The 106,752-nt window shown below is 39.5% G+C and overlaps 4 protein-coding genes and 2 long non-coding RNA genes across 9 annotated transcripts; 5 read left to right on the top strand and 1 right to left on the bottom strand.

Annotated features, from left to right (window-relative positions):
* Positions 1 to 1,889: 1,889 nt before the first annotated feature.
* LOC124275225 (atrial natriuretic peptide receptor 1-like) lies at positions 1,890 to 59,438 on the top strand. Its single transcript, XM_046710709.1, is given in 22 exon segments — positions 1,890 to 2,137; positions 8,987 to 9,095; positions 26,400 to 26,550; positions 27,248 to 27,413; positions 27,415 to 27,586; positions 28,730 to 28,881; positions 29,651 to 29,723; positions 31,676 to 31,799; positions 32,292 to 32,378; positions 35,486 to 35,629; positions 41,211 to 41,332; positions 42,725 to 42,921; positions 43,033 to 43,140; positions 44,679 to 44,798; positions 45,155 to 45,248; positions 49,419 to 49,646; positions 52,179 to 52,328; positions 53,064 to 53,162; positions 53,635 to 53,726; positions 54,113 to 54,305; positions 57,284 to 57,431; positions 58,225 to 59,438. Coding segments are annotated over 21 exon segments (2,724 nt in total). The 5' UTR covers positions 1,890 to 2,098; the 3' UTR covers positions 57,388 to 57,431; positions 58,225 to 59,438.
* Positions 59,439 to 69,073: 9,635 nt separating this feature from the next.
* Positions 69,074 to 75,830, top strand: LOC124275268 (cytochrome P450 10-like). Its single transcript, XM_046710750.1, has 10 exons — positions 69,074 to 69,213; positions 70,131 to 70,328; positions 70,919 to 71,115; positions 71,402 to 71,595; positions 72,054 to 72,274; positions 73,127 to 73,273; positions 73,600 to 73,766; positions 73,943 to 74,021; positions 74,557 to 74,760; positions 75,389 to 75,830. Exons 1-10 carry the CDS (start codon positions 69,100 to 69,102, stop codon positions 75,503 to 75,505), a joined length of 1,638 nt encoding a protein of 545 aa, XP_046566706.1. The 5' UTR covers positions 69,074 to 69,099; the 3' UTR covers positions 75,506 to 75,830.
* Positions 75,831 to 80,028: 4,198 nt separating this feature from the next.
* Positions 80,029 to 92,358, bottom strand: LOC124275369 (RING finger and CHY zinc finger domain-containing protein 1-like). Its single transcript, XM_046710895.1, has 9 exons — positions 92,252 to 92,358; positions 90,810 to 90,929; positions 89,739 to 89,857; positions 87,712 to 87,790; positions 87,145 to 87,248; positions 86,171 to 86,200; positions 85,365 to 85,509; positions 82,100 to 82,210; positions 80,029 to 81,769 (listed from the first exon to the last, which is right to left on the bottom strand). Exons 1-8 carry the CDS (start codon positions 92,339 to 92,341, stop codon positions 82,136 to 82,138), a joined length of 762 nt encoding a protein of 253 aa, XP_046566851.1. The 5' UTR covers positions 92,342 to 92,358; the 3' UTR covers positions 80,029 to 81,769; positions 82,100 to 82,135.
* Positions 86,608 to 105,557, top strand: LOC124275373. The gene is made up of 3 exons (XR_006898257.1): positions 86,608 to 86,618; positions 100,489 to 100,491; positions 105,479 to 105,557. It is a non-coding gene; the product is annotated as an uncharacterized LOC124275373 (long non-coding RNA).
* LOC124275370 (recQ-mediated genome instability protein 2-like) lies at positions 92,525 to 98,881 on the top strand. 4 transcript variants are annotated; one of them, XR_006898255.1, is made up of 5 exons: positions 92,563 to 92,635; positions 93,526 to 93,707; positions 94,440 to 94,542; positions 97,225 to 97,419; positions 97,501 to 98,881. XR_006898255.1 is itself a non-coding variant. In XM_046710896.1 (4 exons), exons 2-4 carry the CDS (start codon positions 93,537 to 93,539, stop codon positions 97,365 to 97,367), a joined length of 417 nt encoding a protein of 138 aa, XP_046566852.1. In that variant the 5' UTR covers positions 92,525 to 92,707; positions 93,526 to 93,536; the 3' UTR covers positions 97,368 to 97,488. The 4 variants fall into 4 exon arrangements, 1 of the variants encoding a protein (XP_046566852.1); XR_006898254.1 differs by having other exon boundaries at positions 92,573 to 92,696; XR_006898253.1 differs by having other exon boundaries at positions 92,606 to 92,707.
* LOC124275372 lies at positions 98,989 to 100,373 on the top strand. Its single transcript, XR_006898256.1, has 2 exons — positions 98,989 to 99,208; positions 99,894 to 100,373. It is a non-coding gene; the product is annotated as an uncharacterized LOC124275372 (long non-coding RNA).
* Positions 105,558 to 106,752: the final 1,195 nt, after the last annotated feature.

Raw genomic sequence — 106,752 nt, 5'->3', positions numbered from 1 at the left:
AGCCTATTTCGGCCAACATAGAGTGTGGCCTTGGATGTAGGCGCACACGACCGCCGATCTTCCACTTAGTTTCCACGGTAAAAACACTATTGGCGTGTGGCTTGAATGTTTCGATTTGTTAACCGGTGGTAAAACACGTGCTCGAGGAGCATGGAGATGATCACCTGGCCAGAAACGTGAACAGTAACTTGATTGGCTGTTTGGACAGTGATTGGCTGTTTGGACACGATTTCTTAAAGTATGGTTTTGGATTTAGCAAGAATTACCTCTTACCAACGTGCATTGGGGATTCGCATGGCCGACGGGTACCGAACTGCTTGCGTTGAGGTGTTTGGTTTAGGTTCTGGAACTGTCGTATATTTCGTGGTCATATTGTAGAGCTGATTGTTCTTTTGATGGCAGATTATTACATCTATATTCCACGGCCTCCTCCCTAGTACATGTCATGACGCGTTAAATGTTACTGTTACGACTGCCCTATGTCTAATGCATGATTTATACAGAAACCATATCGCTGAACTGAGTTGAGTGAACAAAGCAAGAAGACTATTCTGGACCATCTGAAAGTAATCAAAGGATGTTAACCTTGCACCAACGCTGTTAGAATATTGCATAATTTTTCGTCAGAATGTTTCCATAGTACACATAAATTGGGAAACCTTTCTATTGCCATATAACAGTACCATAACAACTAGAGATTCCGCAATCACGGGCGACTGTGTCGAAGCCCTTTAACTTCCGCGCTATGTCCTTTGCTTCGGAGACAAGATGGCAGCATCTCCTCATTATCATGTGAAGCAATCCCTCTTCAATACTGTTAACGTATGGACACTGTTTAAAATTTGAATATATTTATTTAATTTGAAACGATTAGTAAGTAGTGGAAGCATATTTGGAATTAATTGACCGTCTCAGGACGAGTGTTCTTGATATTAGACTGCAAGTCCACCCATACATGCAATGACATGACGTTTAAGTTGGAGCTCCAGTAAAGTGGACACTCGATTTTGTGGTCCGTAGTCGGACAGTATATAGTATCGTAAATATGTACTGGGATGATATATGCAATAAATGTCATAAACAGATGTGCAAGAAAGATATTGACTTTGGGATGTCGTAGCGATCGCCTCAAAGACGAACATCTGTAACGTGTAAAATAACCTTTTAAAAGTGAAAAGTGTTTAGTTCGGACATGTTCTAATTATTATTCAGTCATGGGAAGAAAAAGCAGACATTTAATAAATTCTAAAGTTTCATAGTTTAGTGGTTCATTCTCGTATTTGTATCGATGTGGAATTAGTACGCACAGGTAATTGATATCTCAACTGATATATTTTAGCAACACAATTGCCGAAAACGGACCCATTAGTCCGCTCTGTGTTATGGTTAAATGTAGCAATGGACGGTAGTGTCACCTACTGGTTCGCTAATCACTCCGAAGGACCGGTTTCGATCCCCACATGGGTACAATGCCCATTTTCCTCCATTGTCTCCCGCAGTGACATTGCTGAAATACTGTGGAATGCTGCGTAAAGTCCAACTCATTCACTTGAACAATTTCTAAAATTTGTTTAGTCCTAACTCACTGAAGCCATTATGTACCCTGTGTTTCAAATTGTACGTTATGGCGATGTAGTGTAACGCCGTCCCGACTGACTGCATATATCTACACATATACACATGTACATATTACATGGCATTACTGAGGTTCGATCTAATTCAACGGAAAGACTGTCTCTCAAACAGATTCCCTGCCAATCCAGTACCACACTAGAACAGACACCTTAATTATTCTCTGTCCAGCGATCAATGCCCTCGATCAGCCTTCCCCGCTCAGGTGGGACTTATCTACCTGGAACACGACATACCAGTGCTGGAGCTGGGTGCAAACGGTCGCAGGCCAATCGTTTAGAGCGGAGTGGTGTTTCCCCGAAGGATTAGAGTGTTCAGGAAACCTAGTGTTGACCACCGCCAGCGGAGGGAGTAAACGTCATGGTTGATGCATGATGTGTGGATATTAACAGATTAACTCAATCGTCTTAACCTGTTGTCCAATTACGATGTGAACCACCTACCTTTCCAGAACTCAGACCAACGTATGGCAGCGCCACGGATATACACATTACTGACGTATCTGGTGAGTAGTTCCTTTTCCAGGGTGAAACTACATGTTCTTGGAGGATACACTCTATGCGATGACATATTTGTACCCCAACATTACTGATCGGTAGAACATTTGATGCAACTTTAGTAAAACTTGATTTAAATATGTTTTGATTGATTACTGTTCTCTTTTGATAAATCTAAAATGTTGTATAATGAACCAACAAAAATTAAACTTCGTGCAGTGAAGCGACATGTAGGTAAATGAGAAGTGTAGAAACATACGTGCACGTCCCTGACGTAACTCTTGATAGGGTGTGGGGTCAGAAGTGTAACGCCGAGCTAGCAAATACAATACAGTAGTTCATAATGAAAACATATTTAAATAATCGTATCTTCGTGACATATTTCTATAAAATTATTTACATTAATTCATAACGTCCGTAGTAATTTCATAATATCATTGAGTGGAATGCTGTGGCATCGTAACTGACATGTATACTCATGCCAATAATCATTATTGGCATGAGTATACATGTCAGTTACGATGCCACAGCATTCCACTCAATGATATTATGAAAATACTACGGACGTTATGAATTAATGTAAATAATTTTATAGAAATATGTCACGATGGGGACTGGCTAGAAACCATACCCTTTCAGAATCCCAATCTCCAAATTTGGTGCATGTTTCACGATGTTTGCTCATTAAGGACACCTATTGGAATGTTTTAGTAGCGCGATAGTATGTTTAATACCTTCATAAAGAACTTGTTCTTTAACTGTGCTTTCTTATATTATCATGACAGACCAGCAAAACATGTTAATGTCCCTTGGCCAATCTTCATTGGAACGGACATTGATTGCTTTTTTTGTTGCTTAAAGCAGCACTCAGAATACTCAAACTGCATTAAGGTGATCTGTAAATAATCTAGTCTCGACGGACAGTCAAGTGACTAACACAATGAGCAAAGATCTACTCAACTAGCGTGACATGTACCAACCAAGTCAGTGAGTCTGACAACCCGGTCCCTTAGCGTAGGTTATCGAGGTCAAATACTCAACCGGAGGACCAATGCTCAACCGGAATACCCCGGGGAAGATTTGCGATACAAATACAATGTAGGTTTGACATGACCCAGCTGACGTCATATCTGTGACGGAGTAATGATTGTCAATATACACTATCCGTTTAGAGTACAAACAGCCACATGCACATGCATGCACATCTTTATATTAGTGACAAAAGACCAACAACATGAACGCGACGTTATCCCCTTTTTCCTCACTACAGCGCTCTGGCCACATGGTCAAGGAGGTCACGCATCGTTCACTCCGCATGCATACCAGTAATGCATACTTTGTTGGTGCTTTTGTCCTCTCGAAGAAGATGAAAGTGATCGATAATTACCGTAGTTTGCGGGGCCATTTAAGGCCTAATCTGTTTTGATCCCCAATGCGTCTTTACTAACTCCCCTAGTGAGCAATATGCCCTGAGGCTGTAGTAGGATGCCTTAATACTGAGTACTATATGTAAGTATGTTTGCTGTGAACACTGGAAACTATTAAACACTGTTGCAACCATTAAGCTCTTTGGAAAACAATGTTTGATTCATGTCAACAGTCCCAACTTCAGAAACTGTACCATTATGTAGCTATTAGCCATTATAAAGGAAGTGCAAGATTAATGTGGTCGTCGACAGCTGAGTAGTATTGCTATTTAGCAGCATTCGTCATCTCGTGGTAATGGCAACTTTGAGTATTTCAGGGTTTTTATAAATTTTAACTGTCCTTGCATTCTTTCTTTCTTTTTTGTTGTTGCAAAACCTTGTGTGTGCTGGTGATTATGTGCTTGATTCTGAGGGTGTGGGTTCGAATCCCGGATCGGACTGAACCAACAAAACTACTAGAATCTGTACTTTACTGAGAAAGAGTAATCCCAAATATAACACATGTTAAAAAGTTTCTTGTGTCACTGTACATGTAATTGTAATTGTAGTGGAATCAGATCTACACGTGGAGTGAGTGAGTGAGATGGGTTTTACGCCGCTTTTAGCAATATTCCAGCAATATCACGACGGGGGACACCAGAAATGGGCTTCACACATTGTACCCGTATGGGGAATCGATCCCGGGTCTTCGGCGTGACGAGCAAACGGTTTAACCACTAGGTTACCCCACGGCCCATCTACACGTGGAGATACGTCGCCCTTATGTTTCAAATCGCCATATCAACATTCTTTTTCCAATCTCTAATCTTATTTATTGTGATCCCACACTCGTGGAGGTGGGACGACTTCCTATTTCTGTATATATTAAAAAGCGAATAATTTCACATTGGTTTAAACTTGCTACTTATGTATATCAAAATATAATGTTATAATTCACAATGTGTTATCACAAATGCTAGAAAATAATATGCATGCTTCACCATGGCTTGCTAATGTTAAAATGTATATTAGACAAATGTGGTTTGTCATTCGTGTTTAATTATTATCATATGTACGACCTACAATGGCTTATCTCTACAGTATTTCAGCCTTTGTCTGGTCAGTTTATTCAGAGATGGTATGCCGATCAGACAAATTCCCATAAAGGTTCAATGTCCTGAAACTTTTTTGGGGGGCGAATAACGGTATATGGATCTACCTTGTAAATTACAAATCCCGCTTTTAAAAATCCTTACAAGTACCAGTAATCATTCCCTACCTGTGGCGACTGGTCGATGGTCTAAAATAAATTATAAATGTCGTACCTGCAGGTTGTGTAATTTACAACTAGTCGGGGACGAATACCATTACTTACTTGTATGCCCGCATTTCATAAAACTAAGAGAGAGTTATTTTAATAAATTTTACTATGTAAATCCAAATTGTAACAAGCTGCAATTGTTATTAGGAACGCTTTCAGACAAGCGATTTTCGATCATACGAAAATTAACTATATTCATATCTTGTATCTGTAATGCATTTGTAAGTTAAATCTGTAATTTATCGCACTTATAGCACAGTCTATAATATGTAAAATATATAATGTAATTATTATGTACTACGGTGGGCTCGCTTAGTTGATATCGAGGTAAGGCGTCGTGCTTGCGTACGTGTGTGGGGGGGCGTTCATGTCGACTTGTTAAATTCTAAGACCACTACAGGTTTTATAGCGCCATACCGGAGTTAACATGGACACCCCTTCAGACACAGTATTTCAGCCCTGAGCGGACTGCTCCTTGTTTTACCCACGACATGCCGAATCGTTAACGTCTTATGACATGTCCTTGTCGTGGATTGAACCGCCCACCTCCCACTTTATCTATCAGACCACGGACACGTCAGTGATTATCGAAGAGAAATATATAATGATGTGCATGACAGAAAAGACACTTTTATGTAAGCGAGAAAGACAATCAATGAAATGTTTTAGCGATAGCGATGGTTTATTTAAAAAGAGATACTTGAACTTGTGTATGCTCAATTGCTCCATCGCAGTATCTGTCGAACTTGGGCCAGAGCAAATATGTTCACATGAACATCATTAGATGAGAAAAGTCCTTTAGAAATATTGCAGTCAGTAAATGTGCCAGACTGTCATTTAGCACGAGACGTCGACATGGTCGCGATTTGCAATTAAAGTTGCTAATGAACCTGTGGTGATTACAAGTTTAGCTGTGCCTTTCACTGAAAGGAGATTATAACGATATGTCTGCGTATACTGAGGTTAATTGATATGGGCACAATTTCCTCATTAGCAGATGCCTTGTCTTAAATTTGTATACAACAAAGCTACACCAAACATGTCTTTGGAAGAGAAATATCGACAGGATAAAAATAAAGCCTGCAGAATTAACCCGAGAGAACCAGGGAAAGGATGTTATGATTATGGATACTTTTTAAGACCATTGTTGTTAGATATCTAATTTTATCAAGTGATTGCACCTGATCTTATTCCAGATAACAGTTTCGATTCGAGTAACATTGATTGGACTCATTGGTGATGTATCTTATTTTTACATAATCACTGACTGACTGAGTTTGGTTTTACGCCGCTTTTAGCAATATTCCAGCAACATCACGGCGGGGGACACCAGAAATGGGCTTCACACATTGTACACATGTGGGGATTCGACATAATCAAACTTATACAGTTTGCAACCTTCGCATCCTTTCAGGATTTGGAAGGAAGTCACTTGATCGAACTCCTACATGGGTCATCTATATAAAATCTAATCATAGTTTACTGTCCCAGTGATCTTTGGAAAACTGCTAAAATGAATAAATCTCACACACCTCTTCATCACATAATGAACACAACATCGACGCATACATGCAGTACTTATTTACGACATTTACAACTATTACTAAGTGTACATTCGTCCGGTTACTCCTGATCATATTTGTAACGACAAGCGAAAATAATGTGTTCAAGTTAATTGCCTCGCGGAACAGTGAAGGACGATCTGTAATGAAAACACTGTCGACTCACATAAGCCGACCATGTGTAAGATTATAAGCCAACCACGCTCCGTCCACACTACATAATACAGCGCCTATTGTTTGAAATAAGATACAGACCAAGCACTTACTCACGGAAGCCCACTAATGTCATCTGAAGAGCATACAATGCTATATTTAATGGAACAAGTGATTGGACAGACACATATGTTCTTTGAATCGTACTGGCATTATTGGCCATTTGGAAGCTTAACATAAATGCACGGTGTGCGTTTATTACGGTGGATTCTCTTATAGTTAGGGACAAACACTGCAGACGTAAATATTTGCAACTATATTAGAGAAACTCAAAGACCAAGCTAATTCATCATTCATGGACTTCTGAAAAGGTGTCGTTTTAAGAGTCAATAATGTACGTCGCCATCTATAAGGCTGTAGTTCGAATGAGTAGAAACAGAAATAGGGGAACTTATAAAGTGTTCTAGAAACAGGGTTGATTTACAACATATGGTTATTCACATAGTAAGCAAATAACACGAACATAAAACATAAAGGTCAAAATGCTTCAATTTTGATACTTGCAATGGCAATCGTTTATTCTTCGTTCTGTCCATAGAACTATAAAACAAATGTGCACATGTAATATAATGTACACATATGCAGTCATAATTGATATATGTTCCGTTCTTCCATCTTGAACATATTATACACTCATTTTGCAAGCATACATATCGTTTCATATTTGTTTCATCAACAGATGGATCCAATTTCATGAAGGAAATCGCATTATCAATTGTGGAACAGAGCAGTCATTGATTGAATACAAAACATTATCCTTAATTGGAACTGTATTTAGACCTTTCCAAAGTTTCTGAATGCCCAATGCCTTGTGCCAACTTTGACATTTATGTTATACCTTAAAAGTTCTTCCTTCAATGGCTATATAATATGTAAACACATCAATGCTAACAAAATAGTTTATTAAAGAATGAAAGAAGAAGACTATGCTTACCAATGTCTATTAAACAGTGCTACTACATGAAATGGATATATGGAGCATTCGTAGACCAATGTTGTCCACAGCTGAAAGAGGCCAAAGATAGAGGTTTTAGAAATGAACCGAGTCCAATAATGCTTCTAAACCTGTGACTGAAACTGGGAAATAGCAAAAATAGGCCTTTATGACTACGTCGAAATGTCCAATTGTATGGCTACGGACAAAATGAAACATTAGCATTAGTATTACCAGACTTTCAAATAGCTGATAACCATTCTTTCTTCCACTTGCATTATATTTACGTATGAAATGGTTAAAATGAACCGAAAAGGCTGACTGAGAAATAACTTCTTATCGTGCCCAGTTCCAACTCCCAGTTCAATTTTTTTGTACCATAATGATTAAACGGCCCATATCTACATCTCCAAAGAAAATCTTATTCAATGACAGTCTTAATATCACTTCCTGGCTTCCTGGAAACCATATTTATGCATGCTGAACAAATTCAGTGTTATGTCTTTCAGTGGCATTTAGAAGTTGTACAATGATGTCTAAGATATTTTTATGGATTAAACTTCTTTTTAATTTCTCTCACGACGTTTGTGTTGTTATGAGACAGCAACATTAAAGGTTGCCAACATCCTCATTCATATTACCACACCTGATTACTATACTAGGTTCTAAAAAAAACATAACTTGTTCTTTGGTAATCAAATAGACCAAAACATATTTGATCAATTTCGGACGCAACTACTTTCTTTGCTAGTTATCTCAGACTTGCATATCCATTCCAGTTGTTAAATGGTTTACGTTATGGTGAAATCTTTCCGACAATGCGCATTTTAAGACGACATAAATAGATTGGGAAAAGATGAAAAGATACACATCATTGGACAAATACACTCGATGCTATTGACAGAGTTAAATCTTTCTACAATGTGTTACGCGTTGCTCACTTAGTATATTACTCGTTGCCGTTTTTGTATATAACTCACTTTAATAAATAACGTTGGTTTACTGAATGTTTATCCTTCCTCACTGACTATGTTCAAAGATAAACTACGACTTAACAGTTGGGTTGACCGTACGTTACCAAATGGTCAAGGCGTGACTTCAATGTTTTTGCAATTCAGAACAATTTAACAGTTTCGTACTTTAACGTTCTACCACAACAAACCATAAAACTACAAGGATGACAGGAACATATTCCTACCGTTGAGAGCTATTGAATTAAGTGCATTAGTATCAGTTGTAAGCTCAGAGTCATGATCCTCCGAGCATGAATCCCAGATCGAAAGTGCATCTCTGCCTGAACTATTTGTAATGGAGTTTGTTTGAAACCTACAATAAGGGTGTGCCACGTATTGAAATTGACACAATCACACAAATTGCTTACACCAAATGATATTAAAATGTCATGGTATTTCTTATTCCAGATACTGTCGAGTCATGTGCGCTGTTGGCATGACCTGACTAACACCGACTACCACTGCTGGCCAATCGCAGCCAACTCTGACAACCCAACACCCTTCGCATCATGTCCAGGTGAGCTAAATATATTCTCCAGCGACCAATCAGCTGCTTAGCAAGACTATTGATATCTCTAGATCTGTTCAGACTGTACAGCAATATGAGATGTTCTACACCTTAAGTACAAAATAATGTTCTTACTAAACCAGCTACATCAAATCCAGCTGGGATACATTACCGCAAGTTAAAGTTTCAGCTTGGGGCCATTAAGGACATGTCTTCCTCCAGTGTTTCATATAGGGTGTCAATCCCAACACAGTTAATGTTTTGGCATTGTAGTTCTGCGACATTATGTGTGAAGTTGACTTCGCGAACAACCGAACAACACATGTGGTCTCACCTTAGGCAAGTGAGTTTGTTCAAAATTGTCTCTGTTCACCCAGCAGGAAAATGGGTTCCCGGTGGAAAAAAGTCATATGACTATAACCTTCTAGCGCCTAACAGGCAGCTTGGGTTATCCGGGGTAATAATGTGCCGTGCCTTGATTGTTAGCGCTATGAGCATACCTAGTGTGGAGTTTGGCGCTATATCAATGGACACATTATTATTATTATTATTATTATTATTATTATTATTATTATTATTATTATGCTCATGACATAATCTGATTCGAACAATGAACTATACGTTTAGCATGTGTATGGTTAAGGAAGGAGACTACGACACTGCAGCAATAAAACAAACCTAAAACCAACAGCAAAAACAACCCCCATTCCCCAACCACCCCTACCCAAAACATCAACAAACAACAACAACAAAGAAAATGAAAACGGTGACCTGCCTCAACGCAATACTGTTGGGAAACAAGTCTTCATAGCGGCAAACAATTTTATCTTTAAGTCACTGCGTGGTTACCGTGACAAAATATGTTCCAAGCACCCGTTGTTTGTAAGAGCCGACGACAAAAACAATTTGCCCTGAAGGCTTGCTTATTCTGGGTCATCATACCCAGATGCCTTTGACCATTACCATGATTACTAAGGCAATCTACCACTGGTCTGCCTTGCCCAGGCTCATCTATTTAAAGCTGATCAGAGCGTAAAACAATATTTACACACTACGTAGTTCTACAAGCCGTTATGCTGTTATAGACCTGATCACCGAATCACCGAATCTTTCATTCAAATAATCAAATGCACACCAATACAATACTTGGTTTCTCTTACACGTGTTAATGAAAACAATTCATAATGTATGTTGTCATGAAAACGTATCGCTCGAACACTCAGTACGTGTCCATTTACCACAAATGAATGTCCGTTGCCTTCTATTATATGCCAGCTCTCCCTGATTTGGATGAAATGCCCATTTCCCTTAATCATCAGTCGATTTACCGGAACAATACACATTATATGATTAGCACAGTGTGTATGTGTGTGTAGCTAACTCCCTTTCACTACACTCTATCACAAAACAATAGTACTTGATGCATTTATGTGGCAATTCACACAGGCATCGTCCTCATACCCAGGAATGCAAACATACAGGTTTAGATCTTTCTAGGCATGGTCCATGAACTGGTACAGCTGGAAGCAATTACCGCAATATTCCCTTCGAGCAATAGTCCACCAGATCCAGCCTTTAGTATATAATGTCACACCTTTTTGGAGTACAATCGAGGATTCACCATCAATGTTACAGCATTCTAGGCCCCAGTGAAGTGATGCATTTTACGCATTAGTGGAGTTCCTCATGTTTACATGTATAATATGTTACACTTAATGTTAACAATTACTTGTCTTGCCTTTGCATGTGTCTGTGACGGTTGTTCGAGTCGGTCCGGGTACATTCGCGATTGTCATCGCCATTTGGTTCTGACTCTTGACGACATGATTTTGATAAGTCAGGATTGTATTCGTGGACTCTGCTTTTCGGAGATATGTATTTATAATTTACTATTATGGTTTCGTTTGTGTTACCTCTTTAGCACCATAAACCGGGATCAGGTATACTGTTTATTGTTAAAGCATGAACTTCCACTTCTTCATGACAATAATTCAAAATGTACTTTTTAATTAATTATCTACGCGCGACGTTCAACAAAATGGTGTATTCCCATACTGCCTACAGGTTAAAACAACATGATAGGGTCCAGTGATCAGGAAGTGAAGTTAATGGGAATACACCGATCTGACCTGTTCTATCCCTGCTAAAATGAACTTAACCAGTTACTTGGTTAATGAACTGACCTGTTCTTTCCTGTCTTTCCACTCTGCCAACAGAAGTTTAAAAAATGACAAGTGTTGGTTGGTTTATTCATTCTGAGAATTCTCCGTCTTTACATGGAGACATGGATATATCATGAAAAATTGATAAGTTTTACAGTCTTTTACTGGGTTTACAGTCTTTTACTGGTTTCACAATTACACACAACTGACAAGGTTGTCCATTTCGTTGCCATGGGACCCAGATAAGATGTATTTGATTATTTTTGTTTTGGTGGTGTAGTATTGTTCTGTGTATATGTTATTTATTAGATCTTATGGTCTTCTTGTTGTAGAGTAATTTTTGAGAGCCTGTATGGAGGTTAAAGAATCTGTAAAAATGCAGATGGTAGTGTTTGTTTGGTATTGTTTGAACTATGGCTGCGAGTTCTGCTGTGAAGATACTGGAGTTTGCCGGGAGATTATAGGATAGTACCAGTAGTACTCTTCTTATTTGAAGCACATTCTAACAAATCCCAAATTAATTAAATCACTCACTAAATATCTCATTCATACAAAATTATACCAAACAATCTGGCAACAAAAACAATAATACCACTTTTTACCATTTTAAATATTGTTATAAATATGTATATATGTTCTTTTAACTTTTTAAATCAGTTCTCTCTTTTTATCAAGTTCATATTTTAACCTTTATATATTTATCATTATTCACTTAATAAATATGTTTTTAAGCATGGATTGGTTAAAATTTTTGGTTCCCCTCATTTCTTAACAAGTGTACTACCCCGTCGCCGAAATACCTTAATTGTGCGTGCGACATTAAATAAAGCAAATAACTACTACTACCTAACTCCAAACGACACACCCCTTCTTCGTTGATAATTGGGCTGTTCCATTATTCTACAGGGACAAAAATCATTTCCCACCCTGCCTACAATATTGTTTGTGGCAGTTTGGGATGTAGGCAGTTTGGAACTGTAGGCAGTATGTGACCTATCCAACAAAGTGATCTTTGGTTAGTGTTAATGTATAGGGTAAATGAGTGTTAGGCCTAAAATAGCCTGGCTATGGAAGCGATTAATAATGAGTACTTAATTTTCAAGAATACGAAGCTAATTTAATTACATTTCAATCTAAAAGACCTTTGATATCGATTGTAGTACTATTTGTACAGTTTGCAGTTAATTTGTATTAGTCTTTCTTTACTTATCATAAAATGGTCGAACTGAAAATACTGTTCTGAGTCTGTTTGAGTCAAGGTTGTATGGTATCGTGTATGTAGCTCTTTAACTAACCTTTAAGTTTGAAACTCGTGACGAATGTAGGGTAACAATGTGTACACTGAAGCAACAATGAGTACGCAAATAAGGATTGTTGTGTTTAACAAATAAGGATTGCTGTGTTTAACAAATAAGGATTGCTGTGTTTAACAAATAAGGATGGCTGTGTTTAACAAATAAGGATGGTTGTGCTGTGTTTAACAAATAAGGATTGCTGTGTTTAACAAATAAGGATGGTTGTGCCGTGTTTAACAAATAAAGATTGTTGTGCTGTGTTCAACAAATCAGGATTGCTGTGTTTAACAGATAAGGATTGCTGCGTTTAACAAATAAGGATTGCTGTGTTTAACAAATAAGGATTGCTGTGCTGTGTTTAACAAATAAGGATTGCTGTGTTTAACAAATAAGGATTGCTGTGCTGTGTTCAACAAAGAAGGATTGCTGTGTTTAACAGATAAGGCTTGCTTTGTTTAAAAAAAAAGGATTGTTGCATTTAACAAATAAGGATTGCTGTGTTTAACAAATAAGGATTGCTGTAATTCAACATACTTTGTACTCGTAACGAATATACACAGGTACATTCGCAAAGAGACATATATAAAACACCATTGTAACTGCAAATCCCATTTGATCCTGCTCCTCAAATCACTACTCTGACAATCATCATATCACAGACGTGTAGATGGCGTTAAAAGCTCTAAGTCCATTACTACATCAAATACGCAAATCACTTGTAAAAACTGTTCAGGTCAGTCATCTCGGATTTGTCTGTTGTCATACCTACAATAACCAGCCGTCAATAATCTCAATTCCTGCAACTGACAGTTCTATAGAAATGTCGGAATATGTACATACCACATAGAATGTGTTCGCGTTTAAGCCAATAGAACTGAATGCTTTCCACTTCAAATGACACGATCGAATAATAGACGTCACATACTGGCAGGTTCCGCTGTACGCAGTTTACTTTGGTAACATTAAAGCATATCTCACTCGAGTGTATTTTCATATCAATTACGCCTATTTGTTAATACGAGTTAACAAAAGTTTAACTTGGGAGTGCAGGGGATTAACCTTATATTATTACGAGTTTTAATACGTTGGATGCCTAAGATACGAGGATAAGAATGTACATGTATTTATCAAACAAACTCATTTCCCCAACGTTGTTAGTCTGTAAATAACCAGTATCTTTAGTGTCAAGGCACGGCTAACCAGCTTCAGATAAAGAAAGATGTTATTTGCCTATGATGCCATGGTAACCGATGCCACAATGAACGGTGACACATTGTGACGCAAAACGACTGTTGTCAATCTTGCCTTGTTCGGTCGGGGGTTTGCGAATTGGAAACTAACGTTTGCTTGCTCTCGGAAGAGGATGTTTATGAATAAGTCGCCGCATACACAGTGTGTGTGCCATCCTCATTTTACGAAACAAGTGTATGTTGAAATGTGTACATTTTACACGATTTATGAAACGGGCAATCTTCGGTACTTTTATTAACAAACCTAACAATGTATTTTAGCAGTGAAGAGTGGTGTCTTCAAACATGAAAACCGTGTCATCATACAAACAGGTTCAACAGTTAGTATGAAATAAATGAACGTCCTTCTATTTCGTCAGCATTTCTGCATTCGTTCATCGTTTACACACACACACACACACACACACACACACACACATATATATATATATATATATTTAATGTATTGCGGATATATTAAGACAAATTCGCAATAAAGAAAACTAGAACCACATTGAAAGAACATTCTGATACAAAGCAAAATTGCAAAAACATGACAGCTGTTACGTTATTTACATATATATCTTGGTGGAAATGAATGATGTGAGGCCTTAAAGGAACTAAAAGGACACTTTGCATTGCCATTTATTTTTTCCTTACAACGCATTGATCTAAACATCAATGAATATAACAAGTCCGCAGCAGAACAGTTTGCTGTCTTCCTTAAGTTACATGGACGTGTATGAAATTGATGCGCTTTGCTTGATTCTATCGATCAATAAGTGTTTTTTGCTTGCTAACCATTTTGACTTCATGCAGTAACACGCGCTTTTTAAGTGTCACAGTTTTTGTGACTATGGAAGTGAGCCTCTGTGCAAACAATGTAATGGTGGTACAATTCATGTCTCGTGTGGAGGTTACCGAAATATCATTATTTGTTTTTCATTAGGTAAAAGAGAAAGGTTAATATTTGCATGACGATGCAGCCACGAACGTAGATATTTGACTTCTCTACTTATGAGATAATTCTTTCATCTTATGCTTATACATGCAGTTAATTCCAGTTATATTCCACAACAAACTGTTTATTTCATGATTTTATCTCTAAATCTTTGTAACCGCGGAAGCGCGTGATGTCCATCGATGAGTTACGCCATATGATCGTTATTGATGGCACTTGTTGGGGTAGCCTAGTGGTAAAGCGTTCGCTCGACACGCTAAACACCTGGGTTCGATACCCCACAAGGGTATATTGTGTCAAGCCAATGTGTTGTGGAATTTTGCTAAAATTGGCGTAAAACTAAACTCACTCACTAACTCATATTGTTTTATATGGTGAAATGAGTTGTCAAACCCGGGAAGTCAGATTCTATCACTCCTGAGACTGGGGTGTTAATTACAAAATGATTAGACAAAAGACAAAATGATAAAAGTTTACAGTTGTAGCTTTACATATACGATGCAGCAAAGAGAGTTCGGGTGATCCTGGCATAGTCAGACTTCTAAGGCTCATCATCAGCTGAGGGCCCTTCCTCCCTCTACACGCAGCCCAGACAGCGAATGGGACTTCTCCCAGGAAACGCTGCCTAGTCGAACTCACCAAGAACTTTCCGGAGAATATGTAGACTCCGCAACGCTGCAGCCTTTATTACCCATAGTGTGAGAAGGGCTGTGCTCCCGGTGGAGAACTCGGGTACTCTCCTGCTCTGCGCCAAGAGATCAGGAGGTACCTAACTAAGGGCACTGAGAACAATGGGAAGCCTGACGACAGTGAGCAACGAGACATTTCACAGGCGAGGTCCGCATATTTAGCATGCTATTCCTGAATCTTGCCAATCACGTTGCTTTCAAACGGGACAGAAAATTCAATGATATAATTATTTTATTTAAAAGCACTAGATCAGGTTTGTTGGCAGGAATTCTTCTGAGGCTGTATGGACGGACCCAGCAACTAACCAAAATTCTCTTCCTACTCGGGAATTATAAGACAGCTAAACCCGACATTGCAGACTGCACAGAGTTCTGTCTATACATACAGGGCAAAACTGAACCTGGCCAGATCATCAGCTATGATCTTGTTGGTATCTTCACCACTGAAGAAGCCCCGCATATCCTTCATTAGCGAATCAGCGTATCAACCACTTGAGCCTGGCTTCTCCATAGACTTCCTCACCAGCCTCACCAAATCATACAAAACCTGTACCTGCGTTACCTTGGGAGACGACTCGCTTGAGCTGACCCACGGTATCGCCATGGTATTTCCTCTTTCCCTTTTAGAAATCTACATTACCCATTTTGAAGAATAAGCCCTCTCCACATCCCCAATCCAACCTGTTTGCGGACATAGGAAGGTGGGTGGCACCATTGTTATTCAAACAAAAGATCAGAACCCCACTTTACTACTGCAGCTCCTCATTGCCATGGAGAAAAACAACAAACTCCCCTTCCTTGACGCCCTTGTGGCCAGAACCCCCTGCAAGATCCAAGGCACTTTCTACAAGAAGATCATCAATTCAGACCAGTACATCCATTTCATCTTCAACTAATCATAAAAAGAAACATACAACTTTAGGGTTGACATATTGTTTATTGCATAGAGCGACGTTTCGATGTAGATTCTTACACCGTTATCGAGCTAAATCATGGCTATCGGCTTCAGCGGCCATGACAATACAAATTTAAAGAAACCTGATCTTCTGTAGCATGTCTTCACCAACCTCAACCAGGATCTAGTGAGTTGGATTCCCGTCAGCATATAGGATATTTCTAAATAGAAAAGACAAAACCCTTTCCACATGCATAAGAAATCTCTGCCAAAAGCAGAGTCGATTGTAAAATTGTGACTAATATTTGTTTCAGGAGTATTACAGCTGTATGATGTTGTTTGTAAACAAATCGGGTCTGACCCAGACAATCAGACAATTGTATTTCCGTCAAAGTCGAAAGCAACAAACATGTCACTCACTTTTGAAAAGAGGGCGACAATTCACAGCTAATTAGTACTATATTAGAGTCCAAGGTCGATCAGTTCAATAGATGATTAGTTTATACAAAATCCATAGAATGAATGTGACATTTTGTGACAGCCAAGGCGTTGATCGAGAATGACACTGAGGACTCTCATTTCAAATGAAGCAATATGACACATGGACGATTTGTTTTTATGTTTAATTACGTATTTATTGTAGAGTTGAAGTATTTGTAAACAGACGCTTCTGAAATTGAAAACATCGTAACGTTGGTGGCCCACAAGGTTAAGTTTTGGGACCGTTTCGGTTCTTGGTAACCGTCTTTATATAGTTGAAAATTGCAGACCACAACCGGCGAACAAGCACCAATTACACCTGCACATTAGCCCACATTATTTGCAGGAAATGCATTTTATAACGTGGACAATAATAGTACTGTAAATGTATTCAATATTTCTAGATATAATTTACATATCGCCTTTTGTCCGGATGCTAGAACTATCTTCTTTCAGTAAGTTTGATACCCGACTGAAAATCTAAATATCCATTAGCGGCAAAGTTTAAATCAAAGATAACAACCCAGTTTACATACAGAAACAACATTTATAATATGTATCAAATGAAAATAAAAATACACGTATACTACATGTATTATGGTATATAAGCAATAAATAGGCCTACCTAGCAAGTGCAAATTGCTACAGAAAGTCCTGATTTATTGGATCTCCTTTTAAGGTGTTTTCTTTTGAAGAACGATTGACAGATGCCACCGCAAGATTAGTTCACCCTTTCCTTAACACCTGATCACTTTTTGATGTTGATTAAAAAAGAAAAGCCTATGATATGGTCGGAAGTTTTGCAATGCCTTTTCAGGAAAATGATTTGTGTAGCTTTTTAATTAGAGTGTGTTGAAATGGTCGAGAAACATAAGCGAGCTTTTACGACGTCTCCAATTCTGAATCCCAATGAAAGTCTGGAATGACATGAAGGGTCGTTTAAGACGCCAAAAAACAACCCATGTGGGATGTGTGGTGAGTGGTGTGTGGGGTGGAGTGTGATGATGATTTTTATGGAGAAGCATGTACAATGTGAATGCCACTGTAAACAATCATTGATATACAAGAATAGGTTTGATATGAAATCACCTGCTTTAAACATTATGAGGCTTGAATGTTTATGCGGAGCAGTTGCTCAAGACATTATGTTTATGTCATGCCAGTGTAACCTAGTGGAAAGGAAATCTCTATTTGAAAGACTCTGTGACATTCTTGACATCGACATTATTGTTAAAATGTGGATGGAAGACGATGATGAATTCCTGTCATTCCTCCTTGGAGGTATACCTGACCACTGTAAAGATATATTGGATTGTAACATCTGGTCAGAACTGATGGTAATGATTAGTTTCTCAGTTCGCAGTTGGGAGAGCATACTCCGGCAATGTTCATAAATACCTACAGTACTTTCATAATGGAATATTATTGTATAATATAAGTACTAATAGTTAGAACATTTTCTATACTGCTGTTTGTCATATAAATGTAATCTTCATTTTATGGAGGAAATAAAGAATATCTACACACTGACGTGATATTCTGATGTTTTAAATTATTCAAAACTGGGATTACTCTTATGATTACTCAGTCTTTATGGCCGTTTGAGTGTGGTATGTTATGTCTGAGCATCACAGGCGCTCTAATAAAGATCGGTAAACTAGAATCAACGCGTAACATAGGAAACAGAATATCATTTTGTTTCTGTCCATCATCTTACGTGTCTGAGAAAGTATCTTTTCTCGATGTAACACTTTGTTTCTGTCTAATATGTAACGTGCTTGAACCCCCATCTAATTCACTCATTTGTATTTGTTTGTCTATACTCATATACATGCACATTAAATGCATGTTCCCATCTGTAGATGATAGTTCTAACACTAATTATGGCGTTGCCTTCCCTAAAGACTCTGAGCAAAACGTATTTCAAAGATGCTGTCAATCTTTGCAAATGATACGTGCCTATAGGGCAGGTTTATCGCTTGTTTTCACATGATGGTCAGCAGTGTTCAAGCTTCAGGTGGTCTGTAATTAATCGCTTGATTATAATGATCATCGATCAATTTGTTTTAGATACAATAGAATACAATTAAGCATGCCACAGACGGTAACCACCCGATACATTTAGTTTCCTCTCATGACCAGCACAGGTTGCTTGGCATTAGTATTCCTACCCGGAGTCTCCACTGGTGGTAGCAGGATGGATAAGGTAATTAGCAGCAAGACATGTTGTTTCCACCACTACATCGGAATCATATATGTACCAAAAAATCAATACATATTTCCAGGATGCTATGTCCAAATCATAGACATTTCCCACAAATATGATCCGTTATATGCCATCAGCATTGCAATCACATGTCATATTTGTATGACAAAATCAAATATCGACGCATGTAATTGTACGACCGTTTGAACTCGCGACCTATCCTCATCAATTGTCGTCTGCTCTTCCTATGAAACCCGTAGCAGACGATACAATTACAATTTGTCTGCCATTCTGTCATCTATATTAAAGGTTCGTCAGACCAGAAACAAAGTCGGAAGTAAAACGACTACACGATCAATTTAATCCTCAGGGCCACCGATTGATCACTATTGATTATTGATCATATTACTAAGTATGACGGTTTCAGTAATATTGCCATTGCCCATGGCACATGCTGACGTTTGTTAGGAACAGGAAACTGAGTAAAATACAATGGTTACCATTGCGGACTGGACGTCAAATGATAATGAAATAACACTGACAGTGCATAGAGTACAGTAATAATCAGAGTGTCAGTTTGAAAGCAAGCGGAAATGGCAGATATTTAACGTTTCGCAAGAGAGTAATCAGCCGTAGAAGGCAAAATAGTTTTGATAATGACAATGATGGACAATCGTGAAAAACATCATAACTCTAACTCAACCAGTGTTAACTGTATATAATATGATATAATGTTCATTTATATGGCGCTAAACTCCACTGGGGCGTGCTCATAGCGCATACAGAGTCAAGGAAAAATAAAGACTTGGTGGCAGTAGAAAGTCACTTTAAAAGTACAAACTGAACAGATGAGTCTTTAAGAGACACTTGAAATGTTCCAATGTTCTTTGAGTGAGTCTGGCAGTGAGTTCCAATTAGTGGCAGCTGCAACTCTAAAGGACTTGTAACCAATGGAGCTTTCTTCTATGGTGGCACTCTGAGTCTCTGTTGATTCTCAGGCCTGAAAGGAAGACTTCCTCGTAAACACCTGAAGACCTGACTTTCAGAACATTCGTTTGCTTACACGTAACGAGAATCTAATTCTCTGAATGTCATCATTTTTAGTTTCCTCAAACACTGATGCACGCATTGAATACAGGAACTATTATTCATTCACTCTGGCAGTTGTAATACAGTAATAGTACTGTAAATGTATTCAAAATTGCTAGATATAATTTACATATCGCCTTTTGTGCGGATGCTAGAACTACCATCTCTCAGTAATTTTGATACCCGACTGAAAATCTAAATATCCATTAGTGGCAAAGTTTAAATCAAAGATAACAACCCAGTTTACATCCAGAAACAACATTTATAATATGTATCAAATGAAAATAAAAATACACGTATATTACATGTATGATGGTATATACGCAATAAACAGGCCTACCTAGCAAGTGCAAATTGCCACAGAAAATCCTGATTTTTTATCTCCTTTTAAGGTGTTTTCTTTTGAAGAACAATTGTATAAATAAAATAAAAAACTTCATGTTTATTTCTCGTAGAAGTGTTGGCGTTTCATTTTCAGACATTTGAAAGGTCTATATCCTGCTTTCCTCTGTATGTTGTCAGTGACATCAAAATAATTACCGTTGTTAGTTACTTAACTGCAGAACGTCTGCTTGAAGCTGCTTGATTACATTATTGTCTTGGATGTACACTGTATACGTATCGTCGTGCAAGTATCAGCGAGTGGGAGTTTAAATGATTCATGCAATAGAAACCTAATCATAGCCATTTAATGAACAATGATATCGGTTATACTGGACTATGTTTGGACCACTATTCCAAATAATTGCCCATGGCGTGGTTCTGGAGACTAAAGGGCAATTGAGAAAGACAGCTGAGATTTCTGGATAATATTTTATATTGTTAGGCGTCCTTTATTATATGTCGCATACTTACATGATCGGTGTTCTTGTTTTGATCGACTCGGAGTCGTTTTTGGAATAATACGCAAGCCTGACATGACCTACGGCAGACAGATGGAGGATGGTAGCAGAAACGCGTTGTTTCATCAGTAACATGTGTTAGTAGCTAGCTTCATTTATTTTCCGAAAGGGTAGTCCAGCTTCATTTATTTTCCGAAAAGGTAGTCCAGCTTAATGTATTTTCAGAAAGGGCAGTCAAGCTTAATATATTTTCAGAAAGGGTAGTCCAGCTTCATTTATTTTCAGAAAAGGTAGTCCAGCTTAATATATTTTCAGCAAGGGTAGTCCAGCTTCATATATTTTCAGAAAAGGTAGTCCAGCATCATTTATTTTCAGAAAAGGTAGTCTAGGTTAATGTAATTTTAGAAAAGGTAGTCCAGCTTCATATATTTTCAGAAAAGGTAGTCCAGCTTAATGCATTTTCAGAAAAGGTAGAAAACGTAGAGCCTGAATAAACATACTATGCTCCACGATGAACAATGATAGCCATATAAACTATGGATTACCTGTTCCCGTACTGCAACCGTTATTATCCCTTGTAGCTTTAACTGATCACGGTGTCTATTTATAATATTGATACTTTTTTTCAAAAGTTAGTATATAATGCGAAAAGGTTAGCTCAGTAATTAAAATCAATAATAACCTTCTAGAATTCGTAAAAACGTAAAGTAAATACAATGAATGCTGTATAGCCTGTTTTATACTGTGGAGAAAGCTTGTGTTATTTCATAATATTGATCCATGGATATTGCAAAGGTGTTGTGGAAGATAATGACCGTAATTTTAAGCCAATTGTCTAATGGTTGAACAGACACCTTATACCAAACGAAGAAATGGCGTGCTCTGTCATGCCGATACTGATAATCAAGATGATGGAACAATAGGGACGTGTAATGGCATCACGCTGACGCACATCTACAGGTTATATTGCATTGATTATAGACGTATTCACATTTTTTGATCTCGTGGATATTTGACGACAGGTTATATGTATCCCAAGACTCATTAAGTCAGGATGTATTTTATCATACAATTTCATGGTGATGAACTATCTACAAGTACATGAGTATAGAAATATAAGAGAAATGTTTTACATAAATGCAATGATCAAAGAATATATGCCGGTCTTTCTACGATGTATTTATACTGGTATGGACTTAATTGCATTGATATCAGCACTCAAGTGGCCAACGGGCATTTTTTGGTTCTACTTGAACTTGAAACAATCAAACTAATTAGATTCCGAATGTAATACACAGAAGTGAAAGTCAATAATCTTTTAACGAATAATAACGTTATTAATTTTAAAAAGTTATGGCCTCAGTATTTTACACATACTATCTCTAAAATTTCGTTTGATGTATGAAAAATTGAATTGATTTAATTAAATGAGCTTATTGTTACGTTCTGTAAGCGTAATTAAAGAGATAAAACATTTTCATAATCATAAGAGCTCTCATTTGAAAGCAGAATCTATTGTACAAATGTAACTATAGGTAGCCTATTCCATCGGCGAGATATGTTACAAATCCATGTGGAGGCAAGCCAAGTGTTCACGCAAGCAAACCTGAACAGCTCTCAACATGTCTGGTATAAGACGTTTTGAGAACTTAATGAAGCCCTTGAATAATGTAAATGTCCAACATCGACGCCGGTACCCTGATCAAACGACAAGTTTTTAAAGTCGAATAGAGGACTAGCGGTTTTAACGGTCTCCTTCTAGTTCAGGTAGAAACATTGCATCATTGTCAGGGAAACATTTTGGTCAAATTAATGCGTTATATTTTGCCAGTCTGAACAGAATTCCATTTCATTCGCAGAAAGAAATAGACCCCGAGGGGAAAACTCCATCTGGTATCTATGGTGATGCCTACTGCTTGCCAAAATGCCCTCTTCTAAAAAGTAAACTTTTGTGTTCTTTTAGTGAACTGTAAATGGCATTTGCTTTAATTCTCGAAACAAACGTCCTGAACCTACACGGAAAGCATACAAATCTGTCAAGAAACGTGTATTGTCCGATACTTTCGTAACTTGTCGTCTTACTTATTGTATGTATAAATGACATTATAAGATACATATAGAATAGAATAGAATAGAATAATACTTTAAAGCCTTTTCAGGAATTTGTGTTACATCAGCAGAGCTACTGACAAATTAGAGAGAAACAAAACATATTTACATAAATTAATTGATTTAGGTATCTTCACATTTGTTTAAGAGAGATGTGGTACTTGGAATAAAGGATGTACGGGCTCTCTTAGATTTCACAATTGGAACTTTGTAGCGGCGGCCTGAAGGGAGGAGGTTGTATTACGAATTTAAGTAGTGAGTACGGTCAGATATAATTTTGACAGCTTGATTCACGATTTGCCGCTCATATATTGATGATAAACATTCAAATCTGACTCCAGCGATTTTACTTGCAGTGTTAACAATTTTGTGTATTTTAGATTTGAGATGAACTGAGAGAGACCCGTACCAACAATGGAAGCAAAATGTTAAAATACGCTGAATAAATGCTGCATAAAAAGATGACATCACAGATGGGTTAACATTAAAAGATCTCAGTTTACGCATGAGATGAAGACGTTGTTGACACTTTTTGTATAGGGCTTAAGTGTTAGAGTTCCAGTGCAGCTTGGAGTCAATGAAGGTTCCTTGATACTTATACAGTGGAAGCTGTCTAAACCGGCACTCGTCGGATTAGATACGGATTAGACAGCATACCGGATTGTACAGATGACACGGTTACCTCCGACTAGAAGTGAACAAGTTTTGTCACTCTCATATATACTAGCCACATAAAGAAACTGTGCATTATCAAAATATTATCCCAGTTGATAAGCACGATAACAATGTCAAAGGTACATATAAACTTTAATGGAGGGATCATGAGACCATAACAAGTCGGGAGAATTTCAATTGAAAAGCCAATCACAATGAAGTCACGAGTCCACAAGCGAGACAGGGGTCAAACGAAATCACGCAATCATCACGGAACCACCACCAAAGCGATTCCTCTCCAAGACACAGGCCTGTGCATAACGTTCTCCCACGCGTCTATAGGCACGTTGACGTCCATCACTATGGGAAACCTGGACTCATCTGTAAAAACAACATTTCTCCACCAAAACAAGGGTCTGCGGACATGATTTCGGCACCACATTCGGCGAGCTTGTCGATGACGTTGTGTCAGGATAGGCCGTATGGCGGGACGTCGTGGTCTAATCCCGTGATGACGTAAACGTTGTCGAACTGTGTTGGGGTGGATACGGCGAAGTCCTGGGATGGTTCGGGCAGTCATCACTGCAGTCTGAAACCTGTGGCGAAGATGGGTCACCCTTATCCATATGTCCTGTCTTGGCGTTGTTACACGTGGACGTCCAGAACGTGGCCGATCGATGACGTCATTTGTGTTCTGGTAGCGTCTCACCAGTGCAGAAATGGTGTTCCGGTGGCAGTGGAAATGTGCAGCCACTTGTCGTTGAGACATTCCCCCACGGACCACTCCAATGGCCTCATGACGTTGTTCAGACGTGAGCCTTGGCATGCTATGCGTTTCAATAGCCGTTTAATTTTTTGAACGATCGCAAGGGCAGGGGTTGAGCTTTCCAAAGTGACAGTATTGTGTGGCATTCATTTGCTCTGTTTCTCTTTCCCGGAATGCACGTGCAACAACGTATTGCACGTCTCAAGGACGAACCCACTGACGTCACGGAACGTGGCACGTGCATGCATGTTGGATACATGTCACTAATCTCTGAGTGTAAATCCTTATGTGTCTACACAGGTTTGATAAATTTATATTTTAAATTTTTGTATGCGCAGTTTCTTTATGTGCCTAGTATACATTGTTCTATCACAATAAAACATGTCAACTCACTCAGATTAAAATGTCTTTGTCGGCAACCATGTAGTTTCAACGCAAGATTAAATGGTGGCAATACACATCCAGCCGATTCTTCCCACGCGCCAGATTAGACAGCGCTGATAACAGTATAAACCCATATTCGGGCAGCTCATTTAATGCCGAGATCCGGAAATTACAGCTGCCGGATTGCAGAGCTTTTAAATAATGATAATTGCACTAGCCACGGACGGGACTGAGATTTTGTGCCGGTGTTGACAACTTGCCGGATTGGACGACTGCCGGTTTTGACAGCTTCCACTGTACTCCGACACTGTCTCAACACATTCACCGTTGATTATCACTGGAAGCATTTCTGTGGGCTTACCCCGAAAGTCAATTATCAGTTCCTTTGTTTTTTGGATCCTGATGTATGACTTAGGTGTCTCTAGATGTTTATAGACATTATTAAGGAATTAAGGAGTGACAGTGTGGCATCAACAACTTCTCTCCTTGACCTGTAGGCGAACTGAAGCGGGTCCAGTATTCATTGCTATAGATGTGAGAGCAACTAGCCTGTAGTCGTTGAGTTCTTTAGGTTGTGTCTTTTTAGGAACTGGTACAATTTCTGATGTTTTCCAGACCGAAGGAGTAAGGTGTGTATTCACTGACAATTGAAACAATCTAGTGAAAACTGTACAAAGTTGAAGTCTGCACTCCTTCAACCCAATGCCGTCAAGGTTGTCAGGTCCTTTTGCTTTTCTGATGCTAATTCTGGAGAAGCTTTGAATGACGTCAGCCTCTGATATATGGATACGGCTTTCACTATCCTGTACGGCTATATAAACTAACATAGATAAACGGTACATCATACGGTCCTGCCAGCAGATTGTCAAGGCCATTCCATAAGCGATTTCCACTGATTAAAGGCCTACATTAAAACACTGGACAAAAGCGTACAAGGATATAATAATGTATCTGAACTCGTGTCAAATTACTTTGAAGTGGCGCAACAAAGCCTCGTTATTTGTCGTAAATAGCTAAACTTAAACAACCTGATATCACCGTGTGAATAAGATGTTGTAATAAATGAAGATACATGGTTTCTTGTTAATTTTTATAAAAAAGAGTCAGTGGGTGAATTTTAGTTTTACGCAGCTTTTAGCAATATTCCAGCAATATCATGGCGTTTCACACATTGTACCTATGTGGGGAATCGAACCGAGGTCTTCGGCGTGACGTTCGAACGGCTTAACCACCTGGCTATCTGACCGCCCCTTCAAAAAAAGAGAGAATAAGGAAACGCAGTTGTTAAAGTGTTAGCTCGTGATAAACCCGGAGTCTATTCACCACATGGTTGAAATTATTGAAGTCCATTTCTGATGTTCACTTGTCGTGATATTGCTGGAATATTGCTAAAAGAGGCGTATGACAAAGCACACAATAGACACAAAACACAATGTTTCTCTGGGTTTCTTACGGGGGTAGTTTGTGCCCTTGTGAAATCATTGACGCATACTTAATTATTTACAGACAACGGTGATCGTTATGTGTATAATACATGTTCTGTTTGTTTCAGGTGTAAACATAAGGTGGATTATACCCCCGCCGGCCAACATAAAAGCGCAGGAACCTTTCAATGTTACTTACGAGCTACTGATTGCTTCAGCATTTTATCCCTGGGCAGTCACAAACAACATATTTGACCAGGCTAACGGCACCGGATTCAGGTGAGGTACAAATTGTCCAGCCTTCCTCACAGGGGCCCAAGCTTTGGGTTTGTTTGTAAATGCCATTTCCTTAACCATTAAATTATAGAAAATGTTTTCAAGTTTACTTTGATGTAACATATTTTGTGGACATGGTAATTCTTTTGGATTCTGCCAATACAATATGTACAGTGCCACAAAAAAGGGTTTGTGGCAGCTTCATTAGAAATACACAACATGTAGAAGGGTGTATGTTTGTCTATTGTTGTGTTTATGTGGCTTTACCACTGTGACAAGGCAATAGAAATCCCTTTCATTCAAACTAACTGTGGGTTAGGTAATCAGCGTTAATGAATACCTCTACAAAATAAGGTTTCATTGACGATGAACGTATGAAAAGTCTGACAAACAAAGTCTGAAAACACATAATACATTTTCTTGAAATTACCCAGGACACAATTGACACTCTTATAATTACTAGAATTAGTTTTATATTCGTGTATCAAAATAAGGCAAAGGCATACTGACATTGCCCGCTAAGATTGCAACATCGTTTTAGAATATACTGTTTTTCCAATTCTCTTGTTTCCCTTCCTTCATAATGACGTGCAAACATAAACGTCCAAGCTGGAGACAAATCAGTCTCAAATTGTTTACACCACAATTTGTACGCCGCTTGAACTCTGTTTCATTGAACATCATTCTGTTTCATCGTCAGCAATGCGGGAGATGCCGAGACGTGGTGTAGGACGGCTGTTTGTCCAGATCCATCCGCTGCCAATACTGAAAACTGCTGCATCCACCACGTCAATGTCCACTCCTGCCCTCTTGACGAGAAAGACATCGTCAACAACGGCCTCTGTGGCCCATGGATCCCCTCCTCAGGGGGATATTTTCACACACAGTGTCGTCATGGTTGGCCCCGTGGACGTAGGGAACTGGACGAGCACGATTGAAGGCCTATACTCCCAAGGAGACACATCGGTCATTGCGCATTTTAAAGTGGCCAAAATGCATGTTGCGGTTGAAAAAACACTCAAAGTCCTACCAAGAACAGGTATCATCACTAGTTAACGATTAAAGACATTTACGCATGATAAAAATGTCATATCGTTCATATCGTTTATGTTTTTATAGTTAAATCGATTTTTGTATTAGATCTATCTGAACGTATGTTTGACCTTGAGAAAACGTGTGCAGCCAGCGGAAGACTACCTGCATGTAAGTTTAAATTTCTCGAACCCTTTGCTGGTATCCCCTGACAGGTAATATAAGCCTCTTTGCGGAATAATACGATAATACATACAATGACTCAGCATTTGTGACTCTATTCCGCAACAACAGTGTTCGATATTCCGGTATTGATTTCAACACTAAAAGGAGGATACTTTTCTTTGTCTTTCACAGCAACGTATTGAAGTTCTATATGTCAATTGGTATCTGGTACATTTTTACATATGCTCATGATAAATAATTGAGCAAAGGACATTGAATTAGAGTATCATTAACACGGTTTTGCTTATAATCCGAGTACAGCTATAATATGGAAGAGAACATTTCGTTTTGTCCGATCGCATTAATTCATTAATACATTGATTCGCCTCACATATAAAGCACGACTCCAAAGAAACTGGTTCGATTTCAAAGGAACTGAGCAACGGTAGTAATATGCAAAGGAAATTCTAATGTCAAACTCGGTTAAACATACAGGTTACATGAAGGACCTTTATTCGCCGAATTGGGGAAATCTATTGTGTAGTGATATTAATGATCATATCACACTGTTAATGAAAAACATGTTTCATTTACACAAAACATCGCCCTTTCCACAATCATAAGACAGTATATGATTAAAGTTTCAAAGGACATTTCCAGATAAGCAAATAATTTCTATTCAGATCCAGTCAGTCTATGTCCGTTGCAAGTTTCAAATTAATAAATTGCTGAATGATTGAACCCAGTTGTGCATATTGTACGTGAAAGACAGTCGGATGTGACAAATAATATTTTAATCCACCATATTCTTAAACTGCAGAGAGATAACGCTACCCTTTCAAGTAGTATATGTCATCGGATAAAAGAAACCGTTTTTTTCGCAACGAAAGTTGAATCTTAGTTTAATGGATCTGAAGACCATGGTATTAGCAGCGCTATACAGGATTAAAAGATATCAATGTGTTTCTTTATCATTTAACTACAGTTTGCGGCGACTTCCGGTGTGAGGGTCTGGAGGGGGAGGACTGTTCGTCATGCCCGAAGGATTGTGGCGTGTGTCCTCTGGAAGGCTGGCAGATCGCCATCATTGGCGTGTTTGTCGTCATAATCGTTGCCGTAATCCTGGGTATCGTTGGGGTAAACAGTTAATTTAAATTGATTTATTTCATCACATTCATTTCATGTAATTTGCAGTTATGTTAGAACGTCTTACATCCTGTTAGTTGTACGTTATCGGTGAAGTTATTCGTACTACTGATGAATATTGTAGTCTGATATTAATTATCGAGAATTTGACAGGACTCAATTGAGTGTTAATTAGGGTTAAACCAAAGTAAAGCAAATTGAAATCTGTACATAAATATATACCGAGAAAGGCTAAGCGCCAGCCTATTTCAAAACTAAGATGTGAAGCTGTGGAATTGTTGGGCTAAAATATAGGGAAGACCAATCCATATTTAGAGAAGGGTCATCTGGTTAGATCACTGATTTAGGGATATCATAATCATTTGTATTTACAATTAAAGGAAGTATTGTTAAAGATATGATGGCACTGCTTTTAAAAGCAAAATAACTATTCCTATTCTGCTTATACAACAATATTAAACTTAGGTTTCACTTGTCAAAAATGACAATCATGTGACCATATAACAGTCATTTCTGATTTTCACTTTTCAAAAGAAGGTAACCTTAACAAAATGCATGTTTTCCAAAAGCGCATACATCCTGTTTAAAGTAAAAGATATTTTCCATAATGTTTTTTTTGTTGTTTTTTAAGTAAAAGTACTAAACCAAATTATGATAGTTGTTGTTTTTTTCTGAAAGATTTCCTATGAGACAACCTATATTGGCAAAATATACTGGGTGGCGCTTAACTTTCTATTCACAGTATAGATTTCGTTTTCAGTATTTCCAGTACAAACAGAGCAAACTACTGTGGGATGAAAGTTGGATTATACCGTACGAGCAGATTCTTGAAGGTATGAGTGAAATATCATTCTTCTCATTCTACTCACATCGCTCTGTATCACACCACTCCAGATCACCCATTTCGGATTACACCGCTTTACATCACACCAATCCTGATCACACCATTCTTGAATACACCACTCCAGATCAACCCACTGCGCATTACACCGCTCTGCACCCCCTCCACTCCCGATCACACCTCTCCAGAGCACACCACACCAGATCACTTATGTCCGGATCACAGTACTCCAGAACACATCTCTTTGCATCACGTTACTCAAGATCACCGGTTCAGGCTACACCGCTACAGCACGCCTCACCGCTGCACACCGCCACACTGTCCAGCACCGCACTTGGCACAGCACTGCACACGAATCATTACGCCTTAAACGCTATTACCTGTGTGTCTGCCAAGATATCGCGTCAGACATGCACCGCAAACCCGCAGTGCTGAGATAGCTACTTCACGACAACATGAAAATGATCAATTTCCGGATGTTCTATTTATCACTCCTTCTGCGACTCGCAATGCAAGAGACTAGGTAGAACATACATGTAAGATACACATTCACACGTACATGTCGTGATCCCATTACAGGAAGATTTGTGTAAGGTGTGGTCGGTACATGTACTGGATATAATTGGAATCTGATCAGCTGGTTGACAATCTGGCACAAAGTCCACACTATTGCAACACCAGATGTGTTATTTGTACAGTAGAACTCCGTCAGTTCGGACCCTGGTTTCACAACAGTTCAGAGGAATATTTTGGGAAATTCCCAAGATTTAAATTTTTTTGAACGATTTTAGTTAATCTGGAATTGCGTTAACACGGACGATGTCACTGTGAATGGTACACTCCGAATTGACCAAATTTATCTGTATTCATTGGACATGTCCATACAACTAAAGCAATAAAATATAGCTGGAATGCTATATATATATATAGAGAGAGATAATGTTTATTTGAGTCTCACTTTCTGTACATTGTCATAAAATGCATGCGTTTTGTACAAAAGTTAATAGTACAGAAACCACCCGTTGGGTTATGGGAGACTATATTAAATCAATAAAAACATTGTGAACCAACAAATATCAGCACACGTATAATCGTATACATTTGAAGTTAACACGTACAGGTATGCATACATACATAACATATATACAACAAACATACATACAAACAAACATATAATCACATATGCAAAACAGCATACAACCGCACATAATATACGCATACACGCATACATGCGTGCATGCATGCACATGCACACACACATACATACATACATACATACATACATACATACATACATACATACATACATACATACATACATACATACATACATACATACATACATACATACATACATACATACATACATACATACACGCATGCATGCACACACGGATGAACGGTAATGATGGTTAATTCAATACGTTAAAGAAAATACTGCGTTGTCCTGGCCTATTGAGCTCTGGTGGTTGTTAGTGGTGAGGAAAATGAACCCGAGTTACTACAGGCTGCGTACGATTAACATCGGATAATCCAGATATGTATCACTTTTCAGGATCTCTGTTGTTTTAACAATGAACAAATTAGCAATTAAAATATAAACTCTTCCGTTATCCGTGAATCGGTAATAATTGTATTTTCTACATATAGGTGTATGCTAGGCGTTTATAGTGAGACAGTGTTATTAGGTCTTAGAATGGTATTTAGAAGTGATACACATAAGGAAGAGAGTTTTATGGATGTCAACTTCATTATTATGAGGAACACAACGTGTCGGAGTATATCCTTACTCCTTCATAAGTATATCCTTACTCCTTCATAAGTGAGAATATACTCCGAAACGTTGTGTTCCTCATAATAATGAAGTTGACATCCATAATAACTGTCATCCTGACAACGTTAGTGTTATTGCACTGTAGAATGTAAGGTCTATTTGTTTCACAGAGAGTGGTCTACGGGGTGCATTTGGCAGTATGATCAGTGTACAGACCGGAAGTTACACGGAAAGCTTACAAGGAATGTCCCAGTCAGCCAATCGGAGACAAGTATTTGCAAACACGGCGCTCTAGTGAGTATCGTTTTCACTTTTTTAGCGACACACGGAGAGAAACCGTCCATCTTCATGCAGTGCGAGTTTATGTCCCCATTATCGAGTTTCATGTTATTTACATGCTTACAGATAAATACACTCCGTAGAATTAACATTCCAAGCAATTTTCATTTACATCTATCAAACACCACTGTGAGTGTCTATTGGATCAAGTCCTATGGGCAAGGTGAAATGGGTTTTACGTCACGGTAATGATATTTAAACTTTTATCGAAAACATTACCTTTTTTATCATTTAGTGTTAGGAAGTGCGTTTGAACGAGTTCGTCACTGCGTGTTTACAAGTAATCCCACATGTCTCTGTTTGTTATGTCTTTTTTTCCTATTTTCTTACTTTGTTTTACGTAGTTTGTCACTAGGGGATGCCTCTCGAAAATACGTGTGTACGAGCTGTTTCCTGTGTGTTAACAAATGCTTAAACTCTCCTCACTTTTCTTGATTTTCTTTTCAGCGATGGACGAACGATTGCCGTCAGGAAAATACGGAAGAATACTTTTGCTATCACGAAAGCCATACGAGTTGAAGTGAAAACAGTCAGGTTCGTATTGTTTTGTTTAGTTTTTTGGATGTGCTTGTTTGTTCCTAGTTAAACGCCGCTCTCAGCAATATTCCAGCTTTATGGTGGCCGTCTGTAAATGATCCAGACTGGACCAGACAATCCTGTGATCAACATCATGAACATGAATATACGCAACTGGGATACTATGACATGTGTCAACCACGTCAGCGAGCCTGACCAATCGCCCCCGTCAAGCGACAAGCATGGGTTGCTGAGAGATCAATTCTAACCCAGGTCTTCACGGACATATACTGTTCAAAAGCAGTAGGGAAACCTCTGAACTTTCAATGTGGATAGCAAGTGTAAGGATTAACAAACCGTTTCAAAGACAAACATCTTATGAACGCTCCACCATTTCTCTTTAGCACCACCCCAAAAAAACCACAACGTATGGGATGCACGTGCATAACGCAGTAGCCCCATACACTACATGGGGTGTTATACTTGATTTTGACGGTCTTCAAGAAGGTCCACTGTGGACCATTAATTTTGACAATCATCGTGCATCACACAGTTGTTAGTGTTTGTTTCTAGCCGGATTTTTTGGTTTGAAAATGAAAATCATACACATGCAAATTTCACTTCATACACCAATCATCTTTCAAGAACGATTACTGTGCAAACACCTACGAGGGGTTATCAAAAGGTTTTGAGCCTAAAATACTTCTGATATGTGTATGATAACAATAACTGTATGATATCATGCACATATCAGAAGTATTTTAGGCTCAAAACCTTTTGATCAACCCCCCCGTATGATCATAAAGAAATGCAAGTGGTGATGCACTCTCAAAACATTCAGAATTATCATATCGACATTGATTTACACCTCCTAATATTTTAACACCGATATATCTCCCAATTTTTTCAATCGTAATTTAAAAATGTAGTTCTCCTAATATTTTAAGAGAATAGTTTTATGGTATTCGTGCATCAACATCCATCCTACATTATGAGATGATCTATTGCATTACATAAAATGAATGAATTAATCACATAAAGTGAATTGAACGTAATGTATAAAGCAGTAGATCTACCATTGTTTATTGTTATCCTTGAACACACAGCAATAACTGCACAAGCCAGTGTATTACCGAAGTTAATATTTATTGATGATAACATTGCAGAATAACATACATCAAGTGCATGTTTAAGAAACCATCTGAGATCAGTTGTCATCTCTCCATACCACGCGAAACGCCCAGTTGGTTTTATTGAGTTTGTGTGTTCAAGATGGACAATCTATACATTGATAGATGACATTGATGATGTGTGGGAATGGTGAGATGAAAGCTGAGGTCTCGAACCCGGGTCTTTGCGTGATGAGCGAACCACCAAGATACATTGGTGACGTCGAACTCCGACATGACAGGTGACACATTTGTCATTTCTGTATTTTCGGAAACCACCAGTCGATGAGAACCACACGCCACAATTAACACTATAAATAGTTAAATATGTTATTATTTATTAAATGACTCAATCATTGATATATAACTATGTCAATGTATAATTATGATACTTAAAATCTGTATATGTATATAGCATCCTGTACGTTAAAGAACATTAACACTTCCCTTCCACAAATCGATCCAAACAACACTATGCCAAATAGGGGTGGTGGAGATCGCTAGCAGCTACTAGTATATTGTACGTTCATCACAATAAAGGCCTTGGTTCGATTTCCCAGTTGTGTGAGCCTTATTTCTGGTGTTCCCTGTCTTGATAATGCTAGAATATTGCCGAAAGCTGTGCAACCCATAGCTATTTTATCATGCCAAAAAAACCGTTAAAATAATCGGAGTTACGTTTATCTTATTGCGATCGATTGTCTCTCCTTGGTAAGCAAATATTTCTTAACATTCGCGTACCTAGGTGCGATCCAAATGACACTGTCAACTCATGCAAGTTTATCAGCCTCGCTCGCCGCATAAAAAAACTGGAAATTATTACACGGAAAAGGAAATTATATTTCACAGTCACACATTGCACATGATGATGTATCCTTACAATAATGTTACATCATGGTGATTAGTCCAGTAAATCTATTGCACCTTTCTACAGATACGATATAGGACCTTTGGTGTAAAGATGCACTGTGTAGGATTGTATTTCGCAAAGGACAATGATCAATTGGTTTTCTTGTATACGTAACAGAATAACAGAGAGATAAAAACTTCAGACCACTTTTATCATTTACTTAACGTTTTTTTTATCATTTTGTCAACAGCCATTGGTATCCGTTTTAGGAAAGGTATCGTATGTCTGCAAGAACAAATCACCACATTTAGCCTAGAGGTATAAAACATTTTCTTAAAAGCATTCATTATTACTCAGACAGAATAGCTATGGATACACAATCAATTACCGGTTTTAAGATCTGGTTGATAATAACAAGTAGTACAGCACAGCCAGTAATTATACCCCATCGCATCTCTTTAAAACACATCTTTGAAAAAAACCAACAGTCTGAACTCTACCTATCTACTTTACTGCGTCAAGGTAGTTGTTACAGCAATCTATATACGTCTGTGGATAACTTGGGGAATCTACTTTACTTTAGTTAGTCCTTTGAGCTGGAAGTACGTAAGTGGGTAAAAGCGAAAAGTGATTTATTTTGGGTGGATTTAGCTCTATAGACATGGAAGTGGACACTATTTATAAACCTTATGTCAAAAGAGTAATCGCTATGAAAAACATGTTATGCAGGTTAGAATCAATTGTGAAAAAACGTTTGGAATGAAAGGTATCAAATTCATCACAATAACATCAGATTCAAGAAAAAGTTAAGAATATAATCTGGCATAATACCTTATTAAACATCCTTGGGGTTCAATGTTAAAAAAGATGAATGTTAACGTAAGAGATTAAGCATTTCTATAAACTTCTGAAACAGATATTATTTTATATTTTTAAGCCAAAATACCGTTAAAATCTATGAATGGATCGCATGTAGTCAGTTATGAAGCCAGGTGTTCGCAAGTAACATCATGCTCTGGAAACACGTGATGAAATGAGTCAATGAGATTTTGGAGAGGTTGCGATCAATAGTCATTTAAACCATTGTTTCACTTCGATTGTTGCAGAGAGCTGGATCACCCTAATCTGTGCAAGTTCGTGGGTGGATGTGTTGAAGTGCCGGATGTGTGTCTGCTCAGTGAGTACTGTCCTAAGGGAAGTCTCAACGATGTTCTCGAGAATGAAGATGTGCCGCTCAACTGGGCATTCAGGTAAATCATTCTCTCCATTTATATGAAGTCTAAGCGCTGAAATAGCCATCACACTAACAATGACAAAAATAACAGTAAGGATAGAAAAACGTTTAACGCTGCGCTGAACATTGTTCAGTCAATTCACGTCAACATAATTTAAGGTTAAATATGTCATCTTAATGTGGAAGAAACTTGCACTTTTTTCACCCACTAGCACGTTATGGAATCGACAAAACAAAAATCAGAATCAGAACGAATCGAGGATTCCAACCCGTGAATATCGGATGATAGCACTTTACAACTTATACCTAGGCCCAAAATAACAAATCAGTAATAATCAATTATAACTGAAAAGCTAACCACAGCACATACTTCTTACTTAACGGATCAATTTACAATCAACGTTAACATTGGAATATCAGCTTTCTGGAGTCTATCCTTGAGAAGCTGGGATGATTTCACAAAGCCACCTCATCGTCATTGCACTTGATCACAGTAGATGTTTTTTAACCCCTCTATCATCAATAATTCCAACATGTAAATATTTGAGTCTGGATCTGTCAAATACAAAGGTTAATATACTCACCAAAATTAGAAAAACCCACATTACTGATAATAGTTGTGTGGGGTGAGGGAATATTATTTCTAGTTTCTTATTGTCAATGTGCCATACACAAGGTAATGTCATGTTGACTGTTATAATGGGCTTGGTGACCGAAATGTATTTTTTTTATCTCTCTATATCTATATTTCTATCTGTCTGTCTGTCTGTCTGTCTATCTATATAACACGTGAATAAAGCGGAAACAACCATCAAGTGCATCGAGTCGCGTGATCACGTTATCGATCGCGCTGGCCTTGGAACGCAGACAGTGATGAACATTAAAGCGCATCAAAATTGCAAGTTCAATAAAAATTCGAGTACTCTGCGAATGCAGCGGTTAAAGGAGGCCCGCGCGGTAGGCAACAGCCAATACACTGTCTAGTTATCCGTGTGCACCGTTCCAGATCGTTCAAGGTCTGGGGCGCCGCGTGTGACGTTACACCAAGGTGACGTACAAAACTACGTCATCTCAGATTTGTGACTGCGGCCTCCAACAGCAGACAATTCTTTAGAGGCAGAGAGTCAGTACAGATCATCGGGAATCGACTCCGCACCAGATGTATCTAAGCATGACGGCCATTAGCTATCCTGATGCAGTTTTATCACCAGAACACAGTGGAGAAGGATTGGATTTAGTGACGAGTTACGCTTCACATTGCGCTTTGTCAATATCAGGGTACGGGTGTGGTGCAGGAGGTCGTCACGCGTTGCATTGTCGGGCATTGTAATGGTTTGGAGAGCCAACGGTCAGTCTCAGTTGATTGTCGCCATAGGGACTCAAACTGCCATATAGTGTTGAGACGAAGTTTCGACCTCAGCCATTCTGCCATTCATACAGCTACATGGTCCTGGACTGGCTTCGCACGATGACAACTCTACGCAGTAATGACGCGTAATGTCTTACTGGACGCCCTCCTGTTCCCCAGACTCGAACCCGATCAAACACATTCAGGATGAGTTGGGAGGACTGTGAAGATGAATCAATCGCAGATCATGCGAGAACTTGGGCAAACACTGGTTGGCAAATGGCACCAATTTCCGGTGGGTGTGTTCCGACAGCTAAGCGTCACTCTTGAGAAAGTGGGGGGTGCACACTTCATTTTCAGGAGAGTTTCAATGGTCGTTACATAATCTTTCAGGACAAAGGGGGGAGGGGGGTGGGGGGTGGGTGCGCATCCTGTATCCCCCTCTGGATCCTCGTATGTTCAACAGAGCACCGGTGCCATATCTCTTTCATACGATCGGTATACTCACTTCAATTGAACACGAGATCGTCCGTGAATTGAGATACCAAGAGTCAGTATACCCACACAATATCACAACATGCAGATCTATCAACTTCATTATTGACATGCAACTGCCGTTGAGACTCTTGGGTATGTATTCGTTTAAGGTGGGTATCAACAATCAGGAAGCGTCTGAGGGAATTAGACCCAGAAGATCGGTATTTGTTCCTGTATTGAGACAACGTATACGATGGAGCAGCATCATTTAGGCCTGGCGCCGACTCTGGTTCGCCGATGAAGCCCGATTTCGTCTCTAACGCCGAGACTGATGACAGCGTGTCCACCTACTTTCGAACGACGTTCGACAGGTCGACAGATTCGATGGCGTGAGGAGCCATTTCCTACATATGAAGATCTGACATGGTGTTTGCTCAGGGGAATGTGGCAGCAAATCGGTACATCGACCAAGTTCTTCACCGTCACATTTCGTCCAATTATCCACCAACGGAGCTGGCATACACGTTGCAAGAAGAAAGGAGGTTAATGCCACAATACAGAATTTGTAGACATAGTGAAACACGTTCTTGTAAATGGTCTTGATATGACCAACTCCAAGATGAACTGAAAATGGAACTGTTTGTTTTCCTTACATTTCTTACCTTTTTAATGTTTGGAAAATCCCGTTGATGTCGTTATTCATCTCATGCCATACATCTCAACAGAAGATCTAAAGGATTCAAGTTTAGAGAGAGGCATCACATTGGCTTGTTGTTTCAAATTGCACTATGGCGTGCTAAATATTATGTTGAGTAAACAATTCACCTCCCTTTTCAATCCACCCCCGTGCTTTATCAGACTTTTATAATGGCTTTGGGGGAGGACGGTCAACACTACAACATACTCCAACCCTGACGTCAATAATATAGACTCGGAACGGTAACAAGCAAGCAATCGCGCTTCGTTGTCCTTACGGGCATCAGGACGCCAATGACGGTATGCATGGGCTGATGCTGTGAGCAAACCTCCTCATTCGAGATAAGTGGCTAAAAACATTCTTTTCTTGATGCTCACTGCTGAGTTCAGCTCATCACACTCTATACAGACTGGTTTGATGTCACATGTGGACTTCAGTAGCAGGCGTATAACCGTATCTGGTGTGGAACCACAACGATGGACATAGTGACCATCTACCTGGCCCTGTTTGAACACAACACTTAAAAACGCTTGGGACCGAGAAACCAACTAGTAGCGATATGAGGTGGCTTCCGTCTAAAGTACCTCAATGGGAAAGTTTTACCAAACATTTGTACAAGACATTGAAAACGTTTAGCTGGGCTGATCGGAAAACAAAGGTAACTGATTCTTCAGAATCCAAACACAATACAAAATCTCTACAAGGAACATTTTATTGACTCTGACAATAATTTCTGAGTACAGCATGCATTATCCCAGGTAGGAAGGAAACCCTTCACGTAGCATCAACACGACTGTTATATAGCAAGAAACTGGTCTCTTGGCAACAGGGTCGACAGAGGAAACAAGCTGCTCCTTTGTAGCATCTTCTGACCACAGCATAACAACGGAACGCATTTTCGTCCTTCAATGGCAACACTCGAAAGAACAGCTCTGGCGGATTTAAGAAGTGGCGTGGCTCTTATTCGCATTGTAACTTGGCGTTGTCTTAACATTACTGTTGATAAAAGAATATGTTTTGACTTTCTGACTATGTAGAGGATGAACAACATGTTTTATTGTTCTGTCCATTATGGTGTTCGTCCTGTTTTAATGCAGAAAAGCATTGACGTATGTCCTACCTGTAACCTAGCAGATGATGTAGTTGAAACCATTCTTTTTTATCAATAACTTTATTTGTTATAATAAGCAACAAACCATGCAAATGTATATTAAATAGACCTACAGTCCTACAACAAAACTAGAATCCTGTTATGTTTATTATGATCTTATTCATGTTATATATATCCCTATGTAAAATATGCGCCATGTAATAATACGTATAATAATAATCGTTATAATAATACGTATAATAATAAACATTTTCGTATCTTTCGTATTTGCAAAGACGCTAATTTAAATAAAAGATAGGTAATGACATTGACATCAGAAAAAGAACAAAGAGCTTGCTTCATGAAGCAAATTGGCACCATCACAGTTCCCGTTATACGTTTGCATTAAGTATGTTTGCTAGATTTGCTCAGTTTTACTGAAACTAACAAATAAGAGTAATTTGGGGTTGTATTGAGATTCTTTACAACCTTTTAAAGGACAATAATTTGTCAGCTGGTTCATTACACTGTGAATAGAAGAACATGTATCACACAACTCATTGTGCCTGTCTAATTATTGAACAGTTATAGATTAAACTCAAATAAAGCCTGTATTTGTGGATAGGTGGATGACTGTGATTGGTGACATCTTGGACAAACTTAATAGGCCTCGGGCTATGTCGATTAAGAGTTGTTGTTTATTTTATAGAGAGATTGTTGTTGAGAGTTTATGAGCTGAGGTGAGGTGAAATTGGGTTTAACGTCGTGCTTGAGAATATTTCGCTCATATGACGACGTGCATGCGTGTGTATGTGTATGTGAGGCTACTTGTACTAGCCCAGACTGAAGCTGGTTTTATAGTGCTAGCCCACTGAGATACCATGCCGCAGTGAAGCATGAATACCCCATTCAGACATATTATACTTACTCCGAGCCGACCAGTCCTTGTTGTACCCATTAATGCCGAGCGCCAGGCAGGGACCAACAAGTACCATATTTTAACGTCATTTGGTCGGGGACGCGGTCGGGGATCGAACCCGCGACCTTCCGCTCTCCGGGCGAACGCTCTAACCACTACACCACGGTGGCGGTCGGAGAGTTTATGAAAGAATACTGGCATGAGAGGCAAGGTGGTAAAGGTTTAGTGGTTGTATGCCATCGTATTATAACGGCGGATTGTAATTAATCTAGTCTGGACCAGAAAAAGTTATCGATCTTGGGTTGTAGGAACGATGACACGCTAGCAAGTCGTCGATAACGAAAACCATTGTATTTAGTTGCGTCATTCGACAACCGTTGCACTCTTGAGGATCTGAATTAGAGATACTCTTTGTATTACAGCCCTTTGTATTCCGTATAACGTAGATCAATGTTCATAATGTTAATCACCAGATTGTCTGATCCAGATTTGATATTCAATAAACCTTCGTAACATAACAGGAACCCTGCTGAGGGCGGCGTAAAGCAACAAACAAAAGCCAAGCCAAGGCTACAAGGGGCTACGTGTATGCTAACGGGAGAATGAATCTGAAAATGCACAACACTGTCTCAATGAAGGGTTGAGCTTTGTATTGTGGACATGGTCGGGAGCACGACTGGTACGGTTGTCGGTTAGTTTCAGCAATATTCCAACAATGGCATAAACAAGTCTAGACATGGCATTCACACATTGTATTCATCCAGGAAATAGAACAAAGGGTTTTATCATTGTAAGGCTCACACATTTCTGGATTTATGAATAATTCTTTTCGTGTTTATTAACGTCTTTGTAATTGCGAAGAAATAAGGAAATAAAAATTAATATTAATAATACCGATCTAGCAATAATTACCGCCGCCAAAAATATACAGCATGAAAATTCATTTCAGCATAAAGTGAGCCGATACTCGGAGTTTTTTCCGCCCTTTGGTTGATAACATTGACTAGAAATTATGACTTTTGTTCGTATTGTATAGACTGCAAAATACAAGGTATTTCTTTTTCAGGTTTTCATTCGCTACTGATATTGCTCGAGGTATGTGCTACCTTCACAGTCACCGGATCCTGCATGGGCGTCTGAAGGCCAGTAATTGTGTGGTGGACGATCGATGGACAGTCAAAATAACAGGTGCGTGACTCCTCAGAACATTGCGTATTCATTACTTTGAGGGTGAAGTTGTTTAACATCAGGCCTATTGTTGTGTATGGTATCCCTGAGAGGATTCATGAAGTTAGAAGCCTTGTATTCCACGTCCTGGTTCATAAAGTGTAATGGCCTGGTGATGAATATAAGCGACATATTCCAATTGATTATCGTAAGGCTCACACTATTCAAAACCAGAATGCTTTGATAAGTATCACAGCACATAATGTAAACACAGTAAAATCTGAAAATCATTGTGTGTGTGTGTGTGTGTGTGTGTGTGTGTGTGTGTGTGTGTGTGTGTGTGTGTGTGTGTGATGTGTGTGTGTGTGTGATGTGCGTCTGTTGTTGTCAATGTAAATGAGTGTGACAAAACCTCACCGATGACGCCAGTGCAAATCAATCAGCTGGGAGCAAACTATTAGATCTTTAAACATTTTTAACGACCTCGCTTTACAAGTAGCCTAGTAATATCAATATATCGTTGACCCGCCCTCCATAGCACCATTTTGTCTTGATTGGTCAATGAACCCGGCCTACAAATAACCAATTTGTCTCAAGAGCCTCTCCTTGAACTTGGTCGATAAGACTACACCTTGAGACAAACGAGATTGTCCCAGATATGATTTTGAATCACATGACAAAATAGACGATTATATGTTTGAACATAAAATCCTCGTAAGTTAATGTTAATGTACGGCAGTTACGACTATCTTACCGCTAAGACAGCTTCGAAAATCTAGGCCCAGAGCTTGAAACAATTGAAACAAACATGATGTGGAAACCATTACACTGTTTTCACGTTGTTTCGGATAACACTTGATGTATGGAAACTATGTCCCTAGTGAAGACACATCAAGTTCTGTTAATTTCCTGTCATGGAATATTTCAATTTCAATTTCCAAAGATAGTTTTAGTGGGACTTCTTAAATTTATCGATATGCAGTAATTTGACAAATCTGGGAAAGAATTTATTACCAACCCTACTCGTAATTTAAAGGTGTGTGTGACTTTAGTTTTACACCGCTTTTAGCAATATTCCAGCAATATCACGGTGGGGGACACCAGAAATGGGTTTTACACATTGTACCCATGTGGGGAATCGAACCCGAGTCTTCGGCGTGACGAGCCAACGCTTTAACCACAAGGCTACCCCACTGCCCGTAAGTTAAAGGTAGAAAGCTTGTCTCATATGTCCGTGGGAATTACATTCCTCAATTTAAGAGTGTGGCGTTAAACAACAAACAAATAAGCAACTCTTAGCCACAACGACCTATGAAGGAATCGAACTCGAGAATTTTAACCACTAGGCTATACCGCTTTCTCTATGTTATATAGTACAATGTACTACCGGTTGATGTCCATGGTTTTCACCAGATTACGGACTAGCTACCTACAGGAGGGAGGATGTGGCAAAGGAAGACCAGGAGGAGAGGGAGTACCAAGAGAAGAGGAACGCAGTCTACATCGCCCCCGAAATAAAGCTGCGCACTGCTAAACCATGCTACGCTTCGGATGTCTACCCGTTCTCTATCATTCTTCTCGAGATAGCTACAAGGAATGATCCTTATCAGGTTAGCCACCGTTAAGTTCATGAATGCATTGGCATCAGGTTTCAATCTAGATCATGTTTAACTAATACTTTATATAACCAATCCATGTTTCTATAATGTTCTACGTTTTAGGACGCTGATCCTTGCAATCTACCAACTAACTGGAGACCCCTGCTTCCAGATCTACGGGGGCAGAAGGACCCTGACAATGCTTGTCCCTGCCCGGAGGATTATACAGAGGTAAAGTATGGAGTAGGTGTTGTGTGTCCCTTTGCGTAGGTTTACAATGAGGTAAAGCATAGAGTGTGGGTGGGAGTTGGTATGTGCCATTCTACAGGATAACATAGAGGTAAGGTATAGAGTGTGGACGGGAGTACGTATGTGCCATTCTACAGGATAACATAGAGGTAAGGTATAGAGTCTGGGTGGAAGTGAGTATGTTCCATTCTACAGGATGTCATAGAGGTAAGATATAGAGTGTGGATGGGAGTACGTATGTGCCATTCTACAGGATAGCATAGAGGTAAGGTATAGAGTGTGGATGAGAGTACGTATGTGCCATTCTACAGGATGTCATAGTGGTATGGTGCAGAGTGTGGATGGGAGTACGTATGTGCCATTCTACAGGATATCATAGAGGTAAGATATGGAGTGTGGATCGGAGTACGTATGTACCATTCTACAGGATATCACAAAGGTAAGATATAGAGTGTGTGTTGGAGTACGTATGTGCCATTCTACAGGATAGCATAGAGGTAAGATATCGAGTGTGGACGGGAGTACGTATGTGCCATTCTACAGGATAACATAGAGGTAAGGTATAGAGTGTGGGTGGGAGTACGTATGTGCCATTCTACAAGATTGTAGAATCACTAATAAAGACGGCTTATATATATCTGATAAACACCAGGTGAATCAAGACGTATTGACACATCAATTAAACAGAGGTATAGATGGCCATGTTCCAGTATATGATTGCTTCTAATTGTCAGTAGGATTATGGGTTTGTTGCTCGTTAGTCAGTTATTTCATGAATATCAATAATGGTGTATAAAGTTTACTCCTGGGGCTGATCTCATCAGATCCTATTTTCTTCACGTGACGATAATTACGCCGTGAATTCGAACGTAAGCCTTCGTAAATGTTTATCATTCGTCTCGATAATGAGTTTCGTAGACAATGTTTCTACTGAAAAAGCAGGTATTTCATGTAAAAATGAACGATGCTTTTACTACTTTGCACTATATTCTACCCCAGAGAGATCCGAGTATAACCGACCTGTGAAGATCCAGGTTAAAATTGATCTTCAGTAACCCATGTTTGTCGTAAGAAGCGTCTAACGGGAACGGGTGGTCAGACTCGCTGACTTGGTTGATGTCATCAATTGCGAATTTCGATGTTCATGCTGTTGATCCCTGGATTGTCTGGTCCAGATCCGATCATTTACTGACCGCCGCCATATAGCTGGAATATTGCTGAGTGAGGCGTAAAACTAAACTCACTCACTCCGAGTATAACTGGTCTTCAGCAACCCATGCTTGTCGTCCAAGGTTGCTGATGTGGTAGATGCTTGTCATCGTATCCCAATTGCGTAGATTGATGCTCATGATGTCAGTCACTAAATTCTCTTGTGACTCGGTTGTTCACAAACAAGCTGGAACATTGCTGGGTGAAGCCTTAAAGAACAACCAAACAACCATTATATCATGTCTATATTTCACCGAATGACACGCTTAACACAATATGAGGATATTTAAGTATTTATATTTTTGGTTCAGTTAATTGAATGTTGCTGGCACCAAAAGCCCGACTTTCGACCATCCTTTGAATCTGCAAAGAAGACACTACATCGAATAAACCCCAACAAACTGAGCGCCGTCGACCTGATGATGAATATGGTAAGAGAGTGACTTAATGTACGCTTTACTTCTCATCATCACTCGTGGAGATACGGGCTAGAATTGATCTTCAGTAACCCATGCTTGTCGTAAGAGGCGACTAACGGGATCGGATGGTCAGGTTCGCTGACTTAGTTGACACATATCATCGTATCCCAATTGCGTAGATCGATGCTCATGCTGTTGATCACTGGATTGTCTGGTCCAGACGTGATTATTTACAGACCGCCGCCATATAGCTGGAATATTGCTGAGTGCGGCGTAAAACTAAACTCACACTCACTTTTTATAATCCGTAACATTGTGTTGTTGATGTTTAAAGATATATTGTTCTACCATGACTGTTTCCTTTTTAGATGGAGAAATATTCCAAACATTTGGAAGCCACGGTAGCAGAGAGGACGCAAGATCTTTATGCAGAAAAACAGAAAACAGACCGACTTTTATACAGTAAGATTATTTTCCCTTTCGCACTGGGAAAGGTTTTCTGCTAAAATAATAATAAGTATTTGTACGTCCCCAGCTTATTTTATGTACGCTTCACTACTTTCCTTTCGACAATGTATGTTTGCCATGGATTGTTAAATGGATTGTCTATGTCGGTATAAGTTATGTTTTATGCATTTTCAAAATCAAGATGGTAGTCTAAGGTTAAATGGAACACGGAAAAGTATATCCATTTTACAGGAATACTACGTTGTGATGTAAAACAGATTGTTTGTCCATGGAGACAACTGGAGTGATCACCATATGAAACAGTCTGGCGTCTTTGATCAAACGAATTCTATGGTCGGTTCTCGAATACTTGAGGTGCCGTGATGTTGCTTGAATAATTGCTGAGTCCAGTGGGAAAAAACAACCCCCTCACTTAACAAGTACATTTATTGTTTTAAAAAAGCATCAATTTCGTCACATGCAACGTAAAACACAACTTTGCAGATTCTGATACCTTTCGGTATGGACTTACCGAAACAAATCATCAAAAATGCAAATTCAACTTATAAAGTTGAAAAATAAAGCGGTGTAAAAAAAACGCGCGAAATCGGAGTTCAAACGATTCACTAATTTTTCCCCCAGCGCTTGGGGGAAAAGTGGTTCCAACAGCTGGGCTGCGCTCATAGAACATGCGCAGTGAAATAGGTTCGCACAGCTTGGAAGCGGGTTGTCCGGTGAATACTCGGTGAAGGCTTTGATGTGAGCTTATTTTCTAATGTTTTGTTGATATTTCACAAGCGCGAGCTTTTTATATGTTATGACAGTAGATTACCGATTTAACTGTTTATATAATTTCATTTGTCTATTTAACCACACGTTCTTCTTACCGAGTCACTTTCTCAGTTCGATACTTAAAAGTAATGTCATTATTTAGTGTTGACAGAATTTCTAACTGTGATATAGATATGTCGTTGTCACGGACAAAACTCAATGTCTGTTTTATTGACACCTATGTGTCTGCCTGCCTGTCTGCTAATGACAATATTCAATACACAACTTCGATCACTGACCACATGCAATTTGAACTTAACACCTATCAGGCTATACACCATAAACAAAACGCATTGATTTATGGCCCGAGTTCGGTCTCTGTCACATTATGTAATTACACAGACAGGCAGGTGTGATACATGTACACATGACATGTTATGATGTCTGTTGATTGCAAAATGTTATACACAAAAAATGAGCACGTGTTTACAAAACCCAACATCTCCATATATACACACACACAATGAGTCGTGAGGGCATCTGCAAATGAACCAGCCGTTACATTTGAGTGCACACCAACCCGCTCTGACTGGGTTCGGTATCCCGGCTGCTTCGTTTCTTGGGAAGTAAACCCAAGTACAAAATATTGCACTTTTGATTTGCGATTGTACGCTTATAATTTTGTTTATATGTTTTTTCATAATCAGCAATGTACTAGTATATTATATGTCATGAATAAGTGATAATTGTGTTTTAATTATGTTTGATTTTTTGGTTGCATGTGACCTTTAAAAACCTTTTTTGTACTCTTTTAACTATTACATATTACAGATTTGTGGTTAGTCTTATGCGGAACACCAAATTTATTCTTAAAAAACTTGTGGTTAATTAATACCGAGCGATTAAAAGTTGCCAAAAAGTCGCCTGCTTCACTCTCGCCCGCCAACGAAACCGCAGACAGGTTACGTAACTCTGTCGCCAGAGCACTGCAGTGACGTCATATGAGGAAGGATTTTCAGTTAGTTGTATAGAAAGTGTGTAGCTAGTCTGTCTCACAGTCCCAGAACCACATTAATTTCCCCACTGCCAAGCCCTCTCTGCAGTGCTCAAGCCCTAAATATAGCAAGTCTAGATTTCCTCAGGTTCAGGCTGAATCTCTGGTCTCCCTAGGGCTCCTTTTCAATATAAATGGGCTTGTTTGTTACTATCAAAATTATATATATTCAGAGACTAAGCCTTAGTCTAGTGTGTAGCAAGCTCGTCATTTTGATGATTTCTCGACATCAACGAAGACTTGGCGAATCGTTGCGTTGTCGTCAATTGCTCCTAGGGGTCGGGCGATGGTGTCGCCATGCACAGATTTCCACAGTACCCCGCAGCTCCATATGTGTATGTCTGTGAGTGCGAAGCGAGCGTTGTGGAATCCTGAAACGATATCTTACTTGTGTTCAGATCGCTTCACGGAAGTTAAAGAATCAAAACTACTTACTAGTTGTAGTAAAATATGTATATGATTGATGACCATAAAGATTTTCCATGACACAACTTGTAGCATAACGATTTCTTCCTCTGATGCGAGGTTGTGGTCGAAGTGACAATAATACTGTAAGTAGTATTATATTGACACCCACCTCGCTCCCACGAGAGAAATTGTTATGTTATAAGCTTTGTCATGAAAAATCCTATTGGCCATCAATCAAATACATATTTTACCATCAGTAGAAAGTAGTTTTGATTTTGTAACTCGGTGAAAACAAACCTAAATAGCATTTATCCTCAGACTGGCGTATGTTCGCGACAGGGCGCCGCCATTTTTGAAAATCGTAAAGTCACGGGCTAAAGTCTGTTAGAATTAATGAGATTATGGTTTGTTTTCATCAAGTTAGAAAATCAAAACTACTTTCTACTCGTAGTTAAATATGTATTTGAATCATGACCAAAAGGATTTTGCATGACACAACTTATAACATAACGATTTATTCCACGGAAGCGAGGTGGGGGTCGAAGTCACAACACTGCGCGATAAATTTCTTGCTACATTCACGTGGTTAACGTCCACTCACCAGTATGTAGATAATAGTCAATGTACGTCTTTATATTTGGTCTTTAATCCTAATCAGTTTATTATCATACGTGTATGCATTTTGAAACTAAATAAAAAGCAGACGATCTGCTGATACTTATGTGATTTTATAACAGGACTGTAATATCTAGAAATTTTATCGTTTGCCAATGTGAATCATAATTCGCACACACGCCCTAGTGTATGTTTACTGTTTCATTACACTTAATGGCGAAAACAATGATTCTGTTGAATGCTACGACAAATGAATAAAAACCAAATGCAAATATTAAAATTAAAACAGATTAAAGTTATAGGAACAATGTCAGGCTATTACCTTGTTCGAGGAATGTATCCATCAATATCCACAAAAACGAGTGATTTGCCATTCATCTGCAGCTGTTCCAAGTGATGTGTCTTTTAACAGTTTAATATACGAAAAGGTGACATATCGTTTCAGGTATTTCACATTGGTGTATAGTCTCATTGGTCACCCAAGATAGCACACCTGGCAACTAATTGCATAATGTCCGCCTTTCTTTGAAAAAAGGAATTTAGTTAGGCAATAATGAGCAATCAATCAATGTATTGGCGGTTAATCCTTTGAAAGAAGGACGTTGTGTTTTCGCAGACACAGACACGACAGAGTGTATTCAGTATAGATTAGTAAATCTACATACATAAACACTACCTTTTGACAAATCCGCTGTGCAAGAGAAAAGTAATTAATCAATCAGCGTCTTATCGGTTAATCGGTTAATCCTTTGATCGATGTTTATAATGTTGAGCATTTACTCCAGACAACCTTTGTCGGGTAATCTAAGTGGTGTTACCACTAATTATACCTGTTATAATTTGTTCATTGAAAAATGTATCTTTCTTCCGTACTGAATCGGAATATTACAGAGAGCAGCGTTAAACAACAAACAAATAAAATCAGAACGTTGAGATTGATGGAAAGAGTTATTCAGAAATTTGTGAGATTGATGATTCTTAATAGCATAAAATCCATTATTTAGATGTGTACGCTCACGAACGGCAACTACCTATTTCGTTATGGCATTTCAAAGGTCGGGTTTCCCAATCCAGTGTCCCGCTCCTCCCCGCTTTGCCTCAGCGATAAAATGATTGTAACTCTATGCTATGCAAATGTCACAAGAAAAGACTAGAGTGATTGTTACCATGTACAGGTACCACCCCTATATCCACCTGACGGAATGCTCCCAGTCGTCTTGGATATTTGCTCATGCTGTCACCCACTGGTTTGACCGGACCTGATGGCCAGCGTACATAAAACAGTCATTAACCAATATTCATAGCGTTAAACAATATTCATTTGTTCTATATTATAGGTATGCTTCCAATGGCAGTGGCGGATGTACTGAGGCAGGGAAAACCAATATCAGCAGAAAGTTTTGATGCCTGTACGATATTCTTCAGCGACATTGTTGGATTTACAACACTATCGGGGAGCAGCACGCCCATACAGGTGGTTGCCCTCCTCAATAAGCTGTACACCACGTTCGACGGCATAATAGATATGCACGATGTCTACAAGGTCGAAACCATCGGCGATGCATGTAAGTGCATTCTTGCTGTCATCATTGCAGTGAAGATCCGGATTAGAGTTGGTCTTCAGCAACGCATGCTTGTCGTAAGAAGCGACTAACGGGATCGGGTGGTCAGGCTCGGTGACTTGGTTGACACATGTCATCGGATCCCAGGGCCCCGTTCCTCAAAGCGATCGTAGCGCTACGACAGTCGTAAGTCTATGTTGGGGATTACGATCATCTAACGGCTACGATTGCCTTGAGGAACGGGGCCCAGTTGTGTAGATCGATACTCACCGGATTGTCTCAGACTCAGTTATTTACAGACCGTAGCCATATAGCTGGAATATTGCTGAGTGCGGTGTTAAACGCCACAAAAGGAGACTATGCTTGTCGTAAGAGGCGACTAAAGGGATCGGGTGGTCAGGCTCGCTGACTTGGTTGACACATGTCATCGGTTCCCAAGTGCGCAGATCGATGCTCATGCTGTTGACCACTGGATTGTCTGGTCCAGACTCAGTTATTGACAGACCGTAGCCATATAACTGGAATATTGCTGAGTGCGGTGTTAAACAACGACCAACCAACTATCATTGCATTGGAGTCAAATACACTGTTATTGGTAGAGTAGCATGTAACTTGTTAGATAATGCCCGAGGGTATTCTAGAAGCAGACTGTTGTTGATTTCACCAGTTAGTTACTAGACATAATAAATTTATACACGGTCGACATTTATCTTTTAATCTGATTCTTAGAGTGGCATGGTAGCCAAGTACGGAAATCGTTCTCTAGCCATGCAGGAGACTTTGAAACTATATTTTGATGCCTTTTCATGTAGTTACTATAGTCTATCACACATTGCATCGTTTATGAGACATTATCCTCAGGATCAAAGAGGGTCACGGGTGAACCAATCAAAGACACCCCTATCGCTGTACCTTGTGTGTGAGCGGTGATGTAGCCTAGTGGTTAAAGCGTTCGCTCGTCACGCTGAAGACTCGAGTTCGATTCCCCACGTGGGTACAATGTGTGAAGCCCATTTCTGGCGTCCGTCCCTTGTAGGAATATTGCTGAAAGCGGCGTAAAACTAAGTACACACACCTTGTGTGTGACAGAAACAAAGTATCGTTGGCTGGGATTCCTGTTCACCCTGACACGTCTCGTCTCTGTGTATGTTATCATCATACCTCGAGCGGTAAACGAGACCAAAGCGGGAAACGTGTGAAGGCCTCGTTACTTCAGGATTTCCTTCAACACCAAGCTAACACGCCGTGATAGTGTTGAAAATAACCCTTTCTCACTCACTGGATGCCAATATTGGAGAAAACACTCGTAAAATATGTGTCAACATTGCAGCCAATGTAGCATTCTGTAAATGAGAGGTGAGGTGAGGTGAAATTGGGTTTAACGTCGTGCTTGAGAATATTTCGCTCATATGACGACGTGCATGCGTGTGTATGTGTATGTGCGGCTGCTTGTACTAGCCCAGATTTTAGCTGGTTTTATAGTGCTAGCCCACTGAGATACCATGCCGCAGTGAAGCATGAATACCCCACTCAGACACATTATACTGACCAGTCCTTGTTGTACCCATTAATGCCGAGAGCCAGGCAGGGACCAACAAGTACCATGTTTTAACGTCTTTTGGTATGAAGCGACCGGTGATCGAACCCGCGACCTTCGGACACTCTCCGGGCGGACGCTGTAACCACTACACCACGGAGGCGGTCTGTAGATGAGAGAACCACTGGTACAAGGTGTGAATAAGTAAAGCCGTATTGTGCCACTCAGTAGTTTGGTTGGATGTGATTCAACGCCGCACTCATCAATATTCCAGCTATATGGCGGCGGTCCGTAAATAATCGAGTCTGGACCAGACAGTCCAGTGATCAACAGCATGAGCATCGATCTACGCTATTGGGATACGATGACATGTGTCAACCGAGTCAGCGATCCTAACCATCCGACCCCGTTAGTCGCCTCATACGACAAGCATGATTTACTGAAGATCTATTCTAACCTGGATCTTCAAGGGTCGGTTATACTCGGATCTTTCTGGGGTAGAATATAGTGCAAAATAGGAAAAGCACCGCTCATTTTTACATGAAATGCCTGTCTTCAGTAGAAACATTGTCTACGAAACTCATTATCTAGACGAATGATAAACATTTACGAAGGCTTACGTTCCAATTCACTGGGTAATTATCGTCACGTCAAGAAAATAGCATCTGACGAGCTCAGCCCCAGGAGTAAACTTTATCTTCACGGGTATCCTCCCAACAGGTGAAACTTCGGGTTCTGTTTCCAATATGGAAACAATGTGTTACGTCCAGTCGTTACACCCTGGTTAAACCATCCCTCACCCTCGATACACTAGTGTGTATTTTCATAATGAAATGTTTTAACTCAGAAGAATGTCTTTCTTCTCGAACATTACTTTCCTTGTAACACGTATCTTCAGTTACCTATTTCATAGACTAAACTGGCTTTCAACAAATGCACATATTCCTAAATGATTGTGCAGGGCCGTTGTCATTATAGTTCGATTCTAACCCTCACAGATATGGTGGTGTCGGGGGTGCCGAAGAAGACAGACGAACATGCATGTGAAATTGCCAACATGGCTCTCGACCTTGTGGAGGCGAGTCGTAGCTTCATCATCCCACACAAGCCTGATGAACTTCTCAGGATCAGGGTGGGTCTGCATTCAGGTGAGTCGACCAAATAGGGGTGCATAACGGCCAAGGCAGTCAGACAGAATGATAGATACTTGTATTATATCGGATAGCTGTAGACCATTACAATATGCTTCTAATGAAGCGTCAAGCCACTGAAAAACAACAACAGGAGTGTAAAACTTTAAAACCCCCACAGAAACATAACCCTGTATACCTTTGTATGGCTTATACGTTAACATTGAATCACAAGTAGTTTATAAACATCGAAAATCGGACAATGCCACCATTTGTATGGCTTATACGTTAACATTGAATCACAAGTAGTTTATAAACATCGAAAATCGGACAATGCCACCATTTCATACATGATGCAGTTTTTGAAAACATATTGTATTTATTTACACACTGATCACTGAAAATTTCATTTACATACAAAAACTTATGTTACAAGGACATTTCATCAGCGGTGTATAGGAAGTTAGTCTACAGGGGAAGTTGCAAAAACACTGGAAAGAAATACGAATGAATGAAATAACCTGATTACTCTTAAAATAATCTCCCACTTGTATCTCTCTCTCTCTCTCTCTCACACACACACACACACACACACACATACACAAAACAACATAAAAAAACAACAGCAAAACAAAGAAACAAAACAAAAAAAACCCTCCTAAGCAGTACAGAACAGCAGCCCCGCTTTCGAGGGTACATCAACCCATGCCCCCTCGTGACCAGTGAACAACTTTTATTGTCTACCTCCTTTAGGGTCCGTCTGCACCGGAGTGGTGGGCCTAAAGATGCCACGTTACTGTCTGTTTGGGGACACGGTCAACACAGCCTCACGGATGGAGTCGAACGGAGAAGGTGAGTGAGTGAGTGAGTGAATGGGTGAATGAGTGATATTTTAAACTCGTGTCATTTGTATGTCGGAAGAAAGTCCAAAATGACCTTTCTCACATTGTTGAAACCCAGTGAATACAGACAACGCTATGATAACCCAATAGTGCCAAACACCAAACACTTTCTATGCAAACTGCTACCCGTAGGGCAGGATGTGCTTACCATTTGCATAAAACCTGGTGTACACACTAATTAAGAATTATCCAGTCATATAGTTATAACTATTTTACCTTTTATGCACGATGGAATATGAAGGTAGTATCTGGTGTCTCTCGCCGTGATATTGCTGGAATATTGCTAAAAGCGGCGTAAAAACTAAACTCACCCACTCACTGAAGGGAGTCGTGACTAATTATTGTCTGGGATTTACGTTTTATATATACTGTTTGCCTCTTGAGATTCCCTACTATATACTGATGCTATTTTCGTCCACCAGCTTACAAGATCCATATAAGTAGCTTCACACACGATGAGTTGGACAGGTTTGGCGGGTACATATGCACCAAGAGAGGAACAATACCAATCAAGGTTCGTCGTAAAAATAATTGCATTATCAAATCCTCCAATTTGACGTACCGGTGACAAAAATATTTAATTCTGTATTTTGACGTTCAGCTGAGATGTTTTTAATTACGATTGTTCAAAGTCTACGAGAAACATCAGCCTGAATCTGTAAAATGCATATTGAATTTAACAATTAATTTAGAATATCAAGTTGAAGCTAATACGTTTTGTCTTGTACAAAAGAACCCGTTTAAATTTTGGTTAAACATATGTCAGTTTTTAATTTTTTAAATATTTTTTTCCAACGTAATATCCCTGTAGACAATATATCGACTGATGGTTCGGAGCAAACAATCTGTAAGAATGCGTTGATTCATACATCGTGACATAAAACAACGTCTGTATTTCAGGGCAAAGGGGAGATGACCACGTATTGGTTGATCGGTCGAGATGATAGCATGATGACCAACAAGGACAAGATCGACAATCTGTCAGCTAAGAAACACATACACATATTGACCAATGGTGACGCACAGATTCGTAATCTTGAAGTAACGTTACAGGATGTGGAGGCGGGTACTGACGCCTATACATCATTACCAGGTGAGCACCTTCATCGACAACAATGCAACAATAAAGTACAGGCTGAATATGACGCACTTTACCAAGTCATTAGACACGTTAAGATAACATAGGTAGTTTCCTAGCTATGTATGTCATAACGCCATAATGGTAAAATTGATTACAGTTGGAACTTGTCATTTGATCGTCCTGTTACAATATATCATATTTCGAAAATTCAAATTATGATATTCTAAAAAACAAACCACAAAATTGCTGAACTGATGCATAATGTTTTGTTAAGTTGATAGTTTGTTAATTTTATAGTGCAACCTTTTTAAGTTGTGAGAGAACTGTAATCCAACTCACAGAAATAGACTAGAAATATCTAAAGTACAAAAGGGATCATGATGACTGGTTTCAGCAATGTACCATGTTAATCATAAATGGATGTAACACATCCCTCATCGCTAGGTGAGCATGTAACTTTAAAGATAAGTTGTAGTTGTATATCAGAGAGCATGTAAAGTATCTTCAGTCTATTTAAGTCAGAAAATAATATTATTTAAAGTATTTGTTGAGCTGTATCTTGACATTGTTCCAATGACATGTACATATACACTGATCTGGTTGCCATGGTTTTAAAGGCTCCGTGCAACTATAACAAATAGTACAGGTAAGTGACGTACTTGTCAAGACACCTGTAAATCCTCTGACGCATGTCTGTACATATATGTTGTTGTAGAGATGCTAGCAGACTAATTAAGCACCTGGTATTGTTGTCTGCATCACCAGTCAGCTTCCCGTCTTATGTTTACTATTCCAGTGACAAACGTAAACGACAAAGCCTATGCTATGACGGAAACGTCTTGTCGGACAAATATATGGCTTTACGTAAATGCACACGACGCGCTTGCATACGTACGTGTGTGTGTCTGCTTAAAAGAAAACATGTGAATGTGTCTCTTCAGCTTGCACTCACTTCTTTTTCAAGGATATATCTACATATGGTATTGTTGTTCAACTAGGCTTTAGATTACAGGTACACGGATATAATATTAATGTTTCAATTATAACATGGCGTTACCTCAAAGATTTTCGAGAGTAGTTAGAATGGTTGGTTGCATCATTGCGGGAGTTATTCAGTAACTGTTTTTATGATAGTTGATGGTCTTAAGTTGCAACAGTCATCAGTGGCAACTAGTGTGTGAAACTATTTCGTTTTTAACAACAGAACATAGTAGATAACCATTGAGTAGTTATGAAGAACGTACACATTTTATAACTAGACAATGAAGATTTATAATTTTATAAATTGAAATTTGTTTTATAAAATTCTACTTACTGTTATCAATAGTCTTTGTCAATGTTTTGTTTAGTTGTTTCATGCAGAAATGCCCCTGTTGTACAACAGATGATTGTAAATATTTGACGAGCCTGGGACATATAGTCCAATAATTGATATAATGAGCAAATAGCCACGTCACGGGGGTATGATTACGCGCAATCCCATCAAATCGCAACAAAGAGCGAGATCCAGTATAACGCCTTGTAGTGTGTTTGTTGTTGAACACAGCACTCAGCAATATTCCAGCTATATGGCGGCTGCATAATAATATGACAGCTGTAAATAAGTTAGTCTGGACCAGACAATCCAAAGACTGATATCATGAACTTCGATATACATAACTGTGATACGAGGACAAGCATCGCCCATCTCATCGAGTCTGACCACCAGATCGCATTAGTTGCCTCTTACAACAAGCTACAATGTGTGAAGCCCATTTCTGGTGTTCCCCCGCCGTGATATTGCTGGAATATTGCTAAAAGCGGCGTAAAACCCAACTCACTCACTCACCCTTACAACAAGCATGTGTTGCTGTAACCTGGATCTTCACGGCTCATAAGACAAGACATAAGTTACTGGGAACCTAGGAATGTCCTCAGGGCAGTAGTGCTGTAGCAGCCAAGTCAAACATCTCTGTTCAGGTAATAAGCTTAGGATATTATGAGCTGATTGTGTAGTCCCCTTATATGTTGTCATAACGGAAGCTGACAACGGCCATTGCTCTTTGGTCTAACAACAAAGTTGAGATGGTGTGGTGCAATGGGGTTGCGCATCGCGTTAAGATTATTGCAGTCATACAGCAACGTGCACTGTTCTGGACAGATGCTAGCCCTCTGAGATACCGTGCGGCACTTTAAGATGGAGATCCCACTCAGACAAAGTATGACTCTCGATCGACCATTCCTTGTTAAGCTTATTAAAACCAAGCGCCAGGGAGTCTAAGAAAAACAGACACCTGTTAACGTGTTTTGGTGTGACGCGACCAGGAATTAAACCATATATGCTTTCTGGGCAGACGTTTTATCCACTAGACTACAGAGGAGGGCGTATACAATAAATGTTGCCCTACCTCCCCAAGGACTGACTGACTGAGTTTAGTTTTACGCCGCTTTTAGCAATATTCCAGCAATATCACGGCGGGGGACACTCCTCCCCAAGGAGCTTAAAGTAACATCCGAAACTAATGTACCGTGAGTGACTGAGTGAGTTGGGTTTTACGCCGCTTTTAGCAATATTCCAGCAATATCACGGCAGGGGACACCAGGAATGGGCTTCACACATTGTGCCCATGTGGGGAATTGAACCCGGGTCTTCAGCGTGACGAGCAAACGCTTTAACCACTAGGCTACCCCACCGCCCGTTATTGTACAGTAAAACTCAGTGACAATGGACCAATATATAACTACTGCGACGAGTTAATCATCGAGTCCTGGCCAGACAACCAGTGGTTGATAGTATGAACATTGTTCCATGACGCAGTGATTCAATTTAAACAACCAATCCCCATGTTATTCAGTTATTGGTTGCTGCTTACCTGTTCCGACCCGGAATCCCATCAGGGCGTACTGAGTTAAACTCATCGTGAATTTGCTGTTTTGCTGTTTCAGAGATAATGTAGTTCATTTGCGAAAGAGTATTAATATACACCTCTTTGTCGCTGCTTTATTTTCAGATTTTAGCAAGGACAGCATACGCACTCGGAAGACAAGCATACACAGTTCATCTAATGACTCCGGCTATCAGGATAGACACGATGATGGCATTATTGATTGCTGACGTCACAATCACGTGACCAGCAGCTGCTAGCTCTTAAAGAGAAGGTAAAAACAGGGTAACAAATATAAGGAAAGCTTACATTCTTTTTTATGTCAATTTAGTGAAAAGTGTCTGTGCAGTATTTTAATATATTCAAGTCGTAGACCGAGTTTGAAAACAAACAATGTTATTTGTTTTGCAACATTTTGTCTTTTGAAAAGTATCGTTGCCAATTCAAGACACAGAAAACATTTAATTTTGTAGTTATGTGAACATTCAAACTGGCATGGACTACCATTGACTTCTTGATATACTTAATACCTTGTTACAAAGTCATACTTTCATTTACGAATTCGAACTATATTGACAAAGTCATATATTATTATCTACTTATAATTATAAGATATGATTCATTTTCGAAACTAAAGACAACTTACTACTCATTACTTATCATTATCGTATTTGTATTTGGGAAAACCTTTATTGCAGTTTGTGTTCACAAATGGGCGGTAAGTGCTGATAGGTATTCGACGCAAAATGGGTATATCTGTTCTTTGTAGTTTGTCGTGAACGATAAGGAACTGGATTTACATTCCACGTCAGAATAATACGTACATACACAAGAGCTCAGACCGCTCAGATACCAATGACCGTAACTATTTGTGGTGGTGGACTACTGCCGTGTGGTTACAGTCTACTTTACCACAGAAACGTCTTTCATAACAGTGTCTATGCTGATCCCTAAACCCCCCTTAGAACAACCATTCATATATGTAACAGTTTTACATAAATTATCCCACTTACACGTGTCCTCCTACGCTAGATAATAGAAACCCACATGTGCCATCTATTTTGCAGCCATGCCTCGTCAGACATAACAGCGGTAACAACGTGGAGTCCTGCAAGGCGAACCTTTGTCCTCCGCCTTATCACTGCGGGAGGAACAATTTTTGACGTCATCCATCCGGCTAAACAGAGTTATTTCTGTATAAAATAACCGATTTAGTGTTTGAGTGTAATAGGTTTCGATGTGGACTTTGATTCCTCACGTGAAGAAACATGTTTTCGGCGTGCTATTTTTCAAATCGCATCGTGTTATTATGTCTCATATGCCACGCATCATTATATGACTCATGATCGTGCATGAAGATATTGCCTGATCATAGACAGATCTTGATCTGTATCTACATACTGTTGATTTTTTTAGAGAAAAAGCTTGCTATCTGATTCAAATGATAACACATGACTATCGGCTTAAACAGTACCTTTATGAATGGCAATCTCTTCATGTTGCCATAAAAGTTTCTCGCCAATAGTGTTTCTCCCAAACTTCTAAAATACCAGTTACACGGCATTAAGAAAAGAACACATAGCTTTATTAAAAATTGTAACATATCATCTCATGTGTGTAAGTTCATATCGTGTCATTACCTGGCTAAGTATTTGTTTAGAAATGTAAATAACTTTAGATTTGTATATATGCACATATATTTGTTCAATATGTGTTATTCTAGTCAGATCACTGATAGAGAAATCAGCTATGTATGTCATCGTCATGGTGCTACGTCTTGTTTTATATTGTTTCATCATACCCCTTGTTTCATATTTTTTCATCCTATGTCTTGTTTCACATTGCTTCATTCCACGTTTTGCTTCATATTCCTTCATCCTACGTCTAGCTCATATTGATTCACTCGACGTCTGGTTTCATATTATTTCATCTCACGTCATGCTTCGTATTGTTTCATCATGCGTCTTGTTTCAAATTGTTTCATCCTACGTCTTGTTTCATATTATTCATCCTACGTCTTGTTTCATATTGTTTCATCCTACGTCATGCTTCATATTGTTTCATCCTACGTCATGCTTCATATTGTTTCATCCTACGTCATGCTTCATATCGTTTCATCCTACGTCATGCTTCATATTGTTTCATCCTACGTCATGCTTCGTATTGTTTCATCCTGCGTCTTGTTTCATATTGTTTCATCCTACGTCATGCTTCATATTGTTTCATCCTACGTCATGCTTCATATTGTATCATCCTACGTCATGCTTCATATTGTTTCATCCTACGTTATGCTTCATATTGTTTCATCCTACGTCTAGCTCATATTGATTCACTCGACGTCTGGTTTCATATTATTTCATCTCACGTCATGCTTCATATTGTTTCATCCTACGTCTTGTTTCAAATTGATTATTGTTTTACTGATATTACTGTATAATAATCTCTTGTGGTTAAGATTTCGGGTTTTATCTGCTCTTAAACTTGAATTAAAGGTAATGATTACAATTATCACTGCTTATAGTTAACTCGATATTCCTTCTCAGCTCCATGCGGAATATACAACTTAAGTTGCCTCTCAGGCACCTGACGGTTTACAGCCACAATACGGAATTTATCGTTATCGTTATCGTTAACATTTTTCACTAATTAAATGAATAAATGCAGTAAAGGGGGTTCGGGCGATCCTGGCACAGTCAGACTAGTTAGGCTCAGGGCCCTTGACAACTCAGCCCAGACATCGCCTAGGATGTACACTCAGTCGAACCCACAATGAACGTCTTGGATAATGTGAGGATCAGAAACACTATGGCATTTGTACTGCCCAGACTGTCAGGAGGGTTGTGGACCTGGCAGTAAACACGCGTACGCTCCCTATGTCAGTGAACAGATTTGGATGTACCAAACCAAAGACACTGAGAACATTTGGGAAAGCCCAAGAAACTCTCAGGAGTGAAGCTGTCGAACGCAGCCATATAGTCTTCCGGGTTCTTTGGGTTATAGAGTTCCTGAGGAAGGAATACGCAAGGCCCCGTAATGAGCAGCTGATGATGGCTGGAGATGGGGGTTAGAGTTGGTCTTCAGCAACCCATGCTCGTAAGAGGCGACTAACGGGTTCGCAGACTTGGTTGACACAAATCATCCTGTGGGAAATGTGTAGATCGATGCTTGTGATGATTGATCACTGGATTGTCTGGTCCAGACTAGATTATTTACAGATTGCCACCATATTGCTGGCATGTTGCTGCATGCGGCGTTAACCAACCAACCAACCAACCAACCAACCAAACAAAATGGTCTATCCCATATTGGAACATGTGTTTGCTACATGATAAAGTAGTTTATGTTCAAAGACCTATATGGGTGTGTGCAGGTTCTTACAAGAGGGCTTTAGTGTTAGTGGTTCAAATTATCCAGTGCATGGTTATATGTTAAGACCTCGGTCGGGATTCCTGATTAATATGTACCAGTACCTAGTCGCAAGAGTGGACTATGGTCTAGATTAGGTGGGTGCGAGGTATGACCTGGCTGATTGTTACTGTATATTTATTAACAAAATGCTATCAACCAAATGTTCCCATAGCCGTGCTGCAGGTGGATTATTGCTGTATTAAAATCAATTCGTCCATTCACTTCATTCACGTAGAAAAGTGAGATCGTTTTCCGACAAGCTGTTGTTGATATTGTTATTGTATATGTATATATATTCTTTTGAAGCAATGACCAACGATAGTTAAAATGGCGCAAAAAATCACGACTGTTACACGTACTTCTGCATGATGTTACGTAAAGTTAATAAATATACTCTCAATACCAACTCCAACTCCAAGTGTTCGTGTTTTGAAATAAATGGAATAGAAACCATACGTACGACGTGGAAATAGTCTCGATCAATTTATGCTTACTGCAAAAGGCGACTTAATGGATCTAGTCGTCGATGACTTGAAATTATTGCTTTGACGAGGGAGTCATTGTACAGTGTGTTGTGGCCGCCAATGTCAGCTGGCATGGTTGGTTTAAAGCATTCGCTCGAATCTCTTGGTGTCGAATCTCTTCCCTATTATGGCCCTTGAAGGACCAGCACCAAACCAATGTTCCAGGGTTTTCTCAAAGTCGGAAATATTATATACATCCTGTTAAACTAATACGCCCAGATCTAAAAGAAAGATATCGATGACCCAATTTGCTCACTTCCACTCTGCGAGTCTGGCAAAACCCAACGTTTAAGAACAATGTTGGAGAAATGGAACTTGCTGTGAACACTTTGATTTTCAAGGTTAAGAAGATTTCTTTTTGTTCTGATTTTTTTTTTTTTTCAACTGTGAAGAGAAAATCAGATTACAGCTTGAGAGTATGTGTTAAGGATCATAATATGATCAGAGAGCTTTTGCTGACTTGCACATTATGACATGTTGAAGGCAGATATCAATCATAATATGCATATATATATATATATATATATATATATATATATATATATATATATTTATCTCTTTGCCCAGATACACGTTGTTTATTAAGAAATAGCTGATACAAACAGCAAAGACAAATATTCCGTTCAATGAATTTAATAAACTCAGAAAACATAGAAATACACTTTCAACATACCGCTTCGTTTCGATTTCCATATTTCCTTCCTCCTCCCTCTCCACTAAATCTTCCAGTTGAAGCAATCGTCGTGATAAAGACGCTAGCGTCCTTTCCCCGGCCATGATCAAAGGATGTGACGTCATTCGATTCATTAACGTTCCGTGACGTCGTGTACAAAATTGACGGGGAAGATATCGAGATCTTCCCTCCTCCCAGCGGGCCAGATATGACCATGCCGATCCTGCCCATATCAGGGTGGCAAGAAAAATCCATATCAGGTAAAATATCACTGTATGGAGTACATATATATATGATGACGGCTGTAAATGTGTTGGGGAACCGCTAACAGATAATCCAAGAACTAGGAAATAAGTCGTTTTATTGATATCTTCCAAGTAGACACTCTGGTTTCGTGAAATAATAGAATCTCACTAATATACACTAATCACCTTTGTATCATGAATCATGGCAGTGAAATTCCTTTTATATTTTCTCTTATTCAACTACTTGAATTATACTTCAATTTATATAGGTGTGTCATTGATTATTAATCATATATATTTACGTAGATATTATCATATTTACATGTCTCTACATATTTTCCATATACTGACTGACTGAGTTTGGTTTTACGCCGCTTTTAGCAATATTCCAGCAACATCACGGCGGGGGACACCAGAAATGGGCTTCACACAATGTACCCATGTGGGGATTCGAACCCGGGTCTTCGGCGTGACGAGCGAACGCTTTAACCATTAGGCTGCCCCACCACCCGTTTCCATATACAGTAAATTACGGTTTTACCTAAATCTAATAATCAACACTATTGTTTTCTTTTCAACAGGAGTTCGTCATACACATTTCGATTGATATTGACAGCTAGTGACCAGTTTGTTATATTTCTTATATTCGTCAGATCGTGATAAGTGTGTTCGTTACAAACGTAGCGTACCGTACGAGTGAGTGAGTGAGTTTAGTTTTACGCCGCACTCAGCAATATTCCAGCTATATGACGGCGGTCTGTAAATAATCGAGCCTGGACCAGACAATCCAGTGATCAACAGCATGAGCATCGATCTGCGCAATTAGGAACCGATGACATGTGTCAACCAAGTCAGCGAGCCTGACCACCCGATCCCAGTAGTCGCCTCTTAGGAAAAGCATGGGTTACTGAAGATCAATATTCTAACCCGAACCTTCACGGGTCTCGTACAGTACGAAGCTTGACTAATACGCTAACACAATGGTAAATAGCAGCACTTTATTGCTGCACGTTTTTCAGGTTTGATCATTTATCATAGATCACAGACCTCTGCTAATCTGGTGTAATGCATTTCACTGATGTGTAATTTCATGTATGTATGGCTTGGAAGGTATCAGTCATTTTTGTAGTCTACTGTTGGTGTTCACAATTCTTTACATGAGTATGGTTTAACGTCACTTTTAGCAATATTCCAGCAATATCACGGCGGGGGACACCAGAGATGGGCTTCACACATTGTACCCATGTGGGGAATCAAACCCGGGTCTTCGGCGTGACGAGCGAACGCTTTAACTACTAGGCTACCCCACCGCCCCTGTGTTGCCGAAGCAAATAGACATTTTTTTGCGAAGCGACTTGATTGCAGCTTAAAACAAAATCCAAAACGAAACACTCATATTTGTAAAATGTATTATTCACAATATTTTACCATTGGATAGAGTTACGCTGAATTTGATCAAGTTTGCTTTCAAAACTTTCACTGTACAGAACTAGAAACTTAATATTCTCAGTATAGTAGTGAATGTAATGTGACTTTGAAAAGCAGCGAAAGGCATGACATATAGGCATGAAAAACTTAGAGTGAATGTAGGTTATAAATGTTATACATACGTGCTAAAAATGAAATGCAGCTGCTCAGGGAATTCAATACCTCGTCATTATATGTGTTATCACTCGAGTGTATCAATATGACCTGTCGGGAATGTTGGTACATCAAAACTTCAGCACTTTAAAACTATTTTATATTGAAATATACGCCAAAAATGTAAAGTAATAGAACATTTGTATTTTATTTACATTTCCGGTAAAATCTCATCTTGTAACAGCCAATATCAACTTTGTCACACAATGAGATTAGATGTAGATGTTATTTCAAACATCTGTAAAATATTGACAAAGTATATCTAATTAGACGATAGACGCTTTGGTTTTTAAGAGCTGCGAGTGGTAATGATGCATGGACATTGTCAATTTGTATCTCTGCTTGGCTCTGACGCTTCTAAATGTAACATTTATGTATCACGCTTCAATATCTGCGCGCAGTTGCTGAGATACTTTGTAAATATATTCTGACCAGCCATACTCTGCTGTTCTCGTGTACAAATGTATAACTTATGCAAAGTTAACTTTCAAGATATATTAATTCTCAACATAACCACTCTATAATGTTCATCTACATAATCGATAATACTGGAAATCATATTTCGATTTTATTATGACAAATGCCGCAGAAACGCTGATAAGCTACAAAGGACATAACGCCAATGTGGAGTCTGTTTACTGTCATTACACTTACGTTGGACAGAAGGGTTGTGAAAAGGTGCTGGGCGACGGTGACGGTGATGGTGATGGTGATGGTGACGTCACTTTCTGTTATCTGGTATAATATGGTTGCAGGACCTCCATCAAGATGAAACAGACAGGATAATCGAGAATGGGCAAGAGTCGAATGTCACATTTTAGGTTTGGTGACTGCGAAAAACATAGTTTTTCAGAATGTTATCCACAAGCAACGAAAAGTCGAGAAGACAGCAAGCGTGATTGTCACACACGCCCCCGTTCACTTTACAATAAATAGCCTAACAAAAATATACTGAAGTTTTTAACACCTTAGTTATATTCCCGGGTTCATATTGATGAAGCCCACTATGGTGACTATTACAAAACAAAATATCACTTGTTAACCTATTAACAGCCTGTTTTCTAGTTGTCGTGTATAAACCATAAGCTCCAGTTTACAGAATGTTTCAACACATTTCATCTCACTGTATCACCAGTGAATGACATTAGTGAGAGAACAAATGTTCTTTGTAAGGAAAAGCTGACGTTTTCAAAATGCCATCGTCTCCATGACGAAATGCTCAAGTTTATCATGCCATCGGCGTATTGGAATTAGTGTCAGTTAAGCATACAGTATCAGATGAATGATATTAATTGAAATTTTAAAGTTAATGAAGCCACAGGCTATGTACATACGTTGAAACCATTGACTACGTCAGACGTTTTAACAATTTTAATATTTTAATTACATAACAGAACACGTTTAATACTAGTCGTTTGTTAATTACATAAGCTTTTGAAACACCTACTTTGCTACCGTTTCTTAGATTTGAAACAGTTTCATAACCGGACTTTACAGATTCTATGCTAATCGGTTTACAAGGTAAAATCGAGGTTTTCAGGTTAGCCTTGTCTTCACAGGATATAGGACTCGCTTCTATGGTGGATTAATACCTGTGGGCTCTTCTGCACTTTTGCCCTGACCTTCACCTCAACTGACGTCAACTTGTCAACGTTGCAGAATGAATGGAATGGTGAATAATACATGAAGGGCTGGCTAAATTAATCGATAATCGGAAATATCATCGATAGGAAACATTATTAATGATTTTCGATAAGAAAACTGTGTGACTTTTGTGATAGAAGAAAGTTTTAATTTTCTCACACAACATACAAATTTAAGACTTTTTTCATCGTCTGCTTCTTAATTATGTTCAGGGTGCTGTTTTGTAAATAATCCATGCAAAAACATGTCACGACTCACCAGTGATGTAAAGTATATTAATTTCTATCAAATATTTATGGCATTTTTGCTCAAACTTACTTTTCCAATATTCCGATATTTATGGATAATCGATCGATATATAGTTAACGATTATCGATGTCTATGATACATGTGATACATGTGTTTCTGTGCATTTCCACGCATGTCCATTATGTATTATAACACAAAGTAATTATGTGTTTATGTGTTGACATGACGTGAGAATTACAAAACCCTGAGATTATGCTGGAGTATATGCCGGTGAATATGTTTGGGGGATGAGCCTGGGAGTAACGTCTTTGTCCCAAGCAGATCGTGGATAAAGGCGGGTTTTCCTACTTTGTACGCAAGTTGAATGAGATCTGGAAAGAGATCAGTGACGCTCTAATTGCAAACATAGCGTCATTACTATACGCAGATATTTAACATGTGGACTCAATGTATCACACCATCAGATGTTTTTCATACAGTCGATGTACCAACCCCACACAAGGTGCTAATAACAATGTGCCAATCCTATGTGCCACCTGTAAACAGTCGAACATGGACCAAAGAAAATTATGACTTATAATTATATCATGGACAGCGATCCAGACAATCCATTTCATTAGCTGTACCAAGTCAGGGGCGGATACAGCTTTTGAGAAAGGGGGGTGCACACTATTGAGAAAAGGGGGGTAGGGGGCACACTTCATTTCCACCCAAGTTTCAATGGTCATTTAATAAACTTTCAGGACAAATGGGTGGGGTGGGGTGGGGTGGTGGGGCACCCCTGACAACAACAACAACAACCCCCTCTGGATCCGCCTATGCAAGTGTGAAGTGAGGTGAAATTGGGTTTAACGTCGTGCTTGAGAATATTTCGCTCATATGACGACGTGCATGCGTGTGTATGTGTATGTGCGGCTGCTTGTACTAGCCCAGACTTAAGCTAGTTTTATAGTGCTAGCCCACTGAGATACCATGCCGCAGTGTAGCATGAATACCCCACTCAGACACATTATACTGACTCCGAGCCGACCAGTCCTTGTTGTACCCATTAATGCCGAGCGCCAGGCAGGGACCAACAAGTACCATATTTTAACGACTTTTGGTATGATGCGGTCGGGGATCGAACCTGCGACTTTCCGCTCTCCGGGCGGACGCTCTAACCACTACACCACGGAGGCGGTCCTGTACCAAGTTTAGGCAACCTGGACCTTACCTATCACCAGGAGACTCAAAGCAGAGTACGGGTTGCAGTGGATGGCTAATGATGTCGTTCTACACAGGTTAAGGGGTGGTGGGGCAGCCTAGTGGTTAATGCGTTCGCTCGTCACGCTGAAGGCCCTGGTTCGATTCCCCACATGGGTACATTGTGTGAAGCCCATGTCTGGTGTCCCCCGCCGTGATATTGCTTGCATATTGCTAAAAACGGCGTAAAACCCAACTGACCCACTCACTGTACAGGTTAAATCCGCCAATGGTACATAAATGGCCTAGTAATCTGAGGCAGCACAACTCGCTTTGAAATGGTTCCCCTTTGCTGCCAGTATCAGTTCAGCGACTGCTAGAATCTGTACTTATGGGTCTTTGTCAAGTTGTAAGTATTGATACATGTTTATAAGACGTCTTGTAGTAAGTGGTTAGCATATTTATAGCACATGGAGTAAGTGCACGTGTGAAGTATCAAATAGATCGTCCAATATTTACATATGAATATCCAGTTTAAACAAGCCATTAAACCTAAATCCTCCCCACCCCCGTCCCTGTTATAGCTGGAATTTGGGGGAGTGGTGCGTTAAACAATACACACGCGCACACACACGCACACGCTTACTCAAAATCAATACGATCAGTAACCGATCACGTGTCAGTTCACATTTCAGAGTTCGGTATGTTTCCTTATTGCATGGGGGCCGTGCGGTAGCCTAGTGGTCAGAGCCTTCGTTCGTCATGTCGAAGACCCAGGTTCGATTCGCGACATGGGTACAATGTGTGAAACCCATTCTGGTGTCCCCCCACCATGATATTGCTGGAATATTGCTAAAAGCGGCGTAAAACCAAACTCACTCATTCACTCCTTATTGCATGTTTAAGAATAGCGACTTATTTTCAAACATTGTTATGAATGACCGTATTACAAATATGTGCTCCAAAGTTTGATAACATAACATAACAAATGGAACAATAATAATTTCCGTTGATGATTTATACCTCATTATATCGTTATATCCTGAGATGCAACTCCATGACTCTCGAAATCTATGTGACCTTAGCATCTTTTGTTTGAGGCATGCAATTCGTAATTCGAAAATTACCAGTGCCAATGAATAAGCACATGACAAATTACATGATGAAAGAATAAAATGTATCCAGAAGATCTGTGAATGATGATTTCCATGAGAACTGTGTCTTTTGTTTGAGTCATGTAATTCGTAAGTGCCCAAGAAGAAGCATATGGCAAATTGCATGATGATAGAATGTACCCCGGAAATCTGTGAATAATCAAATCCGTTAGAACTGTCGCTGATAATGTGAAGATAATGCACTTATCATCATTAACGCCGATATCATCATCACATGCATTGAACAAGCCGGCGTCCCGTCCTTACTGTCGACAAGGAATAATTATATGAATAAAGAAAATCATAAATATAAGTTAATCCAAAAATCAGTGTTAATCTATGGAACAAAAAAACCCGAACTGACATCCGAACAACAACGGTGATTTGTCACGATCGCCCGCCACCAGAAGAGTCATTAAGGCAGCCCACGTGTCACATGGCCTCATACCTAAACTGGCAAAAGGTGTGAGTACAGGAGTGAGGTAATCAAACTGGCCGCTCTGACGTCCATCCGCCCCCAAGTGTGAGGATAAGCCATTGAAGGCTGGCAAATAAAAGAGCTGGCGACAGCGGCCTCGCCGCTCAGTTGGGCTCAACGACGTGTAGACTCGAGAGGACCCGCCTTGGCCGAAGTTTGGTAACAAGAACAAAAAGTTACGGCCAATTGTTTGGAAGGAAACATCAAAATTTTGTAACGAAACTCCTGCAAGAAACTAAGGTGAGCTTTTATTTTATGTGAACTCCATATCAGTTGTGGTGTTACACATTATATATTTTTGCCGTTTTGATTTTATTAGTATTATTGAGTTAATACAGTGAAATATCAATACATGACACGTTTTATGGAACACAACTTATTCTTTACACGACTTTTCAGAGCTAATTCTTGCTCCTTCATCAGGCGACATTAGCTCTGAAACGTCTTATAGCGAATAAAAAAGAAGTTGTGTTACATAAAACGTGTCATGTATTCATGTTCGTCCAACTTCTAAATGCCTTTCAAAAACTGCAGTAAATTAATAATTATTTTTGAAAGTGAATAATTTTTTAGTGAAACATAATTTAAGTGTTCCCAAAACAAATATCTTAATAACTGTCTTTTAATATCACGTGAACGCTGACTTAATCAACACGTTTCATCACGCCTGCTGTGATTAGCCTGTGCAATTGTCGTCTGCTCTTCACAGAACCAAAGATGAGCGGCCTAACACATGGAAGATACATGCTGAGACTTCTGAAAGAATCCTCAGCTGCCAAGCGGGTCGTCTCCACGTCTGCACGTGCTGAACAGAGTGCCGCAGTACTCAACGTCGATGGTTTAAGTTTGGAACAACAGGTACTGATTATATATCTGACTTAGCATAGGCTTCGGATTTTAGAAACGGTTGTCGCCTTTGATTAATTATTTAGGATTTTTGTCACTCGTATTAATACGAATGTCAATGTGGCAGACGAATCATTAACCCCCCGAATGTACAGATGCTGCATAGCCAAATATACGAACTTGAGAAACTTGAGTTTGTTTGTGAGAGTCTTTGCAAAATTTGTGCAGAAGGAATTTGTCAATCTCGTTAAATGCAAGATAGAATAGGTGTGTGTACTTTTGCATTGTCATTGCCATACGTACTAGTGCTGAGAATTGGTTAAAATCTCATAATTGATGATTGGTTTATTACAACCGATCAATCATCGAAAAAAATTGGTTAGCGTCATTAATGAAATTTGTTAATGCACATAAAAATATGGAAAAAACATGTAGTTCTTTTAGGTTTTTTAGCAAAATTTCACAACTTTAAAGGATGACTAGTATGTGAGGAACATACATTTCTTGGAGTCTTTAAGATAAATTCAATCCTGACTTGAAACGAGATTGTAGTGCTTATGAAATGTAACAGACAAAACCAACCTTGTAAAAAATATTGTTAATGCAAACAAGTGTTCCAAAATTGTTTGTGATCGATTATGAAAAATTGTGATCGATTGCTTGGTCGTTTAGTCACTGCGACCAATCTTCGATTATTTCAATTAATCGGACCACCACTAATACGTACTATCATCATTGTTTAATAAAACGTCAAATCGTTACACTGAAGAATAAACTAAATGCTCAATGCAAAGGATTGATATTGTCTCAAATAAATCCCTTATGACACAGAACCTTGCTATTACAATATAGAAGTATGAATGCAACACTTATCGGAATTACTGACTTTTAAAGGTTATTCTGCATAGCAAATCTTCCAATAATTCCAGTGCCCCTTACGTAGCACGATGGACTCCCTGGAGAGTTTAATCAAACCCTCTGAAACGAAAGACGCAGTACAACCACAAAGACAGGAATATGAGCCACAACCCTTTGAGGCAATACCAGGACCCAAAGGCTTACCGTTCTTCGGAACGATCTTTGACTACTTCAAGAAAGATGGCCTCCGTTTTGATAAAATGTTTGAGGTAAGCAAGAACAGCTTGTTTCGTTTACCTGAACATATATCAGAGCCTATGTCATCGGGCTGCAGATAATATGATCAGGTTCCAGGTATATTAGACGTTTATCAAATTTGTCTTTGTCGTTTGAATGCAGATAACATTAACATTATATTTTGATGTGTGCTATGTATTTTGATGCCTACTCTTACACTGTCGGTTCGAATGATTAGACAATGCCATTTAGAAAGTGGTCATATGTTATATTTTGGGATTACACTGTGGTTTCGAATGCCGGATGGGCTAAACCCCTGAAAAAAGTACTAGAATCTGTACTTTACTGAAATATTGTAAACCCAAAGATAACATATGTCACATTGGGCCACTTTCTAAAAGGTGTTTTGTATTAACAACATGTTATTACTTGTACGTAGTTTTTTCTGTTTGTACAAATACAAGAGATGTCTTGAAACATTCAGTCTGGATATTCTTAACAGTTACATGTTCGAAGTGAAATGCCTCAAACTTCACTCAAACTAACCAAATCAAGACCATTGCTGTTTTATTAGAATCCAGTTTTTGGAGTGTTTAATGGTTGTACATTCATTTATATGCAGGCCTACCGACAACGATCTCTCGAATTTGGACCTATCTACAAGGAGAAATTCGGACCAATCACAAACGTGGTGATCAGTGACCCGGAAGTATACCAGAAGGTTATCAGGTCAGAGGGCAAGACGCCAATTCGTCGTGAGATGGAGCCTATGGCATTCTACAGAACAAAGAAAGGCATCGGTCTTGGTCTCGTCAACTCGTAAGTGTCATTATCAGCATCTTGCTCTGCCATAAACATGTTAGAAAATTTCACTGCAGACAATGGGCAGGAACTTCGTTAATATCAATCACTTGATTGTCTGGTCAAGACTCTATTATTCACTGACCGCCGTTTTACAGCTATAATTCTCGATGAGTGTGGCGTTAAACAAACAAACAAACAAACAAACAACAAATCATATACTGACATTCAAAATACACGTATTGAGTATAATCGAAGATTATTGATAACAGTTGGTGTAAAAATGATCGACCTTCACTTTCAGGCAAGGCGAGGAGTGGCACAGATATCGGAAAGTGGTCAGCAAGAAGATGTTGAAACTGAAGGAGGTGACAGACTTCTGCAAGCCAATGAACGATGTCGGGGACGACTTCGTAGCAAGACTGAGAGACGTTAGCGACGCCACGTCCAAGGAGGTCCCCGAGCTTGAGAAGGAACTGTTCAAATGGGCAATGGAATGTAAGTTTCAGATGATGTGATACAGAGCAATAGGGAAGGGGTGTGTCAATTCGGAATCTTGGATCTTCTGTTAACAGCAAAATTTAGCCAAAGTTACCTTTAACTAAATGCATATGTGGACATAGTAAAAATCTAACTGAAAATGAAAATGAAATGTATGAAATATTTCTAACGGAAAGGGACATCATCATGAAAACTGGGAATTTTTATGGCAGTAACATAACATCTTCTTTGTCTGATAAAAATGAGGTTGATATTTCCTTTCAGTAACATCACACTCTTAGGAGTTGTGTGCTGTTGTGTATTACAGTAATATTACAAACTTCTCTTTCGGATATGGATACATATACCAACATCATTCAAGTGAAATCAAGATTTAATAGCACGTTTATGTTTTCATGTTTAAAGTTTCATATTAGGCGGTGACAATTACATGTTCAACCTGCCTCCTGTTGCAGCAATCGGCACCTTCCTGTTTGAGGAGCGCATCGGGTGTCTCAGTAGTCAGCCCCATCCCGAGGCCAAGTCCTTCATCGACAACCTGCAGGGCTTGTTCAAGTTGATGCAGCCCCTCATGTACAATCTTCCCATATACAAAGCCTTCCCTACCAAACTGTGGAAGCAGTACGAATCATACTCGGATAACGTCTTAGAATGCGGCAGATACTTTGTAGATAAGGTAAATATTTGTATTATTCGGTTCAAGGGATGCTTGTTCCGTCGTTTGCTTCAAATGATGACTGCCGGGTGTAAAATTGTCCATGAGGGTAAATAATATTAAAATAAATAATATTGGCCATTTATAAAGCGCTTGTTTCTACACACTTGTGCTTAAAGCGCTAATACATTAATACCCCGGATAACCCAAGCTGCATGTTAGGCGCAGTCACATGACTTATCACACAAGGTTAAAGTCACATGACTTATCCCACTGGGTACCCCTTTTCTGCTGGGTGAATAGAGGCAATTTTTAACAAACTCACTTGCCTTTTATATCACATGTGCTTCATTGTGGGACAAGACAACTCTCAGGAGTCAAGCTGCCAAACACGGTCACCCAGCGTTGCTTAACTTCAACTGATTTGTGACCTGAGCTCTATGCACAGGACCATACACCTAGGAGCAGATAGATGTGCAGAGTTATACCAACAAGGATACGCTGTAAATTCATTCGAGATAATGGTTCTAGGTCTGTCAGGATGCAATCGTTCTCGTGGCTTTCATTTCATTTGAAGGCGTGTGTGTCACATTTGTCCTTTCAGGGTGTTCCACATTTTACAAACACTATGAACATAATACTGTTCAGAGTGACCTTTCACCTTTCAGGCAGTCGCTACTCATAATACCAAAGAGCCAAAGGCGTGATTTCATAATGACCTAGGTTCCCGTAACTGTAATTAATTCGTTGGTTCTGTTGATGTTGTCCTACTGTTAGTATCCCATGTAAATAGTCAGATATGCGTAATGATGAATGTGTAGCGGTATAAAAGACCGGCAGTTTCTTACTATGTTTTATTTGTGATATTTTCAGAAAGTGAAAGCTTTACAAAGCTCAATGGCTGATGAGAACGGTCAAGAGAAGGGCGCCTTCCTCACCTACCTCCTTTCCCAGCAATCCCTGTCGCCGGAAGAGGCCGCGGAAACAGCAGTTGACCTCATGATGGGTGCCGTGGAAACGGTAAGGACATCGTATTGTAATGCATTAGGACAATTTCATTGAAAGCGGTTTTGATGATACATAAATTTGAAAACATCCGTTTGAAACCAAAGAGTAGTCACGATATGATAAAGTACGATTTAATTTAATATGTATTTCAATGCCAGTGTTGAAAAACATTGAAAATGGATAAAATATTACCCTACACTACAAAATTTAAAGGTATAAAGGTTGTATAAAACCAATACTCACCCACTCAACAGTTATTGTTCGAGTTTCATCTGAGAGATGTATGATAATACATTGGCGTAAATGACATATATATTATCTCTACGTTCACATTGCAGACGTCGAATGCTACAGTATGGTGCTTGTACAGCTTGGCCAAGAACCCCGAGGTGCAACAGAAGCTGTACTCAGAGATCAACAAGGTGCTGCCCCATAACGCTGAAATAACACCCAAGACGCTCACACAGTTACCATACGTCAAAGCCGTTCTCAAGGAGACGTTTAGGTTAGTTGCAGTACCGGGGAACGGGAGACCCTTTGCCACATACCATGATAACAATAAAAGCGTCTACAAGCTTAGCTTGAACCCTTAGTACGTGAGTTAAATGTCTTGAATGGCATTGGTCAAGTTCAATTTTTATATGTATTTTTGTCTTTTCACCGGCAATTTCTTTATTTCAGATTATATCCAATCACATTTGCCACAAGCCGAATTGTGCCAAACAAAATGGAAGTTGGAGGTTTCGAGATCCCTGCTGGGGTAAGTCCCATGGAGCTTCTACAGTTGAAAGAGTTCTTAACTGGATTATGTTTGGGCGGTTGGGTAGCCTAGTGGTCAAAGCGTTCGCTCGTTACGCCGAAGACCCGGGTTCGATTCCCTACTCAATCACTCAAATTTATTTCGTATCAAAGCCTTAGGCCCACGTACAGTACAAAATAAACAAGTGTAATTATAAGAAAGTGGCATTTGACAGTCAGATTCCCTACTTGGGTACAATGTGTGAGGCCCGCCTGGTGTCCCCGCTGTGATATTGCTGGAATAATGGTCAAAGCGGCGCAAAACCATGCTCACTCGTGCTCATGGGTTTCTCCACATCGGTACACGTGTCAGACCTGCATCACTTCAGGCTTTCCATCCACATTCCGCAGCCATGGTGTAACCCTAAAATCCCTTTATGGACCTTTCACGACTATATGAAACCCACAATGGTGTACTGTCACCCTTGAAATGTTCTTGTTGTGTTTAAAGACGTATAACATATGAATACTTATTTTTACTTTGAATCATTTTACAGACACATGTGCAGGCCAATCTTTTCGGGATGTTTCGTAACCCAGAGCTCTACTCCGAACCAGAGAAATTTCAACCCGAAAGATGGTTGCGTGGCAACACAGACAACAACCAGAAAGCTCTATCTAACCTAATCTGGGGCCATGGTGCTCGCATGTGCATTGGACGTAGATTCGCCGAACAGGAGGTTCATTTAGCCTTAACAAAGGTAGGCTTGACAACATTATGTGTCGACATCTTAACTGAATGGGTTCTGTAAATGGGAGCAATGGGAAAATTTAAACATGGCCGAGGGAAATATTCTCAAGAAGGTTGATTAATATTACGTAGTAATGCGTAAACTCGTTGGTGACTTGCTCGGGGCCAGCCAGAGGTGCCAGGAAAGAGCAAATGAATGCATGTCCTAAACATTTCCGGTTGGGATACTTTCAGACTCTTTCTGATCTTCCTTCTTTGAGTATTGGATATAAATGGAATGGGTATCACTAAAACTGGACTTGAAGTGCATTTACCATTTCAGATTCTTTAACACGTGCAGATATTTTTATTACATGTCATCAGCCATGTTACATTTTATCAACCATCACCCGTGAAGATCCGGGTTAGAATTGTCGTAAGAGGCGACTAACGGGATCGGGTGGTCAGGCCCGCTAACTTGGTTGACACGTCATCGTATCCCGATTGCGTAGATCGATGCTCATGCTGTTGGTCACTGGGTTGTCTGGTCCAGACTCGATTATTTACAGACCGCCGCCATATAGCTGGGATATCGCTGAGTGCGGCGTTAAACAACAACCAATCAACCAACCAAATCATCAATCATCATTATATTGCAGATCATCCAGAACTTCAAGCTAGAGTATCACCACGAGGATCTAGAACCTGTTCTCAACACTGTGATGACCCCAGACCGACCCGCCAAGATCAGCTTTGTCCCCAGGCAATCAACATAGACAAAGACGAAGCTATACTGCTTTCAACTCAGTGACATGTTTACTCAGCTGCTGCTGCCAGACGTTTCAAACTCCTAATCACGCTCGTACAGCTTCCATGTTCATGGTTAATACTTAGTTGGTTATGAGTACATTTGGTTTTGAGGTTAGTTTTTACTTTCAATCTGACCGTCTGATGAAGCCAAGTACTACATGATACCTTAAAGGGAGTAATGCAGGTGCTTCGATGTCGCTGTGCCTTGCTTTTTGTTGCAATAATGTGGTGCGGTATCGTTGCACTGTGCTTAAAGTTGCAGCATCATACTTTGGTATCGTTGTACTGTGCTTAAAAAAAAGTTGCAACATTTGGTATCGTTGCACTTTGCTTAGTGTTGCAGCATTGCGCTTGATACCGTTGCATCATGCAAAGCTTTGCGGCAGTCTGCTTTGGCATTGTTGCACTGTCCAAATGATGCGGCAGTGTGCTTTTGGTACCGTTGCACTATTCATAATATTGCCGCAATATGCCTTAATATCGTTGCACTTTGGTTTGCGTTACAGCACTGTGCTTTGGTAACCCAGCCTCCTGGTATAACTTATTCGTGCATAAGGCTATGATAAGGCTTTACATGAGAACATTGTACGATTAACTTCTCTAGATTTGGTTGCGAATCTCAGTGTTACAAAATGGCGACACAAAACTCGCATACCCATTCACTGAACAGATAATGTACATGGAATCCATGTGAGGTCAACTGTTCTTGGTTCTTGTTGAACCTTAACCATTCCAGCTATTCCACACTTTCATCTCAAAATATCAAAAGCAACGTGTTTTTCTAAAACTACAAAAATAACTGTTCGAGGAACACTTTTTGGAATCTTCCTAAACTGCCTTCATGCTGTCTTCTAGGAACGGCTCGACTAAGACTTACAACCCCATATAGGACTATGGCCAGTATCAATGACTTGGCTTGAACGCTTAGCAGTAACCTTGCGCCGATAAGGAAGGGAATCTTGCGACATGGGACATTACCAGCCTTTGTCATTTCGAGAAGTCATTGTATTACATATCTCTGAGAACACGACACCTTACCTCACCCTGAGCTTTCGATTGCAAGGTTCCCTTTATCTATTTGGCCAAATTCGATAACATATGGAACCGTATTTCGAATACAATAACAAGAGACGGTTACATACCTTACGACTGTGTGTTCGTATAGATGATAAATGGAACAAGTCGCTTTTGAAAAAGATTTGAATTTGGAAATAAAGAAGACTTGTCATTTAGCGTGAGTTTGTATGAGGAACGTAGTGTATTCTGCTGGGCATACTATGGATGCAATGAGATGTTATTACATATATTAATAACCTGAATTGAAATTTGTTGTAAAACGTAATACCCAAGTCCATGACTTCTTTTTATGACTTTTACATTTTCTTGGTTTTCGTAACTGTTATAATTACAAAGAGTTGGTCGGTGGGGTGCGCGGTTTTTAGTAAAGTTACACTTGCTCATTTTTCGTAATCCGGTACAGTACTTAGTGTTTGGTATGTGACCTCTTAAGCGTGACATCAAAATATCAACGTATTTTTTCCATTTATCAAAGGACAGAGCAAAGGACATTTAAATCACAGATCAAATAGTGGGGTACAACGTAAAGCAAAGGAATGCGTTTATTAAATATTTCAGTAGAGTGTCAAGTTTTATGGCCCAGCTTAATATTCTATTTTCGATGAACTGTCAACTGATTTTCAACAAGGACTGAGAACTCCATTCCGATGCTAAACAAGGGTGTTGAACAAGCATAATAATTTTTCTATTTTTCCAAAACACAAATTAGTTGTTTGATGTTTTAATCCATTAGACTAAGCAGCGGATACTGATATTTCATCAAAATTTTTGAATACAACCAATATTATATGCATGGCAGTATAACCTTCTGGTGCAGTATGCCAACTTATATTTATGATAGTTCAACGCCAGGTTTTTGGCGCAAGATTGTCCAAGTCCATGTCACCATCAAACTATACCACTACCACCTAAACATTTTGTGAATCCTTACGGTGTCCAAAATGAAGTTTTAATAATACGTATACTATAACAATGAATACAATGTCTGAATAATTGGCTTCAAACAATCCCCGGCCTCAATGACAATAACAGTATCTCTGCATTAAACACTGTCCTTGTTGAAAGTCATTACATATTGATGAATGCTTTTCATGACGTCTTTTCGAAATAAAAGATGTTTGAGTGAATGCGAATTATATCGTTTGTGTTTTTTTGTGTCATACCAATTTGTGTTTGAATACAAATATGTTTGTTGTTGAAATATAATTATTTCAGCTGTATGAAGTTGACCTGGCTTTGGTGCAACTGCATTCATCCTATCAGGGTAGATGTGTCTTTGGTGCAGTACGGGAGTAGCCTTAAGATGGATTTGTGCATGTGTTCCCATGTCCAAACTCAAGTATTTATAGACCGCCGCCATTTGGCTGGAATATACTGAGGGCAACAAACTTACAAACAAAATGCCTATAAAATACACATTTGTGTTAAAGTAAACAGAATTTATTAACGTATGAATAGCTGGACTTATTCTATACAAGGTACATTAATATGTATACATACTCCTTTTCCAACTAATGCTGGCTAGCATGCGCAGTAGTGCACATTTCGCACAGAACAAAACGGACATATTATTCATAACTTTTTTTGAGTGGCATTGTTTGGAAGTTGGAGAGCAATATACAGACAAACTCTATGGATAAACAACTTCTTTATTCAGGTGATGCGACGTTTCGATACAGCTCCTTGTATCGTTGTACATATATACTTGCGACAACGATACAAGAATCTGTATCGAATTGTCGCATCAGCGGAATAAAGGAGTTGTTCATCCATAGAGTTTGTCCGTACATATTACTCACATTCATTAAATAAAACTATATGACTCCGATACTGAGGATAACGCTAACTTAATCGTGTTAACAAAGACTGTTGGGCATAATGACATCAAAACACATTCTCAAACAAATACACGATAGTGTGTGGTTGAGGCAGCTCCTGAACAAAGTCTCTTCATATCATGAAGTGTTAACTCAGAGTGAAAACGCTAACCACTTTGGTGAAATTCGTGAAATCATGACACAACTGGGGTTTTGGTTTTAGTTTGTGGGTAAACAAAAGCCAGGTTAACCAATCAAATAGGTTGAGGATGCTGTCCTATAATCAACATATCGTTAAACCTAATTAATCCTGATAAGATTGTCTGTAAAGCGAGCTTTCTTGACCAATGAAGTTTTACTGTAGTAGCTGACTGCCAGGCAATGTTCTATATACAGTACCCTGAACCACATATAAAACTTAATACAAAATTATAAAGTTTCTATATCATCATCAAGTAAATCTAGTTCCTGCTTCATCCAACTACAACACAGACAACATCACTGACAGCAGCATCAGTGGCAACGGTGGCAACTTGGCTATACTTATACTACTACAGTCTAAATATATATACTTACCAAGCAAACAATAGCTTTTCAAGGTATGTACAGTGTTCTTGGAGCCAAACTGTAACCAACATTTTACTGTACATATGAAAGAAAAACAACAACATTTTACTGTACATATGAAAGACAAAAAAGCTATGTTTACAGCTAACACAATTCCTGAATTTGAAGTACATGTAAAACAATAACAATCATGTCGATACATTCATTGTCAACATAAAAAGAACCATAAAAATACCTGGCTCATCAACAGGATAACAATAGTGTCATAAGTTCGGGAAATATCTGATTCTGATTGGTCAATATTGGTCAGGATAACAATAGTGTCATAAGTTCGGGAAATATCTGATTCTGATTAGTCAATATTGGTCAGGATAACAATAGTGTCATAAGTTCGGTAAATATCTGATTCTGATTGGTCAATATTGGGTCAGGATAACAATAGTGTCATAAGTTCGGGAAATATCTGATTCTGATTAGTCAATATTCGTCAGGATAACAATAGTGTCATAAGTTCGGTAAATATCTGATTCTGATTGGTCAATATTGGGTCAGGATAACAATAGTGTCATAACTTCGGTAAATATCTGATTCTGATTGGTCAATATTGGGTCTTATCACTGAATCTTACTCAGTTTCACATGGAACAGGAATTATTCACCTGGACAATATGTGCTTTGATAATGTACATACATATTAAGGCTGCAATGAATTCACAATGAATATGATACATTTCATGGATATTGAATAACAAATACAAATATTGTCTAATGTTTTCAATAACATGCCAAAAGTTTACAATTTTACAACATGTCGGTGAAACAATAACAAAACAATTATTTTACATAAATGACAGTGAGTGAGTGAGTGAGTTTAGTTTTACGCCGCTTTTAGCAATTTTCCAGCAATATCACGGCGGGGGACACCAGAAATGGGCTTAACACATTGTGCCCATGTGGGGAATCGAACCCGGGTCTTCGGCGTGACGAGCCAACGCTTTAACCACTAGGCTACCCCACCGCCCCCATAAATGACAGTGTTGATGTCATGACAATGACCATTCACCACATTACTGTCAAATCAAATCTATGAGTGTTGACTGTTATCCTGCCTAGGTTTGATAGACAAGCTTTACAATAAATTCAAGTAAAAACACTCCTTCATGAATATTCAATTCTAGTGGTGGCAAATAATGAACTGAAATCATGATGCAGCTTGAATCACATCACCGAGTTAATCATAACAGCCCCAAAGCATATATTAATCATATGCACCTTCATAAATGCCTTTGTTTCTCCTACTTAATTAATTCCTTGGGAATATACCCATGTATAACTTGGCGCTCATAGATGATACTAAACGACCTTCCGTGTAATACCATTTTTATTAAATGAGTTAATGATTTGGTATCAAACAAGTGAAAGCGAGTTTAATACGAAATCTTTCACAAGTTTAATAAAAATGGTATTTCACAGAAGCGAGTTTAGAAATCTATTTATTAATTGGTAACATAAATTGATAGAAACTGCCTACAGTGTGATGACTCTTAGCACGGTCTAATACCATTGTGACAGAGGAATTAGCATTATGAAGTCATAACTGTAAACCATTATGACATCATATATCTAGTGGTATATTGCTGTACAAATATTACACTGTCCATGGGCGAGTAATAAAAATGTATATTGTTGTACAAAACTGGAACAAAAGGAGTGAAAATGAGTTTCTATTATCCTTGATTATGCCAGCAATAGAAATGCCATAGAGATACATATCATCATCATCATCATAAGCATCATAAGCTTCCAAAGCCATGCCCATTGACTTCATGTATTAGGATAAGAAGAGATATGTACTGAAACCAACACTGACAGCAAGACAACATTTCAGTGGCCTGATTCATTATTGAAAGCCATGCGAATAACCTTTCTGTTGAGATCAGTCCAAATGTTGGAATGACACAGCCAGAACATCACTGCACAGAGACATATTACACAATCAACACAGCACATCCAAAACAGAGCATGCAAAGGTTATGCATTATGACCAGGGCAAACCCTATACTGTCAAGATGTGTGTCAGTCTCTAAGTGCCTTAAACGTCATCCACCAGTGTTTGGAGTGAGTGAGTCGAGTATGGTTTTACGCCGCTTTTAGCAATATTCCAGCAGTATCACAGCTATGGTACTTGGAGATCGCATGACATTTCTTTATCTTTTCCCTATATTTGATTACAACATTCAACTTTAAAACTGCCAAATATTTACAAAATTCTTAATCCCTGAACTATTACGTATTACATAAGCTCTACATGCATTTTAACAAGCACGCATTCGTAATGTGGGGTAATGTGCACAATCTTAATTAACAGGACACAAAATATATTTTGGCAGAGCATCAATTAAATCAGCATAAAGACTATTGAATAGCTTTTGCATTTGTAAGACATTTCTGTGATATTTTTAATTAGTTTTCTTTCAAATGCTTTTCAAACCTTAATCCCTGAACTGTATTACAAAAAAACTGCAAATCTTTATCTTTCAACAAAAGTTCAACATACGAGGTTAGATGCTCATTTTTAAGATGTTTTTGAATGACTAACAGGAGAACAAAAAAATATATATTATGTTAGTCTCCATTATATCAGTACCAGAGGTATGGACTGTCTATTGCTATGTTAACTGCACATACATAAACTATCTGATCACTGAGACATGATCTTGTTCAAGGCCACAGGTAGATATATTTCATGATGCATTCTGGACTTCGACATCTGAAATACAATAGAAAAAGCGCAATAAAAACATGTAGAAATTAATGTGTAAACCGCTTTGTAAAAATTGCAATTTTTCACTTTCTGATGTGATAAGAAATATAAATTTGCACATTAGTGTTACCATGATTGAAAAGGATATATTCTATTTGTAAGAAGTTAAAGAACACCGGAGGTACAATTATTATATGGACAGTCAGTTTAACTATGGTAATATAGACGAATTGTGTGTTTGTTATCTTCTTTTAAGTATTATAATGTTAATTTTTCTGTGTGGAACCCTTCAAGGCTTAAAGGCCATGACAGTCTGTGACGCTAAAATACACATACCTTCATGCACAATGTGGTCAATGTTGTCAAATATTCCTATTTGCGACATGTGTTGTACGACCCGCAATGACTGCACTTGAGACCCAGAACATGCCATTTGATATTGCTATCCTGGAAACAAATTACACGAAAGTTACTTGACATGGAGATAAAGAAAAATACTGAAAAAATAAACTCAGGGAAGTTTTCGGACAGCTCAAACAGGATTAGTTTTACTTGGATTTCATTCAAAGGGAGACAACTCATTAATGATCAGGAGGAATGAGACTCCATTGAGTGAATGAGTGAGTGAGTGAGGTTTAATCCTCGGTGTGCACTGTATTCACTGTGATACCACTAAGTGTCAGAGTGAGTGAGTGAGTGTGTGAGAGTGGGGTTTATCCTCGGTGTGCACTGTATTCACTGTGATATCACTAAGTGTCAGAGTGAGTGAGTGAGTGAGTGGGGTTTATCTGCGGTGTGCACTGTATTCACTGTGATATCACTGAGTGTCTGCTTGACGTGGTAGCAAAGCTTGAAATGATGCAATGTGTCTCAGACACATACCATCCTATCATTCTAATTTCATGATCCTTCTCTAAATATGCTAAAGCAATTGAAATTACTGCATAACTTTGTTTCAAATGGAATGAGTGCAGATAATTCCCAAATCCTAACTGATTCATCTTGTGACAGACCCTACACTTTCAAGGTGCATGTATACTGTGTCCATGTTATATCTACCTTACAACAGTCCCTAAATGTATCTACCTTGTGACAGACCCTATACTGTCAAGGTGTATGTTTGTCCATGTTATATGTACCTTACAACAGTCCCTTAATGTCTCTACCTTGTGACAGACCCTATACTGCCAAGGTGTATATTGTGTCCATGTTATATCTACCTTACAACAGTCCCTATGTCTCTACCTTGTGACAGACCCTATACTGTCAAGGTGTATATTGTGTCCATGTTATATCTACCTTACAACAGTCCCTAAATGTCTCTACCTTGTGACAGACCCTATACTGTCAAGGTGTATGTTTGTCCATGTTATATCTACCTTACAACAGTCCCTAAATGTCTCTACCTTGTGACAGACCCTATACTCTCAAGGTGTATGTTTGTCCATGTTATATCTACCTTACAACAGTCCCTATGTACCTTACAACATACTGTCAAGGTGTATGTTTGTCCATGTTATATGTACCTTTACAACAGTCCCTAAATGTCTCTACCTTGTGACAGACCCTATACTGTCAAGGTGTATGTTTGTCCATGTTATATCTACCTTACAACAGTGACAGACCTAAATGTTTGTCTCTACCTTGTGACAGACCCTATACTCTCAAGGTGTATGTTTGTCCATGTTATATGTACCTTACAACAGTCCCTAAATGTCTCTACCTTGTGACAGACCCTATACTCTCAAGGTGTATGTTTGTCCATGTTATATGTACCTTACAACAGTCCCTACATGTCTCTACCTTGTGACAGACCCTATACTGTCAAGGTGTATGTTTGTCCATGTTATTGGTACCTTACAACAGTCCCTAAATGTCTCTACCTTGTTACAGACCCTATACTGTCAAGGTGTATGTTTGTCCATGTTATATGTATCTTACAATAGTCCCTACATGTCTCTACCTTGTGACAGACCCTATACTGTCAAGGTGTATGTTTGTCCATGTTATATCTACCTTACAACAGTCCCTAAATGTCTCTACCTTGTGACAGACCCTATACTCTCAAGGTGTATGTTTGTCCATGTTATCTGTACCTTACAACAGTCCCTACATGTCTCTACCTTGTGACAGACCCTATACTGTCAAGGTGTATGTATATTGTGTCCATGTTATATCTACCTTACAACAGTCCCTAAATGTCTCTACCTTGTGACAGACCCTATACTCTCAAGGTGTATGTTTGTCCATGTTATATCTACTTTACAACAGTCCCTACCTTGTGACAGACCCTATACTGTCAAGGTGTATGTTTGTTCATGTTATATCTACCTTACAACAGTCCCTTAATGTCTCTACCTTGTGACAGACCCTATACTGTCAAGGTGTATGTTTGTTCATGTTATATCTACCTTACAACAGTCCCTTAATGTCTCTACCTTGTGACAGACCCTATACTGTCAAGGTGTATGTTTGTCCATGTTATATCTACCTTACAACAGTCCCTAAATGTCTCTACCTTGTGACAGACCCTATACTGTCAAGGTGTATGTTTGTCCATGTTATATGTACCTTACAACAGTCCCTACATGTCTCTACCTTGTGACAGACCCTATTCTCTCAAGGTGTATGTTTGTCCATATTATATGTACCTTACAACAGTCCCTACATGTCTCTACCTTGTGACAGACCCTATACTGTCAAGGTGTATGAATATTGTGTCCATGTAATATCTACCTTACAACAGTCCCTAAATGTCTCTACCTTGTGACAGACCCTATACTCTCAAGGTGTATGTTTGTCCATGTTATATCTACCTTACAACAGTCCCTAAATGTCTCTACCCTGTGACAGACCCTATACTGTCAAGGTGTATGTTTGTCCATGTTATATGTACCTTACAACAGTCCCTAAATGTCTCTACCTTGTGACAGACCCTATACTCTCAAGGTGTATGTTTGTCCATGTTATCTGTACCTTACAACAGTCCCTACATGTCTCTACCTTGTGACAGACCCTATACTGCCAAGGTGTATGTTTGTCCATGTTATATGTACCTTACAACAGTCCCTAAATGTCTCTACCTTGTGACAGACCCTATACTGTCAAGGTGTATGTTTGTCCATGTTATCTGTACCTTACAACAGTCCCTAAATGTCTCTACCTTGTGACAGACCCTATGCTCTCGAGGTGTATGTTTGTCCATGTTATCTGTACCTTACAACAGTCCCTAAATGTCTCTACCTTGTGACAGACCCTATACTGTCAAGGTGTATGTCTGTCCATGTTATATGTACCTTACAACAGTCCCTACATGTCTCTACCTTGTGACAGACCCTATACTGTCAAGGTGTATGTTTGTCCATATTATGTCTACCTGGTTTACAACAGTCCCTTGTTTTACCTTATGACTATCCCTACAGGTTGTATGACCATGTGACAGACCCTTCAGTGTCAAGGTGTATGACATTCTATAAACGCCTCTACCATGTGACACACCCTTCAGTGTCAAGGTGTATGACATTCTCGAAAAGCCTCTGCCATGTGACGGACTCTTCAGTGTCATTGTCAAGGTGTGTCCACCTTGTGTACATGTATCTACCTTATGACAGTCTCTACAAAGAATGTCAACATCCATGTCTTTGTATTCATCAGGCATCTGTGTGTTGGCGATCTCTTCATCCACGTTCTCCCACACTTCATCCATCTTCACAAGTGACTGGTTACACACAGGGCAGGCATAGTTTCTACACAACAAACAAACACAATGCTTGGAGAACACAGCACAAAATTCAAAAGCGGTATACAATTAATTACGCCATTCAAGTATTCATTACCATACCCTTTCCCTCCTGCCTCTCCTCTACCTATCCACTTTCAACTCAAAACTCTTCTCTTCCTTTGATTTCAAGAATCTATGTGGCCATTCTGCTCAGTCAGCAGTTGTTGATGTCTAGAGATATTCCATTTCCTGTCCTCAGCTCTTTTTAGTAACCAAGTTAGGATAAGAATAGTTGATTAGAGGCAGCCCAATGGGGGCATCGATCCACTGGATTTGAAGACTTATTCTATCTCACATAGCTCAATATAATCCAATCAATCTCACCTCAGATTTTGAGGCAATTTTCCCTAAGACGAGAACAAGTGGATGGGGAAAGGGACAGGGTTCACTCAGAGCCTGCTGTATGCTTAAGGAAGGTTCATACTGAATGGGCTGTTTTGGGGTGAGGCCAATAACATGAGGGAAACATGTTCAAAATTTGTTTCCAATATGCAGAAATGTTATATGGGAGATAGAATAAATGAAAAAATATTATTCATATATATGTTTAATTTATATTAATATGAGTACAGTGTCTGAAGAAAAAGAATTTGGTTGTTAAACTGAAGGAAAACAAAGATACATACCCTGATTGTAGTAGATTATTAAAGCAGTCTCTGTAAAGAGAAAAGAAAGTAAACAGAAAATCAGTTGACATGTCAAACTCAGTGTAGGAAGGAAGACAAGATGCCTCATGTCAAGGACTGGCCACAAAGGATGACAAGATGACCAGTGTCAACTATAAGGCACATTTTGTAGCTGTACAGGGTGTTCAAATGTCCTATGTCAAACATAAAACATTCATTGCTTGATGACCCCGGTCATACATACAGCACACACGACAGCTAAATTACCAAAGTCATGTGTACAGCCATTCTCTTCCCACAGAGGTTACTTGCCATATCTTCCTACGAACCTCTGTTCTAATACGGCCATATTTCCCGCGGTTCTCGTAAAATCACCTAGCGGCAAAAGATCGCAACACGAATGATCTCTCTTCTTTCTATCCAATCAGAACCGAGTTACATCGACTTAGTTTAATGGCTAGCATGTGTCAACGAAGGCGATGGAGACGCCCTGATCCGCCATAACATGACATTACCGAGGCCTTGCGAATTATCACATTTGAAACAACGTCGCTGATTGCACAACTAAATCTGATAGCAACCAATCACGAATCCTGAACACTCGCACCATGACAGGGCCGTATTAGAACAGAGGTTCGTAGGAAGATATGACAAGTAACCTCTGTGGGAAGAGAATGGTGTACAGCGCGCTTGATGACCATGTTTAGAGCACTAAGGATTTTGAGATGATCCACCTCATGCATAGAGCACTAAGGATGACTAAATGACTCATGTTGAGCATGGATCTTTAAGGATGGCTAGATGACTCATGTCATGTATAGAGCACGAAGGACGGTTAGATAAGCTATGGCAACCACTGGACTCAAACTATGACCCAAACACCCATGCTAAATGTAGGGCACCAAAACGACATGATCACCCATGACATCATTACATGGCACCAAGGATCACATGATGACTTGAGTGTTACGTACCTGTGAAGGAGATGGCCACATGGTGGGATGCTGAGGTCTCGCCTGGATGTATGCAGGAAGTCCAGGCAGATGGGACAGGAGTCGTGGGACACTTTCTCCACACACTACAACATACAGAGACTTGAGGATACTGTCAAGTTACTGTCAGAATCTCCTTGTCATAATCATGTCTAAGTCTAGAGGGTTGTCACACCAGATACTGTTTAATTCATATGAATTAATTCAATCAATAACTTGATTATGCAAACCAAATATGCATACACCATTTATAATCCACCTGAGCAAAAACTGCAAGATCTTATATGAGCTCCAGCAGAAATGAAAAATAAGGCATGAATTTCTAATATATCAAATAATTCAAAGATTTATTCTATTTCACATATTGCATTTCTGCTATCTGCTCTCGATGCTATGTGAACGAAAACTAGAATATGTATCTTTCAAGTCCCTTGGCCTCATAACACTTCACGGAAACACAACCCATTCCAAATGGACACATCCATGAAACATGATCAGGTGAGAACACTCCCTTCGAGTAGAACAACTACAGCGTGAGATATGACATACCTTGTGATTGTCTTTGAGATTGTTGGCAAGACATATGTCACATTTTTCACAGTGAAAGAAGTTCTCTTGTCCACCAACTCTGTAAATTGAAATAAGATGTTATAGTAAGCGAGTCACTACGGTTCATAATGTGGTCATGTCCCACAGTAACCATCAACTGCCTTCCAAAATACAGTACCCGTGAAGATCCGGGTTAGAATTGATCTTCAGTAACCCATACTTGTCGTAAGAAGTGACTTACAGCATCAGGTGGTCAGGCTTGCTGACTTGGTTGACACATGTCAATGTATCCCAATTGTGAAGATCTGGAACAATGCGGAGTGCTGCGTAAACTAAACTCACTCACTCACTCCAAAGTAAAACAACACCAGCACCATGCTACCGTCAACTTGTATCCAGATTATAGCTAACCTAACATTCTCTTCCCACAGAGGTTACTTGTCATATCTTCCTACGAACCACTGTTTTAATACGGACATATTTCCTGATTCTCGTAAAATCCCCTAGCGGCAAAAAATCGCAAAACGAATTATCTCCCTTCTTTCTATCCAATCAGAACACGTGTTACATCGACTTAAATCCAATTTGACTAATGCAAGCAAATATGGGGCCATAAATATCCCTCTTCTCTGTCGGAGACTTGAGTTGATGTGACACACAAGACATTTAATTGCTAGTTTGTCCGTTGTCAACGAGGGCGATGCAGACACCATTGATCCGCTGTTACATGACTGAGTTCTGTCTAGAAGAAACGATTGCGCATTGCGCAGGGGAAGAGGTTCTAGTTTTCCCGAAGCATACGGAAATAACCGAGCCCTTTCGAATGATCACTTTTGAAACAACGTAGCTGATTGCACAACTAAATCTGATTGCAACCAATCACGAATCCTGAACACTCGCCATGAAAGGGCCGTATTAGAACAGAGGTTCGTAGGAAGATATGACAAGTAACCTCTGTGGGAAGAGAATGCTAACCTATAGGCTACGATGAATTCAACATTACCTGGCACAAGTGTATTGAATTAGTATGTAACATGGATTGGGGAAGATCTTTCTACACAAATTAACCTGTAATTCTGTGTAAATATTCTCTACATGACCTGAAAAAAATTAATTCTAAATAAAGGATATTTGTTTCAGATGTTTTGTTGCCACATCATTCCATATGATGTTACAACATGACATAAATCATTTGGAACATCACTGACATCAACATGGCGTGTGCTCCTGTGTATCGAGCTCACAAATCACATTTGTCACAGTTCACTCACCTGCATATACCACACTTGTCACAGTTCACTCGACTGCATATACCACATCCATCACTGTTTACTCACCTGCATATACCACATTTGTCACAGTTCACTCCCCTGCATATACCACACTTGTCACCGTGCCTCACCTGCATAAACCACACTTGTCACAGTTCAGTCACTTGCATTTACCACATCGATCACTGTTTACTCACATGCATATACCAGATTTGTCACAGTTCACTCACTTGAATATACCACATTTGTCACAGTTCATTCACCTGCAAATACCACATCCATTACTGTTCACTCACCTGCATATACCACATCCATCAATGTTCACTCACATGCATATACCACATTTGTCAGTTCACTCACTTGAATATACCACATTTGTCACTGTTCACTCACCCACATATACCACATCCATCAATGTTCACTCACCTGCATATACCACATTTGTCACAGTTCACTCACTTGAATATACCACATTCATTACTGTTCACTTACCTGCATATACCTCATCCATCAATGTTCACTCACCTGCATATACCACATTTGTCACAGTTCACTCACCTGCATATACCATATTTGTCACAGTTCACTCACCTGCATATAACACATCCTTCAATGTTCACTCACTTGAATATACCACATCCATTACTGTTCACTCACCTGCATATACTACATCCATCAATGTTCACTCACCTGCATATACCACATTTGTCACAGTTCACTCACCTGCATATACCACATCCATTACTGTTCACTCACCTGCATATACCACATTTGTCACAGTGGAACTGTTGCTTGTCCTCATTATCAAGAAGATGGCAGATATTGCAGCAGTACTTGCCAAACATGCCGCCACACTTCTCACATGTCTGTTGAAACTTTGAACATAGAAATACAAAAAAAATTACTCCCTCATAGTCATAACAAACAAAACTTGCAGACACTGTTTTTCATTCCTGTGACCATAAAAAGACATAAAGGTTTGAATGATTGTGTTTTGTATTCTCTGTTAGCTTTCTAGAGAGACTATTGTGGCAAAGTCTGAGGTTTAACTGACTGACTGAGTTTAGTTTTACGCCGCTTTTAGCAATATTCCAGCAATATCACGGTGGGGGACACCAGAAATGGGCTTAACACATTGTGCCCATGTGGGGAATCGAACCCGGGCCTTCGGCATGACGAGCCAACGCTTTAACCACTAGGCTACCCCACTGCCCCCTGAGGTTTAAAATCCCAATAACCATAATGACTACACAACTCAACATATTGTATGTTGTCAGATAAATTCATTCAATATGACAATTTAGTGCCATCAACATTTTGAATCCAGACTGTCCTGTTGAAATAATCAAAACTGGTTCACTTCATCAACACCACACACAGTTTGTTTCTGACAGATTAGGCAGTCCCAATTGGGCCAAATAAGAGAGACAGTGTTCTCTAAATTGTTTACAATATGAGTGAGTGAGTGAGAACGGTTTTACGCCGCTGTTACATGTTTAGCAATATTCCAGCAATATCACGGCAAGGAACACCAGAAATGGGCTTCACACAATGTACCAATGTGGGGAATTGAACCCAGGTCTTTGGCATGATGAGCGAATGCTTTAACCACTAGGCTACCCCACCGCTCCTGAACACAACAGTATGTTTGTGACCACCTGATCATTTAAGTGGCTCCTTACACCCAGTTTGTGATTCTGGGGACCAATTCATATTTGGAATGCCCACAGTGCAGTGAATTTGCAAAAAATCACAAACACTCTGGTCAGACATTGTTATCATGGCTATGCAGACAGTTAGTTGATCACATCCATTCAAGCTACCAACCTTTTGTTTTGTCTGACATTTTAGACACAGGACTTCCTTCACCTGCTTTCGGTCCATTTCATGAGTCTCCTTGTCATCATGGCAAACTCGGCACATGTACACTTGGTCACAACATGGAGCCTGAAGTCAGAAACAAAACTTCACCATTTCAATACTAACTTTACATTCATCATGCACACCTAGTTACAACAAAGTGCCTGAAATCAGAAATAATAGACATATCATCATTTTCAATAGTGACTTGACATGATTCATGTACAGTTAGTCACATGATGCATGAAAAAGGGAATTACAGACACTTCTGCATCTCAGTACTCAAATAATACCTCTGTAGAAAGGACCTGTTTCAATTTCACTATGTTCACAGACATGCACTGTTGACCTTTAGTTTGTTTATTCACTGTAGTTTCTTACATTATGGACACACTTATACCATGTATTTTATATAACAAACTGTTTTCTTGATCCTGGCCACTTGCTGTATATTTCAGCATGTAGGTCCCTTTGAGTTTGTTACTGTATATTATGGCAGACTTAATTAATTCAGAAAGAGGGTCATATTAAAATCTGAAAAATAAACTACCCAAACTAATGTCTAACCACCTTCTCCGATTTCATCTTGACCAAGCTGACATTCCTGCTCAGTACTAGCTGCCACTGGTCTAACACAACATGCATGTGGCAGACTTTGCCATACTTGTGTTATTGGGCTCAACTCCAACACTAACACATGCATAAAGAATACAGTATATAAGAAAGGGTAAGAGTTCCTCCCGTTCCCCCATCCCAAATAATATTTATAAATATACTAAAATTATTAACAACACTTAAGACAACAATTACTAGAGAACTCACAAAATGACTAAAAGTCCAAAATTTAAGTTAGGGTTAGGGTTAGGTTTAGAGTTGGGGGAACGGAAGTAACTCTTTCCCTTAATGGCAAACGTGCATCTGTTGTAAATATCCCTTTTTCAAATGTAGATCTAAGTTGAAATAAATTAACCATGATCTTTTAGTGTTTATGCTTTTTGACCTTTGTTAATATAATAACTTTTGGAAAGTTCAGATCGGAGATTCTAGTCTTATTGAAGATAAAATAAGCCAGCATATGAAAGTTTACAATGTCTGTGTCGCGCATTACACCAACTAATATTCGGATGTATTTAGGAACTATGAAATCTAGAAGCTCTGTGTAAAACTGTAAACACAGATGAATCGGGCTTTTATATTGATTTTCATTTGATTTTCCCACGACTTAAGGTGATCTACGGGTCTCTCTTCTGCTATCATCATGATCATGAATTTGGGTTCTGTGTTGATTGAAAACAGAACATGTGGAAGTAACAACCTTTCCAAGAAATGTACCCCTATAGGTGTACTTTGCCATATTACTGCGCTACAGCGTTCTTAGACGTTTCGTAAAGTGGTTTCAAATATCTTACAATGTATTTGCAGTTTCTCTTGTAGTGTTTACACTGATAGTCCGCATGATGTTGACCGTCGCCAGACATTTTGGAAATCAGATACCTCATACAACAATGAGAAAAGTGTAAACATGAGAAAATAGTCCAACAAAACTAACATAATAAATTGGGCACATATATTGTTTGAAAGTATATGGATATACATCTTAAATATATTGCTCCTTCTGATAGTTTACATAGTGTAAAGCGTTAATATTTTACGTGTTGAGATAAGCGATATAGCTCCGAAGGTTAAACTAGTTTCGCTAATGGTACGCGCAAGCGCCACAATCCCTCCACGCTCCGGCGCTGCGATGATATAGCATATAACCGCTGCATAGAACCCGGGTAGGCGAGGACAAGGTAACAGGTCGTGTAGACAGGATCCCAGTGAAAAGTTCTCCCGCTGCCGCGAAGATTTAATGTAAGTCGAGAGTAAGTCCACGCATACTTACTTTTCAGTTCAACTGACCTCTCAAAAATGATCTACGATCCTTAGGGTTAGGGTATGGCACTCTTTACGATCCTTAGGGTTAGGGTTAGGCACCCTTTACGATCCTCAGGGTTCGGCACCCTTTACGATCCTTAGGGTTAGGGTTAGGGAAACCCAGCAGCGTTAATTAATCTGAAAAAGTGCGCCCGGTAAAGTGCAGTACTCCCCCGTTCATAATTTATGGCTACGGGGGGTGATGATGATTTTTATGGAGAAGCATGTACAATGTGAATGACCCCCTCTAAAAATGTATGTATACAAAGTAAGTGACCCCCCTGCATGTCATGTACAAAATCAATGACCCCACCCCTCTTTCCCTTCACATAAGTTAAAAGCATAATTTAAAAATATTTTTATGTACAAAAATTGCTCCCCCAGTGCATGTGTACAAAATTGATGACAACACCCCCATCCTCAGAACAAAATGGGTGCCCCCTAAATCATCATCACCCCCTGGCCCCTAGCCATAAATTATGAACGATCCCTTAGTTGTTCATTGCTGCTTTCAGGAATATCTATATGATGTCTACCTGTGAATAATTGACTCTGAACCAGACAGTTCAGTGGTCTGTATTGTGAGCAATGATCAACACCAATGGGATAAAATCCCAGTATCATAACATGCACAACATACAATCAGTCTCCAGATCTGACAAGCTGGTCACTTTAGTCCCCTCTTACAACCAGTATATTTTGCAAGGGATTAATTCTAACCAGAACATTTTTCCAAATTTATGCCTTATTTTCATCAACTTTTCAGCCAATATCAACATGAATATTCTTGACCTGCCCTCTACAAAACTGTTTGTGTCCGACCTGCAGCACTGTGAGAAGTCCTCTGATGTCATCAATCCTAATGTCAAGTCTGTCAACTGGGAAATGAAAGTGCTTGGCAGGAAGAAGATATTTGGCTGTGTGTGGGTGCAAGGTTTAGTGGTGCAGGTAAATACTATGACCTGTATTCAAGGATTACCTCACCTCATACATTCTGCCTCAGTCCTATAGCCAATGTCAGTGTAAGAGATCAGAATAGATATTATCTGAATCCATTCCTTTCAAACTTAACATATTCCACCCAAAATCTTCTGCAGTTGTCAACTTGTCAGTAACTGTAACTGATACGATGTCAGTGAAAAGATGACTTTTAGTGTGCTCATCAGAAATCACATAAAGGGGAAATAGCTTCAGTCCTATGTGATTCGTAAATGGTTTGCATGAAGCATGTGGAATTCAAGCATTTTATTATCACTAAGTATGGAATACCAGAATAAAAAAGTCCAAATTATGAACTAAATAACATTAATTTGTTTAATTAATTACCCCAAATCCAAGATAGTTCTCTGTCATCAATACTGATTGTCTCAGTGTTGGTGTCAATTTACTTGAATGGAAATGTCTTGACAAATTAGTCATGTCTGATGTATCAAACCCATTAGGAGAGATATTCAAAACTCTTGACTGATATGTCACACAACAATAATAATTAGACATAACTACAAGAAATACATTGTTAAAATCACTCAATTAACAAATATCATTTTGCCCCATTTTTCTGGATATAACTTTCAAATGATAGTCTTGATGAATTATGTTGTTTTCTCTGTAAAAGTACCCAAATTTTTATTGAATTTATTTTACTTATGAACAAAATGAATTTGCTAAAACCTTTTCCAGAAGACTGACAAGGGAGACGAGATTGTGCTTGATGATGGGACTGGGACTGCTCGGATAGTAGGGTGTGACAAGGTCCCTCCAGCCTGTCCCCGAGTGAAACCAGGTGAGCCCATCATATCAGCTGCCAAAAACTAGCCCTGTAACGCTGTTCTTTATTCCTGTTAAAGGAGAGGGGTGGTGGTCTGCTAGTGGTTACAGCTGTGAAGGCCTTGGTTTGATGATTGAAATATTTGTAGCTGTTATTTTGCAGGAATATTGCTAAGAGTGGAATAAAATTTAGCTCCCCTGCTGACAGAGAATGAATGAAAAAATCCAGATTTTTGTGACAGTAACATTTCAATTAGTAAAAAACATTTCTGGGGTCCCCTGCAGTGATATTGCTGGGATATTACTCACTACAGAGGTGTTGTTTTAAGTTTTGTATCTAACTGTCAAACCAAATACTATAATGTTGATGAAATATTTTCAATAATTTTCCTAGAATATTTGTATTTCACTATGCCAGATCGATGCAGGATTTAGTGATTGTTGGAAGAATAATTTGGTTCTGTTGAAGGGAAATTGTTGCTTTGTGTGCTCTACAACCCAGTGTAGTGTATAGTCACATATACTCACAACCAATGGGTCTGTAACGATGCATCGAGCTATCGATGGATTGCAATTGTTGAGTTTCCAATAGCAATTAATCGATGGCAGAAAAGAAAAACTTTCGATGCGTCGGTTGTATGTGTAACTACCAATAGTTTAGTAATTGACTTTAATGTTATTTAATATTCATGTGTGTTTTTTTAATTTCTTTTTTGTTTGCGTGCAGACTTGCAGCTTTGTTGAGTTAATGTTTTAACACTTTACTTGATCTGGGTATCAAACTTTCTTGTCAGTTATTAAGAGGGACCGAAACAACTTCAGCTTGTTTTTATTTCATATAAACCATACATTCATTTGGGAATTGACTTCAAATGACACAATTCAATGAGGGAGAAATCTATTGCAATAGTAATGCAATAGTTGGTCGCAATAGACTATCGCTATTGCAATAGTTGTTTCTCTCTCAATAGTCAGCCCTAAAAACCAACATGAGTACTCCAGCATTATCTATTAACTGGCATGAACTTCTTGTCTCGAGAGGTGAACGGAAGGTTGTGGGTTCGATCACCGGCTGCGTCATACCAAAAGACGTTAAAATATGGTACTTTTTGGTCCCTGCCTGCCTCTCGGCATTAATGGGTACAATAAGGACTGATCAGCTCGGGTCGGTAAATGTGTCTGAGTGGGGTATTCATGCTTCACTGCGCATGGTATCTCAGTGGGCTAGCACTATAAAACCAGCTTAAGTCTGGGTTAGTGCAAGCAGTCAAACACACCACATATGAGCAGCAAAATATTCTTAAGGACGATGTTAAACCCCATTTCACCTCACCTCACCTCTTGTCCTGAGAAATTTAGGCATCACTATTTAAACTTGGAGTACTCGCAGATGTAAATGTTGATATTTGTGGACGGTATCCCACAACCATTTAACCTGAAGTTAGTCACCCGTAACAGCCTTACTTCAAGTCAAAGGATTGAAACAAGTGGGACTTTGTAGACAAAGTCAAAGTCTTCTGTATCTTCATGCAATGGTGACCCGTGAAGATCTGGGGTAGAATAGGTCTTCAGCAACCCATACTTGCCACAAAAGTCGACTATGCTTGTCGTAAGAGGTGACTAACGGGACCGGGTGGTCAGGCTCGCTGACTTGGTTTACACATGTTATCGGTTCCTAATTACGCAGATCGATGCTCATGCTGTTGATCACTGGATTGTCTGGTCCAGACTCTATTATTTACAGACCACCGCCATATAGCTGGAATATTGCTGAGTGCAGCGTTAAACTAAACTCACTCACACACTCATGCAATGGTGATAAGAAACCCTGGCCATATTTGCCACCAAGCTTTGCATTGAAAGTGCTGTTATCACTCCACAACCCCAATCTCTGACATAGAATTTCTATCATGTACTACTGTTCATGACCAGGGATAGAAATACTTTGTTTCTAAGTGTGCCTTAGGGCACCAGACAAATATTTTAGGTGTGCCTTTCAGAAATCAAGTGTGCCCACATGTTTTTAGAATAAATGACAACGATGATGATCATTTGAAATTTATTGTGAAATAAAGAAATGGGTTTATGAGCATTCAAATTTGTATGGTATTATTCAATTTGGACAAAAATAGTTGTTTTGGGGATTAAATGACTAAATGTGAGTTATGTCTCTAAAAACATAGGCGTGTCAAAAGGGCACCGAGAACATTTTTTAACCGTGCTATTTCAATATTTTCCGTGTCATGGCACACTAATATATGGGGTATTTCGAACCCTGATGACATTTTGGATTGGTATCGTTTAATGTTATCGTCAAGCTCTAAGAACTCTATGGTATTAAATGGGTCCTGTATTGTTCACAATAGAATAGAGATGTTACAAACTGAACTTGCAAGTATGTGCAGGGGTGGAAATAACCCATTGCCCGACGCCTGAGTCCAGTGTTTTTTTCTGTCGGGCAAGCAAATTTGTATATCACACTGTACCAGTGTCCAGTTGATGTTCCAATGTTACTTATGTTGTTTATTTAAAAAATGAACAAGAAAACGGCCGGTATAGTGGAAAAATTATCAGGGCAAGTGATTTTACATATGCCACTGTACCGGAGTACACTAGCAATTTTAAAGTTATTTCCACCCCTGACGTGGATGTACGTCGCTACATATTGTGATCTAAAGTCATTTGTCTGTGCTTTCAGGTCAATATGCGATGGTGATAGGAGTGATGACAGCTGGTGGCCCAGAGCCTACTATTCGTGGTATAAAGATACAAGACCTCAGTGGATGTATGATAGCAGAAAGCATGTGGATGTTGGAGGTGATAGACTGTGCTGACACCTGATGTATTGACCAGCGATGTATGACAGTGTTACAAGCACATGTGGATGTTGGAGGTGATAGACTGTGCTTAGACTTGATGTATTGACCGGGGATGTACGACAGTGTTACAAGCACATGTGGATGTTGGGTTGGAGGTGATAGACTATGCCAACATCTAATGTATTGACCGGTGATGTATGACAGTGTTACAAGCACATGTGAATGTTGAAGGTGATAGACTGTGCTTAGACTTGATGTATTGACCGGGGATGTACGACAGTGTTACAAGCACATGTGGATGTTGGAGGTGATAGACTATGCCAACATCTAATGTATTGATTGGTGATGTATGACAGTGTTACAAACACATGTGGATGTTGGAGGTGATAGACTGTGCTTAGACTTGATGTATTGACCGGGGATGTACGACAGTGTTACAAGCACATGTGGATGTTGGAGGTGATAGACTATGCCAACATCTAATGTATTGATTGGTGATGTATGACAGTGTTACAAACACATGTGGATGTTGGAGGTGATAGACTGTGGTGATACCTGATGTATTGACCGGTGATGTATGACAGTGTTACAAGCACATGTGGATGTTGGAGGTGATAGACTATGCCAACATCTAATGTATTGATTGGTGATGTATGACAGTGTTACAAACACATGTGGATGTTGGAGGTGATAGACTGTGCTTACACTTGATGTATTGACCGGGGATGTACGACAGTGTTACAAGCACATGTGGATGTTGGAGGTGATAGACTATGCCAACATCTAATGTATTGATTGGTGATGTATGACAGTGTTACAAGCACATGTGAATGTTGAAGGTGATAGACTGTGCTTAGACTTGATGTATTGACCGGGGATGTACGACAGTGTTACAAGCACATGTGGATGTTGGAGGTGATAGACTATGCCAACATCTAATGTATTGATTGGTGATGTATGACAGTGTTACAAACACATGTGGATGTTGGAGGTGATAGACTGTGGTGATACCTGATGTATTGACCGGTGATGTATGACAGTGTTACAAGCACATGTGGATGTTGGAGGTGATAGACTATGCCAACACCTGATGTATTGACCAGCATTGAATAACAGTGTTATTCCATGATGTATTGACCAGTATTGTATGACAGTGTTACAAGCACATGTGGATGTTGGAGGTGATAGACTCTGCCAACACCTGATGTATTGACCAGCATTGAATAACAGTGTTATTCCATGATGTATTGACCAGTATTGTATGACAGTGTTACAAGCACATATGGATGTTTGAGGTGATAGACTCTGCCAACACCTGATGTATTGACCAGCATTGAATAACAGTGTTATTCCATGATGTATTGACCAGCGATGTATGGCAGTGTTACAAGCACATATGGATGTTTGAGGTGATAGACTCTGCCAACACCTGATGTATTGACCAGCATTGAATAACAGTGTTATTCCATGATGTATTGACCAGCGATGTATGGCAGTGTTACAAGCATATATGGATGTTGGAGGTGATAGACTCTGCCAACACCTGATGTATTGACCAGCATTGAATAACTGTTATTCCATGATGTATTGACCAGCGATGTATGGCAGTGTTACAAGCATATATGGATGTTTGAGGAGATAGACTCTGCCAACACCTGATGTATTGACCAGCATTGAATAACAGTGTTATTCCATGATGTATTGACCAGCGATGTATGGCAGTGTTACAAGCACATATGGATGTTTGAGGTGATAGACTCTGCCAACACCTGATGTATTGACCAGCATTGAATAACAGTGTTATTCCATGATGTATTGACCAGCGATGTATGGCAGTGTTACAAGCATATATGGATGTTTGAGGTGATAGACTCTGCCAACACCTGATGTATTGACCAGCATTGAATAACAGTGTTATTCCATGATGTATTGACCAGCGATGTATGGCAGTGTTACAAGCACATATGGATGTTTGAGGTGATAGACTCTGCCAACACCTGATGTATTGACCAGCATTGAATAACAGTGTTATTCCATGATGTATTGACCAGCGATGTATGGCAGTGTTACAAGCACATATGGATGTTTGAGGTGGATAGACTCTGCCAACACCTGATGTATTGACCAGCATTGAATAACAGTGTTATTCCATGATGTATTGACCAGCCATGTATGGCAGTGTTACAAGCATATATGGATGTTTGAGGTGATAGACTCTGCCAACACCTGATGTATTGACCAGCATTGAATAACAGTGTTATTCCATGATGTATTGACCAGCGATGTATGGCAGTGTTACAAGCACATATGGATGTTTGAGGTGATAGACTCTGCCAACACCTGATGTATTGACCAGCATTGAATAACAGTGTTATTCCATGATGTATTGACCAGCGATGTATGGCAGTGTTACAAGCACATATGGATGTTTGAGGTAATAGACTCTGCCAACACCTGATGTATTGACCAGCATTGAATAACAGTGTTATTCCATGATGTATTGACCAGCGATGTATGGCAGTGTTACAAGCATATATGGATGTTTGAGGTGATAGACTGTGCTATGGCAATGTCTCTTACCACTCAAAACCGTCAAATACGTGATTTTGCATCAAAATGCAAATATTGAATGTAGATTTTGCAGTGACTATGATAACTGTCCAGCACCTCATCAGTGGATGGTATGACTCAGAATATGTACACACTGTCGTTAAAAAACCCTGCAGTTGTCTCTCTTGTATAGGCTCAATTACAGTGGCTCCTTTTATGTTTCCAGGCCAACAAACCAAGTGAAATGATTAACATCATTGAATTCTCTGTCCCTTTTGACAGTACTGTGACAAGATCCTGGAAATTAAGGGCAAAATGGTGACCTTGCTTACAAAATCAGAGTTTTACACAGACTTTGAAAAATGGGAGTCATGGTGACTCAATGTCTACTTTTGGGAGTCATTTTCAATATTTGGGAGTCATGAAGATTTAATATTTAGTTGTGTTTATAAATCAAAAAGCAAGAGTTTGGCAAATATTTCATTGTTTTATGTTGTATTGTCATTTATATAACTAGTTAGTAATATAGGTTATATGCTTCTCTCGAGGTAATACAGTCTGATGTACGTCTTTTTGTAGCAGTGTCACCCGAGCCAGTAGCAAGGGTTACTGTCTCCTCTGAGTTCTTTGGAACAATTTAATAGCTCTGTCAAAGTCAAATCTTTTACAAAATTGTTGCGTCAAATACGCAGTAATCATGCGTTATGTAAAATCCTGCAAAATGTCATGCTTGTATCCAAAGTACCAAGTTGTCTGATTTCCCATTGTTCTGGGTGCCTTAGGACCAGTACCCATATTTGCTGCCAGGATCACAGACCTGATGACACTCTGGGTAATCCAGTAGGCAGCAGTGTTGTGCAGTCTCCTCATTCTCTGTGGTGAGTTCAACAAGGCAGCACGTCCTGGGAAAAGTCCCATTCAATGTCTGGGCTGTGTGTAGAGTGGGCTGGTGCCCAGATCTGAAGACAAGCCTAACCAGCCTCAATTTGTCAGGATCACCCGAACCCTCTTTGCTGCATATATTATTTTTATCTGTAAATAGTGAGTGAGTTTAGTTTTACGCCACTTTTAGCAATATTCCAGCAATATCATGGTTGGGGACACCAGAAATGGGTTTAACACATTGTACCCATGTGGGAAATCGAACCTGGGTCATCGAACGCTTTTAACCACCGGGCTACCCCATCTCATCTGTATCTGTAAATAATAATACATATTATGCATATATACATAATGCCCCAAATCCAAGTACTAAATCATGCTTGATTTCTTTCTTAGCTCCATGGGGTATGTACAATCCAAATTGTTCATTAGACATAGGAAGGTTAACAGTCCCTACTTGGTACCCATTCACTGCTGGGTGAACACAGTTGTCTATCACACAAAGGATATAATACTGATAATTGATTTCTAAAGGGCCTAGTATACGTCATAAGGTGCTCACTGGCACTGTGACAAAGTCAAAACCAAATCCATCCAAATATACTCAGCAGCAAAAGAAACGTCAGTACGAATTCAAAATTAGATAGGCACTGTAATAAAATCATTACAGAAATGGACATAATAAGCGGATCAAAAACATTTTATGTGTACAATATGTTGACACATAAATGCATAACTCATCACAATTTCAAGACATTACGTGAACGTTTGCAGTCCATTCAGACTCTTTGACTTCAGTATCTAGTGTGACCACCACGAACGGCAATAACTGCAGCACAGCGTCTATGCATAGAGTGCACCAATCGATTGATGAAGGCCATTGGCACCTGGAACCACACTCTGAGGAAGGCCTGGCGCCATAAATCGGCTGTCTTCGGTCTTGGTATGACATTATTCAGTCTCCCCTGAATTTCATCCCCAAGATGTTCAGTTGGGGTTAAATCAGGACTAAGGGCTGGCCACTGCATAATGTTGACACCATTCTGCTGTAGGGCCCGGGCGTTATCATGCTGGAAAATGTTCCAGTGACGTGCAAAATGTGGTATGACGTGGGGTCTGAATGCTTGGTCGATGTAGCGCACTGCTGTGATGCCGCCTCCTCTCCCTGGACTAAGGTTCTGGAACACCAAAGGATCCACTCTCTGGTTACAGGCCTATTCCACCCCATACCATGATGCTTGCACCTCCCCATGAGTCTCTTTCCATAACACATTGGTCTGAGTAACGTTGGCCACGTCGTTGCCATATTCTTGTTCTGTCAACTGCAGTTGGTACGCAGTACTGACTCTTATCTGTGAACAGAACAGTTCTCCATTGCCTGTATCGCCAGTTTTGGTAGTGTAGGGCAAACTGTAGACGTTCACGCTGACGACGAGGGGTGATGATAGGTCCACGGTAAGGTCTACGGCAATGGACGCTCCCGCTGTTAAGACGTCGGCATACTGTATCAGTACTGACTGGACTTGTTCCGTGTGTTCCCACTGTCTGGAGTGCTGTTTCGGATGCCTGCATGAAGGGATTCTGTACATGCTGTCTCACAACATGGCGGTCTTGTCTTGTGGTCATCCTTGGTCTGCCAGTACGGGGGTGATCATTTGTGGGGTTGGTGGCCCGGAAACGTTGCTGCAGCCTGTAGATGGTCTGAAACGTTGACCTGGAAGTGATTGGCAACGGCTTGTGCAGTGTGGCCAGCTTCAAGTCTTCCTAGCGCCTGGTTCCTCTGAGCTGTCGTGAGTCGCGGCATCCTGCTGACGTTGTAATGTGAATGTTTCAACCAGGTTTGGGGGTGCATTTTATAGGGCTGGTCCTTGTGAAGAGCACGTGTAACATGAATTGCATGAAAACCATGGAGAACACCGTACCATCTCCGAGGTCAGGTTGCGTTTTTGAGACCATTTCCTGGCTTCAATTCTTAGTTTGGGAAGGAATGTCTTTGCTCAGGTCAAGTTGGGGATGTCAAAAATATACAATCAAAACATTAAATGAGTTTACAGTTATCCGTTTCTGCGAAGGAAAATTCCAAACTGACGTTTCTTTTGCTGCTTAGGATATAATCAAAATCCTGAAAGTCTAGTGGAATGATGAGCGGAAGAGTTGGGTTTTAAGGAGACTTGAAAGGGTCTTTGGATTTGGAGTTTCGTAATTCAGATGGCAGAGAGTTCCATAACTGGGAATCCCAGGTGATGTGTTCAGTTCTTGGAATCATTTGCTGCATATGCTTAAGTGTGGGTCAGTACCCATGCCCATGAAACTATCAGGAGTTGAGCTGCCCTGAGACCAACTCATCTGATTTGTGACCTGTGGCTGGCAAGCACACCGGTTTACTGATGTAGATGGTATATTGCTGACGGAATAAACATGCACCCATCACTTCACTTCCACACAAATTAATGGTAAATTTGATCAGTTCAACTCCTTTATCTCCCAGGTCCGGCAAGATCACACTGTAAGAATACCTAAGTGAAATAAGCCATAGTACACACGTGCTAAAGCTCACATCTTGACCCTTATGCTTTCAGGCCTAAGTGCAACTGAACGTCTGGTCCATGATGGTTTGAAGCTGCGGTATTGACTTTGGCATAGGATTCCTTAATGCCTCGCAGCAGCTGGTGTCAGTAACAGTATTACCAAGTTCCAGTAGACACAGCCTGGTTCTGTGTGTGCCTGGCGTATCCTCTGTCAGAGTCAATACTCCTTATTAACATAAGAGACGCGAGATTACTGGAACGAGTAGGATGTATCTGGGATATGTATTTACCTTGGACATTATTGGATAGAGGGGTGCCGGGTTAAGCTTCAACATGATGTGTTTGGAACAACAATTGTTGAATATTGGCCATCCAACATGTTGATATTTTATCGCGACAATGCTCAATATGTGACTTTTTAAATGTATTTGTTGTTAGTGGTGTGTTTGTTTATGATATAGATATACAAGCTCACAAACATTTTATCCTGTGATTTGCAGGTTATCTTAACATTGTAGGGTGAATCTTGCAAGAAGTGAGTGAGTTTAGTTTTACGCCGCACTCAGCAATATTCCAGCTATATGACGACGGTCTGTAAATAATCGAGTCTGGACCAGACAATCCAGTGATCAGCATCATGAACATCGATCTGCGCAATTGGGAACCGATGACATGTGTCAACAGTCATCGAGCCTGACCACCCAATCCCGTTAGTTGCCTCCTACGATAAGCATGGGTTACTGAAGATCAATTCTAACCAGGATCTTCACAGGTAAATCTTGCAAGAAAGTTTGGTGCTGGAGGATTAAAATACATAAATAAAATAATAAAAATATTCCCTTTCTGTTTTGAACAATTAGTTTCAGGGAGAAGCGTGGCATTCATCCTCGATAATCTCCAGGGTATACGTCCCGATAAATCTCCACTTTTGGAACGGAGATAATCGAGGATTCGCGGCAGTGGGATAACCTACTTAAAGCGGTGGCTTGTCTAGGGGAATAGCGGTTTCGAGACCCAAGAAAGTATGAAGCCCATTTATGTGATATTGTTCGAATATTGTTAAAGCTGAAAGTATGAAACCATACTCAATCAGCAAGCACCGCATTAAATCTTACAAAGTTAATGTTTACGTTGCCGAAAGGTCGACTGCCCCTTTCATTAGGCAGAGTGCCCCAGTCGTTAGGCGCTGCTGTCTGTGTGGAGATGTGTATCCCACACAGAACACCAGAAACCTATGATCATGATGGAGGGGGGTACCTGGTCCTATTCTCCGCGGTCATGTAAGTAGGTGTGTCCAACTCAATGTCTGTGCTTGAGTTTCACTAAAGTGGTAAATATACTACAAACAAAAAGTATTTCTGTTACATTCGTGGTTACTGTTACTTAAACGTGTTGAGGCCATTTATACGTAAATGCAACTTTTTGTGTGCTTAATGGGCACTTTGAACGACATGTTAGAACTTGCAGTGAAGCATCTGATTCAATATGCGTTGCACACAAAAAGTTGCATTTACGTTAGAGTATAAATGACCTCACCACGTTTAAGTTTATATATGACTATCAAATTTTAATGTGTTCCCATACTTTTGTTTGTAGTATATCTGAGACTTGCATCATGTATACTTGTTGAGGAAAGCGTTAAAACAACTCAAGCTGTTGGTTGAGAGTTCAAACATTTGTCAGCACCATATCTGCATTTTTAAGGGCTTTCATTCCATAAAGCTGACACGCTGGAATGTAACAGAAATACTGTTTTAACGTTAACCACGTCTACCTCCTTTCTTGTTTGCCATCCGTTGAGAGTATTTCGAACACACTAATCCTGGTATTTCAGACCAATTCCTCCAAGGAATGATTCTGGAAGCGGACGTATAATTACCTGGTACGATGTGTTGTTGCCTCAGTGTTGACTCGAAATGTGGATGTCGGAATACTGTGTAAATCGTCACTCACGCAAACAGAGAGGTCACAAATTATAAGTGACCAGTCCTTAAATAATGTCCAGATTATAAAACATCACCATTTGAATGAAAACTCATTCAGTTTTTCATGCCATCCAACCTATCTAAGTTGTGATAAATCGTGGCGACCCCTCTTTCGCGGTGTCTTTCGTTCATGACGCCTCACCCTATACTCACCTCCCGTGAATTGACCTGGGAACCGTTCCACAAAGCGATCGTAGCGCTAAGATGATCGTAGCGCCCATACTGTAACGTAGACTTACAACAGCCGTAGCGCTACCATCGCTCTGTGAAACGTAAGACAGCCTTCAACCTCACTCGCTCACACACTCACTCTTATCAACCTCTGGAGCAGTGATAGACGGTTTGCCAGGCCAGTTCAAGGTCGGCACTTCGACCCAGACCAATGCCATTCTAAAATACGTCCGACACGGAGTATTACGGGGATAAGACAAGGACTAGTATACATACAAAGACGGTCAGTCATAATGTAGTCAGTATACTATACTTGTGTACATGTGGAAGTGCAAGCATTGCAACTGGTATTTGTCCAGATTATTGCACTCCCGTACACGCACACACGTAATACGAAGCCACGTTATAAGACGGTACTTTTTGTGTCCCTGTGTGGGGCTCGGCATTAAGAGGACGAAACAAGAACTGCCTGGTTCAGAGTCCGTGTTTGAGGAGTATTCATGTTGATCTTCGAGTACATCCGGACTGGTGGATGCGCGCAGATACACGCCGTATGCATTGACGCTATATGAGTGCACAATAAATATTGGATACAACGATAGAGCTTGGAAATTACTCAGAGTGCCGTAAACAGACTTTTAGATAAAATACAAATTACTTTTGCCCGTGCACAACACGATAGGTATCTGGCATACAAGCCAGGACATCCTGATTCTACGTATTTGTCATTGGCAGATATTCTGGAACAGCTGACAGGACGCTGATCACAACCCGGAAGTAGTACGGCACGCCAAAGATGTAAGATGTTGTCTTATGTTGACCAATCCTAATGTAATCGTATAAGAACGATGACACTGTTACTTAATTTAAATAAATCGACACTGATGTTGAAAAACATTGAACTTGAATATTTAGTTGTAAAAGCGACACTTATTTTTGACATTGAATGAATCATTTAAATACTGGGGTTTTGATATCAGGAAAACACTGCCTTGTCTACAGAAGTAGAGTGAGTGAGTGAGTTTAGTTTTACGCCGCACTCAGCAATATTCCAGCTATATGGTGGCGGTCTGTAAATAATCGAGTCTGGACCAGACAATCCAGTGATCAACAGCATGGACATCGATCTACGCAATTGGGAACCGATGACATTTGTCAACCAAGTCAGCGAGCCTGACCACCCGATCCCGTTGGTCGCCTCTTACGACAAGCAAGGGTTACTGAAGATCAATTCTAACCCGGACCTTCACGGGTCCTACAGAAGTAGACGTTTGCGTTCTGCATCAGTCAT

This window comes from Haliotis rubra, unplaced genomic scaffold (assembly GCF_003918875.1).
Source record: "Haliotis rubra isolate DU_JTF1 unplaced genomic scaffold, ASM391887v1 Scf2, whole genome shotgun sequence".
In the NCBI taxonomy this organism is placed as follows: domain Eukaryota; kingdom Metazoa; phylum Mollusca; class Gastropoda; order Lepetellida; family Haliotidae; genus Haliotis; species Haliotis rubra.
The sequence above is the reverse complement of the archived record's forward strand: the minus strand, read 5'-3'. Positions and strand labels throughout refer to the sequence as shown.

Coding starts and splice junctions, on each gene's coding strand:
- LOC124275268 (XM_046710750.1), top strand. CDS start 69,100: ATGCTGAGACTTCTGAAAGAATCCTCAGCTGCCAAGCGGGTCGTCTCC. Junction 71,116..71,401: donor GGTCTTGGTCTCGTCAACTC/GTAAGTGTCATT, acceptor CTTCACTTTCAG/GCAAGGCGAGGAGTGGCACA. Junction 72,275..73,126: donor GCAGATACTTTGTAGATAAG/GTAAATATTTGT, acceptor TGATATTTTCAG/AAAGTGAAAGCTTTACAAAG.
- LOC124275369 (XM_046710895.1), bottom strand. CDS start 92,341: ATGAGGTATCTGATTTCCAAAATGTCTGGCGACGGTCAACATCATGCG. Junction 86,201..87,144: donor TGTGGCCATCTCCTTCACAG/GTACGTAACACT, acceptor TTCTCTTTACAG/AGACTGCTTTAATAATCTAC. Junction 85,510..86,170: donor AATAATCTACTACAATCAGG/GTATGTATCTTT, acceptor TTTGTTGTGTAG/AAACTATGCCTGCCCTGTGT.
- LOC124275370 (XM_046710896.1), top strand. CDS start 93,537: ATGAATATTCTTGACCTGCCCTCTACAAAACTGTTTGTGTCCGACCTG. Junction 93,708..94,439: donor TGCAAGGTTTAGTGGTGCAG/GTAAATACTATG, acceptor AACCTTTTCCAG/AAGACTGACAAGGGAGACGA. Junction 94,543..97,224: donor CTGTCCCCGAGTGAAACCAG/GTGAGCCCATCA, acceptor CTGTGCTTTCAG/GTCAATATGCGATGGTGATA.